The sequence below is a fragment of the Lacerta agilis genome, chromosome 1 (genome assembly GCF_009819535.1).
Source record: "Lacerta agilis isolate rLacAgi1 chromosome 1, rLacAgi1.pri, whole genome shotgun sequence".
Classification (NCBI taxonomy): Eukaryota; Metazoa; Chordata; class Lepidosauria; order Squamata; family Lacertidae; genus Lacerta; species Lacerta agilis.
Window position 1 is genome coordinate 99,888,274 of NC_046312.1, and position 144,179 is coordinate 100,032,452.

Genomic DNA, 144,179 nt, shown 5'->3' on the forward strand with positions numbered 1-144,179 from the left:
AAGTGCTGTTGAACTACACAACTATCATCATTCCTGGCAATTCTGCTTGGGGATGTTAAGAGTACAACACATCATCTAGAGGGCCCCCACTGGAGAAGTAACCTCCAAACCAGGAGCTAGAAACACTCCCCAAACTTTATGGAAAAAAACCATGAGCAATTGACCCTGTTCAGCTGGAATGAGGAACCTTAGGTCCTGTGGACACAGCCAATAGCCAGAGGTGATAGCGGTTGTAGTTCGGCAACACACCTGTGTGACAGCCACCATTTAGCTATGCAACAGTGTAGCCCAAAGGCTTTGAAACAAGGCTCCTTCAGCATTAAAAAAACCAGTTGGTTTGTGGGGATAATCAAGACTATTATTAAGGCTGACTTCTCTTGCTCTGAGTAGGTGCAGGTTAGGAGCTGCCTTCCATGAAGACTGAAACTCCACACTCCATTACTGCCCCATTCTAAACTTCCAATTTAAATTGCCCCACAGGTTCACATAAACGTATTTACATCATTATTTTTTTTGCTAATTCACTGGGAAACAAAATTTTTGTTGCATTGGCACCTGCAGTTGTTCTAACCTAATTTCGACGTGCTGATTTCATATCTGAAGTTGGTTTTGTTCTGTAAGCTCTAGGTTGGTTTTTTTTGCAATTCATGTTTTTCATTTTTCACCATAATCTTTATTTTTCACAATGCAAGAATTCAATATTTTATTAAACCCATAGCCAAAGTAGTTCAATATGAGTATAAATGTAAGTGACTTATATAGCATTGAAAATGACATGTATACCTATGTACAGTTGGAGGTATGCAAAAAAAAAAGTATTCCCTTGGGATACACAGTATCTACAAGCTGTAGGTATGATGTACCTGGGGAGTGGTCTTGGGCTACACCCCTTCTGTGATGTATGAATGATGTATGGAGGGGTTGTCTTGAGCTCCAGGGCAGGGAATTTCAAAATGTCTATATAAGGGCAGGCACACCTTTCTTCTGGGTCCTCCTCCTCTCTCCTGCATGTGAGGGGAGCACCCTGTTGCAACAGCTTTAATAAAGAACAGTCTTACTAGCTGCTTTGCTTCTCAATATTCTCTGGTTGGTGTCTGTTATTTTCTCCTACCGATGGAGAACCTACAAAGGACTCTATAAGGGCTCTTGTGTACCCCATAAGGGAATAAGGGCAGATTTTGTTTATAACAGTGTAAACAAGCCTGATGCCTTTTGTTATGTATGTGGCTGCTACACACTCCCTTGTCAAAGACGCAATATAACAGTGTTTGTGAGGCGTGCCTATTGTTATAAACAAAATCTGCCCTTATTCCCTTATGTAAACACCAGACTGTATGCAATGCTAGTCATATGCAGAGTAGATCCACTGCAACAGACTCAGTCATGCTCAAGTGAATGAATTCACTCCAATTTGGGTATCACCCAGAAAATTGGATTTCTGTTGCAGATCAAAACCCACTTCTTTGGAAATATTAACAAATAAACCAAAGAAAAGAGGGAGACACTTTTTAATCAAGTACATTGGGCAGCTGAAGAACATTTTTAAATGTCGTCTTTCAATAGATAACACTGATTTTTCATCTGGTTTATTTGTAACCAAGTACCACGTTCCAGAATCTCATCAAATATCTCAAATCCACAATCAATTTACTGAAGATGTAGCCCATTGCTTTACATCAGTTGGGCAATTTGGGTAAACCTGCAGAGCATCCATAATCTGGTTGTTGTCCAAAAGAAGATTCATTAGCAAGTATTCTCTCTGTGTGCACATAGATGGTCCTTCTACAGGTTTTATCAATTCAAGATGGAGCAAGTGTTCATAAGCCTACAAATAAAAAAAAATGCAAACAAATCATCATTAAAATATTTTCCCATCATCCACAGGGAAATTCAACATAATTTGCAGTTACAGATATTTTAGATTAGAGTTTACTACTGAATAAGAATTAAGATGCAGCAAAATCTTATCTCTATTTTAGGCTGTTTAGTTTCATTTTCTAAAACAGAACCTCCGTCACAAAAAACTCATTTGCAGCATAAAAGCTACATGTATGCATACAATGTTCACTAGAGGGCAGCAGAGTACCAAATACAGTAATAGAAAGACTTAAGACCTATGTAATGCATACAAGCCTAAAACATTTTAGAATATCTTTTTTTTAAAAAATGGGAGCTAAATCTCACAGTTTCAGTTCTTCTATCAATCTTATTTTAAACTATTTGGCTCCTGTGGCACTAAAACAGAAGCTTTCAAGAATGTAGTAAAGTACATACCTTCATAACAACAGGTTTCTCAAAACTGTACACTGTGTGTGCCTTCCTCTGTACAAACCTCTGGTACTCTACATTAAAAAAAATACAAATTACATTACACTTTTGTTTTAGAGGTAATAAACTACGCATTTTGTAACGAATCTGATGTCACCTTACCATTATAAACCATCTGAAAATTAAATGGTTCTCCTTCATAAGTATCATTTAAATGTTTCATGGCTATTATGAGGCAGAGTTCCAACACAGACAGACCTATTAGAGAAAGAAGACAATTCTTAATAGCTATTTTCATGGTAGTATAGCTTTTAAAATGTCTAATCTAAAATGTTAACAGCTATTTGAAACTATTTTTATTATTTCTTCCTTCAAGCTTTCAAAAGGAAAGCTGACTTTAAATCAAATAAAGGAAAGGAAGTCTATTGGTCAATTATAATCCTGAGACTAACATGGTTTTACCCCAAGGTGACAACTTGTTGGGTAGGGTAGGACCTGCCCCACTCTCTGGGTACGTTGTATCCTGTAGTTGTTGGCCAGTGAAGCTTTCCCAGATGGTTCAGAGACTTCTGACTTATAGCAGACAGCTGAGGCTGTGAAAATTCTGGACTACTTCCTGGATGCAGTATGGGTTTGATGAGGGCCAATAAACTGAGCTTAAATTCTAGCAAAACAGAAGCACTGTGGTTGAGTGGTTTCATTGTCTGGAGCTGTGAGCAGCCTGCATTTCCTTCTAAAGAAGAAGGAGGAGGAGGAGGAGTTTGGATTTGATATCCCGCTTTATCACTACCCGAAGGAGTCTCAAAGCGGCTAACATTCTCCTTTCCCTTCCTCCCCCACAACAAACACTCTGTGAGGTGAGTGGGGCTGAGAGACTTCAAAGAAGCGTGACTAGCCCAAGGTCACCCAGCAGATGCATGTGGAGGAGCGGAGACGCAAACCCGGTTCACCAGATTACAAGTCTACCAGTCAGATTACGAGTCTACCACTCTTAACCACTACACCACACTAGCAGCTATGTGGTCTTTTTGGTGGGGAGGCATTATTCTGGATCTAGGCTTAATGCTTGAGGCTTAGGTTTCTTCTGTGGCTCAGAAAGCCTTTTACCAGCCATTCCTGGATTGAGATAGCTTGACTATGGTGGCTGAAGCAGTGGTAACCTGAAAGATCAAGCACTGTAACGCATTCTATTTTGTGTGACCATGGAGGTTTGGAAGCTGCAGTTGGTGCCAAATTTTGCAACCCAGTCGCTCCTGGCCACTGGTACCCACATCTGGTATAACACCTGTGTTGCAGGAGTTGCACAGGTTGCCAGCACTCTCTTGAGGTCTTACTATTATTAAATATAAAGCCATAAACTCATTGGCAACAGCATACTTAAAACACTGCCTTATTCCACCTCCCCAATATTTATGATCTACCACTGAGACATGTCTGATGCTGTGTGGCAGTGTCAAGATTAAAGACTATCCTCAACAAACGGTGCATTTAGTGCCCACTTCAGTCATCCCTGAGAATCTGGATGAAGAGCAAGTGAGCAGAGGGAGAAACACCCAACTGCAGAACATGCTTCAAAGCATTATTTGGGGTGTGATGTTCCAATTGAAACAAAGAAAGTACATAAAGTGCATTTCAGAACTTGCTCACATAATTTAAGATAGTAAGTACACATTGTCATCTTACCATGTACAATATTCGCTTTAGAGTCCATTCTGCAGTGTTTGCCTGCTTCAAGAAGGTCTGACGCATTGATATATGGGTGAGACACAGTTATACTACTTGAAGCAAGCATCTGAAGACAAAATAAAAAATTAAATATTTAATGACTTAAAATCATTATAAAGCATCTATAATTATTTACAATACAAAATATTTTGTAACATTCAACTGAGAGTATTACTGCAGAATCCATCCTACAGGGCTATATATTGATTGCAACATCCATTTTTAGGATCTTTGATGATTTTACACCTACTAATTTTACTCTTTGAAATAGAAGTAATTTTGGAAACAACACACAATGCTCAGGAGGCAATCAGAAAAAGTAATACAATGTTTTATCAGACCAAGAACAACTTAGATGGATTTAAGTCCAATTTGGCTGCATTATAAAGAGGACTACTCTTAAAAAATTTAATCAAAACAAAATCGAAAATTCTTTCTAGTAGCACCTTAGAGACCAACTGAGTTTGTTCCTGGTATGAGCTTTCGTGTGCATGCACACTTCTTCAGATACACTGAAACAGAAGTCACCAGATCCTTAAATATAGTGAGGGAGTGGGGAGGGGTATTGCTCAGAAGGGTGGTGGGAATGGGTGATCAGTTGATAGGTGTGGAAAACCTGTTGACGACTCTTAACGGCTGTAATTAGTCTTGCAGGGAAAGGCAAGAGGTAAGATGGCTAAAGATAGCTTTGTTATGTATAATGAGATAAGAATCCAATGTCTTTGTTCAGACCAGGTTTCTCGTGGTTTTAAGTTTGGTGATTAGTTGTAATTCAGCCACTTCTCTTTCCAAACATTAAAATTTAATGTTTGCAGCGTGGAGATTGGAAAATTGGTACTTACAAGTGAAGGTTCTTTCTGGTTGGTCTGTGAACTCCTATTTTGTAAATAGGCAGAGAATCATGTGACTGGGCTTTTTGGCACTATGCCCTCTCTGAAGGTCCTTCCCAAGTTTGAGACCATGGCCAATACTGTAGCAGAAAAATAAAGTTATAGAAGGAAGTTAAGGGAATACTGGGTTGTGATGGAGGAATTGAAGAGGTAAAGACCTCTTGTGGTGCAATTTTGAACAAGGTGATGGCCACCCATAAGGGTGAGGGCTCCCAGTTGAAAATATGCACATTTTAGTAAAGATATGGTCTTGAATACTTCCACACACCAACCAGAAAAAACTCGCACATTACCAACACTCCATGACTTGTGTAGTGTTGAAGATATCTAAGGTATAATATGTAAAAGCTATGCAAGACCTTCGGTGGGTGAAGTCACTGTACCATGATGAAGGAACATGCCATAGAGCTCTCCCCACGATAGAAACTTCCCTGCGGAAAACAAAGTGTTGGTCTTGGGGCAGGGGTTTCCTTTGGAGAGAGGAATGTCACATTTGCTCCTTTTGAAAGGTAGGGAAGAAATGGAGAAGAACTCCTTTGGAGAGGGAATAGTACAAAAAGCCAAGTCACACGATTCTATGCCTTATGAGCAAGCAGGAGTTAACCCACTTTGCATACTGCCAACACCAAACAGTAAATCTGGTTTTAAAGCAGAATTTCCTCTTTCAGACTTAACAAATATTTCTTGTTTAGAAGAAACCAATATATCCTCACTAAAGCTAGTATGCAGGCAGAGAGGAGGGGCAAGAGACAAGCATGGGGGCATGACATGGGTCCCTGGCTTCCTAAGAAATGGTTGATAGAGCCTGGAATGTTATATTCAAACCAGGCCAGAGACAGAACCTTAATAAACTTGTTTCTCTACACAGTTTCTGAACCCAAATCCTGCAGTCAGAATATATAAAACAGAATAAAGGGCAAATATTTAACATTCCGGGACGCAGGTGGTGTTGTGGGTTAAACCACAGAGCCTAGGGCTTGCTGATCAGAAGGTCAGCAGTTCGAATCCCTGTGATGGGGTGAGCTCCCGTTGCTCGGTCCCAGTTCCTGCCCAACTAGCAGTTCGAAAGCACGTCAAAAGTGCAAGTAGATAAATAGGTACCGCTCCGGCGGGAAGGTAAATGGCATTTCCGTGCACTGCTCTGGTTCGCCAGAAGCGGCTTTGTCATGCTGGCCACATGACCCGGAAGCTGTACGCCGGCTCCCTCGGCCAGTAACGCGAGATGAGCGCCACAACCCCAGAGTCAGACCTGACTGGACCTAATGGTCAGGGGTCCCTTTACCTTTATTTAACATTCCTAACTGTATACAGGTCCTTCCAGTGGTCAGGAGGGGGCTCGTAAGACAGTAAGACACACCAAGCATAATAAATGCCATGATAGTCAACAAGGAGCCTTGTACTGCACAAGCAATGGCTGTGATCATTAGCAAATAAAACTGTACATTATTTTAAGACTTCTCTGTATTTATTGCCATCAAAATCTTGAAGCGGTTTGACTCACAAGTACATCACTGAAGCTGGACTTGTAGAATTTTATTAGAACTTAATTAAAAGGCACAGACTTTCCACACTGCTCTACGGAGAAGTGTTGCTATGAGCTACAGGAGGAGTAATCACCTTCCGCCCTTAAGTGCATCTCCTGAGTGGAACTCTGCTCAGGGAATACTGATGGCGGCAAGAGTGAACTCTGGATCCCATCCTCAGATAAACATTTACCACTAGAAAAGGGCTAAGCCAGTATGCTGCATCAGAACATATTCGTTTCCATATTCGTTTTCTTTTATATAGTAGTTGTATTAACTCCATTCGTAACTAGAAGTATCAGTTTATTTCCATGAATAGCAGTAAAATGTGAGTCAGAAATAAACGTGCCAAGATCTTACCAACAACGTGAAGAGAGACCGCAGATCTTTACTATAATGGAATTGATTTTGCAGTACATCTTGCACCTTTTGGTCTTCTAAGAGAGACTAAAATATTATTTTCAAAATCAATAATTTTTAAGCAATCTACTCGTCTTAATACACCTAAAACATTTTTATACAGTTGGTAGGATAACACAGTTGATAAGATAACACAAAGTGATTCAGGGAAGATCACAAGAATATAATCTGTTATAATTTATCAAAAGCAAACCATGTGGTTTGCTTTAACAAAAAGATCAGAAATAAGACGCTGGACCATACGGTAGTGAACTGTAAGGGAGACACAGAGATCTAAATAGAGACTATTATTTGTGGTGTGGCATCCTTTTTGCTTGTATTTATTTTTTATTCAGATTTGTCATGGCCAATGACTAGTACAATAGTTATTTGGGTTTGATGGACCACTTGGATGAAAACTTTGCTCTCAATCACCTTTCAAAGCAAGTACTAAAATACTAATAAAAACTGTTTTCTTCTGCCCAGTTGAAACTGGGCAGAAGTTTATAGGATGATGTCACTATGTACTAATTCATCTCACTTTTGGGGGGGGGGGGTTATGTACCTGTTTGCTCTTTGTAATAGTGTTCGAGATCTTTACAATCTAGTATTGCAATTTTCAAACAAATTTTTAATTACAGAGGCAGATACCAGTGCTAGATGTACTTGGTGGCTGGTTTTGAAAACAGAATGTAGGAAAGCAATAAAATACCTTCAAGTAATACTTGATATGCAATTTTTCTACTCCTTTTAAAATTAAAAATGATGGCTTATACACAGAACTCTGCTCACACAACAATACTTCCTTTTCCTCTCCTCCCCTGCAATTCCAAAATCTGCTCCAGGGGTCCCTAAACTATCCAGAGCTGATTTTGAGGGGCGTTTGCAAGGAAGAGGAGGGAAAATTTCCATTTCATAGGTGGAAGTCTGTGTACTAACAGAACAGGAAATCTGAAAACAGAATAACTTGGATCCTAATTTCTACTCGAATAAGTACATTCCAATGCATTACTTTTTAAAGTTGTATAAGCGCTGTTACCCAGCAGTTTGTTTGAAGATCTTCAGCAAGAAATTTCAATTTATTGATTATTATTATTTCAATTACCTGTACATTCTTATTCCATTTCTGAATAAAAGACTTTTCTGGAAATTCTGCAGGTAGGGATAACTGTTCTTTACAAATATTCAGATATTTTTTAAAATCAAATGAATTCATTAAGTATATTTGCCGGTGTGAAAATCTTGACTTCACTCTCTTCTCCATGAGTTCTAGAATGTCCTAGTGAAAAATTGCAAACAGAACAGAAACATAAGAAAACATATCAATTGCTAGATAACTTTTTTACTTTTATCTCAGTTACTATCAAATATCTAGGTTAGTTTTCAGTTTATTAGGCATACCAGTGTTGGCAACTTATTTAAAATATTTTTATCTGAATTGTATTACCTATTAAAAATGATTATTTGAACAGGTATTTCAAGTTAAGATTTCTCAATCAACCCTCATTAGAAGAGGAACAGAATCTTTTCAACCAACACGAATACTATTAGCAGTATTACGCAACTAAGCCATTTCAACTCCAGTAGCGCACACAGGAAGTTCTACTAAGTGTGGTTAAAGTAGCATTCTTTATTTAGTAATGAAAATGATTCACAATCCCTAAAAGTCTCTTACTTTTCCCTGCACAGGGTCTCTAGCCAATTAAAGAGAAGCATCTTTACTAGTCATCATCTGAATTTACATGCACTGGTGGCGACATATAGTAAGAGAAAACTAAATTCATTTTACCAGTCTACAAGTCAGACCAACAACAGCTATAGGTGTCTGTGCTGACTGGGACACATCAAAGAGGTTATACAGCAAAGTCTGGTTCTTATGATGAACAAACAGATCAAACTCATCTAGGATGAACAGCACTGGGCAACTGTGAGCACGGTCACCTAATACATAAAACAAACGGGTAAATATTAGGGGCCCAATTCAACTAAATGGTTCTGCACAAAGACTTCCACTAGCTCAACAGGTATCTCTTTGCAAGCAACTGAAAGAACTGTAACATAACTTGCAATTTAGCAAGAACTTCCAATTCATTGGAAGAAGGCAAAGCCACCTAACATTTCACTTTAGTTCCATAACTGCAGTATTTAAGTTACAGATTTTCTTACGCACCCTTCACCATAAGGTCCCAGGGAGGGTTGTAACAAAACAACGATACAATTTAAAATAGAATGATACTAATATTTAATGCAACAATGGAACTACAATATAAAAAAACAGAGAATAAAGTTACAAAGATCAGGGTAAAGAGGCACATCTTCAGCATAAGGTGAAAATTGTACCACAAGGATGATAGATGCACCTCAATGGGGAGAGAATTCCATAATTTAGCGGCTACCACAGAGAATACCTACTCCCTAGTGGCCAATTGCAAACCTCTGAGGGACACAGAAATACCAAGAGGGGCTCCTCTGCTGATCTCAATGGTCTGAGAGGAGGAGGAGACAGTAGAGAAGGAGTCAGGCTGTAAGATATTTGGGGCCTAAGTTGCTTAGAGCTTTAAATACCAAAGTGTGCAGCTTGAACTGTGCCTGCAAACAAACTGGCAACCAGTGCAACCAACCAGTGCAGCTGCTTTAAAAGAGGGGTTGTAGAAATGCTAATGGATACCAGTTAGTAATCTGGATGGAGTAGGTCATAGTGTTTGTCATTAACCCCCAATAATGTGTTATTAATCACCAAGAAAATATGTTTACCTCTCTTTAATGCTTCAAGAAGAAATGTGAGGTTTTCTGCAAAACTACCCTAAAAGATAACAACATCTGAATGATTATCTGGTAGATATTAAGCTTTAAAATAAAAAACATGTAGCAGGATTCACCAAATGAGTGCCTATAAGCAGAACCCATGTACAAACATTCCATTTTGTGCAGCAGGGCTTTCCCACTCTCCTCCTGCCACCATTGCACCACGTGAAATTGGCTTTTCTTTGGTGGGGGGACCCCCAGAACACCCCCAAAATCCCATCCATTGTATTTTGTAGAAGTGTATGCTATTGCAAAAAAAAAAAATGCAACAGCTTCTACAAAGCGTAATTACAGCGGAATAATCAGTTGCAGGGGATAAACAGATAAATAACTATATGACTTTTAGAAGACATGTGACGACAGCCCTCTACAGGGAAGTTTTTAATGGCTGTTTTATAGTGCTTTTATTATTTTGTTGGGAACCATTCAAAGTGGGGCAACTCAGTCAGCTGGGCAGCATAATAATAATAATAATAATAATAATAATAATGGCTAAAACAGAGGAAGATTAACCAGAAGTAATTAAATATGAAACCAATTAGCAGTAAAGAATTAGAAGCAGGTGTTAAAACATCATAGAAAAGGCAAGAGAAGAAACAAATGAGAATTTGGAGTAAAAACTTAACCTAAAATGAACACCCAAGGAACAAACCACAGTAAAAACTACTGGGAAACACATATGCAAACAAAAGGTAGTAAAATAAAGCCAGAAGAGCACACGCTATATAAAGACCTGCTTCAAGCAAGGACAGGGGGGAAAAGTCACTAAAGAGGAGGGACAACATAGGAATGATGACATTTTTTCTGCCTTCAGTTAAGTGGGAGCATAACAATAAGCAATTAAATAAATAATTAAATAATAACCCAGTTGGTTGTGTTGCAGTCTAAGAAATCTTAAAGGGAGAACTGAGTTTGCATGGATGTAGTACAACAATGTGGACTATATATTTTTAACTACAGCTAAATGTTTTACTTACAAAAACTTTATCTCCAACCACATTTTCTAGATTTAGCTGTCTTGTAATCTCCTTAAGAGCAATTTTATCATTGGTCTGTAATAACCCTAGAAGACAATTGCAAATACATGATAATATTCTAGATCTGGAAATTCTATAAACCCCACTAGAAAGACAGAAAAAAGAATGCATTTTATATTTCAAAAAATAGTAGCAGCCAAAGCAAATTTTAGAAATGTCATTAAGTCTCCAAGGATCACATGCTCATTTTTCTCAAAGATGCACTGGATCCTTAAGTTTCAGAATGATGAAAGCTAGCCAGTTCAAGTGCAACAAAGCCTTGTTTGCTATTATATGAGTGAGCCTTGAGCTTGCATACTCTTCTCCAACTCCTTCATCTCACACATTCAGATCCTGTCTAGAAAAAAACCATAGCCATGGTTTGTACATGCCCCTTGAACAAGACCTACAGACTATGGCAGGGTTTGCAATTCTTGGAAGGAAAGTGCAAACCTGTTTGCCTGTTCAGATTGACAACAAACTATGGTTTGTGCTAAACAGTAAGTTGTTGAATCTTGATTGCATGGCATATTCTCAACCCTTTAAAGCAACCCATTGTTAAAACTGATAATATATGGTAGTATCCAACTTCCATGTGTGAACAGGATGAACTTCCACTTATGCACCATGACTTTCCTTTTCTCTTCTCCCTCTGTAGCCTGCTCCTGGCAATCTATCCTGGGTGGTTAGGGGATCATCTGCAGCAGACTTGCAACAGGGGTGCAGGGTGGATAATAGAAATTCCATTGCACATGTGGATGTCTGCTCACAAGATGCTATATACTTGGTTTTCATAAAGCTGCCCTATGTTAACATGGCTTTTATGTTAACATAGCTTTTCATAGAGCTTTTACGTACAATTCTATCTCTGCTGCCAGTAGATACTATGGCTACAAGAAGTACAATTCCTTGCAACTGTTAATTGAAATTGTTGTTGTTGTTCAGTCGTTCAGTCGTGTCCGACTCTTCGTGACCCCATGGACCAGAGTACGCCAGGCACGCCTATCCTTCACTGCCTCTCGCAGTTTGGCCAAACTCATGTTAGTAGCTTCAAGAACACTGTCCAACCATCTCATCCTCTGTCGTCCCCTTCTCCTTGTGCCCTCCATCTTTCCCAACATCAGGGTCTTTTCTAGGGATTCTTCTCTTCTCATGAGGTGGCCAAAGTACTGGAGCCTCAACTTCAGGATCTGTCCTTCTAGTGAGTACTCAGGGCTGATTTCTTTGAGAATGGATAGGTTTGATCTTCTTGCAGTCCACGGGACTCTCAAGAGTCTCCTCCAGCACCATAATTCAAAAGCATCAATTCTACGGCGATCAGCCTTCTTTATGGTCCAGCTCTCACTTCCGTACATTACTACTGGGAAAACCATAGCTTTAACTATACGGACTTTTGTCGGCAAGGTGATGTCTTTGCTTTTTAAGATGCTGTCTAGGTTTGTCATTGCTTTTCTCCCAAGAAGCAGGCGTCTTCTGATTTCGTGACTGCTGTCACCATCTGCAGTGATCATGGAACCCAAGAAAGTGAAATCTCTCACTGCCTCCATTTCTTCCCCTTCTATTTGCCAGGAGGTGATGGGACCAGTGGCCATGATCTTAGTTTTTTTGATGTTGAGCTTCAGACCATATTTTGCGCTCTCTTCTTTCACCCTCATTAAAAGGTTCTTCAATTCTTCCTCACTTTCTGCCATCAAGGTAGTATCATCAGCATATCTGAGGTTGTTGATATTTTTTCCGGCAATCTTAATTCCGGTTGGGGATTCATCCAGTCCAGCCTTTCGCATGATGTATTCTGCATATAAGTTAAATAAGCAGGGAGACAATATACAGCCTTGTCGTACTCCTTTCCCAATTTTGAACCAATCAGTTGTTCCATATCCAGTTCTAACTGTAGCTTCTTGTCCCACATAGAGATTTCTCAGGAGGCAAATGAGGTGATCCGGCACTCCCATTTCTTTAAGAACTTGCCATAGTTTGCTGTGGTCGACACAGTCAAATGCTTTTGCATAATCAATGAAGCAGAAGTAGATGTTTTTCTGGAACTCTCTGGCTTTCTCCATAATCCAGCGCATGTTTGCAATTTGGTCTCTGGTTCCTCTGCCCCTTCGAAATCCAGCTTGCACTTCTGGGAGTTCTCGGTCCACATACTGCTTAAGCCTGCCTTGTAGAATTTTAAGCATAACCTTGCTAGCGTGTGAAATGAGTGCAATTGTGCGGTAGTTGGAGCATTCTTTGGCACTGCCCTTCTTTGGGATTGGGATGTAGACTGATCTTCTCCAATCCTCTGGCCACTGCTGAGTTTTCCAAACTTGCTGGCATATTGAGTGCAGCACCTTAACAGCATCCTCTTTTAAAATTTTAAATAGTTCAGCTGGAATATCATCACTTCCACTGGCCTTGTTGTTAGCAAGGCTTTCTAAGGCCCATTTGACTTCACTCTCCAGGATGTCTGGCTCAAGGTCAGCAACCACATTTCCTGGGGTGTATGAGACCTCCATATCTTTCTGGTATAATTCCTCTGTGTATTCTTGCCACCTCTTCTTGATGTCTTCTGCTTCTGTTAGGTCCTTTCCACTTTTGTCCTTAATTGTGGTAATCTTTGTACGAAATGTTCCTTTCATATCTCCAATTTTCTTGAATAAATCTCTGGTTTTTCCCATTCTGTTATTTTCCTCTATTTCTTTGCATTGCTCGTTTAGAAAGGCCCTCTTGTCTCTCCTTGCTATTCTTTGGAAATCTGCATTCAATTTCCTGTATCTTTCACGATCTCCTTCGCATTTTGCTTGTCTTCTCTCCCCCGCTATTTGTAAGGCCTCATTGGTCAGCCACTTTGCTTTCTTGCATTTCTTTTTCATTGGGATGGTTTTCGTTGCTGTCTCCTGTATAATGTTACGAGCCTCGATCCACAGTTCTTCAGGTACTCTATCCACCAAATCTAAATCCTTGAACCTGTTCTTCACTTCAACTGTGTATTCATAAGGAATTTGATTTAGATTGAATCTTACTGGCCCAGTGGTTTTTCCTACTTTCTTCAGTTTAAGCTGGAATTTTGCTATAAGAAGCTGATGATCTGAGCCACAGTCAGCTCCAGGTCTTGTTTTTGCTGAGTGTATAGAGCTTCTCCATCTTTGGCTGCAGAGAATATAATCAATCTGATTTCGATGTTGCCCATCTGGTGATGTCCATGTGTAGAGTCGTCTCTTGTGTTGTTGGAAAAGAGTGTTTGTGATGACCAGCTTGTTCTCTTGACAGAACTCTATTAGCCTTTGCCCTGCTTCATTTTGATTTCCAAGGCCAAACTTGCCAGTTGTTCCTTTTATCTCTTGACTTCCTACTTTAGCATTCCAATCCCCTATAATGAGAAGAACATCCTTCTTTGGTGTCATTTCTATAAGGTGTTGTAAGTCTTCATAGAATTGATCAATTTCGGTTTCTTCAGCACTGGTAGTTGGTGCATAAACTTGGATTACTGTGATGTTAAAAGGACTGCCTTGGATTCGTATCGAGATCATTCTATCATTTTTGAAGTTGCATCCCAGTACAGCTTTCGCCACTCTTTTGTTGACTATGAGGGCCACTCCATTTCTTTTACGGGATTCCTGCCCACAGTAGTAGATATGATAGTCATCCGAACTGAATTCGCCCATTCCTGTCCATTTTAGTTCACTGATGCCTAGGATGTCAATGTTTATTCTTGCCATCTCATTTTTGACCACATCCAGCTTACCAAGGTTCATGGTTCTTACATTCCAGGTTCCTATGCAATACTTTTCTTTACAGCATTGGACTTTCCTTTCGCTTCCAGGCATATCCGCAACTGAGCGTCCTTTCGGCTTTGGCCCAGCCGTTTCATCAGCTCTGGATCTACTTGTACTTGTCCTCCGCTCTTCCCCAGTAACAAGTAGGACGCCTTCCGACCTGAGGGGCTCATCTTCCAGCGTCATATCTTTTATATGCTTGTTGTCTTTGTCCATGGAGTTTTCTTGGCAGGGATACTGGAGCGGCTTGCCAGTTCCTTCTCCAGGTGGATCACGTTTGGTCCAAACTCTCCGCTATGACCTGTCCATCTTGACCTGTCCATAGCTTGCCTGAGTAATTCAAGCCCCTTCGCCACGACAAGGCAGTGATCCATGAAGGGGGTTAATTGAAATAGATCAGTACAAAATTACAAGGCTCAATTAGCACTATCTTCAAGGAAATTCGACTGACATGACCAAATTACATACCATTTAAATGAACTTGTAAGGTGTTTTCTCTTACTTCCTTTACTTCCATGAGCTTCTTTAAGACATGACATGTTAACTAGGAAGAAATAAAACAAAACATAAATTCTTATGCCATATGCTTACTACATAGTACCAGGATTTAAAACTGAAACAAGTTTTTATGGGCATGAATTATACAATTATAATAGCAAAAATTGAAAATCTGTTTATAGAAGGGACTGGATTCCAGCACAGGGTTTGGGAGCGGGGGTGAGGAGAGCTGATTAGAGCAGAGAAAATTTCTACTTATTACTCCACTGTACCCCATGGTGCTAAAATTCTGTACTGGTGGGCTGGGGTAACCTCTGGGACAGAACGGTTATCTGTAGAAAGAAACTGCCATAAATATCTTCCTGCTTCTATCTGTGGCATTCCCAATGGATTTAAATCCTTTCTGTGCATAGAAAGTTTCATTTGAACCTGAACAAATAATTGTTCATTTAGATTTAAGACTACTTCTGGTTTCCAATAAAGAACATGTTAAAACCACAATCATTTCAATGCATCGAGTGGAATGTAACATTTGTTGCAGCTTTTAAAAGTTATTTCATAATTGCAACAAATGAAAAACAACAACAACAGTATGACAGAGGAAAAATAGTAGAGATTTGCTCCTATCCAGTAAGCGGCTTGTGGGAAAGATCCTGACAAGTATTTTTTGATATTGTCTTCATTGTTTTATTTTGGTTTTACAAATAAGGATTTGTATCATTAAAATTGGATATAAATAAATATAATAATAAATAGAAGCAAGGGATTCAAAGTATCAATTCCCTAGATGGTATTAGTCAGGAAGCATGCCAAAGAGTGAAATTTGCATCCAATGGTATATTGATCCCCCTGCATCTTCCTCAAATCCCAAGAGGATATGGGGATCCTTCAGAACAGCCTGAGAAGTGGAGAGGATGGGGGAGAACATACTTGTTCAAAGAGACTCCGCTTACTGGATGAGCACCATAGGATATAATCCTATCAAAACTGGAAAGTAAAGCTTAGTTAGAAAACAGTTTTATTTATGAAGTTTAGAAAGGATTTTTCTAGTCAAGAGACACACAAAAAATCAATATAGAATAAAAGATGTAGAATAAAAGGTAGAAACTCTAATAAAATAGCATATTAAGAACCTAAAGCATCTCAAATGTTTGAAAGAAAGCACACAACTAAATAAGTTAAAGCAAGGTTAAAGGCTCTGAGAGTCGCATTCTATGTACCAAAAATGCATAGGCTGGTGAATTCAATTTAACATCATTATGAAACAAATTTCTTCCCTCTCACCACAAAGCTAGCATTTGATATAAAAGAAAATGAATTTCACTGATAATTTTCATGCAGTACATTAAGTTAAAACTTTCCACATGGGGCTCAACATATAAAAACTAAATGGAATTAAATATTACCAGAGTCTTCCCTGATCCCCGAGGTCCAATAATGAGTACAGAGTTGCTTTCACCATTGATAGCAGTACGTTTCAGAAGCTCGAGTAATTGTCTGAGTAAGGGATGAGGAGAGAGACAATGAGGAATACAAATAACTTTAGACCTGGAATAATTTCAGATATCAAATTTTATCTCAGAGAAACAAAATCACATTATTTTTAAAAAGTCTCAGCCCACCTCCCTTTACCCATCTAGAAAACACATTATGACAACACACTAAGAAATAGAACAGAACACATTTGTCTGTGCACTTGTTATTTAAATGTTTTTCTGATTCTCAAGAAGCTAGCTTTCTTCTTGGAAGGAAAAAAAAGGACAGTTAATTAAAAAAAAACTACAGTAATCTCTACTGACAAATTCTAACTCTAGATTTATAGGCTCTGTAAATATATCTCTAAGCTTGTTCAAAAGATTGGGTACAAATTTATTTTAATAAGTAGAGTAATTTTGAGTAGCTTTATGCTTGATCTCATATCATTTCAATGGTTATTCAGTTTTTTAAAATGATGGTGGAGTTTCTGCCGTCTTCTCTTCACCAACACATTACTTACTGATGGGTACCTACCTTACACACTTCTTTTTGAGCCCCGTGTAAGGTGAAGTGATTATGTGTTAGGATTAGAACCCCTCATACTCCTTAATGTAATGGCTGCTATAGTGCTGACTTGAGAACATGCTACAGTGGAACTCCGGGTTACGCACACGATCTGTTCCGGGTCGCCGTGCATAACACGTGCGTGCGTAACTCGAACGCACGTGGAAAAAACCCCGAAAACCCGGAAGTTGCACGATCTGAGCACTTCTGCCCATGCGCGAAGTGCGCAGAAGCGTTCTGCGCATCCGGCGGTCACGCGCACTCCGAAAAACACTTCCGGGGGGGTGGGAGTGCGTATCCCGAACGTACACAACACGAAGCGTACGCAACATGAGGTATGACTGTACTGAAAAGGATTCCAGGACAAGTATGGCTGTTGCTTTTCTACCACATTCTGTGAAATGATCCAATAAGGCTGGGAGGGCAATGGCACTATGATAACCACTGTGATGATCCAATGAAAATAGAGCTTTCATTTGAGGTATGCCGTAAGAACCACTGGTTCCTCCCTCCCTGTGAATATGTTTTAGTCTTTTTAGAGTCCCTTTGAGGATGGGTAAGAAACCAGTACAGTGGTACCTCGGCTTACGAAGATAATCCGTTCTGAAGGCGCCCTCATAAGTCGAAATCTTCGTAAGTCGAAGGCGCTATCTTAGAACAGTAAAAAAAATCGCAATTCGACAAAACCGCATTGAAAACCTCATAAGTCGAGGTATCGTGCTGCCGCTTCTGAATTTTTCGAGTTATGAAGGGAAAGCGGCGGCACGATACCATTTTTTTGCTTCCGGAACTGATTTGGAAGTCAAAAAATACGTAAGTCAAGTCACTCGTAAGTCGAGGTACCACTGTATTTGGGGAACAAATCTTTGAAATCTTGATATCTACTAAACTTGCAGTTTAAAGTCCACAAGATCAGTAAACGGGTTATCTGAAACAAACATAAATACACTGTTTCCTTACTTGTATTGAAGCTCAGTTCCAAACAACTTCCCATTTTGACTCTGGTGACAGAACCTTTCACGCAATATTCTTTGTACCTGCATATATTGAGTTATAGAGACATCAACTATGCACAGCACAACCAACTGTCATTTAACAATCTTCTCTTATCCTATGGAAGTTAGTAAGCTAGAAATTTGTTATTGATTTATTTTCACAATTTATATCTTGCCATTCTCCTTCTGGGTCCCAAAACAGCTTACAAAATGCAAACATAGAATATAAAACATAAATTAAACATCATAGATTAAAACATCAAAGAAGCTTTCATGGTGAAAATGCCTTATGGAATAAAATAGTTTTAATCAGGTCAGGTGTCTGCAACTTATCAGGGATGGTACTTGCCTGATTTCTAGTGGGAGGAAGATTAATAAAGTACAGGTCCAACAAGGGCAGGCAACCGGCCTATCTCCCATATCCAGGAACCATCCACCCACAAAGCCTCAATCTTCCCAGGATTCAGACTCTGCTTACTGGCCTAACTGCATCTAGGCCAGGCACCCCCAAACTTCGGCCCTCCAGATGTTTTGGACTATAATTCCCATCATCCCTGACCACTGGTCCTGATAGCTAGGGATCATGGGAGTTGTAAGCCAAAACATCTGGAGGGCCGCAGTTTGGGGATGCCTGATCTAGGCACTAGTCCAGGTCTTTAACAACATCTCAGTTCAGATGTAACAGAGATGGATATAATCAGCATACTGATGACACCTTGCCCCCAGACTCCTGATGACCATTCTTAACAGCTTCATATAGATATTAAATAGTACTGGGAACAAAATATTACCCGAGGGGACCCCATAATGTAACTTCCATGGCCCCAAATAACAGTCTCCCAATGCTACTTTTGGACATGGCCCTTAAGTAAAAATGGAACAGAACTCTCCAGATCTTCAGTGGAAGGGGAAGATTGAAGAAGGGCCTCAACGATCACAGGGTCCGGGATGGTTCATAAAAAACCATCCATTGGTGGAACCAAGGCTGATTTAGTCCCAAACTCAGGTCTGATTCCAGATTGCACTGGATCTAGATAGTCAGTTCATCTAGAAACACCTGCAGTTGCTCCGCCATAAACGTCTATATCACCTTACATAAAAATGGATTGTTAGCACCAGTTTGATAGTTCTTGCATTCCATTGTTGTTCTGTCCACTTTTGCCCTCAGACTGAAAAATGTTCCCCACTCTGTTATAGTACAAATTTCCAGGATTCTATATAGTAGGGATGCAGTTACATAGGAACATTGCAAGTGCCATATACCAAGTCAGACCATTGGTCATCTATCTCAGCAATGTATTTTCTGACTGGCAGTGTCTCTTTGGGGTTTCAGACAAGGATCTTTCCCAGTCCTGTCTGATGATGCTGGAGACTAAATTTGGAACTAAAGTTGGTGGACAGAGCAAATCGTGTGATCTACCTACCGAGTTATGACCCCACCCCAGCAAAACATTAACAAGCAGAAGCCACGACGTTAGTCGTGACACACAAACACATATACACTCCAGAAATTATCTAGCATTAAGTATGCAATTGTGGAAGTGGGATTCTACACATGGATTCCCTTACTGGATTAAGGGCTAAGCACACAGACAAGAATTGAGGGTGTTCTTGCTGGTTTACACATGAAGACCTGGGTTTGTATGTGCAGCTGTAAGCGACTGCATTGGTGCTGCATTTACAAATCCAATCAGGTGGTAAGCAGAATTGGTTTTGGTAGAATTTAAAAAATGAGTGTGAGAGACATTTATACTCACTTAACAACAGAGACTGACTGAATCCACATTATCTCTCCACAAATGCCTAATTTGTACATACGAGTCACAAAAGAATCAACATCTCATGTGCAAGGACATGCATACTTGTCAGCAACCCTCCCCCATTTATAACTTCGTCTCTCCTATTCAAGCAATTATACTAACCTTTGATATGCATTCTCCATTTGTAAAGCTATCCTCCTTTAGCTTACGTTTGCTCATTGTGATTCAAGCCCTAAAAGAGAAACATTTTACATTACAGCAGAACCTCCTCACACATAAGACTGGTATTGCATCATTTTATGGTTCCTTATGCAACAGAAGCCTGAAATGTGCATACCTGTGGTCCCCAAATAAGCTATGGACCACTGCAAATCATATGCATGACACTGGAAGATTATTCTGTGCAAGAAGTCTTAAAATTGTGTTTAGTTGTAAACTACATTTTCTTGCAAGCAGGGCTGGTGCCAAGTTGGAAGGGGTACTGAGTAAGATGCTCAGTGATCCCTGAAAAATGAAGACAGTGTAGATGCTTTGCCCAGTGCTTTTCTTCTCAGTGCCAGGTTAAGCTCCACCAATCATCTCTGCAGTGGTCCAATGATGTTCAGTGCTGCTTTCCCCACTGACAGAATTAACTTACCAGGCTGGTCAATCAGTAGTAGGGGCAGGTGATGAAACTCAGTCTACCACTGAGAAGAGAAGTGCAGGGCAAAACATTCACAACAGCTACTGCTATTCTCATTTCCTCAGAGTATCTCTGGGCCCCATCATAGCACGGCTCAGGGACACTTTGGGAATAAAACAGGGCAGAAGCTTTGTAGCCTTACCATAGCTTTACCTAGTGCCTCACTTCACAATACCTGGCTGACTGCATGAGAGAGTACACGTCAGCATCTGCCCAAAGCATGGTCTGTGTAAACAAAATAAAATAAAAAATTCTTTCCAGTAATTATATTATTTCTTTGGAAAATACAGATCCATTTGGGACTGCGAGATCCTCACCCTGAAACAAGCGATGGACTCCAATCAATATACCCCAACATTCACACTACACATTTCAAACAAATATAAAATGTTGGGCTAGGCACAATACTGAAGTATCTCAAAGGGGTCTGATTCCTGGGTATGTATGATCTGGGCTAATCCAAAGCTAAGCCTTTATATCTATTTTCCCTATAATTAAGTGCATCATGAATAAAAGCCTTTCACAAGTTTTGGGCTTAATACAACACTGAGATGAGCTTATGTCAGGTGCATATGACTTCAAGATGCAAAGCCCCAATTTCCTACTTACATATGTTGCCCTAGGATCATCACTGAACAGTACCTTATGCAAAAATAAACTTGAGATGGGCACAGTAGCTATGTTCAAACATTACATCCAATCACAGCTTAGCATAACATAACAAGCCACGCCTAATCTTTGGCTCAAACCTTTCCTCCTGTGTAGTCACTTCTAATTCAGCATAGTTTGCCATATTGCTCAGAGATGTGGTTTTAAAAGGACAGCTGCAAAAAACAGTTTAAAGTTGGCTTGTTTAAAACTAACCACAATTATTGCTAACCACATTTTATTGGTGTGGACAACATGGCAGAATATAATTAGCTATCTTGTTCACATAATGTTAAACCATGGTTGAATATACAGTGGTACTTCGGGTTAAGAACATTGCTTCAGGATGAGAAAAGAAATTGCACTGCAGCAGCGGGAGGCCTCATTAGCTAAGGTGGTACCTCAGATTAAGAACAGTTTCAGGTTAAGAATGGACCTCCAGAATGAATTAAGTTCTTAACCCAAGGTACCACTGTAGTCACAGCTAGGGCAAGTCATATGGGACCATCTCCCAGTTCCAGGGGTTCTAATGTGTGGTGACTAAAAGCTTATTTTGGGAAGGGAAGTATGCAAATTTCAGTACCTTATTTAACTGAATACAATAAAAGACAACAGCTTACTCTTATGTACCTAGTTTTAATCAATACTTTAATAAAGAAAACACAGCCAGATGCTTTAAACCAATTATTTTATTAATTTATATCCCACCTTGCATAATGGAACCCAAGGCAGGTTGCTGACATTAAGACTATGTACAGTTTTCTGCTTGCCCCACTGCTTTCCCCGGGGAAAATTGACTGTTTACTGCTGAATTGGAACAAACATCAATATGCAGAAAGCAATGGGACAAGCAGAAGTAGATACAAGCCCCTATAGCTCAGAAAAAACCTAGTATTTGAAAAGCAGTAGTGATAGCCACAATAAAGAGATTAATTTACTGCAGTGCTATTTTTGCATTCAGTTTTGTCTTTAGAAAAGAAAGGAAGACTTTATAGTAGGCAGTCTCCAACCACATTTTAACCTCCATTTCAAACCCAATCCACTAAAGTTTACTCATCTCATACCAGCTGGCTATATATATCACAGCCCTCCAATCCTGATCTTTGTTTATAACTTTCTAATTTTATCACCACTGTATTATATTTATACAGCACCATCAACTGTTATCTGGAAGCAGAGATTCCATCAGGCTATCTCAGAAGGAGAGATGGGAAGTAGGACTCATCCCATCAGCTCTGCTGAAACACCAACCCCATCAGACATCTCTGATGCCAACCAATCTGTTTCAATACTAGCTAGTCACTGTAGGAGCTACAGTTTAAATTGGTGCCTGAGTTAGCTTTCTCTTTTCCATCTCTGCCCCTTGTGTGCTGATTTGTTTTTTGACGGTAAGCCTCTAGTCAGGGGCAGTCTTGTTTTAATTCATTGTATACAAGCCACTCTGGGAACTGTTTTTGGTTGAAGTGGGGATGCAAATGCTCTAACCAAACAGACAGGATACTTTACAAAGAACAAGAAACCAGGTCCCTACCCTGAGGGGCTTACACACTATAATTTTCAACTGGAAGCCTGGCAGGAGCAATTTACACAACACGTGTCAAGTAGCGTGGAGGGCTGAAACAGAAGGATGCGCTGTCAAATACAGCAAAGTCAAGACACTTCAGAAATAATGCATGTGCAATTTATGCCACCTACATACACTTTGCGTATGTCAACACTCAGCCAGCCTCTAATTCCTATATTTGTCCTCAATACTTAACAGTTTCTCTATCCGTTTGGAGGCAGAGAGAAGAAGCTATATCCCACCAGGGTGTCCAGCCTTCCCGCCGCTTCTCCCCACCCCCCACCCCCCATTGTGCATATTTAACAACCGCCCCTGCTAATATCCTGCCTTGGGCTTAATGACACCATGGCCGTGTCCCGTTCTCACAACCCACCTACAGATCCTTACTCCTTTACAACAAAAAATGGGGGCGAGAAAATCGTTCAGATTCCCCCACCCCACCACTATTTCGCCTTGAGGAAAAGAGAAGCCCAACACGCCTTCCCTACTTATAGGGCAGGTGCAAGAGCAGTTGAACAGCTTCAGAACCGCCGTCCCGTTTTTTAAAAAAAACCACCACCACCACCAAAAAAAACCCGAAGCCAAGGTGAGGCATTTTAAACTGAGCCCCGCCCTCCTCCACGCAGCTCCCGCGCGCTCACCTTCCCCCCACCCTGCTCAAAACCACGTCCCGGACCAACCGTTACCTGCGACGCTCACAGGCAACACCCGAGCGAGCGCCCCTCTCCCCCCCCCCGCCCCCGTCACTCTCGCTCTCGGCTCCCGCCCACCTCCGTTACTCCGAGCGCCCGCCGCCAAGCTCTTGGAGCCCTCCCGGCAACCTCCGCGCGCTCGAGCACCTCTATCACGTGACCCCCCGCGTGAGGGCGCCGATCTATTTACACGCGCAGCGGCTCCGAGTCAACGGGTTTCCTGCGTCTCTTTCTCAGACTCTACTCCTCTTCGCCTCCGCCCATTGGCTTACTTCCGCCTTTGCCCTCTCGATTTCCCTTCCCGCAATTTCCGGTTTCCCCTCTTTTTTTCCTCTTTTTTCCCCCTCCCCTTTTCTCCTCCCCCCTCACTCCTCCCACCTTCGCGGAATCCTTTTCCGGGTTCGCTTGCGGCGCGCGGCATTGTGGGAGGCAACCTTTTTTCCCTCCCCCCCTCCTTCAACCCAGCAAGCTCCCTTGGGGCGCATGCGCAGTGACAGCCTCCCATCTTTCTCTCAGCCAGAACCAGAGCCTCAGCAGCAGCAGCAGCAGCTGATGATGAAGAAGAGAGGGAAGGGGGGGAGATTGGGGAACCTTTTATTTATATTGTTAAAGGGACAGAGCACTAATTCCACCTTGAATTGGTTTGCGGGGAGGGCTCGGCCTGAGGAGATTTGAGTTTCTCCCCCACCCGCAGCCTAGCTAGAGGATCCCAGAGAGAGACAGTGAGAGAAGGAGAGTTTCTTCCCCCGCTTCGGCCGTCAGAGGAGAGAGAGAGAAGAGAGCTAAAGCCTCTTAGCAACACAGTCCCTTCTCTTACTACTATTGCTGCTGCTGCTGCTTTTTGGCCCTGGCTGGAGACACCTCACCACACACACAGCAGGAGCAGCAGCAGAAGCCAGCTCTCTCCCCCCCCCATCCCCCTGCTCTCCCCTCCTCCCCCTTTATTACCCTTTGTGTGTGTCTCTCTCTCCACTGCTCCAGGAAAGGAAATAAAAGTGGGGGGCAGCTAAGGTAAGCCTATCTGGGTATGGGAGAAGGAGGTAAGGCGAGCAATGCCTGCTCTTGCTCCACAATTTCACTCTGAGGCAAGCAGATCTGGATTGCTGGTGGGAGGGGGTTTGTTTCTCTCTCTCTCTCTCTCTTTTTCTCTTTTTACTTTTGACTGTAAGAAGCAGTTTGATTGTTTCCTGGTTCGTAAAGTGGTGGTTATATTTGGGTTTGGGGGGTTTGCTTGGGGATTTTTTGAGAGATGCAGAGTGAAAGGTATCAGCATTGTGTTCGAGGATATTTGTATATTATAATTTGCTCACTCGTTGGGTAAAGGAAAATGCCACATTCCATGCTCTTGTCTAGTGTTTATTTATTCCTTCCTATGTAATCAAGTGTCATTGATTTTTGTTTTATTGCTTTGGGGTTTTTTTGTTCCACGTTGATGCTTTGCTTCTGGGCATACACAAAAAGTCTTCCAATCTGCTGTTCTTATATAGTATATGTGGGGATAACTATATATCTAAATACAGATATATAGATATATAACTGCTTACTGTTGGTAGTGGTCTTGGGAACTTTCTACTATGTAGAGAGACAGATGTTGACTCAAAGGGTGACTTGGAAAAGGCTTTTTTCTGAAGTGTCTACATAGTATTTGAATATTTTGTATTTAAAATTGGCAGTATGAAATAGAAGCACCTGATTGTGTATAGTTAATTTGTTTAGGTTATGTCACTTTTGAGATCCTGACTTTGCAAAGGTTTTTATGCTTGCTCATAATAATAACTAACCCATCTATTTAGCGTGTTTGTGAGCCATGAAATGATGCAGGTTTGAATAACATTACATGAAGTAAATATTTTAATGCCATTTACAGTGTCACCTGTTTCTGCTGAGACCTCTCATTTGTTTTTATTAAGGACTTAAGAATCAAACTTTCCAGTTTAAAGAGACAAGTATTTACCTGATCATAAAAATTAAAGCCAGTCCTATATATATTTACTTATTTATAAATCCCATTGATTTGGAGTAATACTTTGCTGTAAAGATGCAATTTGCCCAGTTTAAATTCTATACTTTGCAAAAGTGGAATAGAAGCTTGGAAAATATGGTAATTATTGCAAGTCACATTTGGCACAGCTTTGGCAGCTCTGTTGTGGAGTTATTGTCTTTGTGTTTTTATTCTGAAATAGTTTAAAGTAGGAGGATATTTACTAAAGCTGCAATGTGTGTTTGAACTGTGAAATGTGCACAGATGGCCTATGCATTTCAATAGGCCCAGGGAATCTGACCAAAGTAACATGCAGCTTGATATGTGATTCTGGCCTTCTGAATACTTTCTCTGATAACTTGATTTGTTGGCAAAAAGTACCTTTTCTAATCTTAATGGCAACATAAAACTTGTACTTTTGATCAGGTCAGATGTTTGGTGAAAAACAAATGTGGAAAGTCAGTGGAAAAGCTTCAGCTGTACCTCTGAATAACAGCTTGCCTGCAGTATTCAGAGTGCTAAGCAAGATAACTTTCTGTTGCAGAGGGGGGAAGTATTTTATATGGATACATGTGAAGTAGTGATCCATTTATATAGATACTGGTTTTGTAAACACATTTTTAATCTTATTAAAAGCTGGGCACTTAAAGTTAGTTCTGGGCCAGCCTATAAGTTTTAATAGTTCTGTTTTTTTCTGTTATGGTACATCACACCCATAGAGAAACCTGAGTTTGGTTCACTTTAACTTCAGGTACTGCTCTGACTTAAGGTTTGTTGGTATCCAAATTGGACTGTGAAACATTATTAACATAAATATGGAATTATTTTCATTTCTTTACTGATGGAATAATTGTAAGTGTTGATAGATAATATGATACAACTTTGATTATTTATTCATTAATAAGGTATGTTTTTAGTGCAGTAATCTGAATCCCTTCAGTGAACTGATCTTAACACTTTCAGTCCTAAGCGTACTTTGAATTCACAGGAACTTTTTTCATTAGACTTCATTCAAAGTGAATACTGTAGATTTATCATCAGAACCTGATTCTCCAATTCTGTGTATGTATACATGAGAATTGGCCTCAATGAGTGTTGCAAAATCTACTCTGAAGTAAACACTCATGGAAGCAGGCTTTCATAGACTTTTACAAACAATTATACATATTTAACATCAATTGCGCTGTTAGGAAAACTAAATAGTAGACTTCAGCATATGCCTAGGCTTTTGCAAAGCCCCAACCATTACTAATTTCAAAACTTACTAGCGGTATTCATTATTTTTATTTCAGATATAAAATAACCCCAAATTAAACCCAATCACAAAACCCTCCCAAAAACAAACCAGTAATAATTTAACTTAGCTATGTTTCTTTGAGATAGTAAAATATAGAGAGAGGAATATTTTTTGTAGGCAGATCCTTGAATCTGAGTCTTGTGGAGAACTGGAGTATGTGTAGAGGCAAGAAAGTGAATACTGTATATTCTGGCGTATAGGACTACTTTTTAATCCTGGAAAATCTTATCAAAAGTCGGGGGTTGTCTTATACGCCGGGTGGAGAATCTGCGGTCGAATATATCTCAAACTGCATATTTTAACTGGAAAAGTTGGGGGTTGTCTTATACACTGGAAAATACGGTATATATAGGGACCATAACTCAGTTACACAGCACATTCATTGCATGAAAAGGTTTATAGGTTCAATCCCTGTCATATTCAGGTAGAGCTGGGAAACAAAATAAGCTATTATATAGATTTGTGTATTATTCATCTGTTTGGGGGATGAATGGGCTTGTTCAAGACCTTTTGAAGAAAACATATGGGGGGCATGGACAGAGAGAACTTGGTAACAATCTAAAGTGGCACAGTAAAATCTGCCTGGTTTTATCGTTAAAATTTCTTAAGGAACTCCACATCACACATCTTCATATAGCCTTTGAAATGCTTGTTGGAGATCACTTTGGTGATAGTTCTTAAACCATACAACACATTAATTTATCATGAATAGGACTTCGTAGGAACCATATATTCTGTAATTCTTAAAATGCATCTATACCTAAGATTTCTTACAGCTGGGAAAGCTGTGGTAAAACCTAGGGTCAGTTGAATCAAAGCATCTCTCCCAACTCGTCCAAAATACTTGATCAGTTGAATCCTATATACATTTACTCAGAAGTAAGATCCATTTACATTAGTAAGTTTCAGTAAACATGGATAGGAACTTGCTGTTCGTATTATATGCGCCTTCTAGGTTATGTGTTGTAAAAATGTTTCAGCTTTTAAATGTCAGTTATAAAGCTATGAACCAGCTCAGCCTTGTTCTTTAAACACTGGTATTTGCACTGGTTTTGCTGGTGGCTCATTCCACCTGTTTTTTCTGTGTGCAACTGTAGCAAACATTGAGAGTGGGCCAAAGCTATTTTGCTTGTGAAAAAAATCTTTTTTTCTGTGCCAATCCAGTGAGGAGAGGACAGTCCTGATAGGCATTATGTGGCTAAATTCTCCAGTGCCACTTTAAAGTTCAAGCGACTGTGAGTGCTTAGAGTTTCTAAAGCTTGTTAAGGTTTTTTGGGTTGCTTAGTTGTTCCTCTAGATTACATTCTTTGATATTCTGAACATTATTTGGTCAGTCATACTATGAAATCTTGCTAGTAGCCTTTGGGAAACAGAATAATTTATTTATTTATACCCCGCTCATCTGGTATTGTTAAAGAACACAGGAAGCTGGCTTCTACAGAGTCGGACCATTGCCCCATCTAGCTCAGTATTGCCCACATTGACTGCAGCAGCTGTCCAGGGTTTCAGACAGCTCTATCTGGAGATGCTGGAGTTTAAATCTTGGACCGTGAGCATGCAGATTAGATGCTCTACCACTGAACTATGGTTCTTCCCCCAAGACATTTGATAGGATCTCTTGAACAACACCAACATTTCTACTACCACTATTGATGTTGTGAAGTCTCATGTATAGCCATATTATTGATGCATTCACTTGATCTCCAGTTGATCTTTTTGTTACAAACTTTCAGGAATCCTTCACCAAGGCTGCAGTCTGATTAGGAGCAATTATTAGCAGTAAGCCTTGTCAGTTTCCTTTGTGTAGTTGCACTCCTTGAGCATGACCACTGCTTTCTTTCTTTTTCACATAGAAATAGTTCTGTCTGCATCAGCTGACAGTGTTGATCAATCATTACATCAAGTAGTTTCTTATCATTCATGGCTTACTTTTCAAAACTTTGTTAAATATAACATTTATTCTTTAAATTTTATTTTTATATAGTGCTGAATGGGCATTCTCTAGCTATTAGAATAAATGCTGAAGCATTTAGGTACACCTAAGCTTTTTCTGGATGTCTCCTTCATGGAAACTAGGAACCAGAGAGTTAATACTTACCTGAGAAGAGGGCTTCCTATCCCCATTCTGTCCTGCCTTAGCTAGGAAGCAAAATGCAAGCAGCACTGTCTCCTCAATCACATATTTTTATTTTATTCTTATTCACTGTCAAGTACCCCTTGTAGTGTTCAGGACCAAGGATTTCCTAACCAAAATCGACCTTGTATAGCTGTACTTTCTTATTTTGATACTACCATGCTCCAGAAGATACTTCACTTTCCCTATGTAAAATCATAAAACCGTTAGCAACCTTAGTAGCTCATGTGTTTTCAGGCTATTAATCCCCACCCCTACTTACCGGTAAGTAGGCTCAGAAGATTGACACTCTGATCAGTTGCCTTTAGGGTTCCTGATCAATTTTCTAAAGAGCTCCTTTGGATATATCAGTCTTCGATGCATAATGGCATTAAATTTGACACATGGCTTCTAACATTCTTTTCTTCTGGAAAGGCTGCACATCAAACCTTTTCCAGTTACTACACAAGTGTAGATTGTATATGTGGATATGTTTCCTAGAGCACCCTGAACTTTGGGCACTATGGTGACATTCCAGGTGCAAAATTAAAAGTGTGTTTTATCTGTTTTATCTGTTTTCATTACCAAGCTCGAGATTGTGATGAGGTTCAGGGTACTTATTTTGGTTTTCACAGATGTTCTCAGATGTCTTCAGTGTGCTGTGGCTACTCTTCAGAGAGCCCATTGATGGGCACAGATCAGGTGACTGCTATCCCTGAAAGCAACCTGTATCCAGCAGAGTAGTCAGGCTCTGCTGCAATCTATTATTGCATCATTCAGTAATTAGGGATCCTATGCATTTCTTTGCCTTCTCAGAGAACCATCAACTTGCAAGGTTCTTCACAAGATATCTGGGCTAGAGGAACAGAAGCTCAAGACTCTGTAACCTCAGACCTTTTGTATGCCTTCCCCCCATTCTAAGATCCTACACAAGGCCATGGACACAAAGATGGAGGTAGTAGTAGTGGCTTTTTCTGGTCCTCTAGAATTCTCGTGCAGCAAGTGTCATGACATCTTCCTTGTTGTGTTTCACTGAAGCATTAAATTTTCTGAATCCTGGCGTGCTAAAGCTAAGGAAAAGATAATAGTACAAAATGAAATGAAGAATGTTATTTAAATACAGTACACCAAATGAGCCGGGTAGATTTTAGGATATACAGATGTGGTGGTAGAAAGCTGGAAGTCAGCAGAATGGAGAATGTAATTTGGCTTTATGGGCCAAAAAATGCTAGAAGAGTGAGAAAGAGTGGAAATAATTGCTAAGTGGTAGCAAAATAATGAAAACATTTTGATGTCAATAAGAGAAATTTACATAGAACATGAGAAGAGAAGGACACAATTATTAAAATTCCCAGAAATTTTGAAACTAGGTAGAAATATATACATAGTTTGTCATCAAACCTAAACTTTATTGCTTTACCAATTGGAAGTGTATCATTTATAATTCAGGTAGAATAGAAAATTGTACTATTTAGCATTTATATGAGATTAAAAACTATTAATAATCTTGGTTTTGTACAAACAAAATTATGAATGTACTTATTTGTAGTCCACTTCTTTTTGCGGGTCTTAGTCAGGATTGTTGTTGTTGTCGTTTAGTCGTGTCCGCCTCTTTGTGACCCCCATGGACCAGAGCACGCCAGAATTATCATTATCTTCCGTAATTATGTAGATCAGCCTTTCCCAACCAATCATTCCCACCATCCTGACCATTGATAATATGGGCTTCTGATCATGGGAGTTTTAGAACAAAAGGATGCAAAGAGCGCCAGGTTGGAGAAGGCTACTTTAGACCATCTTTCATAAAGATCTTTGAAAGTATTTTACTTATTCTAACAGAAAAAAATCATAGAAGTTTCTTAGTGCTCCCCATGTTATTGAAAAAGGCTAGGAACCCCATTTTCTTTTTAATTTTTCTAGTACTCCACCCCCACCCCAGTCTTAATATCTCTTGAAAGTGAGAATAGAAAACAGATGGAAAACTGTCGTTACTAATGGAATTAGTTCGTTAATTAGTTTGTATACCACCCTCCATCTGAAGATTATAGGGTGGTTCACAGCATAAAAATATGAAATGGAAACACAAAATGAAAACAAACAAAAAGAAAAACAAACCAATAACCCCACCTTCCACAAACATATTTAAAAGGCCATAGAATGTTTAATCAACCAAAGGGCTGGTTATAGAGAACGTTTTCACCTGGTGCCTAAAGATATGTAATGAAGGTGCCAGGCGATCCTCCCTAAGAAGTGCATTCCACAAAGGAGATCCACCGCAGAAAATGCTGTTCTTGTGTTGCCATCCTCTGGACCTCTGATGGAGAGGACACACAAGTAAGGTCCTCAGGTGATGATCCCTTAGTCCAGGTTGGTTCATATGGAAAGAGGCTGCCCTTGAGGTATTGCAGTTCTGAGCCATTTATGGAACATATTAGATGGAGTCTATAATTTGCAACCAGTTTGAGAGATGATGGACAACTAAAGACAATAATCAATATAGAGCTCCCATAATTCTATAATGGACATACCATTATATCAGGTATAAACACACTATAAAGAAACCCATTCTCTGAGTCTGGATCCTTATGTACCCAGAACAAAAAAGACGAAAATGTCACTAGGACTGGGAAACCCCCAAGGTTTGTAGAATTAAAAAGAAGAAGAAAAAGGAGAAAAACCCTAAAGGGAACCCTCCAAAATAAAGTAAGGACTGAGTACGGTTAGTGGCATTGAATACTGATTGTTCCAACCTTTTGAAAGAATCAATCGGGTGGAATGGAGTATCCTAGTTCCACAATACACAGGTTATACTCGCATAATATAATGGTTGTCTTCCATGTATTTGTCTAGTCCTGTAGTCCAAAATAAAAATCAGGATATCCAAAACTGGACATCTGTGAAGCCTAAGGAGGGGAAAGGTAAACTTACCTTATCCTTGCTGGAAAATAGCAGCCTTCAGGATACTAATAGCTGGTGGGGGCCAAGGAATGTGAATGTACCCTGTTCTTGGGTTTACAGAAGAATATCAATGGTAACATAGTAAAGTTTATGAAACAAGCAAGAGACCATCTTAAAAAATTGAAGTGCTCTTTTACCAGTAAAAGGATCTAGAAGGATTGCACTCTGACCCTTTAAGGAGTGCTGTATAGCATGTCCTCTCCCGAATAAAGCACCCCCTCCCAAAATCATTGACAAGAGATTCTTATTCTTTTTAAAGAGCTATTGGAAAAAGTGCCATCATTTTTCTGATTGAGAATTCCACACGATAATTATGTGCTTTGCAAATAGGTACTACTTTCAGTTCTTCCTCAACTCACTACCAATATATTTAATTTGATAACTGCTAGTAGTAGTATTATTGGGGGGGGGGAGGGAAAGTTGCTTCCTCTAGCCATGCTTCATGCGGTTAAATTTTTAGAAACTTCGGTCACAAAATCAATGTGTGATGAAACCTCTGAAATGTCATTTTGTAAGCTACAAAGCCTCACATATTTTTGCCTTTTCTTGTAGGCTCATCAAGTCCTTCATTTTACAATGCTGTTTCTTTTTCAGTTCTGCCACATTCTTTTTAGAATGGGGCAACCAGAACTATGTGCAGTATAGCAAAGTGCGTAGCAACATCATAAATAAATATGGCATCATGTACTTGCTGTATTATAGCCTATCTCTTTCCTAATGATTCCTTGCACATAATCTGTGATTTTCGTTTCCACATTACTGTGGGTTATTCCCCCCCCCCCGCCCCACAGAGAGCCATCTTCCACAATCCCAAGATTTTTCCTGGGCAGCCACAGCTTGAAATATGAGTCCCTTTTAAAAACATGTCAAATTTTTGTTGTTTACTTTATCTGCCACCAAACCCTTTGCTCATTTACAGTTTATCAACTGAAAATGGGATTTATTTGAAGAAGCATGGCATCAATATATTTTGTTAAGTGACAGACTATGGTATGCATGCTACATACAAAAGTTTACAACTTAAAAATAACACCACAAACTTCCAAATAGTTCTGTGTTTTGATTCATTTCATCAGATGTATCTCCAAATAAGTACTCATTTGAAATATTAGAACTTGCAAAGTATAAACTATTGTCACTTTTAAATTCAACAGTTGTTAATGAATGTTTGTTGGCTCCTTCGCTCACTGACCCTATATAGACAAATACAAGATTGTGGCATTAATTTGCTTGGGAGTTGCTTCGATGTTAGTCCTGGTGATGGTTGGTAAAGTAATGCTTTAAATTTGTATGAACTTTATTGTATAAGATTCAGAAAGTCCTATTAAAATATACACTTTAAACCAGGCATAGGCAAACTCGGCCTGCCAGTCATTTTGGGACTACAACTCCCATCATCCCTAGCTAACAGGACCAGTGGTCAGGGATGATGGGAATTGTAGTCCCAAAACATCTGGAGGGCTGAGTTTGCCTATACCTGCTTTAAACTAAGGTAGCCAGCTATTGCTACCAATTCCCTGTTTCAGGGAACACATCACCTGGTGTGTTGAGTATCTTGTTAGAGCTCAGTAGGTTGTCATTTAGCTTCTCTAACCACCTTTGCACAGGCAAGTATACAGGTATTTCAATCGGATGTCCTCCTTCAGTCCTCCCGTTCTGCTTGGTGCTACATTGGTTAAAGAGGGCTGGTTAGGTCCTCCCGTTCTGCTTGGTGCTACATTGGTTAAAGAGGGCTGGTTAGGTGGGCACATGAGAGGTGGATGCAGACTGAGCATTTCCCCACCCCTGGCAGAGGCATGGCTGATAGGGCAAAGTAGAGCTCTGTTGAGTCCCATTGGGATCCTCCCAGGTGGTTAGTGCTCCTAGAATGCAGACACACCCAGCCTAAAGCCTAAAATCTTTTAACATTTCCTCAATATTATTTTGCAAATCATGAATGTGCAGTATATATGGATTTTGTGCAATGAATTAATAAGGATTCCTTCAGTGTAGCACTATTGTTGCAGGAATGCTGCAGTGATATCACATTTTCCCAGCATTCAAATCAGAATATTTTGTGTCTGGGAAATAACTCTGTCTGCTTGCCTGAAGAGCGCTTTGATTGCTATAGAATATGGTCATGTAAGTGTCACAGTACCTTGGGTTATAGTAGCTGTGTCAACACTAGCGGATAAGTAACTACATTATTTTATGGTATTTTGTTAAAATTTTAAAGCCTCTGTGTTCTTTCAGTGCATAGCTGTAACACGGAAACCTTCAAAACGGCAAAAAGACATGATGCATGACAAGGTTGCATGCACAAACACATAGGCATCTGCAAGTGTGCTTGAAAGATGCCAAGCTCTTCTTCCAAGCACACCTGCAAGTGTCTATGTAGATAGGTTAAATCTCCCCTTGGACCTCCAATGGGCTTTTAAATAGATTGTTTGTAGCACTCTTGAAAACTCATCTCTCTTGGCTTTGCTCGTCCACATTGTCCATTACTGCATCTTGTGCTAGTAAATTCCATCATTAGTTAACTATGCACTGTCTGAAGATATACTTCCTTTTGTCTTTCTTGAATATCCCTCTATTTATTGTATGACTTGGGTTCTAATATTATGAGAAGAGAAAAATAATCAACTTTCTGCACGCCATGCATTATTTTATACACCTCTGACATGTGTCGTCCCCCCGCCCCGTTCACAATTTTTTCAAAACTAAAAAGCCTCTAGTGTTGTAACCTTTGCTCACAGGAGAGTGTCTACAGCTCCTTGAATAATACACCACCATTCTGAGTAATACCCCTCCCCACTCCCTCACTATATTTAAGGGTCTGGTGACTTCCGTTTCAGTGTATCTGAAGAAGTGTGCATGCACACGAAAACTCATACCAAGAACAAACTTAGTTGGTCTCTAAGGTGCTACTGGAAAGATTTTTTTTTATTTTGAATATTTTTGTTTCCTTTTCCTGCATATTGACCAAGTCTACAGTATCCTATTTGAGATGCTGTTATCAGAAATATATTATGATACATGGTAGCTTTATTTTTGATACCTTTCCTAATGATCTCTAATGATCTCTGTTTTCACACTAGGTGGATGTTTTAATTTAGCTGTGCATCACAACCCTAAGATCTCTTTTTATTTGCCACTTCAAGCTCAGCATATACGTTTGGGGTCTTTTGTCCCAATGTGTGATATTTAACACTTGGACCATATTTGTCATTTTACTGCCCATTCACCCATCTTGGAGAGATTCTTGGGGAGCTTTTTGCTTTAACTACCACCCTAGATTATGTTATCAGAGAAACTCACTGCTCATCCCTAACTCCAGATAATTTAATGAACAAATTAACAAGCACAAGTCTGAATACAGGTGCTTATGGAACCCCACATTTTTTATCCCTCCCTTGTGAGAACTCTTCATTACTCCTGCTCTCTGTATGTTCAGTCTGAACCTGTAGTAATGAATAATCAGAGGGGAAGAGGGAAGTTTTATATGCGGGATAATGTATCACTGCTTTGTGAACAAAATAATATTCCTCTTGCAGAAGAACCTCTTCCAACGAGCACATATCATTCCAATAATGGAAGCTCACTGAGTAACTCTATTGGATGTTGCCCAAACTTAAATAAGTTAGGTAAATGTATTTTGACTTTTCTAATGTATAACGAGCTTAGAAGTTCTGAAGTTTTAAATCACCATGCCATTGATATGAATTGTAATTAATCTGTCTGAGATTTTTGGAAACTACCGTATCAAATACCTCCTCAAACTGCATTTTAAAACCACTTACATTTTTACTGACGCAGCTATCTGAATAAAGCTACTTTTGGCTTGGAGTAAAATTGCAACTTCAGATTGAGAGTTTTCCTTTTATTCTTAAGAAGTGAAAAACAATCCCAGGTGGCAAAAGCAGAGCAGCTGTCAACAAGCTGTGCAAATGCTCTTGCTGGATAAAATGGATACATTGGTAGAATTTAGGGGCATTAATTTTGTCACACATCTTTATCAAATAATAATGGACTAGTAATTTAGAGAGACATGGATAATAGAGTGGAAAAGAAGATGTTTCTGACATAGTCAGAATACACCCATTGAAATCAATGGACATACACTAGATTAAGTGTGTATGCTTGAACTAGGGTTGCCATATTTCAAAAAGTAAAAACCAGAACACCCCAAATGTTGTTGCCTTTTTTTAGGAGGACCCCAAAATTGTGCCTAAGATCCAGGACAAATCACCAGAAAAATGTGGACATATGGCAGCCTTACTTGAACTTACATTTAAATTAAAAAGTAAGTTTTGCACACAAATATTATGGGAGTAACTTCATTGTTGCCAGTGAGATCCAATACTTCCATATTGCAAGCATTGGTTGTATGTATCTTTAGCTAAAAAGACTCCCAGAGCAGCTTTGTTGTTGTTCAGTCGTTTAGTCGTGTCCGACTCTTCGTGACCCCATGTTAGTAGCTTCAAGAACACTGTCCAACCATCTCATCCTCTGTCGTCCCCTTCTCCTTGTGCCCTCCATCTTTCCCAACATCAGGGTCTTTTCTAGGGAGTCTTCTCTTCTCATGAGGTGGCCAAAGTACTGGAGCCTCAACTTGTCGTACTCCTTTCCCACCTGGAGGAGGAACTGGCAAGCCACTCCAGTATCCCTGCCAAGAAAACTCCATGGACAAAGACAACAGAGCAGCTTACATACAGTCAATTAAAACAAAATGGTTCCTGCCCACAGGCTTACAATCTAAGTACACAAGGAGAATGAAACACAGAATAGAGTGGGAAAAGGCAAATTCAGGTGCCAGTTGTTAAAAGGTAAATAGCAGATCTTATAATGACCATCTGCAAATATTTCAAGGACAGGAGAGCCCAGTGGAATGAGCCCTGCTTCTCATCTCTCCTACTATGGCAGCTTCTTGGAATGGCCACTACTAGGTGACAGTTGAGGGAGAGAAGTCTCCCAACTGGTTACCACTGGGAGCTGCCCAGAGTGACTGGGGAAACCCAGCCAGGTGGGCGGGATATGAATAATAAAATTATTATTATTATTACACTGATGGCAATATTTAGTTTGGACCCCGCTTCAGAAAGTGGATTGATTTGACAGACTATTTGGGGGGTTGACCCACTTCACCTTGCATCCAAAGCACAACCTTGGTTCAGAAAATCCAAGCCGCCTTATAATTTAGATGGCGAAATGAGCAAACTGCTGTGGCATTTTTACTTTTTGACAGAATTGGATGACATTAGCAGGCAAGCACAGAATCCCTTGCTGAATGAATGTAGCCTGCCAAATTTTAGACAAATGGCTGTAGGGAGATGTTGTGCAAAGGTAGTCTTTAAAGTTTTGCTGCCCCCCTCCCCATGATGTTGTGAGTTATTTATATGAAAATAGCATATTTTTTGGAAATTTTTAGGAAGACAAGTGGTTAGAGACTTAATTATGAATGGGAAAAGCTATGAAGCTTTCTTTTCTGCTCAGTTGACACCACCTTCTAAGTTCTTTGTACATGCCTTTCAACAACATTTTGATTGGAAGTAAAAAATAGAGACCTGGTAACATGACTCCCTGATTAGAAACTAGAGCTGTAAGTCACAAGACTATATCCTGTCTTCTCCTTCCCCAGTGTCTGCTATTTTTCTCTTTTGGAGCGACGAGAAGAATATTGCCATTCTAACAGATAGTCTGAGACTATGTCCTCCCAATCTCTAATGTGGACCTTATGTTTTGGGAGCAGCTCAGTTAGCTTTCCGTGGAAGAAGGAGCCTTTCTATCCAGGGAGAGGTGAACTCTGAATGAAAACTGATAGGTTTGTATGATTTTGTGGATTAGGTGTTCATACTTAAGGGACCTTTCTTGGCCAATGATTTATGAATTTCTGCTTAAATTTAAACTTCTGAACTAATAAACAGTAGAGCTGCATACTCAAGCCTTTCTGATGAATTCATAAAGTATTAAAATGTCAACAAATCAGAATTTTTCTCGCTCATAAGTTTGGAGTTTGGTAAAAAGGTATTGTTGAATTGTAAGTGGAATGTATGTTGCCTTAAGTGGCACACAAACAAAAGGGATCTGATATATATTACTGGCTTGATGACTGTCTCCATAGTAATTCTATTCACACTTGAGCTCAATGGGACTTTCTTCTGTGTTGAAACCAGATTGTGCTTCTCAATATGTTTGTGTCCTAACTTCTTCCTCCTGAACATTTAAAGACAGTTCACATGCATTCATTGATTCCAGGAATATTGGGACAGTCAAACACGAATGGAACCCATGCAATACACTATACAGTTGCCAGATTTTAGTGTTAAATATTTACCATGAAGTTGTGAACTACATTTTTTAATTGAGCATGAAAGGAATAGCAACACTTTAATGTGATTTGTAACTCTTAAAGACAAGCAAGTGCATATTATAAGCAGGTTTTTAACATACACAGTTAAGTGATCTGCATGTTGCTGGACAATAAGTGGTTGCTTCCTATGAAAGCTGCTTTATTCATGAAACTTGTGCACTAAAAAGTAAATAAAAATCCAGCCACATCCCATGAGCAGAGTCTATTATAAGCTGTTTGCGCTATTGGCTGCAGTTGTGCATTTAACATGTGCTGGCTCTTGTGTGTACTTCTGAAAATATTCAGATATTTAATTTAGTCCTCGGTACTAGTTAGAAACACATTTTAAAAGTATTTGTTCTAACAGAAGGTCCCTGGGGCTACATGTAGTGTTCCTGCGTACACTCTGAATTTTCAGGCCCACATTTGAACCACACCCTCTCACAGAGCCCAAATTGACTCCTGAACAACCATCTAGAGCTGTGATCCTAATTTGACCCGCAAGGCTGTTTTTGCAACCTGTACTACACCTTATGTCATATATGATGTGAAGTGTGGGCTAAATAAAGACCTGGCTTGCTGCCAAAAAGCTGGATTTGCCCGGTGCCTCTAGAGGGATGTTCAATGTGAGAAAGTGGCTTAAAGCCAGAAGGATTTATTGCGTCCATTCATGGGCAGAAACTCCATCAGATGCTCACAAGTTTCTCTGATTACCATCCAATGTTTGTTCATTTGTTTTTTAAGAAAAGTTTTATATTTACTTCCAGAGGTTTATTGTTCAAGCCACCATTTTTCCGTTTTCATTGAAAATAACCTTTGTTTTAAAACTTGTCCTTCAGAAACATGAAATTGGATCAAAATCTTAGTTTAGCAAAGGTTAGTCATTTATATTAGTATGCTCTCTTTCAAAGTATTCCCTTCCAGATTTTGTGCTAGAAGTGTTATTGTTGAAGGATTTCTTGGCCATATTAGAAATTATAATCTAGTTAAAAGTTCTGTTTATACTTCCCATGTCTGTTCTGCTCTATATTAGAATGCAGGGCAAAGCCAGACATCTAACTGTTTATAACACTGAGGCCTCAATTAGAGCTGCAGTATTTAGCTTATTAAATAGGAAAAAAATATTCATGCCAGTAATTATAAAAATGATAATGGTAGAACAGTTCTACAAAAGCTATAAGAATAACTTCTTCCACAAATTTATGAAACAATTAGCTTTATTTTTTAGCACGCTCTTTACTTAACTACAATTAAAACTCCTTGGCAGTTATTTGCACTGAAATTAAAGTTCTGATTATTAGAGGTTTCTTTTATTTTGGACCAAGACATTGAGAGTGTTCTCTATATAAGAATTAAGGCTGTATCCTCTATTCTCTATGAGAAAGGTCAATTTAACTCAATGGGGCTTACTTTATTTAACAAAATTTGTATACCACTTGTTTGTAACAAAACTATTTACAGTATTCATTGTAAATATTAAAATTATCAACAAAAACAGTTGAAAACAAGTAATTAATTTTTAATTAAGAGCAGCAGCAAAGGTTAAAAGAGATTAAAACATGTGGGTGGTGCTGTGGGTTAAACCACAGAGCCTAGGGCTTGCCGATCAAAAGGTCAGTGGTTTGAATCCCTGCGACTGGGTGAGCTCTCGTTGCTCTGTCCCTGCTCCTGCCAGTCTAGCAGTTCGAAAGCACGCAGTGCAAGTAGATAAATAGGTACCGCTCTGGCGGGAAGGTAAACGGCGTTTCTGTGTGCTGCTCTGATTCGCCAGAAGCAGCTTAGTCATTCTGGCCACATGACCCGGAAGCTGTATGCCAGCTCCCTTGGCCAATAAAGCGAGATGAGCGCCGCAACCCTAGAGTCGTCCGTGACTGGACCCTAGTGGCCAGGGGTCCCTTTACCTTTTTACCTGTCTAGATAGACTTGCTTTTCAGTAGCTAACTGCACTTTGTTTTTTTATATCTCAACCTGGGCAAGCTGTGGTAAGTGTTAACTATGCTGTTTGAATCAAGCCAGCTCAACTGTGGTTAATGCTCCTGGCTTGTTTTAAATAACACATAGTTTAAAAGTAACCACAGTTTGCAGTGCAGATATTATGAGAAACCTCTTTTAAAAAAAATGAAAGCAGAACCTCTTTTTGCATTGGGAGAGCATACAAGCCCATGGTTTATGCACATAAACCTAAATTGTAGTTTAATATTATGTGCAAACCAGGCCATTCTGTTTCAGAATGACACATATTACTGGAATACATCATAGTGCAGTATAAGTTGGCTGAAAGCGAAACTGCTGCAGGTAGATAAACATGGACAGTGTTTGAAACCCGCATTGTTCTACGCACATTTTGTGACAAGGAATTTCATTAGTGCAAGCAGTTTCTGAGCTCTGGGCGCAGTACTGTGCCTCAGATTTCAGATTAAAACTGCAGAGTGGAAGGAAAGGAGGACCTTTTTCTGCCTCCCCTCTTCCAGCTACTCTCTGAAGACTGGAGAAGAGATCCTGTTAAAAATATTAGGCAGGTGGGCAGGGAAAGGACTAGACCATGTGAAATATGAACGTAATAGTTTAGCTGCATTTTTCGTTTTCAGCTTTGCATCCTTGTTATTAAAAAATGGTGCCTAGACGTTCCTAGAAAAAAATTCTAAACTGCAGTTTGTCATATCTCCACAAACCTCTGGATATTTGATTGTCTTAAATAATAAATTTGTTTGATCAACCTTAAACATTGGTGTAGTATTGAGGATTTAATAATATTGAATGTTGATATCCCAGTTATGTGGTCTATGCTTGTCCTAGGTTCTTCAGATTGTTTTATATTTTGATTAATCTTTTTGCAAAGCTATGCCATAGTAGTTACTTGTTCTGCAATAGGAGGAATAAAATGGTAATGCCAATTCCACGTTTTCAAAGTTATTTCTGTGACAGGTGGGAGACATCAAAGGAGCTTACTGGGGAGACAGAATCTTCCCACAGGATATATTTTTTGCATGGAAACAAATTCCTATCCCCCATAAGGCTAAGGCAGTGATGGAATGGTCCATTGGGTGGCCATTGAGTCAAGGTCCAATTAACTCTTTGGGTTTTCTGAAGCTTGCTAAGTTGGTTTAAAAAACAACCCAGAAAAACATCCCTTATAAAAAGGCACCTTTCTGTAGAATGTCCCAACTAGTCCAGAAAATAAATATGGCTTGAAGGAGAAAGTAAATGGGGAAGGATCCAGGTGAGGATGGCTACTAGCTAAAGCTTAGGTTGATGAAAAAAGAAGACAACCTCCACTGGCCATTACAGAATGGTGTAATTTGGAAAAGACTGGCATGGATCAGCCACCTGGAAATCTCCCAAAGCATTTGCGGGATGTGTTGGCTTGATACCTCTTAAGTGAGACAGGTTAGGGAAAATTGTGCAAACTGCACTTGTATAGTTTGGAATGTATATACATGCACCTCGGTACCTTTACTATTAATGAGATGTAGTAGTGAGACAGGCATGAGCCTGCTTTCCTACCATGCACACAGGATGCTAATCATGTACGTCAATTCATTGTGGTCTCCAGTGTGTTCTCTTTGGCAAACATTAGCTGTAGCCCACTTAAAGATCCCATTTTGCATATCTTAACATACACATACAGTGAAAATACAGCCTAGTTTTACTGTTCTCTAGGAAGATGACTTGCACCTTCAGATAATTTGAAGTTAGACATTTTCAGTTCTGTAAGACAAAAAGTTAATTAAGGTTCAGTTCTGTGAGATAATGAACTAATTAAGGTTAAAATAAGCACATGTATGTGGTTTTATATTCTGTTAAGACTATGGATGCATTCAGACAGCATGTTTTTATACTGTGCAGTAGCATTTGCTGCTGTTGTATATGGTGGGAATCCTATAGAGTTCTACTAGCCTAGAAAGTAAAGTGCCTCATTCTCACAAATTATCACGTTAGCCACTGAGTCATATCCCTCACCCAAGTGTTGTGACTGGAGTGTGGGGGGAGCTGAGTCATCTGAATATACCCTTCAAAGCTCACAATGGATTATCACCTTGTTTGACTTCAAACATGAACAATGCATCTGTGCTTGCAACTGTGGTGTACTGTTTCTGGCACAGTGTAATTTTTGATCACATAGCTATCGCTAATATTCACTGCTTATTTCCTATTGCTAATATTAATGATAAATAATCAAGCCACTTGCTTTTCATTTATTTCTGTTAACTCCCTTGAACACCATTTTTTGGGAAGACATGATACAAATTTAACACCTAAGGCTGCAATCCTGTGCACACCTGCCTAGGAACAAGCCCCACTGAACTCTGTGGGACTGCACTGTAAATAAATACACTTAGCATAATTTCATGTATTCAATAAAAGTCTAAAGTGACTGGAAAACTTTTAGAAGTTTAGACTAAGAGCTGATGAGTATACATCAAAGTACTGATTGAAGCATTACCTTGCTGATGAATCTGTTCCTAAAAATGCCCCTAAGCAATGGATGAAATCCTAAAGTTGATGTTAAATTTACAAACTGTATTTAAGATCTCCTCTCCAGGCTATGCTGATCACCAAAGACTGTCAGAGGGTGTGGGACATTATTTGTCTTGGTTCTCATTCTGACTGTAAAGTCCCTTTGGGCATACCAAAGATGGCTGTACATTGTTTTGTAATTATATTAGGGATATTATTTTCGCTTTATAATTATGTTCATCTTTTTGTATTATATTGTAAGCTGCTTTTGAGAGCTACTTGGGCTAATAATGTAAAACATAGTAGGGTGGATAGAGGGTAGATAGTTGGAAAATTTGCAATAGACCAGCAAGACTTTCTGACTCCCATTTGCTTAGCATTATTAACAGTCTTTCACCCAATAAATTAGGCTGTTAGAATTCCTGATCTATGGGAACTCAAAACTAGTCTTTTGCAGATAATCCTATAGGTAACCGCAGCCTTAGAAGCTTGATCCTATGCACCTTTACACAATAGGAAGCTGAACTGTGTTCTTTGGCTCTTTTATTGTGTCTCTTTTAGTTAAATTTGTCTACTTTATTGCTTATCTTTGTTTTGTTGTTAAATTATTTTTTTTAAAAGAGGTAACCAATTAATACTCTTACATCATGTAATACTTACCTATTGAGTGCTCCAAATTTTGCATTGCGTCCCCCTTCCCAAAGCCTAACTTTTACACTTTCTTTTATGCTGTGCGTTATGCTGGTTTTAATTGGCTTTTTGTTAGGCTTTCTGCTTAGTGATTTAATATTTGGCTTTAAAGTTGTTTTATTGTAAATTATATTTTGTATTATCTGTGTAAACTGCCTAGAGATGTTTGTTGGATGGGTGATAAATAAATGTAAAAATGATGATAATAACGTATACCGGTAGGTGGGGGAAGCTGAGGCTGTTTGCAATTTTATTTGCTAATCATAAATAATTGGGAGTTAAAAACCCTTGCTTACTAGTAGTTCCCAATATATAATATTTGTGCCACAGACTCACAATAAATAATTTTAACACCTTGAAACTTTTCAATTTTTTTCTGGTGCTCAGTAGGAGGAGGAGGAGGAGGAAGTTTCAAATAATTTCCCCCCTTCTCTTACTGTTCTGTCCCATACATGTATACTGCTGCACCTGTTTTACCAGATGACAAATATGACCTGTGTAACTGTTCTCAAAGCATCCTCTGGAAGCAACTTTTTGAAAAGAGTGGAGTGCTGTTAAACTACATTTAACTGATAGATGTTATGAAGAAAAGAAAGAAAAATCACTTTGCAAAAGAGTTTATAGAGTGTTGAACGCTTTCCCCCCCAAAACACATTGGTCCTAAAGTATAATATTTTAATGCACCTATATATTTCCTCTTCTTGTCTCTGATACAGTAGAACTTTTGTCAGAACTAAGCTATGGATTTTTTTAATGTGACTGTCCTTTAAGTATATTTTAGTTGGTGCTTTTTACATTTATATTGTATTGCTTAGTTTTGTTTAGATCTTTGTGGAAACATATTGCTTATGAAAAGTGATGCATAAACACCCTAAATAAATAAATAAGCAAACTGATTGCCTTCCAATTGTCCCACCTTATTTCTCTCTCTAGAGTTCTAAAAAAAATATGTAAAAGTCAAGTATTAGCCATCACAGCTAATTCTTCTCTGTTTCTCACCTTTGATAAACGTAGCATCACTGTTGCATCAGTCATGAGTTGCGATGCTTCTCACCCCTCACCAATACTTCTTGGCAGTACACACCACATGCTAACTGCCATGAGCATTATTCTGATGGACCAGAAGTTGGAGTACACAGCCATTGAGAAATGCCAGAGTCATGTGCTAAGAACCACTTGGTGATAGGATGAAAGGAGTAAGCAAGAGCATTTAGCTCAGTGTTTGGGGGTGAGGTCATGCTTATCAGAAAGGGAAAGAACTTTCACCCTGGTGGTTGGATTTGTGCACTGCTAGCAGGATAATCCCTTCTTCCAGCAACTAGGTTCTGACTGCCAAAATAACATTCTGCCTAGTGGGGGATGTGACAGATTTAGTATAAGGTTACCAGATGTCCCCGTTGCCCAAGGACAGTCCCCAGATTTACAAATCAGTCCCCTGACAAAATCCATCTATTTAGTAGGAAGTTGAAAAGTGTCCCCGGATTCTTTGAAAAAAAATCTGGCAACCTTAATTTAGTACAGTCATTGAAGTCCCAAACAGATAGTCAGGTGGATCCCCATTAGGGTAGAAATCTATTGTGCATTTTCATTCTGTGTCGTGCCAGTAAAAACTCCGTAGTAACTCCACCACCACCTTCCCTTGAGGTCTAGTGAGTAATGATATTTGAATATGGTGCATAACAAAAGATGCCTGAATTCCTCACTGCATTCCAAGTTGGGGGAAGGGAGGGATGTCCTCCCTATTGCAGCTGATGTGTCATGGGGCCCCAGATAACCTGCTTTCTGGTGTAAAAGTGATGCAGCATCTTCCTATTAAATTTATACTACTTTATATCAAATTAGTTTCTATGGTGTAGGTTTTTCAGTTCTTCATCAGTAACCTCAGAAAGATCAATTTCAGATAGCTCGGTTGCTGGTGACATTAGGGAGCATGGAATCTATTAGATTTTCCTGGATATATTGTTGCCAATAATCATCACTCCTCCAGCTCTTCCATGTTCAGTTGTCCTACCACGATCTGCTCTCTTAAATAACTTCTCCACCCATTTATCCTTTTATTCATGAAACTCTTTCCTAGAACACCTGTGTGGTAATGCTGCCTTTTCCACCTTCATATTCTTCAAACTTATCTTCTCCATTAATTCTTTGGCTTAATCACTTAGTCCTCATCCCCCTACTAAAACAAAGCCAAAGGAAACACGGCGGCACTTGTGCACATTCATCACATGCCATCTCTTCCTCTGCTATCCTATGGACACTGTTGTAATTTTAGTTTATAAGCTATTTGAAGCCGGAATCTGTGTTATTTGCATATGCTGCTCTGTAACGTGTATTGCACATTGGTAGTGCTATATATATATTAGATTTCTTCCTTATATTATCACTTTCTCCATTTTGCATAAGACTTTTGATAGCCTTACTCTAACTTATTCTAGCACTTTTCTGTACTCTCACCGCATTACAGTCCTTCTTGCTATCCCCAAAATCAGCTTTGTTACTCCCAACTTAGAATAGGGACAGATTTGGTACTGGTTTTCCCCAAGACAATCCACTTTTCCCTTCCCCATTCTTTAGGCTAAGCACATTGACATTCACAATAAGTTTTTTTTGGGGGGGTGGAGTTGAAATATTTCCTAGATGTTCAGAGCCTTTATATTCAAAATCTATCCTTTCAAGGGCAAAATGTGTGTTTTTATTCCTTAGATTGATGTTTTGCAGAAGAAGCAGTTGGAAGCAAAATTTACTTTCTATGTAGATATGAAATTATACTGACTTATGTTAAAACATAACATGTTGCATGTCATCATTTAAGAGAAATGAAATAAATCAATTGTGTGCTGTAAGAAGTTAAGTTGAAGTTTATTTTACACAACCCAATATGTCTATTGTTTCTGAGGACTTTTATTATTCAAGATTGTTAACCTCAAAACAGCACCTATGTTTAAAGATATGGAATCCACTGACTAGCCACATCCTGTTGTTTATGCTTGTTGTCTTCGTTGAATGAATTCTGAATACAACATAAAGGCTGAAATCCAATAAAAAGAACTGATGGCATAGCTGGATTCTCACTGGTTGCTTTTGCCATACTAGTTACCTCAATTGAAGAGGCAAACCACAATTCTGTTGAAAATTGAAATTTGGCTTTTTTGGCAAGAGAAAATATGAAAGCAAGTAAGGTAAGGCAGCAAACAAAATTCCAGCTCTGCATATTTGGTTATTTCCACTTGCATCTATTTTTTCCTTCATTTGGAACATAGCCTATTTTATTCTTCATGCCAGGTATGACAACCTGTTCAGTGCTGCGTTGTCTAGAATTATTTGACCCCCCCCCCCAAAAAAAAGGCATGTGCACCAAACAGGTATGGTAGCATTGCTGCCCCCTTCTTCAAAAATGCATAAAAAATCCACATTCCATGTTTTCTGTAGGATAAAAAGAGTGCTTTCTACACTGTATGCTGGGTGTTTTTTAGGGAACACCAGTGGTATCTTGCTGCCTCCTTCTGCAAGCCCACTCCTTCCTTCCTTCCTTCCTTCCTTCCTTCCTTCCTTCCTTTGTTCTCTATGGCGGAAAGAAGTCAGAAGCTAGATTGAATAATTTTTTAAGTGTTAATATTTCAAAATAATTTTTCCCATTGCATATGCAGACTTGCCTCTTAAACCAGCAAGGATGGAAATGTGTTGCTGAAGCTAGGGTTCTTAGAATTCTAACGAGCTCATGTGCTGTGCAAACTGCAGAGTCACTTTGTTTTTTTCTGATGGGTTATATATACGGTTTGGAAATATAAAGTCGGTGACCTGTATCTCAATATATCTTGCATAAGAATGAGAAACCCACCGTAGGTAAGTTGTCACAGGCAACTTGGAACCAAGATAATAAGCCACCAGGCTGGATATAGCACAGAAAACCTCCTGTTTCCTAATTCTGGTCTGTGTCAACATTTGCCAAAGCATCAGTCTCAGATTGGTCATAGATGGGGGGTCTAAGTTAATAGTTATTTGAAGCTATTACTATTGAGAATGTTGCCACTGAAGCTGCATTAATTTTTATCCAGAGAACTAGAAGTTAATTACAGTGTAATATCACAGATATTGCAAAAGCCTTAATAAAAAATTAGGGGTTCAACGCTGGACACTTCCTCTTTTGTTGTCATCGCTGATAGTGCCCATAGGCTTATATGAACACTGGTGTATCAAATAAAATTTTGGGAAAGTGTCGCATAAGTAAAAGGTATAATAGAACCTGCTTGTCTTACAGTGAGGGAAAAAAGTATTTGATCCCCTGCTAAATTTGCCCATTTGCCCTCTGTCGAAGAAATGACCAGTCCATAATTTTAATGGTATCACCATTGTCTGAAACACTGGAGAATCGCTGCCGGTCACTGAATACAATACCGAGCTAGGTGGTTCAGTGTCGTAACTTGGTATAAGGTAGCTCCCTGTATTCCACCAGCAGGTCAGCAGCAGCTGCTTTTGCTACCATGGAGGTCACTTGAAGGAAAGGAAGGAAAGATGGGAGACTTGAGCTGGGCAACAGGACCTGATTCTGGTAGACCACATCAAACTTTATTTTTCCTTTCATGCTTGTCACCTATGGCTAATCAGAAAGTACTTGAATATAGGACTGGTATATTGAACTGAAATGCTGGACAGGTTGGATGTCAAATTCCTGCTCAGCTAAGCATTAATGTGGTGTTGAACAGCTCAGTATCCTCTCAACTGAGGAGTTTTAAGTAAATGTAAAGCCCACCCTAAATTCCAGAACAGAAGTTGAAGGGCACGTGTCCGAAGGTTCTCTGGTGACAGTTATTTTCCAGAGTTGCTAAAACTTATTTGCTGAATTCTCTTTGATAGATATGGAACTTTTAGCAAATGATGGCATACTACTATGAGTACTTTGGCTTGAGTTAGGAGCTGCCGGAAAGCACATAAATCAACTTGTTATTTCTCTATGTTTCTAGATGGTGTTGGGGTAGAATGCGCCCTAGGTCTTGCATCAAGCCTTGTTAGTGGTATGGTGTCTTGAGGCTTGCTGATGAGATTAGGTTGAAAAAGCCTACCTTCCATGCACCCCTACCCACGTTTTGGTCTGCATAGGGCATTATGTGGATACAGCCAAAGCTGGAATCAGCATAGCATAGTGTATTTGCACGAATCTAATGCACCATCAAATCTAATGTGCACCCTAATTTTCACAAAAAAGGTGTGCATTACATTAAAGTAAATGTTTTGTCCAATTACAGAATTATATGTGCCCAAATAGGCTATAATTTTTATTATCAACTTCTACTTTCAGTGTTTCTGCATACTACTACTTCTACTTTATGTTCATTTTGGCAGCATATCAAGCAGTCTGCCTTACAAAATCTACTACTAATATTTCAGTCCAGAGACATTTGCAGGGCAGCAGTCTTGAGCAACTTCCAGGGCTCATCACCAATCAGAGGCACCAAAATGATGCTGGGTCTGCCTTTGTTGAGCCTCTGCAGTTCAATGAGCTACGCAGTTGTGGTGTATTTGTCCCATTATGACATCAGGATGCTGGACCAGATAGGCCATTGGCATGATCAAGCAGGTTCTTCCTATGATATTGAAAGAGTCAGTGCAAGAGGGGTGTGACACAACAATGCAGGCAGCCTTTTAAAATCCAGGCATGCCAAAACAGCCAGTTGGGAGAAGCATTGCACTACCTGGCAAATGGAATCGGTGGCCAGGTCAGTTTGTTAGCTTAGGAGGCTGCTTGATAACAATAACTTAGCCGCTCACAGTAGTCTTTCAGGAGCACCAACATGGTCTCATATCCCATGCAATGATGTGTAGGCATAAATGTTTTTACTGCTACCACCAGAGGAGAACAGGACATTCATAACAATTTAGAGCTGGTCCTTTTGACACAATTCACAGTTCTTAAGTACAGTGGTGCCCCGCTAGATGAAAATAATTCGTTCTACGAATCTTTTCGTCTAGCGGTTTTTTCGTCTAGCGAAGCGGCAATGCAAACCGCGGTTTTCGCTAGACAAAAAAAAATTTTTTTTCATCTTGCGAGGCAGCCCCATAGACAATTTCGTCTTGCGGGGCAGCCTTCCGCTAGATGAATGCCTTCGTCTAGCGAGGCATTCGTCTAGCGGGGCACCACTGTATTTATCATTTTTAAAAACCAATGATAATATAATGAGTCACTGTGGCATTCTCTTTTATTTAGTAGTATTAAATTTAATTACACTGTGGTGCTTCACCTCAACCATATTGGCTACAATATATACTAGACCCTTTTATGATTTTGGAAGAAAGTTGCTTTTTATAGCAGAATGTCTTGAGCTGCTCTAGAACATGGTAACATTTGTGTCTGATAATTTCATACCTGTGGCCTAAGGTGACTTTCTCTAGTCAAGATTAGACTAATTGAAACCTTATAAGTTAGTTTGTAATTTTATGGTTGCCATCCATGGTAGGCAACCAATATTGAGAAAGCAATATAAAATCCTTATACTCATTCAGAGCCATACAGAAGTTTTTGAACGAACGCAGGCAGTTAATTAGCCATTTGAGCAGAAATTTACATTTTTCTAATGAAAACAGAACACAATCCATTCATCTATGGTTATTAAGCCAAGAACAGCCCAGAAATGTGTGGAATTAGAAATGCCAAAAATGGTTTCACTTTTGGCGGCTTGATTAATTCTTTTAAGCAGATGAAAATGAGAAAGATAGGAGGGAAAAGAGAGTCTCATGTATATGTCTATTGTGATGTGTCTCGCCATCTTTGTCTTTTTGCTGTGGCTTGTTTCCGATATTTGTAAAAGCAATGAGGCATACCCTCATTTTTGCAAATAAGTTCATTATTCATGTATGACATAGAAGTATAGCACCTTAAACTTTAGTATGGTAGAGTCCAATAGAGCCAGACTTTGGGATTTGATGGCTGGGAGTCTATGTAGATCATCCAAATACAGGTGGGTAGCCGTGTTGTAATCTGAAGAAGTGTGCATGCACACGAAAGCTCATACCAAGAACAAACTCAGTTGGTCTCTAAGGTGCTACTGGAAAGAATTTTCTATTTTGTTTAGATTATCCAAAGTACATGCTACACAATGCTGGCTGTTAATACTCAGATCTGACCTATTGCACATAATGAAAATCTTGGCCATTTCATGTATTGCATTTCTTACATGTATATGTGTTAAGGCATGCCTACATATTGAAAGTGTAAAAGTTGCAAGCACGTGCGTGCAAATCCTTGTATCCTTTTGGTACCACCCACTAGGAAGCCCTGATTGGCTGTAGCTCCCAATCAGCTGTATACTTGATGACTTGGTTTGTTACTATGTGATTTGTGAAGTGGTCATAATATATATTCATGCCTAATACTTAAATCTCCATTAGCTCCATTATTTTTATTTTTTACAGGGTGGATTTGATTTAAATCAAATCGATTTAAATCACTAGTCAGTAAGACTTGATTACAGAAAGACTCATTCTTGCATATTTACAACCAGACGAAGGTTTCATTTTTGGAATAATAAATTTTCTGAGTAGTTTTTACAGTTATATAAAAAATTACTGGTTTGGTTATACTATTAGAAATACATAGACAGATAATTATGAATTTATTGTGAGGTTCAATAAGTTAACTTTATATTTGGACAATTTTTCTGCTGTACTTTATTGGAAGGAGAAAAATAATCATTTCCTTAATAACAATTTAAAAAAATTATTTAACTAAAACAATAACATTATAGCATATGTATCCATGTTTGTTAACTGATATGGTTAAATGATTTATTTAAAAAAAATAGACGAGTTTTAGCACACATGAAAAAGTTTTTTTTTTTTAATTCCTTATTTCCTGATGAATAGCCTTTGGACTCTAATGTACCGGTAACTTAAACAGAAAACTAACTTTAGAAAGATTTTTCCTCCAAAAGCATTATATATTTAAAGTCTGATTTAAATTTTAAAAATCTTATTTCTTTATTTATTATAAAAAACAATTGATTTTTATCCACCCTGATTTTTTATACATGAGCGTTGGCTGAAGCACCTGGGAAACTGCTTGCCACGTCTACCTAGCAAGATCATGCAACGAGAGAAGGTAACGGGAAGGCTGCTCTCCAGTGACAACTGTACATATTTGTCACTGGGAAGAGAAATTTCTCCATTCTTCTGGATGTTAATGCAAGCAGAGGGGGGTGGCTTACATGTGTTCCTCATTAAGACTGTAATCTGTGAATTGGCCTTTAGGAGCTGCCACATCTAGCCTGGTGCTGTAAATTGTACATTGTCATTGCTAAAGAACGATTAAATATCGACCAAAGCACACCCTGACATCCAATAATTCATATAAGTTATAGCTAAATGATGGCATATACAAATTATATGTGAACAATTTGGCTCATGATGTAGAATGATAAGAATTGGTAGATTTATGTGCTGTCACAGTAATGTCTTTGTACTGTTGTCCTTGCTTCTGCACTTATGCTTATTCTTGCTATTCCCTAAAAACCTACATAGAAGTTGCTCTTAAAAATCTTGTGGACTTTGCTTATACTAGAAAAAAAATCAGAATAGGTTTAGCTCTTTTGACTTAAGTGTTAAAGCTTTGCAAATAGGATCAGAAGCTCTGGCTATTCATAATCCACCAATCTCTCTTGACATCAAAGTGTTGTAGAAGCAAATATGAGTTTGCTGATTTTATGTTTCACAATCAGCCTACAAATCTTTTTATTTAGTTCCCAAGGGGGTATTCATCCCATGTGCTCTCAAAACAAACTGCATCCTACTTTTCTCTCTTTTAGGAGTTTCCTCTTTGGCTGTTATAGGCTAACCCACTTTCAGTTCTAGAACCAAGATTTGTGGTTGTAGGTAGTGGCAGAAAAACCCTGGTAGTATTATGTGCACAACCAGCAAATGGCATTAGAAGCTGACATATACTATGTCAGGGTTTTTAATAATCATCATCAGTGTCATCATCTAGCTCTACATTGCCTACTCTGACTGGCAGCAGGTCTTTCAGCAGTCTTTCCCGTCACCTTTTATAAAGCGCTGGGCATTGAACTTGGAAGGTTCTACACACAAAGCAAGTGCCCTGGCACTAAACTGTATTCCACCCCATAAAGGAAATGTTGAGTTGCCTGAAAACTGAATCCTAAGGATGAGACCCAGCAAGAGGCTTCTCTGCTTTATTTTACCATCTGCTTCATGGATTGGTAGAAAGTCCAGAACCAGCTTAGATGTATAAACTGCAGCAATGGCTTATGCAGTGGATATATATCTGCCATCTTCCAAAGGTCAGGGAGTTTGCAATCCTTCTGTTGCCACCAAATTAGTATTTTTAGATTAGAATTGTTTGCCCTTTCATTTGGTATGTATTGTATTACATAACAACTGTAAGTTCAGCCTGTAAAACAACTCAGATTTGCACTGACTGAGCCATCAAGTATTGAAATCTCCACAGATAGGCTGGGTGACTAGCAGGCATGTGGTTGAAACTTGTCTAGTGTGAGAAAGAAAAGATGGGGGAAACTGAATGAAGACTCCTGCTGGATCACGTCAGAGATTTATGTAGTCCAGCCTCCTGTTCTTAGAGTGGCATCCAGCTGCTTATGGGAAGCCCAAAGGCAGGACATGAGTGCATTAGCACTCTCCCTGCCTGTGTTCCCCAACAACTGGTACTCAGAAGCATACTGCCTCCTATAACGGAGGTAGTAAACAGCCATCATGACTGGTAGCCATTGGTAGTCTTGTCCTCCATTAATTTGTCCAATTCCCTTTTAAATCCATCCAAGTTGATGGCCATTACTACATCTTGTGGTGTTGAATTCCATAGTTAACTGTGTGTTGTGCACATTCATTCCTGTCTGTCTTGAATCTTTCAGGCTCTCATTCTCCATGATGGTGGAGGAGCTGTTACATATTAGTGTTTGTATCTACCCTTGTTATGCTGAGATTAATTGCCACAATGGTATATTGGAACAACATAAAACATGTAGTGTGTTTTTAGCATCTAGTACAAAATTAACTATAAAATGAATGGGGTAATAATTCCTTACAACTTTCAGAATAAAAATTGGCTCGCGCCACACCAAATTTTTAATTGATAAAAAATACATGGAAAACAATAAGAAACAACTCCTGGCAGTGCTTGATTTATAACATAGAACACAACTACTTTATAATATGATCATGGGACATCCAGAAAGTATAAAACAATGCAGCTACATCAGAACATGAATCATTCCCATAATATAATTATCAACAAGCCTCATACATATGTACCTTATGTATGTATAGGAACACAATGAGAAGTGTGAGCTTACTTTTGCTGGGTAATCTCATTTATATTAGTTCTAATTTGAGACAAACTAACACTCATTTCCTCATCAGCATAAATGAAATGTTTAAATGTTTCTTTGATTGTTCCTGAATCTTCCCACCACAATTGCCATTCTTTCCTGCCACACCCTGTGACAACCACTGATTGATATCAAGAAATGTTAGAGGTTGAAACCTTCATATCTTTGCTTTAAATGTTTTCAGTTTGGTTTGCATTAACTACTAAAGCTTTAATTCAGTGATGGGCAGTACAGCAATCACTTAAGCAGGTGCTCTCAGTTGCCAATTGTAGGAACAACAATATACCTAGATTTCTTTTACACTTAAACAATCGTGGTATGCTATATTCATATCACTGCCGAACAACTACCATTTAACTTGTAAGCAAATCTTAATATTTTGGAAATATGTATATGTGGACAGATATACAGTAGTACCACTGGTTATGAATCCTCTGGTTATGTAAACTTCAGGATGCGAAACGGCAAACCCAGAAGTATTTGACTAGGTTTTGCTGCGCGCATGTGCATAAGCAGTCCTCAGGTTGCAGAAACCTCGGGATCCGACTGGACTTCCAGAACGGATCCCATCCTCAACCTGAGGTACCACTGTAGTACTGTAATAGCATTTTGTTTTTCAAGCTGTGGTACTGAAAGGAGAGTGAGTTTTCCACGCCTTGTGGAAACACACAACAGAACATGCAGTTGTAATTCTTGGACCTCATGGCCTGTCAATTGTCCATCTTGTGTATCCACTGTGGTTCACAAAAGAAAAAGTGTATATAAATGCAGGTATAAGAGCTGACTAATTTGCCTTGTGGGAAGAATTTCCCTTCTCTCTCAAGTGGCCCACAAGGCAAATCAGTGTTACACCCTGTGCAGCTGAGGATTAAATTGATTAAATGTTTTGCTTATAGCATGTCCCCAAACTAGTCATTATCCATGCCCAGAGGACCAATATTTTATCACCAGCAGGATCCTGTCTGGAGGATGTAAGTGACAGGTGAAGGGGATCTCTGGCTGGTTTCAGGCATGGAGAATGGGTATGCCTTAAACTTACTGAAATCTTTTATTTAATCATTTTTGTTGGTGCCCTCAAGTTACCATGATATGTAGTCCTGAGGCAATTGGCCTACAAATCCACTAATTGTGGGCTAGTACAACATTGTTCCTGTCATGTGGTCTACCAGCTTGCCAAAGGCTGCATTTACAGTTGCTCTTCAAAGACAAGAACATGCAGTTGTCTCATTGTGTTACTGCAATATGGCGTTCAGCAGCTTTGCAAGAAGCTGTGTATATGCATGCTTTGATATGCAAGTTAGTAAGTCTATAGGTTGGATAAGTGTATCTGTTGCTTGTTATGGCCTCATTCTTGAATGATTTACACATGTTGTGAAAATGTCATTTTAACTAGCTCCTCATACCCATGATATTGCTTGGAATCTAAGAATCACTTGGTGATACCTAGGGTTAATCATATGCAGAGAGGACCTATGGAAAGTCAGTGAATATCACTAACTTCAGCATGTCTCCTCTGAGTATGTCTTAGTTGGATATTGCCCATTAGATTTAGTCGCATAATTGTAGAATAAAATCAGGACTCTCTTTTTTCTTCCTTGAAATGTTGTTGCAAGCAGCCAGTGTTGGTGGGAAGGTAACTCAAGGCCATGAAGGAGAGCAAGGTATGACAGTTCCATCACCTGAACCCTTGAGAATAATTGGTAAAAGGATTGATAACTGCAGTAAATTGAGTTTTTGCACCAGGTATCAAGTTCTGTATGTGGGAGATCTGGGGGGGGGGGGGGAATCAGCCCACACCATAATTCTTTGAGGAAGAAAGTAACCCTTCTCAGTTAGTTTATAACATATTGATTTCACTATAAGGGTTGCAGTTGCAGTGTAGAATGCTTCATCTTCATGATGCTGCATTCTCTCTCTTCTCTTCCCCCAACCCCAATGTCCCATTTTTTTGTACCCTGAAAATGCTCATCAATAATGAGGGTTTTTTGTGCCCTTAATTTTCTCCCTAAATATTGTGGACTTCTGTGAGGCTTTATTTTATTTTATTTTATTTTATTTGTACTGCTTCAAACCTTAGTGTTCCCCTACATACAATGATATTTCCCTGCTCCTTTTCAGTGGCTTGTTTTTGTTACAATTCTGTCTTCGTTTGTCAGCTGAGTTTGCTGTTAGATGAAGTAAAAACAAGTTATTATTCAAATCATTAAAATATTAATTTGTCTGGATACTGGTGGGATGGATAAAGATGAATAAAGTGAAACTGAATCCAGGTACGACAGAGGCCTTGTGGCTGTCCAGGATACAGGCCAGTTGCCTATTTTGGATGGAGTTGCACTGTGATTCGAAACTGGAACAGATGCATAGTCTGGGAGGACTCCTTGATCCTTCATTGTTACTGGAAGCTCAAGTAGCCTTGGTGACTAGGAGCATTTTCAACCACCTTTGGCCATTCCTTGACAGTGGTAACCTCACAATTGGAATATCGCAATGTACTCTTATGTGGGGCCGCCCTTTATATTTGGTTTGGAAGTGGCATCTAGTGCAGAATGTCCATAATTGCCATCCATCTGCACAAAACACTAGTGCTTAGATAATGATACTGGTTGGCAGTAGGCTACTGGGCCAGATTTAAGGTTTTCTTATTGGTATATCAAGCCTTAAATCACTTGGGACATGGATTTATGAGGGATCCTTACTCCCTGCATATCTGCCCATTGATAGCAGTCATCTATAGGGTCTTCCTTGTGGTGCTGCATGTGTTGGAGGTTTATTCCAGAGAGGCTCAGACTAGGTCCTTCCATGCATTGACATCTGCCCTGTGGAACACACTGGCCATTGAAATTAGGCAGGCTCCTGCATTTGTCTGGGACACCATAGTAAGTCAGAATTTGCTCCTTCCCAGTCTTTTTTATTTCCATGCTGACCTAAACCAAAATTTAGCTTTTAGCGTGTCATCTGAACCTGGGCTTATGATAGCTTCTTGCTAACCATGAAGCAAAATGGTTATGAGTTCCTCCTCTCTAGAAGCCTGCACATTTGCATGGTCCCAGTAAGGCATAGTTCAGTTTACCATGTACCAGGCCACTGTATTCATTTTGTAGGGCGCCAAAAATAAAATTTCCAGAAAAATGAATTAACTCACAGGCAGAATTTGATGGTTTTTTGCACGACTGTTTTACCTGTTTTTACTTGTTTTTGTTTTTATTATTGTATACTATGGTATTATTGTGATGATCAATAACAGTTATTATGATAATATAAAAATGTCTCAAAATATTTGCCATAAACAGTTTACATCTCCCATAAGATTTTACATTATTTTAAGTAATTGAATAGACTTGTATCTCAGATTCTTTCCTTCTTTCTTTCCTTCTTTCTTTCTTTCTTTCTTTCTTTCTGTTCAAATAGATGAATGTGTGTTTTCATCCAGTATTTCCATTATCAGGTAGAAAGAGGAGGTAACTTTTCATCACTTGCATTCTATATGCTTTTTAATTATTTGAAATGTTTTGCTCAAGGGAATACTCTCTTCATATGAGATACTGAAGTAGGTATTTGAACAGATGCAAATTGGTTGACTAGCTCTTCATTAAGCAGTTAACTCTCATGAGAGATCTCTCCATAGTTCATTGGATTGGAGCTAGATAGTAAGAGAAATTATTCTGTTGTAGAAGTGTAATCCTTAAAAAAATGTATATTGCTTTTAAAAGAATAAATCTGAATGTAGTATGTCAACACTTAAAGGGAATCATTACCTCAGCTCAATAAATTGAACTTCTCAACAGTTGTAAACATAAAGTCTACAGTATTCTGGGAAGTCATCCTGATATAATGTAGATCATGGCTGTTAACAATATATCAATAATGCTTTGTCCAATTGCTGGCAGTTCAGTGAAACACTCCTCTTCCAAAATGGCAGCAGGCACTTAAGAAATACCTTTTACAAGATAATGTTCACATGACCTTTTCCTGACATATATGTAAGCAAATACTGCAAATTAATCTGATAAATATTTTTAGTTTTTCCTTTGAAATTACCATTCACCTGTACTTACAGAAAGTATGGGTATAATTCAGTCAGCCTTAAAAGTTAAAATGTTAAGAGCAGGCTTGTTAGTCTATAGCTCATTAATTCAGAATTCTATCTCTTCCAAAAAGCTGGCAGTTTTGTGCGATGACACAAATGTGTTAAATGAAATAATCTTTAGACGGTTGTTCCTTGAGGCATTTGTAGCTTTCCCCTTCGTGAAGCAGTTTCATCTTAAAGAGTGTGAAGTGTTATACTACTGTAACAAATTTTTCTAGTCGCAGTACTATTCACTCTTTTGCGTAACATAATAATTACTCCTGTTATTTAGGGTAAAAATAACCTTTTTTGTAAGATATTGTAACACATCTTAGTAATAGGAAGAGATTCTGTGTTGCAATATAAAAAGTACTTTGACTTCTGTTATAGTCTTCACCTGCGATACCTGTCGGCATTCTGAAAGAGTCATGGCTTCAACTAGTGCTGGCCAATATCTTTACAAATGACTTGAAAGAGAAAATGGATATACTGTACAAACTGATGTATGACCCATTTGGGAACAAAATATGTCTATAGAAAATGACCCATATAACTTAAAATAGATGTCGGCAATTTTTTTTGGTAGGTCCATCGCTTCCCTCACTTTCTTCCCTCACCTCTCAATTTCCCCTTCCATACTGTCCACATGCAATTGGGCCAAGGGTTGCAGGTTCCTCTGTCCTGACTTAAATGCATTTAAGCCAAACCAATCAGACTGAAAAATCAGCAAGAAACAATAGAAAGCAGTATGCATGGGAAAGAACTAAATGCAAATTATAACATGAAAGAAATTGGGCTCCACATAAAGATTTCAGGATTGCAAGAACAGCTGCGGCACAATCTTGTCCATTTTAATGAACATCTTTCAGCTTATATACAGTACCTAGAGATCTGACATAAACCACGCATATGCTAGACCCATATGCATCAGGATTAAAGCTGCTGGAACAGGTCTATCTAGTTGGTTTTCGGAATAAATTACCCTCCATGAGAGAAAGAGTAGTTTCTGCAGTTCCGAGAGAGGTTGCTGTGATGCTCCCTTTAAAGCAATGATTTTCAACTGATGGGTTGGCATCTACTACCGGTAGTGGGCCTAAAGCCTGATCCAAGTTGGTTCTCAGCAGGAGCACCGCCGTCATGCAAATATATGATAAAAGGTTAACAACTGCGTCTCCAAATGCATGTTTGGGTTAATAGTGGGCCGTGTGTTGAAGATACTTGTTTTCAAGAAACTAAATCTAGACCCAGGGAGTGATAAACAATCACTGTCAAATCTGAAGTCTTCCTTAGATGGGCAAAGCTGTTTGAAAAGGTTTCAAACAGTTCCTGCTTTAAACACAGATAGTACGACAATAACTTAGCATTAATTGGAAAGAATTAATGCTCATAAATGTTTGTCCAGGGTGTATTATGCTGTAACCAGCTTCATTTGGAAATGTTTGTCTTTCAGGTTATCATGAATAACATATTTTGGATATATTTAATAATTGCCGAAGATGATCCTCTTTACAGACAAGGCTTTTGAAATCTGGGATTTTATACAGTAAAGGTAAGGAAAAGTTAACATTAAAATGAAGTAATCAGTGTGCTTTGATCTCTTGCTAATATTGTAAGTGGAGCTAAAAGACCATACACCTCCTGAAGTAAGTGTCAGTTATCTATCTGTCTACCTACCTACCTACCTACCTACCTACCTATTGCATTTATATATGCCCTTTTTCTCCAAGGAGTTCAAAATGCCGTACAGTGGTACCTCTAGTTACGAACTTATTTGAACAGAACTTATTTTGTTCTGGAGTTCCGCTCTTAACCTGAAACTAGAGGCGTGCTTTCGCTAAAGGGGCCTCTTGCTGCTGCAAGGTCACCTAGTGAGCTTCATGGCCAAGTAGGAATTTGAACCCTGGTCTCCTAGGTCCTAGCCTGACACTCTTCACCACTCTGCTTCACTGGCTCTCTACAACTAAACAATCTGAATAATTTTATTTTACAGTGGTGCTTCCTTAACGTTCACATAAATGTTGTCTTGATTGCCTTATTGTATAGATGTTCTGGTTTGCAGCGGGTGGAAAACCATTCTGTTGGTAGAGACAGTGTGTACAAATACACTTCATTTTAAAAAAATTATTTGCTTTTCTGTTATATATCTTTGTCAACACATAATATGTTACAATCATATGTAAAGTAATAAGAAAGAAATAGTATAGATATAAGACATGAACAAATGATAATAATAATAACAACAACAGATCTCTATTCCTCCAAATTATTTAAATCTTATATATCTTAACTTTTACTTCCCTTCCACTCTTTCCATGATTTCCTATCTACTGTCCTTGACTTCATTAAAAAGATTTAATTGCTGGTATTAATGGATGGCATTATGCTGCCAAGTTCAGGGCTTGAAGGAAGCTACTTCTGTTCCACTTGCAGATTGTGAGTGGAATGAAGATGGGATTAAACACTCTCCTAAATTGTGTGTCAGCAGGCTATATGTGCCAGCATCTTGGGAAAATATGTAACTCATGATTTAAATTAGTATTTCTAGCTCAGTGTGTTCTTTCTTTACAATCATCTATTGAACAAACATATTTTAGAGCAAGCTAGACCAGAAATCCAACTTTTTGGATTTGAGTTGTAGGAAGCAGTATTGTGTAAAGCATGTTTTCTTCTCATAACTTTAAATAGGAATGCACTCTGCATGGGGCTGCTCCTAAAGACCGTTTGGAGATTGACACTAGTGCAGAATGCAACTGCCAGAGTTTGATGGGTTTGATGACTCAAGAGCATGTAGCATTGGTACTTAAAAGATTTGTGCTGCCTGCCTAGGTGGTGCTGAAACTAATCCAGGCTTTTAGTTTTGATATATAAAACCCTGAATGTCTTAGGGCTTAGTTATCTGAAGGAATGCCTCAATGCCTCTCCCTGTATTGTCTTGTCTGTGCTTGAGATTGGCTGGGGACACCCTTCTTGTCATTCTACTGCTTAATTCATTTAGCGGGTCTGTGATTCGCCAGAGAGCCTTCTCAGCAATGGTGCCCTGCCTGTGGAATACCTTCTCCCCTAATGCCACTGACATTTCAACACCAGCTGCAAGCCACCTTCCTCCGGGCCTTTTGAATGTTTTAGGAAATAGGCCTACTCTGTACAATAGTAGTATGGAAACCAGTCAATTTGGGGGTATTATTAATTGTATATTTTGCTTAGTTCTTTATTCTATTTGTTTTAAGCATTATAACTCACCCTGGGGTCACTTAAGATGATGGTCAGAATATAATTTTTTTAAGTAAATAAATACATTTTAAAATAAAATAATAAATTCTTTCCTGTAGCACCTTAGAGACCAACTAAGTTTGTTCTTGGTATGAGCTTTCGTGTGCATGCACACTTCTTCAGATACCACTTCTCATACCAAGAACAAACTTAGTTGGTCTCTAAGGTGCTACTGGAAAGAATTTTTTATTTTATTTTGTTTTGACTATGGCAGACCAACACGGCTACCCACCTGTAACTGGAAATACATTTTAAAATGACAAAAATGGCAAATACATATGATAATGGAGCTGGATCCTGGCGTTTTTAGTCCCTTATTGAAAGGGGTGAAAGGAGTGAAGAAGAAAACAATTGTGAGGAGAGGCAAAGTTTTTCATCAACTCCCCATCTCTACCCTGATTTTGTCTCAATCAATATACTGGTTAGAAATGGAAGAGAATAAAGTTGGTAATGGTTCAGCTTAAGGGAATATTCTGGCAATTTTTTCAGAGATAATTTTCCAGTGGAAGAAAGGAGGAGTTTTGGTTCTCAATCCCATGATGCTGTAAGAAATGAAGAAATTATTTAAGATCAAACTGGGGGAGAGAAGTAGTAATTTGGCAGGTTGCTATTAAGTAAAGATGTAAGGAATAAGTGGGGAGCCAGTTTGGTTGTAAAATAAATGATTTTTATGCCTGGAGTCCAAAGGTACATAATTTTTTTCCAGTCATTCAAGATAACATAGAACTCCACAAAATGTCTGTACATATTTTTTTCACTTGTGCTGAAACCATTTTTTTCTTACAGAGGGATACACCAATTTCCTACACAATTACATGCTCCCACACACCTCTATAACTCAAATTTTTGTTGAACAAAATATATTTGAACATAGATGTCATTTATCGAAAGCACACCAATGTGATTTCATTCATTTCATTTGACTATTTCTTTGCCTAACTGCTACTATCCTTTTGCTTCCTTCATCCATCTGTTTTGGTGATATTGAGTTGTTATTTTTTTCCTAAACTGAAATAATTGTACAAACTTCTTCCTTGGCACTGCCATCCTCTCTGAAGTGTATATTTGTGCACCACAACTTTTTCTTGAGCTTTGGGCATTTTAACAGAACAAATGTACAAAGCATTGATGTGCATCAAGTTATTGACGACCTCTTTAGAGAATGCTTTATCATCTGGGGGAACAAATCTATCTTGTTAATAACTTTTGAAACCATGCAAATCTTGTGTTGAAGTATATTTGATCTTTTATTCTGAGTTTGAACTTTCATTTTTTGTGGATAATGTTTCAATAATATATATTCTTTTAAAAGTTACTGATGTCAAGGGTCTTGGTTTTGCCCAGTATTACTTCAGTAACCAAAAGAAATCAATAAGTAGTTTGGCAGCAAAGTTAAGTCCTAATGGGCTATTCTCATTCACTTGGAAATAAATATCATTCACAGTCTAATTTCATTGCACCAAGAATATTGCTTAATTTTCAGTTTCAGGCTTCATAAAGATGGAGTCCTTTATGATTTAAAACAAAAATAAAAAATATTAATGCAGCATTTGTAGTTTTATAAATGACTGGCTGAATTTTTTCAAAAGTGCTGACTAGCCAGTGGCTCACTGTAATAAACATTTGTTGAAGAATGAAATACCATGAACAGAACTCTCTTGTATAAAGGGAGACGTTTTCCCATATCTATTGATATGTTAAGCAAAGTACACTGGAATATAGGAGATGAGATATTCAAATAATAAAGTTTACAACTGCAGAATTCAAGGCCTTAAAAGGAGAATAGAAGTATATTCAATTTAAAGGCATAAGACTTGCTGAATGAGACTCCAATGCCTATCTAGTCCAGCATTCTATTTCTCAAAATGTCTAACAAGATGTCTGTGAGAAGCCTCAAAGCAGGACACGAGGGGCATGTTGTTCCCCAGCAACTGGTATTCAGAAATGTGCCATCTATGTGTAGCCATCAGGGCCAGTAATCATTGATGAATTTATCTAATACCTTCTTAAATCCAATTAAGCTGGTAGCCATCACCAAATTGCATGTAAATGAATTCCACAGTGCAGGAATACAAATGATTCTTTTTAATAAAAAAAAAAAAGTGTAGTTCAGGTTGTCATTTCATAGGTAGAATCTGAGTCAGCTATTCAAGACTCATTCTTGTTCTACTTACTTCCATCTGTTTTACTTAGGCCCAATGGAGAAACATCCATTGGTCAGAGCACAGGAATAAAAGGGCAACACTTTAGAGCTAGATTTATGCTGGCAAAAGCCAGTCAGGACAGCACAGATTTAGGAGACTGCTCTGGAGCAATTTCCATCAGAAAGGTCACAGAAGTGACTGTTTCTCTTTGGTTGGAATCTTCTCAGTAGAATTCCACAGGTTCTCTGATTGATCTTTTCCTTTTCAATAAGTACACGAGGTCACCAGGTCAAGATTGGCAGAAGTTTGGAATTCGATGACCAACACCCTGCAATGCCAGTGCTTGTCCAGATACTCATCTCAATCAGCATCAAAGCCAATGTTTCAGTAGTGGCCAAGTGTGCCCTTCTGAAGTACCATCTTAAAGCGCTGAAATTTCATCTGAGAAAAAATATCTTGCTTTTGTAAGTGATACCCAGTCATACAGGGACTTTGAATATTTGCTAAGGAAGTGTTTTGGAAGACTAAAAGCACTGTAGGTTTACTTTCCTATCATGATACTTTAAACACGATTTAGATGTTATAAGAAGTTGAGCAGAACATGAAGCTCTAGAGGTGCAGTTAGCTAATCAAATGCCTGGCAAGCATAGTGGCAACAAATGTTAGCTACTCTGTTGAGATGTGTGAGCAGTTGTTTGAAAACCCTAAATCACAAAATCACAGGACTGTTTATATCAGGCATAGGCAAACTCTGGCCCTCCAGATGTTTGGGACTACAATTCCCATCATCCCTGACCACTGGTCCTGTTAGCTAGGGATGATGGGAGTTGTAGTCCCAAACATCTGGAGGGCCGGAGTTTGCCTATGCCTGGTTTATATAATACTATCCAAGCTGCTAAATTATGACTTATGAACTAAGTCTTGGAATGCTCTTCTTGCGAAGGGAAATGTGATTGATTTTGGTTCGGAAGTATCACAAAGTGACATTTATAGTGGCTTTATGCGGGGCACTTACCTTGCATTTTTGCATAATGGCCTGGAAAAGGGATAACCAAAGGGAAAATCTGTGTATCAACTGCAGACAGGAGAGGATCTTCTGTGAATCCTACCACTTTTAGAAGTACAAATGATGGAAATAAGGGAAATGGCCTCCCTGGTTGTCGCACCCAAGATGTACAATTCTGTGCCCCAAGAGCTCCAATCTGCTTCCTCTTTGTTAACCTTCTGCCACCTTTTGAATACATTTATGCTCTAAATGTGACTCTTAAAAACACACATACTTGATCCATACTTTTTATGCTTTTCTGAAATTTGCAGCGGTGTTTTGTGTTTTCATTTTCAGATTATGTTTTTTTTACTCTACTCTGTTGGCTTCCTTGAGCATTTTACTATCAAGTGGAAAGGCACTTGCATATCTTGATTTCATCATATGGGAGTGAAATTCACTCTAACGAGATTGTGCAAGCAGACAAATATTTCAGTGATTTTCAAACTGTGGAGCAGGCTTCCCTGGAGATTTTGGTGGAAAATTTCAGGAGGTAGAGAGAGAGGATCCAGTAATAAAAACAGATATACGAGGGGTAGCAATGTTAGTCTTTAAGGACCACAAGACTGAATTACAGAGAAATCGGATTTTGATGAATGGTCTGCTCTCTTCAGTTATTTGTAGATTCTAATCAAGTATTCTAAAATGTAAGTGCTCATTACTGATCTAGCCACAAATATTATCTAAAGCTCATTGATTGTTAGCTTTTGGACAGGAGTTTGGCAATACAAATCCAGATTACTTAGAAATCAGTCAGATTGTCACTGTATTTAAACGATACTTTGTAAAAGGAACATGCAATAAACTTTATAGCAAATGTTATATCCTTGTGACTAAACATCCATGCCATGACCAAAAGACATGGTATATAATGTTTCACTGTATGACTCAACAGTTTATGCTGCTTCTTTTAAGCAGTTGATCAGAGCAGTTGCAACCCTGTTACAACCTAAATTTTCACAACCTCACTCAGATCAACATCCTTAGTCTTGTTATTTGCTACTGTATACAGTCAGCAGCTACATTAGTTGAATAAATTGAATTAGATAATATACTTGCCCAAGCCTTGTAAACATTTCTGTTGCTAAACACAGAATATCAGCAGCTGAGTTTATGGAGAGAGAGATTTATAATTTTGGACTAGTCTTACAAGTTTGTTGGACTGCTCCTTCAACCTGCTAAGTAGTAGGAGTGTTAGAAGCAGTGGCGGAGCTTCGGCACCGAGGGGTGGAGAGCAGGCAGGGGCGTGGCTGGCGAAGCGCTCCCCCCGCACCCCTCCTCCTCCGCCAGTGGTTAGAAGAGCTATGCTCTAACAAAATCTGTGAATTGGATATTGGTACTAGCTTCCTAGGGACGCGGGTGGCGCTGTGGGTTAAACCACAGAGCCTAGGGCTTGCTGATCAGAAGGTCGGCAGTTCAAATCCCGTTGCTCGGTCCCAGCTCCTGCCCACCTAGCAGTTCGAAAGCACGTCAAAAGTGCAAGTAGATAAATAGGTACCGCTCCGGCGGGAAGGTAAATGGCATTTCCGTGTGCTACTCTGGTTTGCCAGAAGCGGCTTTGTCATGCTGGCCACATGACAAGGAAGCTGTACGCCGGCTCCCTCGGCCAGTAACGCGAGATGAGCGCCGCAACCCCAGAGTCGGACATGACTGGACCTAACGGTCAGGGGTCCCTTTACATTTACTATCTTCCTGGAGGGCACTTATTGCATCAGCTGACACTTTCATTATGAAAACTTAACAAATACTGACCCAGCTAATTTGAAAGTGCTGATTTTGATAATGTTCTGCCCATTTGCACTCATAATGCACTCATAATAATTTGTTCTAAAAACTCAAGTATTCAGTGTATTGATTCTGATGTCACAAACTCGTCGGTTTTAGAAACGTAATATATCTGCATGTATTTGAACCAATAATAGACAGGTTGAGAGGAGAGAGGAATGGGTATGGAAAATCATGAAGTCTGGCATGGCAGCCGGCACAGTTTCAGCAGCTAATACCTCTGTTTCAGGACCATAGGGATATGTTGAAACACAGTGAATTATGACTGTGGACTGGTTCAATTCAATGCCCTTTCTTCTGTATAGCTAGGTAAATTGTACTACCAAAATGTTCTTGATGGGATTAAGGAGAAATTTACATAACTTCTCATCCTGTTGTATCTACCTCCTGATTTTTTGGCTGCTTCAAGCTCCATCTTTTAATATTTGGGGATGGGGTGGAGTTCATGCATTGCATTGGCAGGTTTTGTAGGAAGTAGTCAACTGTAAGCTTTCCTTAGGTATTCTCAAATCTATGTTTCACAAGGTGAAACATAGTCAAAACAAAATAAAAAATAAAATCCTTCCAGTAGCACCTTAGAGACCAACTAAGTTTGTTCTTGGTATGAGCACTCTAAGGTGCTACTGGAAGGATTTTTTTATTTTTTATTTTGTTTTGACTATGGCAGACCAACACGGCTGCCTACCTGTAACTGGAAGGTGAAAAATAGATGAGAGGAATGAAAATAAGGTATGCAGAATCAGAACCACTAAGGTGGTTAGAGAAGTGGTTTTATTTAATGTTGGCAATTGCTTTTCTACTTTTCATTGACTGGATACTTTAGATCCCAGCAAATACAAACTCTTTCTTGTCCCTCATCTTATTTCTTTATGAAATAAAGACTTTGGAGGGTTTTCTTCCACTACACTTAAACTTCATGTCTTCACAGAATATTAAGAATGTGATTCATCCCAGTGTGGGTGCAGCGGTGAGTGCGCAGGTAGATTTGGGAGTGGGATGCATGTTACCCGAACTTGTGTCAAGGTAGCAGGTAGGTTGAATAAGGAAGGATACAAGAAGAAGTACCGGTACTTAAGCCTTCCATTCACAGTCACAGTGCACTTGAAGGGGAAGGAAGGAAGCATCTTCTGTACAAGAGAATTCATTTCTGCAGGCACAGATTATGCCTACGACTACAACATGTGATGACCCAGTGAAGTTATATTTGTAGTAGAGCCTTTGAAATAATTGGACTTAGATATAATTATTTGAATAGATATCCTCTGAGCATGAATAGCATTGGGTATCGTTCAAAGAATGTTAACAATTGGGAGCTGAGTCCTCAGTGTTTTAGTGCACTTCCTCGGATAGTATGTTTCTGGCATCATTGTTTCTTAGAGCATTTCAATTTCTTTCTGAAGGCCAGTTGCCTTACATGCTTTCATTCTCTAATTTGCATTGGTTAAGTTGGCATAGCTTCTTGTCCTACTGCTTTTTTTGTTTCTGTTTTTGTATACCTGTGCTAGTATTTAGAAACTAGCACCATCCTAAGATGCAAGTGATATTTTTTACACGTAGTATGTGTGACCTTGTTTAAAAGTTCTATCTTGAATCCAGAAGCTTTAAAATACTGTAATATTTTAAGAAGTGGGTCACTGCCCTTGTGTAGTCTTGAAAGAATTCTTAGTTTGAATCTGATTTACAAAGCAATGTTGTAATATTCCATTTTACAAAAGGGAGAATATATTTAACATTCAACAATTATGATTCAGATTGGTCTGCAAAAGCTGGGTCTTTCCTTTACTTTTTATTTATTATGTCACCTTCACAAGGCTCAAAGTGGCATACTATCAAAATATAAAATAAATTAAATTCAAACAGCATTAAAAATGAAACACAGAGATCAGCCCTGTGGGATTAAAACTGGAGTAAATGCAAACCATTATTTCTGCTAAATTAGCTATCCGTATTTTGTGTAGACTTCCATAAGGGCAGCCATGTTAATCTATTTTAGTAAAAACAATGTGTTTTGTGCCACCTTGAAGACTAAATTTATTATGGCATAAGCTATAGAGCAGGCATAGCCAAACTTGGCCCTCCAGCTGTTTTGGGACTACAATTCCCATCATCCCTGACCACTGGTCCTGTTAGCTAGGGATGATGGGAGTTGTAGTCCCAAAACAGCTGTAGGGCCAAGTTTGGCCATGCCTGCTGTAGAGGATTCCATAGTTTGTCATTGTAGGGAAACCTAAACGCTTGCTTGGGGTTTCTTCTGGATATGTTTTTGCCTTTTAACTAAATGATGCTTGTTTTACTACATATTCATTATGTGTAGGTCTTGTCATCTGGACCGCCCAGGGCCTCCATACACCCTGCCCAGGCTTACACCCAGGGAGGTCACTTTGGTGCTGCTAATGCAGCGGTTTGACTTCACTCCTGGAGGTGCTCTCCATTGTCTCTCAAGACAGATGTATGCCAACAACAAAAATTAAACCTCCCTTAGTCACCATTTTTTTAAAAAATCACCTAAGAAATAAAACTACTATCAGAATAACAGTTTGTGATTCACCACAACAGGTAACATTGCCCTTGCTCTCTCTCTCTCTCTCTCTCTATAGATATATATATATACACACATAATGTATATTGAATTCACTAGCACTGCACTTTGGGTATAGAAATATGATGGCTAGAGAGATGCATGCAAAAAAGGAGCTAAAAATAAACGGTAGCTTTCATGTTTGCTTTACGTCCTAAATCATACAAGAAATCATTTTCAGTTGCAGTATACTTCTGTGAGACTCATAATTTAAAAACCTTTAATTTTCTTAAGTAGAGAGTCCAAACATCAGTTACTAATTCTTTGAGAGAAATGGGGATGGTGTTATAGTGTTAATATGCAATATACAGACAAATGCTTGCCATGGCAACCAACAGTTCGTAGGGGTGAGTGCGAAGTCATAGGGAGTTTACAAGTGCTTTCTCTTTTTCCAGCATAGGTGGCATATATGAATAATTTTCTACTATTTTGTGGTGTTGTATTGACTTGCTTGTCAATAGATTATTTTAATTCTGTTTTTAAATTGAGTAAGAATTGCAAGTATGCCATTTTTAGAAAAATAAAATATACCTTCCTTGTCAATTGAAGGATTCATTTAGAAAACAAATGTCTGCTTTCCGTCATAAAACGCATTATTAAAGCCTGTCACTTCCTTATAAGATGTTTTAATGGCATTCACTTTATTGACTAAATTGAAGTCCTCTGATTGTTTATACATGCACATTTTTTAAAAAAACAACAACATTTTCTTCCACTCTGCTTTATTATTATATCGAAGCAAAAAGGCAATAATGTTGCCTGTAGACTGCCTCTGCTAAATTTTAAAGCAGTGTGCTAGTAATTCCTTTGTACACTTCACTCTTGGAATAACTTAATTTCATCTTAATGCATTTTAAAAATAACGCTTTCTGATATTGTGTTTTCTTAAGCTCACAGAAGCATTAGTTACAGGAGTAATTTTCATTTGTCATGGCATTTAAGTGGGACAGGGCACATATCTTCATCAAGAATTATTGAATCGATTTGCAACTGAGAATAGTTTATCCATTTTTTTGTTCTTGTAGCAACTATAAATGTTTTTATCCATACTCTCAGGTATCATGTATGATGTCAATAGGAATAATGTGGTTCCAGAAGCCTGATAATAACAAGACTTGTCTCATAGTACTCAGAAAATCAATAGCCAGATGGTACTGGGATTCAGCTACCCACTCAGGGGTCATGTTTATTTTCTCTCTGTATCAATAATCTGCATATCAGTACTTGAGGTTTTGTTCTGAGAAAACAGGAGGTACCTTCATGGTAATACAGATAATGTTGCTTTCCTGTGCTGAGGGCTATAAAAATATATATTCTACCCATTCAGAATTTTCAGAGATCTTCATCAAGCATCTAGCTTTAAATTCATTGTAGAGCCAATTTGAATCGTTGGCCTGTCCAATTGGTTCTCATTTGAATTGTATTTGTACAGTGGATTGTAGAAGTGCTGTGAAAATACTTCCAGCATCTGCCTTTCATTTTGCCACATCTTTGAAGACAATTAATGAGACTCTGTTTAGGTGAAGGGTAGGACCAGTGACAGCAATGGCTACAGTTTTTGTTCATGGGTGGTCTTTCAACTTTAAGACTCCTGTGTTAGTAAAGGAAATTGGACAGTTGCAACTTTCTATCCCTTTGCAGCTGCTCCTTCTGAAGTCCTCTTCTAAGTAGGTATTAAAGGTATAGGAACTCTAGTTCTGAAAGGTTTTTCCATTCCTGATCTAATGTATTAAAGGTAGACACCAGGCATTGCTGTTCCATGTCTGGTTCATGCATAGAGAACACTTGAATTTGTTCAAGCAAGTACAGATTATCTGTTCAATTTATGATGCTAAGATGTGTTCATTGCTGTTGTGTAACGTAAGTAATGTCACTATGTCATTAACTCCACTATGTCTTGGCCCATGTGTATAGTCAAATAATCTATTTGTAGCCACCATCACTTGTGTCCCTGTGCATTGAATGTTGCCTGCAGCAGGTTATATACAATGACCAGCAAAATAGTTCTTAAGGTGCTACAGGACCTTTTCATTGTTACACTATGGAGACAGCTTGCAACCTTTCTTTGGAGCAAATTGTAAGAATTGTTGAGCTTTGGGGGAGCAAGGGGAATTCCTACCCCCCCCCCGAAAATGAAGATTTTAAGCTATTTTTAAGGAAATTTGCCCAAAAAATGAGCACTTCCGACATATGCTCAGGTAGACATTATTCTGCCTGGATGCTAATTCAAACGGACAAATCCTGGATATGTCTGGGACATTCCGCACATGTGGCAACCACAGGATTTTATCCTGTGAACTGCCCTGAGACCTGCAGACCTGAGACCTGCAGGTATAGGGAGATAGATATATATATGAATTTATATTCAATCAATCAATCAATTCCTAAAGTGTCGTATGAAGAAGGAAAAATTGATAGCGTCACACAGCCCTGCTGAATACTGTGCTATCTAGTCCAGCATTTTTTTCTCACAGTGACCAACCAGGTGGCTGTGGGAAGCCTGCAGCAGGACATCAATGCATGAACACTCTTCCCTACCAGCAATGGTATTCATACTGCCTCTAATGTTGGAGGTAATATATAGTCGTCATGGCATGTGACCATTGACCATTAAATTCCCTTTTAAAGACGTCACAGTTGGTGGCCACATTGCTACATCTTGTTAAAACTATGCACCATGTGAAGAAGTACACACATTCAGTTTCTGAAAGGTAGGAGGAGAATGTGTGAGGGCTTTTGTGCCTGTATATCTGATAACACCTCTCTCACAGGTGGACCGTGTATTAGATTATGCAAAATCAAACAGCGTGTCTCTAAACTAGATAGCTTCGGTCCAAATTTTTTCTTGCTTGTTGGAAAGCATTTGAACTCATGGAGGGCTCTTTCATTGCCACCAAGTCTCCCACGCACACTGCATCTACTTGCACCACATCACATTGCATTTTGAAGGTTTTTCCTGAGTCTCAGCTGGGTTTTTTGTAGGGGCCACTGCAGGAAGGAGAAGGTTGACAAGCCCTACTGCAAATGCAGAGTGCTGTCTGCAGTTCTTAGGATCCAACATTTAGCTAGCATGTTGTGCAATGACTATAAAGCCCAGAGTAATTTTTTTGGTGAAAGGTTCACTTTCGAAAATTAAATCCACCATACACTTCCATTTCTATGTATTAAACGTTAGTTTATAGTAAGGTACAATTTGAATTTATATTACTCTACGCTGTAAAATCCCTGCTCTATATGCACATCAAGATTAAGTAAATATTGTGCTGCAGAATAGATTTATTAGGACCTATTTCTATCTCCTATTTTCATTTTTGCCTATATGACCTAGTTTTTGAAAACCTAGGTGGGAATCTGCTGCATTGCCGATGTTTTCCTTTCAATCCATAGAAATTATTTTGTTACTAGTAAATTAGTTCTGCAGCACTGATAAATGCAGCATAACTAAAACAGCATGTCCAAGAATATGAGTAATCATTGCTTTTATTCAAACTATGTATAAAGAATATCATTTTTCCCTATTTCAACAGCAGTTTGTTATTTAGCATAGAATTTCATGACTATGCTGTGCTATGACCACTTGCTTTATTGTTAATTATTCAAACACATGGTGTATAGATGGACTTATACATAGGATGTTCACCTATAGCATAGTTATGTACTTAACACTCAAGAGATCTATCAGAAGTATATTTACACAGCATTTTCTGATGGTGTACTATTATCAAACAGAATTCTGAGACCTCTAGAGTTTATATAAACAAAAATGTTGAACTTGCTACTTTGTGTTTGACAGCCATTTCCAAACTCTTGACTGACTGTTTTCAGAGTTAAAAATTCTGAATTTCACTGAAAAATACTATTTTGTTTTCATTTGATTGAATGCGTTTGACCAAAATTTTCAAAATCTTACATATAGTGGGATTTTATACAGATAAATATTAGTGACTCTGAAGGAAGATAGGCACCTGTATACATACAAAAGATGCATTTAGTTAATTCAGCAAGACCTGAGAGTGTGTGAGAGAATGTTGTTGGAAATGTGATGTGCAGTGTACATGCCTACTCAGAGGTAAGCTCTATTGAGTTCATAGGGACTTGTAAAGGTAAAGGACCCCTGACAGTTAAGTCCACTTGCAAACGACTCTGGGGTTGCTGCGCTCATCTCGCTTTACTGGCCGAGGGAACCGACGTTTTTCCGCAGACAGTTTTTCCAGGTAAGCAACAACTCCAGTTTTAAAGTAAGTGTACACAACCACTTGCTTCTTTTGCCATGCTTGCGTAAGCCCTTGCTTTGCACAGTCACATCTAGTGAGAAGCTTCTTGTGAAGAACCTAAACAGGGGGTTGCCAACCTCTTTCGGCCTAAGGCCACATTTGGAATCAGAGGGTGCCGTCACAAAATGGCTGCCATAGCAGACCTGGTTGGCTGGTTGGTCAGTCAGTCTCTCTCTCTATCTCAGGAAATATAGTCCCAACCCCAGAGAGGGACAGAGACCATCACAGAGAGGAGAGCATGCGTGCAACACTTTTTTTTGCAAAGCACAAAGAATTTGTACTTATATTTTTATTAAAGATTTCTTGGTTTACAAAAGTATGTGCAATGTCTCTATTTTCAAGTTACATTTTCTACAGATGAGTTTCATTTGTTGAGACGTTAGTGTTACATTAGGAAGGAAAGGGAGAAAGAGGTGGAGGGGGGAATGGTGAATGGGGTGGGTTGGGTGGCAATGCTTCTATTCTAGTTAGTGTATGTGTGCTTATTTTTTCTGTCTTATCTTTTTGAACATATTTTCAGGGTGCTTAGCCCCCTTCCTGCTAGGCTCTTCCTGCTAAGAGTCAGCCTGCAAAACTTTGTAAGAAAGTAGGAAAGAGTGATACCCCCCTTTTTTTTGCTGTGTTTGCTTCCCTCCCCACTTCCAAAGTGGGTATGGGTAGAGGCAAAGACCTCTCATGGCCACCAGAGGTCATCTTGGGTGCAATTGCACCTGCAGACACCACATTGGTAATTCTGTGGTTAAAGGGTATACTTCAAAACGGCAACACTGAGCTGCTCAGTAACAAAGAAATCAGTGAATAGAAGATACCTTTGCATTTCCTCATAATCTCTTTCATAAAACAATTTTAAACTCAATTTGGTGAGCCACCGATAATACCATTATCATGGATAATGAAAGCATCTATTCCTTGTCAGCTATGTCATTTTTAGGATTGAAAAGGACAGTAGCTGGAGAACAGTCTGTTGGAAAAAATGCTCCCCAAGTGCCTGATGAACCCAGCATTTAATCACTCGATAAAAATACTGCAGTGTGATATGTAATGTGATATTTTTAAAAGTGATTTAATGGCTGTTGTCACAAGAAGTTCTTTTGTGCAGTTAAAAAGCACTAAGGATGAAATAATTTCTCAGAAAATAGGAAGGTGTTTTTCCTTATCTAAGTTTGAGTAATGAACCAAGTTGGTGGTAATCCAAATGTGTTATGTATTATTCTCTTGCATGGAGTTCTTTATGTCCTAAGGGCAGTGTTATAAGTGGGGGGAGGCAAATGTAACAGCAAGTTTGAACTCCTTTTTCATAAATATAAATTAAGTTCATAGAACAGGTCATTGGAAAATTTTTTGTTTTGTTGCTCTTTGCTAACATAAAATCAAAAATACAAATAAGCAAACAAAATATAATCTTCTCTGACAACGAATGGAAATAAAATATATGCATCTGTAGACATGGAAAATAATAAATCATTTTGAGGGCCCTTGAGACCCTAGCTCTGTAGTACTTTCAGTTTCCCATTCCATGCAGCTGAGGTAAAAATGACCCCAACATTTTCAGCAGTTAGTGGCAGGGAAGCATGGAACACCACACGGCAATTGGCTTTTTGCTTTTTTTTTTTAAGACTGAGGCATGAACATAGTGAAAACCAAGTTTTACCAATTTTTTCCACGTCTTTTGATCACTTTGCCGCCATTATCCAAGTGAGCTTGTGAATGGTTACAGTGCACTCTCACGTGTCTCGTATAATTAAGTTGTATAATCTGGTAGTTTATTTCACACCTGATCACCTAGGATGTGAAAAATCTGTCTTGAGGGTATCAGCCTTCCTTATTGCTACATATTTGTTGTGCCATAGATAAGACCATATGGTTTCTATGCATTCATTGCCTCACCTGGTTTTGCCCACACACACCACTGACATGTGGTACCCTAGAATATCGACAGAATGCAACCCTCTGGCTACGAACGGTTCCCCATCCTTTCTCCAGCAATTGCCTAGATTCATAATTATCAAGGTGTTCCTTTTTGTAGTATATAGCTGCACATGATTCTGATTTACTCGTATGACAGTCACTATTCTTGCTTTGGATCATTTGCTTTCAACTTGTATATTTCCCACCTCAGTAATTAAACATAAAATCAAATGGATTCACGTAGATTACGTATTGTATCTGTAAAAGATTTGGGCTTCTCTTAACTGTTTCAGTCTAATCCATAATCATTGGGGCTGGGTGGGAGTCAGTTTCAGGTAGAATACATTGTAATAGAAAGCACAGGGCATGAGGTATGCTGTGCTGTTGTAGGGGAGACAATTGAAGGGCATGGCTGTGTGAATGTGGCCTTGCAGATACTGTGAAGGAAGTCCCACTGTAATCCTCTGGTAAACATTTTAATGATAGGTTGTTAGATGCCATGAACTCAGAATAGCATAGAGCATCAACCAGGTTCTAAACAGTTAATTTAGTGTTAATATATTGCCAATTATGCAAGAAGTGGCCTTTCATTGCAGACTTTTCATGAAATAGTTGATTATTTTGCTGAATGTTTCAGTAAACAACTTTAAGAACAGCACTTCAGGAAAACATTCTGTGTCTAAAAATAGCTTCAGCACAAAAGCATAATTTGCAGGTTTAATTTGCTATCCCACTATATTTTTGACATTTTCTTGCACAGAGGCTTGATCTGAATGACTTATTATTTCTCTGCACTATTAGTGCTCCAGTTGCAAGGCAAGACAATTTAACGTAATTTTATACTATTTTAATTCCCTCAGCTCTTCTTGCATCGCTACAATTCTTTATAGTGCATATTTCAAAACTGAGATATGTGTATGAGGAATGTAAAAAAGATATTGGTGTTAAGTGTAGCTGATCAGATTCAGTAAGTGTACATCCAGTTGCCTGGTGATGTTTAAAAAACATGTACTGTATTTTTCGGTGTATAAGACAGCTGGGCGTATAAGACGACCCCCAAATTTTCCAGTTAAAATATAGAGTTTGAGATATACTCAACCGCAGATTCTCCACCCGACGTATAAGACGACCCCCGACTTTTGAGAAGATTTTCCTGGATTAAAAAGTAGTCTTATACGCCAGAATATACAGTAAGTAAAGAGGAGTCATGTTTGTTTCTAGGGTACGGGGTTGAGAAGGGGAAAGTCCATGTGTCTGGTTTAATGAAAAGCTGTCACGGTTGAAATCAAATTGCGCTTTTTTAAAAAATTTGATCTCTAGTTCTTGCCTCATATTAAGGTACTTATAAAATACGTAGCTCAGTGGAACCATGCCATTTTTGGTAAATACAGGTAACTCCCTGAGCCTGCTTTGCTTTGCTGTTATAGTCCTACAGAAATCATGGGTTGTTTCTTTAACTTCTTTTCTGCAGATTTTTTGTACTAGTATGCCCAACAGGAATTATCCCAAGCATGCCAGTCTCTCTCTCTCTCTCTTGTATGATTGGTATGGTTTTGGCTAAAGTGCTAAAAGACTCAAATCAGTACTAGTATATAGTACAGGCATCTCCAACCTTCGGCCCTCCAGCTGTTTTGGACTACAATTCCCAGCATCCCTGACCACTGGTCCTGTTAGCTAGGGATCATGGGAGTTGTAGGCCAAAACATCTGGAGGGCCGCAGGTTGGGGATGCCTGATATATAGTATACAGACAAGCAGAGCTGTGCAACAAAATGTTACTGTTTGCTTGTGTTATGTTTGTGTTATCTGAACTGTGGGCCGAGACAGTAGAAAAATAAATGCTGGCATCAAATATAGGACTTCCTGTTCTGTTTGGGGCCTTCAAGTAGTTGTTGGTTTTGAACATTTAAAAATGTGACTATTCTGCATGCATGTCAGTGGTGCATGAAGCTTCCAGATGAAACTGAGTGCTTGATCTGCCTGGGAATAGCCCCACGTCCTGTCTGAAATATAACACTGCCCTGGCTACATTGTAAGACAGCTGAAAACATAGCCCACCAACCTACAATACTGAGTAACAGAGAACTACACTGTTGGCTTGTTGTATGCTACTCTCTCAGCTTCGGCGCAACCTGAAATTCAGCAAAAGGGATATAATAACTCTGGACAACCCAGCAGGTTTGTCGTAAAACACCAAGAACCTGACATGAAATATTTAGTGTGTGCTACAATGCAGAGTTGTCATAATTCACTCTTTTCAGTCACAACTCCTTCCAACTTCCATATGGGGACAGTGAATTACAATTGCTTTGGAATATTTGTTAGGGTTTTGGCTTTGAAATATTTTACACTAATGAGTTAGAAAGAGCAGTAACTCTTCTCTTTGCCATTACTAATTCAGTACCTGGCGAGGATGAGTGGACCCCTGGTGCTCAGTCCCATCTACCAAATCCATGTGACAGGGTGAATCCCTGTTGCTTTGTCCCATCTTCTGCCAACCTAGCAGTTTGAAAGCACACCAGTGCAAGTAGATAAATAGGTACCGCTGTGATGGGAAGGTAAATGGAGTTTCCATGTGCTCTGGTTTCCGTCACGGTGTCCCACTGCGCCAGAAGTGATTTACCACATTTTCCCCTCCATAAGACGCACCTTTTTCCTCCTAAAAAGTAAGGGGAAATATCTGTGCATCTTATGGAGCGAATGGTGGTCCCTGGAGCCGAATTCCCCAGGGGCCAAAAGAGGACCGTGCTTTTTATTTTACAAAGAGAAAAGGGGGTGTTGAAAGGACCCCGCTCAGCAGCTGATCAGCAAGAGATCGGGAGAGAGATAAGAGTCCCCGGCTCCCTTTCAGCCCCGCCCCCTTGCCCAGGCCTCCATTGTTGAATGTGCTGCAGAGAGAGGTTGTTTGTTTTCCCAGCAACATGTGACTGGCTGATTAGATTATCTGTCTGGAAACTATAGAAATGGCTCCCTTTCCTTAAGAAGCTGCAGAAATGTGAGTTGAACCCCATAAAAATGGGGCTTTCCCTCTTTGCTTTTCTTCCCCCTTTTTCTTCCCCCCTTTGCAAAAAAGCTGTACAAATCTGAGCTGATCCTAAAAAAAAACACAGGGCTTTTAGAAGAGGAAAACCAGAAAAATATTTTTTTTCTTGTTTTCTCCTCTAAAAACGAGGCGCGCCCTATGGAGCGAAAAATATGGAAGTCATGCTGGCCACATGACTCGGAAAGCTGTCTGTGGCAAACACCGGCTCCCTTGGCCTGAAGTGAGATGAGCGCTGCACCCCATAGTTGCCTTTGACTGGGCTTAACCATCCGGAGGTCCTTTACCTTACTTTTACCTACATTAGCATCTTGGATTACTCCATTGTTTGATATGAGCTGCTCTCAGTACTGTGACTTGGTATAGCTAAAAATCACTTATCAATTTTCAATATTCAGTGCTATTGAATTATTATGTGCCTGGTTTTGGGGGGAGGGGGGTCCTCCTCTTGGTTTTTTTTTAGTTTTTTTTTTTGTATGTATGCATACCTCAAAGCTTTGAACTTCAAGGTTACTGTGAATCTGCTTGTACCTCTCTTGTGGGTGAGTTTCAGTTTTGGCTACATCATCCTGAGTATAAGTCTGGAACTGATATTAGTATATAAACACAATAAAATATTTGTATTAAAATAATGTAACTAAAGTTAGTTACAAGTAAGTCCCGTTTGAAGCCAATGAGATGAAACACCACAGACAAATTCTTGCTTTCAGAGTTTAATATTGAATTAGAGCTCTGTATTCGATTCTGTATTCAACCCTGGAACATATGAAAAATGACCCAGTATCTCTGAGCCTGTGCAGAGTGAATTTTCTTCATCCTGAATCACAATTCATCAGAATTACGAAGTTTCAAGATAAGAGGCTGTTAATTCCTAACAGATTTGAATCCTTGGATTTCTTTTTCTAGAAATTTAAGAACTGCTTTGCCTTCCACTTACTTCAGTGCAATATGTATCCTGATCCTATGCTTACTTGGACTTTGCTATTTAATACATGTATTTACAATTACAGACTTAGGCACAACTAATTTACATGTGATTATACTCAATGTTGGCAACTGAATTTGCTATACAAGTAAATATGTTCTCTTAAAAACTATGCCACAAAAAAGCTGTGCACGTCTTCAAGTAAATTTTGTATGCTTAACCCATGCATTTGAATTATTAGTTGGGTTTCTGTGTTGTTCCTTTTAAAATTGCAGATGAATTCAATGTATATTCATAATCAAAACATGACCTGAATAGTTATCTGTACTACAGTTTCATTTCTTCAGTCTCTGTTTTCTGCTGAGTCAATTTAACTAACTGAAATAAGCAGGAGAAGCGTTTAACCCTGTGACTGTTCAATCTATATTTATTACATACATTAAGGGGTTCTTTCTTTTTAGATGCTGAATGTGTAATTTCCTGCTTCTTATTTGCAGTGTTTTGCAGTAGGCATTCTGTCTCACTATGTTTGTATGCATTCAAGTGTGTTTGCTTGCAAACATGCACACACAAACAAACAAATAGGGCTTTTTTGCTAACCCCCGGTCAAATGTAGAATATATTCTTTTCCAAGTGAGTCTTTATGGTATGTAGTTTAATTCTATAAATCTTTCCCAGACAGTGAAGACAGAAACCATATATCCAGCACATTGCTGCCATTTAATATTATTTGAATCTCCAGAACAAGCAGCTTGTTTCTGGAAAGCAAGAAATCCTCTGATTCTAATCAAACCAAGTTCTAAAAAAGATTGTCTCTTAGCATTTGCCTAATACCACGATTACCTCACTTTAAGTCCCTAATTACCTGTTTAGTTTAATAAAATACAATTTCAAGAATACTAGGTCAGAAACAACTACAGTGGTACCTCGACTTATGAATTACTCGACATACGAATTTTTCAACTGACGAATGGACATCCATTGGCGGTTTTAGATGGGGTTTATTTGACTTACGAATTTTAGATGCGGTTTACTCGACTTACAAATTTTCCCGAATTTTTCATTTCCAATGCATTCCTATGGGGAAATCGCTTTTTTCAACTTACAAATTTTTCGACCTACGAATGTGCATTCGGAACGGATTAAATTCGTAAGTCGAGGTACCACTGTAGTAACTTATTGGTTGTTGTCAGTGGGGAGCACCAGTAATTAGTTACATTTTCTAGGCTACCTTTCTCAAATGATTAGTGGGAAATACCGGTAAATAATAGCCACACCTACCTGGTGTCAGTGATCCAACTAACAGAAGAGGGTAAGACCCAGGTTCCTGATCATTTCAGTCTTATGTACAGTGATAATAGTACAGTCGTACCCTGGATCCCAAACACCTTGCGACTAGAACATTTTGGCTCCCAAACACCGCAAACCTGGAAGTGAGTGTTCCGGTTTGCGAATGTTCTTTGGAACCCAAACATCTGGCAGGGTTTCTGCAGCTTCCGATTGGTTGCAGGAGCTTCCTGCAACCAATCGGAAGCCGTGCCTTGGTTTCCAAATGTCTTGGAAGTCGAATGGACTTCTGGAATGGGTTCCGTTTGACTTCTGAGGTACCACTGTATAGGTAAGGGGGGGAAAGATCCTATATAAAGGTTTTCATAATTTCTGTGTGTATAGATTTTCAAATTCATACTGCCTAATTATGTTGCATTAAAGTAATAAGCTGTCTGTCTTCAACACTTGTTTAAACAGATTCCCTCCCCCCAATTGTGTGTAAGTGTATTATTGTCACACATGAATAGAAAGCTATCATTTTGAAATGTTCTGTGAGCAGTATGAATACTTTCTCTTACTACATTTACAGTTGCTAGCACTATTCAAGATGTTTGTCTTCTGGGCCTTCGTATGTTCTGTGCAGCATTTATTCCTGGAGGAGGGAGGAAAAGAAATTGAAATTTTAATGCTAAGTGGCTTAAGCTTAAAAGCACACACATGCTCCTATTTTTACATTGCTAAAACCCTGACACTACTGTCTGCAGTCCAACTTCAAACACTTTTCAAGGTTAAAAGGCTTGACAGAAAGTAGACTTGGTCTGAAAGTGACATTCTTAGCTGAAGCAAGCACTTTGTGCCTACTAACAGTGCTAGCTAAAAAAAAAAAATCTTTGTAAAATCTCCATAGACAATTATGCAAATTGCTTCTGCTGTTTATCATATTTGACAATAAGAAGATGGTTGAACTTTATTTCTAGTCAATACTATTAAATACTTGTGAAACGCCTGTCACGAGAAGCAGTTAGGTTTATGGAGGGAGTACCTACATGTGGCGGAAACTCCTGAAATTTATTTTATTTAAATTTTATCTAAACATTGGCATTTAAAACAAAATTGGGCTTTTTTAAAAAAATGTACTGATCTGGAAAAGAAGCTTCTTATTGCAATATCAGTAAACAGACCCTAGAAATACTTGCACAGGTCCTTTGCATTGCCTCTTTCAGCCATATGTAGCCTCGCCCATGTCCTGGCACATACAATTCCATTGACACTTTTCTTCAAATTCCCGTTGCGTATTATATACTCTGGCCTTTAGAGATCAGCATCACTTACAACATATGTACGCACATCGTTTTATTTGTATACTGCCTTTCCACACTTCAAACAATGCTCAAGGCAGCTTACAACATCAAAAAAATACATAACTACAACATAACAAAAGTAGTCATAAACAAAAAACAAAATGTTAAAAAATAGACAGCTAAACTGAACATTTCCCACATAAATCACAAGATCTAAAATAGATACAAAAGAACCAACATCAACTGCAGCAACAATCCCCCTGCCAACAACCCCCACAAAACAACCCCCCACCCCAAGAGTCCATGCAGCAGCCTCAGCTTTGGTTGCTGTAGTGTCAGGGCCCCACCAGGCCAGGTGGGGAAAGGCCTGTAGGGCAGGGAGCAGGTCTGTTAGGACTCACAGCCAAGATGGGAACATATAGAGCTACCTTGGACCAGTGATCTGACTCTGTCTATTCAGCTACATTGACTCGCAGCAGCTCTCCAGATTTTCAGACAGAAGTTTTTCCCAGCTCTTCCTGGAATTTTGTGTATCCAGAGCATGAGCTCTATCATTAAGCTATAGCCCCTTTCCCACAGAGAAGTCTCAAGTCCCCAACGGTGCTTCAGAAAACAGGCTCACACCATTCATCCAGTTGGTAAAACTTGATAGTTAAAAAAGGCAGTATCAAGTCCAGGAGCCTTCTCCGGTCCTGGGATGTGGGGAAAGAGTTTGTAGCTATACATTTTAAGGTGCTGCAGCATCACCTGTTTTGTCTTAGGCTTGGTGAATTGGGCCTGAAACAATGGGAGATGTTTGGTGCCTGGTGCCTTGCTGTCAATTCAGAGACTAATCTGTAGTAGTTTGTGTATCTATGCTGTGTGTCCCTGTATGTAGTGTTCTCCCTTTTCTCAGCCACCTTGACAGGATGGAAGACACCTCTTGATATATAAGGCAGTACTCTGGGCTGGTTTCCAAGTGAAGTGTAGCACACATAGCAGACATTGGTCTGTAAAATAAATAAAAAACATTTTGTGCACACATCTTGAGTGTGCTCTAGAAGATAGTTGAAGGACACACTACTTATGCTTAAACATGTCCTTTTGTTTTATTTCATTTGCTGCCCTACCTTTCAAGCCAGAGAGGTCTTCTAGACAGCTTACATATAAATAAATGAATCTCAACTGCTTACATTCCTTTGTGATGACCAATCCAGCCTTAATTCCCCACTTCTCATTAGGTCCCTGTGACTCTTTTCAGCCCTTCTCATTCCCCTGGTTGCTGACAATGAAGTGGTAGTTGCCTGGCTACAAAGTCCTTATATCCTGATCCATGGTGATGTCCACCCCAAGGGAAGGTGATGGCCCAAGCAAGATGGAAATCGGTAGGCCCAGAGTTGTGGAAAAGATAGGAAGGTAAGGCAAGGAGCAGCCAGGCCTTTGTACAAAGACCATGGGGCTAGTGCTGGACTGTGGTCAGCGGTCCTACAGCCGAGGCCCAAAATACAAGTTGTCTCAGTGCATCTTGGAGCAACTGCACTAAGGTAGTCACGGTGGAAACCCTGCCTCTGAATCCTGTATGTGGCCAGTTAAAGAATTACTCCCTGTTTCTGCAGCTGGTGACTTTTTTTCTAATATAAGCAGTGGGATTTCACACTACTTTGAAGAGAGCTTGTTGGGGCTTTCCTGATCCTCCAATGAGTCTGCAATCCATTCAGCCCCATGGCAGAAGTTTCTCCTTGGGGTACGGGGAGTATGTGGAACTGCTGGCACTAGAGCCTAAAAGGCTGTTTTTGTGGGAGTCTTCTGCAACTGAAGATTCCTGATTCAGGACCATGACACCTCCTCACATTCCCTCCAGGACTGCAGGACTTTTCACCTTCTTCCTTAGTACTTCAGTGTACCAGTCTGTAGGGAGAGGTAAAAAAGCAAGGTTTAAAGGCTAAATATAATCAGCACTCGTAACCTGAAATATGCACACAGCAATTACACGCAGCAAGCTGTGGTTAATGTGTTTTACCTGCATCTGTTGCAGAAATTTTATCTCTTGAAATGATCCAGGGCATGTGTTTGTTTTAATATATCTTAAAACCTAGTTGCTAATTTGCTGACTAATGAGTAAAAATCATAGATCTATGCATATGTAATATGGGGATAGTATTTGATTTCTGGCAAAGACTTAGGCCTGTGCGCAAGTTGTGCTATCTGTCCTGTAAGCCCTGTTGGTTGCTTCAGCGCAGGGAGAAGTGTGATGTTTTTCACGTACGTAATCAGAAATTCAATGAATGCTCAAAGTTTCTGTAGACTAGTGTTTCTATTTTGAGATTGTAATGGAATAAATTGTTGCAGAATTAATTAGATTAGGATTACAATGTGATAACGTAGCAAGTTGCAGTTGCATAAATACTTTCATGCAAAGCAATGAATAAATAAATGTAGGCATTCCCTTTAAAAGTATAAAAGAAGAGGCCAATATTCATCGAAGCTGCCTAATATAATCTTTATTCCTGTCTTTTCTCTTGAATTCTTAAGCATTCATACACGTTTCAATTTTAACCCCCTCCCTCTCTCAATACAGCCAAGACTCAAACAGCTTCTGTAGGCATGCTTGAATACATGTTTGACTTCTTACCTTTAAACACTAGAATTATGTGATACCACAAACTGCTTTTGAAACTCAACTCTGGTTCGTGAGGAGGTGCTAGGTGGGGGGGGGGGGACACAAATACTAAGTCATCTAGGTTGTGCAGAGCTTTGGGCCCTGTTCCACCTTTTGTGTTTCCTGACAGCTTTTACTAAAATGTATTTAAGAGTTGCACTGTTGTCTACTGCAGTGCACCAGTCAGAGCAAATAGATAACAGACATTACTTTCATTTTAATGGTAATATTACTTAGCTGCTTGTGTTTCCCCCCCATCAGGTATTCATATTGGAGCTGTATCATCATGAGAGAATCACAAGAAGCGTCCAGGATTTCCTTGGACAATGAATGGAAGAAGACAAGGAAACAAAAAGAATGTGGCATATAAAAAGGATTTAATACCTGGAGTTTTTGGCAGTGACAAATCTTCAAAAATGGGACTTATTCTCTCAAAATACAAATTACCTTTGGCAGTCATCAAGCTTGGAGTCATGCTATTGAACTAGAAGTAAATGTTTTTAATCTCTTCTTGGCCAGTAACAGAGCATTAATGGATTATGATTTTCCCAAGTTGGAAACATTCATTTTTACCCATTTAGGATATCCTTATGACTACATAAGGAATAAAACATTTCATACTTAATATTGATCAGAATGGGCAACTGACTTGTCAACAATAAAAATGGCAGATTTTATCGACTGAGCCAGAGCTTCCCAATGCATTTTGTACAAACTGGGAATCGCTGTGCTGTGCAGCCGCCTTCTGAAGGCCATGATGACATATAGACTAAGGATATCATCTTATTGTTGATATCTCCGAGGAGGCATAAGCAATATTAAAAAAAATGAATGGAGGCAAGGAGTGTGACGGTGGGGACAAAGATGGAGGGCTGCCTGCAGTACAAGTCCCAGTCGGTTGGCAACGGCGGGTAGATCAAAATGGAGTTCTGTATATTAGGTAAGCATTCACATGCATGCTGGAATAGGAGGTTATTCTGTTTAAGTAATTCCGTGAAAGGTGACTTGATAGCCAAAGTTCTCTTTCTCCAACCCTGGAATGCATTACCTCAAAGCCTGGATAGAAGAACTTCTTGAATCTTCCCGCATCCCCTTCATTGGATGTTGCCAGGTTCTTGTGCTATGCATGAGGAAGAAAAACCTTTCTCTATTCACTTTCTCCACACCATAATTTTTTACATCTCCAGCACATCTCCTCTTACTTGCCTTTTCTCTAAACTTCAAACACACACACACACACACACACAAAATATTGTAATCGTTCTTCATAGGGGACTTTATACTTTCCCTATGCAGGTGGGGGGGGGGGAAAATGTCAGAACTGCTACCCCTTCCCCCACTGGCTAAGAAGCACTTCCACTGTATCCTGTGGCCTCTCATCTACGCTCCTGGGTAACGTAAGATTAGATGCTAATACAGGCCAAAAAAATTGTAGCTCAGAAGGATATTGCAGAATGTGAAAGCCCATTCCATTCCATTCCCAGTTAAGCAAATTCTTCCTTGGAATTTCTCCATACACAGGCCCAACAAAACTGCTAATGCTTGAAAAGATGGAATAGATTACAATATAATTCTCTCCCCTCCCCCATTTATCTATCTATCTATCTATCTATCTATCTATCTATCTATCTATTTCTACCTACTTTGCATTTATCCAAGGTTGACTTTTCCCAGTAGTGGCTCCTTGTGTAAGAGCTTGAATTACCATTGGCTATATGCAATCTAAACAACACATTTACTCAGAGGAGCAACCTCATTGCCCAGAAACACTTTAAAGACTTGGCATATTCCTATATCCCTAAAGAACTGTCTTCTAAGACCATTTCCATTCATTTCAGATAAACATCAGTTTCCCAGGCTGGGTTTGTGACTGTGTTTTTTAGGCAGACGTATATCTATGAAATGTTTATTTCATAGTAGGACTTGGGTCCTGCTATCAATTTGGAATAAACTTGTCTTTAAAAAGCCTGTCTAAACTTACACTTCTTCTTTTCTTATTTATTTATTTGGAGGAAAACCTTTTACTTGAAATAGGAACTTCTTGAGATTGTAGGCTCTTTTAAACAGTATGAAATGTGAACCTAATCCTCTGTGTACTAGTTCCACAGTCCTTCTGTGTATTATATGTTATCCTGTGCATTATACATTAATAGACAAGCTGGTACCCTGCAACATCCAAGAGAACAATGGAGCAACTTTGAAATGTCTAGTCTTGAGTTCTTGTTAAAATGTAGGTTAGAGAAAAGTAAGTTTGATCTATTGTTCTGAACAGAAATTACATTAACTTTTGTGTGGAAACTTTTGCAGAATAGTGAAGCTGTACTCTGTGTTTGTGTGTGCATGCATGTGTGCGTTCTAAACTGATACATCAATTGTATGTGAAGTATTTTCTAGCAATATTCATTAATGTGCACATTTTACATTTTTCTTATTTCAGTCCTAGTGGGTCTTTATTGTCCTGTTTGGAGCAGGTAAAAACATATCTGCTGACTGATGGAACATGCAAGTGTGGTTTAGAATGTCCTCTCATCCTTCCCAAGGTAAAATCGGATAACTGTGAACATACTGAATGAAAAATGAATATATGTTGAACTAAATATATTGTTGTAAAATTTTTTAAGTCATTAATAAGAAACAAAACCGTTTTAAAAACAAGATGCATTACTTATTGGCGTGGTTCATATAATTAATCCAAACGGTTGTTTAAAGGTGAATGCTCTGTGTTTTGTTTATTTATTTATTTATTTAGTAGGCTATGTAAGTAAATTTATTTGTATAAAAACCTTCATCTATAGATCTCAGGGTGGTTCACAACATAAAAGTAGTCTTGCCCCATAGCCATCTTAAGTCCCTGCGTCTTCAGGGTTTTTTCCAAGCAATCGGAGACTGTGTCTGTGTGCAGCCAATGTCTCCTCTGCACTTTTCATGCCTCTTCTGGTTCAGGGAGACATTGGGTGAGAGGAGCTTGTCGCAGCAGGAAGGGGAGACACCCATGACTCTTCTCCAGCCTGACTTACCTCTGCCTCTTTGCTTCCCTTTTCCCCTGCTTCAGCTTCTGCATCTGATTCTGGACTTCTCTCTGCCACAGACTCTCCCAGCTCACTAAGCCCTGTTATTGCCTCCTCTTCCCAATCTTTTCCTTCTGACCACTCATCATTGTCCCACCATCACGCTCTGGGCTCTGGTTCCCCAGCTGACTCCTCCCATCATTCCTCTGCATCCCAACCAGTCTATGATAACTCCACATTGCAACATTTGTGTTCTTATTACTGCCAGTGGTCTACACAAGGATTCTGTTGCTTGCTTGTTTGTTTGTTTGTTTGTTTGTTTATCTTCATCATTCTGTGATCTTCATCAACCAGATCACAAGAGTTGCATCATCTAATTAGCATAATGACAAATTCAGAAATAATCAAACCATTAAAATAAATAACCAATTACATTTAAAAACAATGTGCTATATATCAAATCAGTGCTATACAGTAGAGTAGTGGACAGCAAAATTGTAGTGGCCTTGAAAACCACAATTTGTCCATTGCTTTCTTTTTCTTGCAGCGGTGCCCTTTCCTATGTTTCCTCCCTAGTAGCAGTTTGTGTGAACTCTCTTAGAAATTCAGTTTGCCAGATATAGTAGATAAGGAAGAGGGTGCAATGACCCAAGGTAGAAGAATATATAGTAAGGCAGAATAAGCAAGGTGCCCTAAGGGAACTTATTTATTCACAAAATAAGATAAAGATATCTACAAAAAGATAAAACAAGAAAATCAAGAAAGAATCACAACCATACTTTAAAACATACAAAAGTTAAGATCTAAAACAGATTAAAATTACATCAACTTTCTAAGCATCTGGGTAGGCTTGCCTAAAAAAAAAAATGTTTTTATCAGGCACCGCAAAAGAATACAGTGAAAGGCGCCTGCTTGATCTCAATGGGCAGGGAGTTTCAAAGAGCAGGTGCTGCCACTAAACGGTTGAGTTCTTACAAATGTGGAATGGGTATGGCACCTGTAGTAGTGCCAATTGAAGCGGTCAGGAGTGCATGGGCGGGGTGTACAGTAATCTCGTAGGTAAACTGGTCCCAAGTTTTTAAGGGTTTTATATGCTAACAGTAAGATCTTGAACTTGGTCTGGAAGCAAGCAGTGCAGATCTCTGAGCACAGGTGTTAATATTCTGACATATTCTTACTCCTGTCAGCAATTCTACACTTCAGCATCCTACACTGACAGCAGCTTCCGGATCAAGCATGAGTGAAGCATAGAGCGCATTGCAGTAATCCGTGTGCCCTCTTTTGAATGACTCTTAAACTTGAATGAATGGAACATGGTCTGGTCTCTCAAATTGTATAGAATACTAGCACAGCTGAGGGGCTGCATCTCATGTAGGAATCTGTGGCTGTCAAATATCCGACAGAGCAGACTCGACAGCCTTGTGGAACAAGTTTCCCTTTAAATCCATATCATCCTGAATAAAGGAAATGGCATTGAAAATCCTACAAAAATGGTGTCTAACTCCACTCCACTCAGCCCACATAAGTGCTGCCCTCCAATGCAAGAAGACGCCTTCACCCCGGTGTGGTTGCCCTTTATCACATACACAGCCCAACAAGACAACAGGAATCTACCAACAGCATACGAATCAATATGGCTAACCTGATTCAAAAACACACACACACCCCACTCACACATGAAAACAAAGTTCACCACAACCAATCACAAACAAACAACCACACCTTAAGCCAACCCCAACCTCTCTCACCACCAAAGGAAGACAAGCGAATAGCAAAGAGAACCTGCACAAGCGACGCTGACACAAAACCCCACACATATATTAAGTAAAATAGAAACATCGCCACCCTACCCCACCCCATTCACCATTCCCCCTCCACCTCTTCCTCCCTTTTCTTCCTAAAGTAATACTAATGTCTCAACAAATGAAACTGATCTGTAGAAAATGTAACTTGAAAAAAGAGATATTGCACATACTTTTGTAAACCAAGAAATCTTTTAAAAAAAACACGTTTTGGTTTGTTTTGGTTTGTTTTTTAAGTGCTCTTCCCCCCCCCCTCCCACTTGATGGTGGGGCTGTATGTCGCTGGGGGTCCCATCAACAAATATGCTGGGCCTGTACAAAGGTGTACACATTTTGGGAGGAGGTGCTCAGGGAAATGTTATCAAATTGGAGTTTTCATGAGATGATTTGGGTATCTGATATAAACACCTTATTGGACAAGTATTGCCAGTCACATAACTAGTGATAGCAGGTTATTGGATACTTGGGAGGGTGCTGTACTGAAAGTTTGGCAACTAGTGTCAGCAGAGGAGCTAACCAAGAGAAAAGTAGCTAAGGGAATAAAAGCAAAGGACAGCTTTTCAGGATGCTGGCAGCCCCTTATTATGAAAGAGCATCAGGGAAGAGGGCAGGACACACATACACCCTTATATAATTTTGGAGCTCATATGATTGTATACTATAACCAACGATACCACACAACTAGAAGTATGGTGTTGTGAGATATATTTACTTGGAGTAATCCAAATTCATATCTCATTGGGGTGGGATAGTGGGATTTTTTTTTAAAGCAAGGTACCACAATTCGTACCAGCAGAACTTTGAGCAGAACTGTTGGTTCTCCAGTCATCCACTACAAGGGCAGCTCAGAATAAGTGTGCCTCCACTGTATGTTGTGAATTTTGATTTCTCTAACATGCCCATTATATAATCAGATTTTGAAGAAAATAAGAGGTGCTTACTTGGGGGGGGGGGTTAGTCTCTTAACCCAAAAAATCATAATATAGTGTTTCTGGCATTATTTTTAAGGTATTTAATTTTGATCCTGGAGTTGCTGTGACACAAAGAACAGCTGAAGATGTTAAAGCAGATGAAGATGTCACTAAGCTATGCATCCATAAAAGGAAAATTATTGCAGTGGCTACACTTCATAAGAGTATGGAAGCACCTCATCCTTCATTGGTTCTAACTAGTCCTGGTGGTGGAACAAGTAAGTTTGGCTTTTCACAAGTGGGAGGAAGAAATTCAATGTTAATGTTCAGAAGTAAGTAATGTAATAGGGGGAAATAATCTTCAAAAGTTGTTTATATATATAAAAAAGATATGTTAAGCTATCAAATCTTATGAGGTGATTTTAGAGGACCATACATCCTTTTTACACCTTGCAGAGTCATTCTACTTTACTCCACTAATCCTAATCACCCCCTCCTAGGTCCTGGATCATATATCTTAGTGGAGCCATGGGTCACTGATGGAGTATGTGCTATGTGTGCAGAAGATCCCATGCTCCATCTCTGGTATTTAAAATTAAAAGGATCTCAGGTAGCTACTGTTCTGGAACATAGATTTCCAAGAGACTGCTAGACAAGAGTAGACGGTTGGCATCCATCTATCTCAGAAGACAATGGAGGCGTGCACCTTTGGGGGTGAAGTCAAACTGTTGGAAGTGGACAGGACTGGGTTTTTAAGCAGAGGTTGGATGGGCATCTGTCATGTATGTTGAGATTCCTGAATTGCAGAGAGTTGGACTAGATGACTCCTAGGATCCCTTCTAAGTCTACAACTCTGTGATTCTATCCCAATACAAAAGAGCTTAATATGTGTGTGTTTTCATAGATAGGTAGATCAGTGTGGAACTTCCATATCTTGGGGAAATGCTGACATTCTAGGCTCACACCAGACCTGTCATCAAAATACAGCATCCTTAGCCAGCTGCAGGGGTCTTAGCTCTCCACTGGTACCCACTGCTATGCAATTACCCATTTTGGACCTTCCGTGTTCAGTGTCAATAGAGGGAATAAGTTCATGCCCTTCCAAACATTCCTATAGCTTAGTGCCACACAGCTTTCCTCCTTCAGTCATCCACATTTGGCCTAAAAACAAAGTTGGGGAAGTACAACCAGGTACTGAAGATCAATATCCTATCGCAGCAGGGGATATCCTAATTTTCCTTTTTAATAGCTGGCTGTTTTGAAAGTTTTTTATTTCATTTATTTATTTTATTATATTTATATGCTGCCTTTCTGTCAAGGCACCCATGGTAGTTCATAAATATTAGAATAAGTAAATGCTGCAAAATATTATTGGGTTAAATTAGGAGCTGATGAAATGAAGTCCCTGCCCTGGGCACTTTTGCCTTCTCTTGGGGCAGATGGGTCTTAAGCAGCCCTAAGGAAACTCAGGAAACTGATAGTTGCATCAGGAGTTTATGGTTATGCAGCTGCTGGCCTGGATATGGCATGGTAGGTCACATTTTGATACAAGTACATTGCCCTAAATTATTATTGAACAGAAATGGTGCTGGCTGGGACTGATGAGAGTTGTAGTCCAAAACATCTGGAAAGCACTAGGTTAGTGAAGACTGGCATAGGAATAAATGACATAGGTTTCCTACCAGAATCCCTGGTGCAAGACCATGGCATGTTACAGAATTTTGTGTTTAATGTACTTGGATGCAGTTCTGTCCAGAGGGGAAAAATTACTCTCTTTTGTTTCATTTCATTCCACAATAGTAACGCTCATGTTTTTTATTTAGGTGCAACTCCAATAGTACCTTCACGAGCAGCAACTCCAAGATCAATGAGGAATAAATCACATGAAGGAATTACCAATTCTGTGATGCCAGAATGTAAAACTCCTTTCAAGTTGATGATGGGGTCGTCAAATGCCATGGGAAGGCTATATGTGCAAGAGATGACTGCAAACCAACAACAAGAACTTCATTCTGTCTATCCCAGGCAGAGATTGGGCAGTAATGAACATGGACAGAAATCTCCATATCGTGGCGGCCATGGAGGAATGCCTAGTCCAGCTTCATCAGGATCACAAATATATGGAGATGGTTCCATATCTCCTAGGACAGACCCTCTTGGAAGTCCAGATATTTTCACGAGGAGTAATTCCAGTTTTCATGGAGCACCCAACTCTAGTCCTGTTCACATGAACAGAACTCCTCTGTCCCCACCTTCAGTAATGCTACATGGTTCTCCTGTGCAGTCATCTTGTGCAATGGCTGGAAGGACTAATATACCTCTTTCCCCAACCCTGACCACAAAAAGTCCAGTAATGAAAAAACCCATGTGTAATTTTTCAGCTAGTATGGAAATGCCACGAGCAATGTTTCACCACAAACCACCTCAAGGCCCTCCACCTCCTCCACCACCACCACCTTCCTGTGCTCTTCAGAAAAAGCCATTAACTTCAGAGAAGGATCCGCTTGGCATTCTTGACCCCATTCCTAGCAAACCGGTGAATCAGAATCCTGTTATCATTAATCCAAGTACTTATCACTCAAATGTTCACTCTCAGGTACCTGTGATGAATGTAAGCATGCCTCCAGCCGTTGTCCCTCTGCCAAGTAATCTCCCTTTGCCAACTGTAAAGCCTGGTCACACAAACCATGGGAGTCATGTGCAAAGAGTTCAGCATGCTGCTTCAACCTCCCTCTCACCCTCCCCAGTAACATCACCGGTTCATATGATGGGATCTGGAATTGGAAGGATCGAGGCTTCGCCCCAAAGATCACGCTCATCTTCCACATCATCTGATCATGGAAATTTCATGATGCCTCCAGTAGGACCACAGTCATCTTGTAGTAATATTAAAGTTCCTCCTCGATCACCAAGGTCAACAATAGGGTCTCCTAGGCCATCCATGCCATCAAGTCCTTCCACAAAGACTGATGGACTCCATCAGTATAAGGATATCCCTAACCCATTGATTGCTGGAATGAGTAATGTATTGAATCCTCCAAACAATGCAGTTTTTCCATCTGCATCTGCTGGAAGTGGGCCCATGAAAAGTCAGCCTGGCTTGCTGGGAATGCCTTTAAATCAGATCTTGAACCAGCACAATGCTGCCTCCTTTCCAGCTAGTAGTTTACTCTCAGCAGCAGCCAAAGCACAGCTAGCAAATCAAAATAAACTTGCTGGTAACAATAGCAACAGCAGTAGCAATTCTGGAACTGTTGCCAGTGGTGGCAACAATGATGGACATAGCACTTTAAACACCATGTTTCCTCCTACTGCTAACATGCTTCTACCATCAAGTGAAGGGCAAAGTGGTCGAGCAGCACTACGAGATAAGCTTATGTCTCAACAAAAAGACCCTTTGAGGAAAAGAAAACCACCAAACACTACCGTGTTGAGTTTGCTTAGGCAGTCTCAGTTGGATAGTTCTGGAGTTCCTAAATCTGGGCCTGACTTGATAAGAAAACAGAATCAAGGTTCATTTCCCATTACGTCTATGTCCCAGTTACTTCAATCCATGAGCTGTCAAAGTTCTCATATGAGCAGCAATAGTACTTCTGGTTGTGGGAGCTCAAATACTGTTTTGCCTTGCTCTGCTAACCAGCTGCATTTTACAGACACTAATATGAACTCTGGCACTATTCATAATTCACTGGCACAAGATCTACCTTTAAGAGGGGAAAGTATGCACTGCCAGAATTCAAACACTAACTTTGGCCATGGTACTAGTCCTGGCCCAAACAACCATCTTGCAGGCTTAATAAATCAGATGCAAGCTAGTGGAAATTGTGGGATGCTCAGTCAACCTGGAATGGCTTTAGGAAACTCACTACATCTGAACCCAACTCAGCCACGAATCCAAGCACCCTCCAATCAAGTGATACCAAACAGCATTGTGAGCAGTTGCAGTCGAACAAGTCCCGAAGCAGGTATGTTTCCTTTAAAAACTGGAATCTAAAACTTTTGAATGATCATTTCAGTGTCATCTTACATATATATTTCATTGGGCACCTTCAAGAGAAAGAAATGGAAAGTTTCTATTTTGAGATGCAATTTATTTATTTCTTCATGCTTATTTATTTCTTCATGCTTTTTTGTATAGTTATGTATTTTATAGTGATAGATAGATGGTTCAGAAGGGTCAAGTATGTTAAGATAATTGGCTAACACAACGGCCCACTTTGCATCTAACTCTTAAGCCAGAGCAAAATAGACGGGGATGACTCTGGGGTTGCGAGATGAGCGCCGCAACCCCAGAGTCATCCACGACTGGACCTAACAGTCAGGGGTCCCTTTACCTTTATGCAGAAAAATATTGATTAGGAGGAGAGGAGAGATGAGATGAGGCCTGATAGACTGAACATGCTCAGAGACCTCCTACATCACTTGAATAGAATTTGCCTGATCCAACCCATAGCAATTTTAGTAACCTGAGGAAGCGGAGAAGGATCAGAGAGGGCAAAAGATCTGTATCCCTTAAAAAAAAAATGCAGATGATTTGGAGGGAAATTATGATAAAGTGTACTTTTTTCATTCCTCACTCACCACCCTTCTTCAGAACCCCAAACTGCACTGCAGAGTCTGTTCTAGACTAGAATAAGTAATGAGAGTTGGGATTAAGAAGAACGTGCTAGATCATCTAGCCCAGCCCAGAATCCTCTCTTCAGAGTGGCCAACCAGATGGCTATGAGAAGCACACAAGCGATGATTATCAGCAGCTGATATTCAGAGTCACACTACCTCTAAAAGTGGAGGTAGAACATAGCCATTACACCACAGTGTTTGGTTACATGTCCACACTTCTTGTTTCCTATTTGCCAACCATCAAAAAATATCATCAGCTACGTTTAGCATGTAGCAGCCTTATTTTAAATGCTGGATTTTATTCAATGCAAGCTTCTTAAATACACCAAACAGCTTTGTGTGCTAAATTGAGTCTTTTATTATGGATTGGAATAGGCACCTGTATCCAGACCTATTAGAACTTCGGCACTGGTAGAACTGGTTCAGACCAATGAATTTGATGAATTTAAAATGTTATTAAAGTTTAGGTTTGATAAACCTATTTGAATTATTTATTTTTGGGGGGGGGGTGTAAGTCATTCTTTTTTTATCTATGGCTTTAAAAATTCTGGAAACTTTACTAATGCCTAAACAAAGCTCTAGAAATCACATTTATAACAACCCATAATGAGAAATTCTGTATTTTCTCGTTTCGGAGAAGCCAGCAGGTTGCATCACAGTGTCTTATCTACAAATAAGCACACTTTTTGTTAGCCTCTTTGCATACTATTTTTTATTTCATAATAGGATTTTTGAGCAAGATGCTTCTGACAAGTGTGTCTAAACTAATCTTTGGAAGGATACTTATCTATATTTTCCCCCTTTCAGATCGGTAGTTGAAAAATAAAATAGCTCAGGCCAGGAAATGGAAGTTTTTTTGCTAATATATTCTACACACATTTTGTTTGCTTTTGGCCTGTCATATGCTTGCTTAGGGAGACAAATCTGGAAAGCTAAAACCAAGTTATATAAATAGTAGTTGTGTTTAATGCTGAAGCATTGAAGTGCAGTTTGATAACATTGTGCTGGCTAGATTGTAGATCAGGAGGGGGTTGCATTGGACCCTAAATTATGTAATCTCCACAGGCACTAGTTTCTAGTAGCATGTTACCCATAGGCTTGTTACTATTGACTCACAAGATTCCATGATTATTAAAAACTACTTAAGCTTTAATATCAGCCATATGAATTTCAGAGTCTGGAAGGGTTTTGCTGAAGAATCCAGAAACTGTAGTCTGAAGAAACCTTATATACACACATCTAAGAACTAGAATCACCTAAAATAAAAGTGTGGTACTAAGTGATGTTCATTTACTTCGGCAATACCTTTTGTTTTTGATTATGAGATGAAGCTAATTTCATGGGGAGGTGGGGCTTCTGACTTATAAAACCCTATTGTTTATATTATGAATACAACTGATCTATAAAGGAGAACTGAAGGCAGCATTCTGCCAGAGGTACAGGTGGCTGCACACATCAAAGGAATTTATGAATCAGCTCTGTGTCAAAGAACTTCAAATCATCATCACCTAAAGTGGACAGATGTGTTCTCTTCTGTGCCAGATTCTGAGCACTGGGTTATTACTTCTAGAGGCTCCTTATTGTTGGGTATGCAGTGGTTTGTATAAATTGCCTAACTACAGCTATTAAAAAAAATCCAGTGATGCTCTCCACTGATGGAAGGCTCTTTGATCCAACAAGCTTCATTAAGCTGAAAGGAGGAGGTGAATTTTGTGAATTGCCCCTTACTCCTGCAGTCCCCCAAGCTACCTACCACACAAGGCCCCCATTCCACCTGAACAGGTTTATGGAGGGGGGAACTGCAGAGGAAAGTGGGGCAGCCAGATTGCCTCACCCCATTTTGCTAACTGAAGTTTCCACTGGATCAAAAGAGCCATCAGCAGAGATACACAGTTGATATTCTACGAAAACCTATAATACCAACTGAAGTGAAAGATGACATAAGTGCACAAGATGCAGCAGTCATATCTGTCTGACACTGGAAGAAACCAGAGTGAAACACTCTTGCAGTGAAATGCAGATGGGAGGAACTGTCTATAATTGTGACGCTACTGACATAATCTGGTTTGTATCATTAGACAGAAAAGTTAAACTATCACCTGTTTGTCTTACAATTGCCCAACAGGTTCTTCTTTGCCTGTGGGTGATGCCTGAATGATTCTGCATCCTCATCAGTGTAACATCTGATAAGGAATATATGAGCACAATTTGTTAATTACTATTAATTCAGTTTGGATACTGCCCTTCATCTGTAGATCTCGAGGCGCTTCACAATATAAAAATGCAAGATAAAAACACAAAATACATAATAAAAACAAGAACAAAAAACCCACAAACCTATAAACTCTCCTCCCACAAAAACATTTAAAAGGGTATAGGATTTTAATCAACCAAAGGTCCGGTTGACAAGGAACATTTTTGCCTAGTGCCTAAAGGTATGTAATGAAAACACCAGCCTCCTTGAAGAGGAAATTTTGCAAATGTATGGATGGGCATAGCTGTAGTACCACATCTTACATTGTAAGCATTCAAGAAGAATTAAAATGTTTGCACTCTTCCCACCATGCACACTGAGAAAGAATGAGAAACACCCCATAGTTGCCCTTAAAGTAGTGTTACAGAAGTACATCCATAAGACCACTTCCGCACATGTGCAGGAGGTATCATTGCGGGCATTCATGAGCCGATCACCCGCACAGGGGCTGAAAGTTCAGCCCCTGTGTGATTGGAAGGATTCCCGCTGCATCGCCCAAAGGCCGACTAACCCAGTCGTCCAGGGGGCGTGTCCTGCTTCCCTTTAAGCAGGAAACGGCGGGAATCCTCTCTCTTTCGCTCCAGACCCCAGCTGCATAGGTTCTCCCGCCCACCCGCCCTTTAGGTTAGCTCTTGACCTTGCTATGGACTTCGGTTGGCCACCTCGGTTGGCCGAGGGGCCTGGTAGGATTTTTTCCACTTGGACTAGCCAAGGCGGGTTTTTTCGCCTACCTCGTAGCAACTCGTCACAACTTTGGTTTGGCGGTTAGGCATTGGAAAACATCAATAGAGGTGAGAAGGGGAGGTAGTGCCATAACCTGCCCCTCATTCGAAGGGTATTCCGTTAAAGGATTCCGTGGGCGTGGCCCTGTCCGAAGCCTAGGAAGGTTAGGGCCTAAGGCACGCCCCTAACGGTGATCACAGGGGGAGTTCCAGTAGATACGCATCACTGGGCTCTTTCCTGGTGGTTAACCCTTCCCGGACTTCCAACACACAGGTTGGGGTCGGATATAGTCACTTAGGGTCCAATGCCTAAGCCAATACTGCTCAACATCCGTAACCAATAAAGTTGTGGCCTTTCCGCCCATTAAACCTATATTACGTCTCACGTGTCATTATTTCCCACGGGGAGGGAGGGACATTGCCACGCAATCTTTAAAAAGATTTATAGAAAGCTACCTAGCTGTCATATTGGGAAGAACACTTCAGTTTAATTCATAAAAGGTTGATGACAAGAGGAAACTAAACCTAAAACTAAAAGGAGGAGACTCAGGTATGAGAAGACTATTCCTGCACCACTTCTTGACTAAGCCCCTTAGGCAAATGCTTTGAGGATTTCTGGCTGGAGATAGGGAGAGTTAACAAAAACTATTGGTGAATTCTGGTGATGCCAGGGAACCATCATATCTGACTCTTGACAGGTGACACATAAATAAGGTGGCAATTTGTCATATGGGAGTTGAGGAAAAAGCAATTTTTAAAAAACAACAACACAACTATTAGTAATTAAAAGCCCTCATAATTATAAATTGTAAGTTGGTACTTTACCAAGAATTTAAAAGCAAAAAGCAGCGTCTTCTTGATGCATTTTGAGCGGGATAACCTTTGCTGAAAGGTAAGGACAGGGTGCTGACAGGAGCGGAGAGGAGACTGTAGTGTCACACAGTACCTTGTGTGAAGGTGACACTTGAAAACTGAACAGTGACATAAAACATGTTTTTAAATGTTAACTACATGGAATTTATAGTAATCTAACCTATGCTGACTCAGAAAGAAAGGTCTTTTATACTGTGTGTGTGTGTGTGTGGGGGGGGGGGGGAGAGAGAGAGAGAGAGAGAGAGAGAGAGAGAGAGAGAGAGAGAGAGAGGGAGAGATTGTGTGGTTAGGAACAGAGTCTGCCTTCCACAGAACTGGATCTTTCCAGGTCCATCTAGCATAGAATTGTCTACACTGAATGGCAGCAGTTCTCATGAGTTTCAGACAGGGGACATTCCCTCCCCTATGTGCACATGCTTGGAACTTAACCTGGGACCTTCTGCATGTAAAGCAGATGTCCTAGCACCTCATCCGTCTTGAGACAGCATACCAAGGGAAGATAGCTTTACTAGGGCTGCTATACACCTGGAATTTCCTGGACACTGCTGGGATTCGTCCATCGAAAATGACGTCCAGGCAGTATTTTTGAAAAGCAGCAAATGTCTGTGAAAACCTGGATGTATGGCAGCCCATATCAAACGTGCTTATTTTTTTGTGATTTTGCCAAAAAAGGGGGGGAAGCTCAACAACTTTGCCCCCCTCCCCCCCCCCAAAGAAAGCTCAGCACAGCACAGTGAAATAAATCAAAACAGACATGATTGCCGGATTCTGATGTGTTGTTAGAAATTGCTCTTGGCCAGTATTTACAGACCAGAAGGTAAACATTTTCAACTTTGTAGAATTTCTTTTAAAATGTAATTTTAGCTTTTATATTGTAATGACATAAAGTTTTGCAAAGAACCCAGTCCTATATTCCTGCATCAGCATTCACTTTTTAATTTATTGTGGCATATAGAAATATGATGGGTATTTAATTGGCAATAACTCATAAATATTTATTTCAGTACAACTAGGCTACTTATTTTTATCTTGCTCTTTAATATGTTTAAATAAAATTAAACACCTCAGAACTTTATGTAGCATTTATAATGACTCCTAGCTTCTCAACTTTTTTAAAAATAGGAAAACTTGAGAAATCAAGCACATAGTTAATGTCTGTCATATGCATATAGAATATTTGTATATGAAAGGAGCTTGAGTTTCATGATTGAGGTTTTTATTATGAATTTATTCCATATAGTACATCCTCTTCACATGGCCTGTCAAAAACAACCTTTTGCCAAATATTTCACCCATCTTTTATTTTCAAACAATTATTCACAATAGAGCTATGCTTTGACAATCCTATTCAAATTGTGTGTCTGATTTGTATTTATATATATACATTTTTTCGGACTTTCAAAAATTTACAGACATACAAATTACAAAAACACTAATCACATACATTTCTAACACACATATATTTGACCTCCGTCCCCCCTTTTGTGGTTCCTTTTTCATTTTCATACTGCATTTTTCCACATTACTCCATCTTTAAGTTATTCTTAGTTTTTCTTAATAATATATTTAACTGCTTGTTTACGTTAAACCTGCTAATGAGCTTATTGCATACATGAGTGTTTTCAAATATTTTCACAATCTTTAATAATATTTTTTTAAAAAAAATTCTAATTTTTGAGTATCACCTGTAAATCCAGAGCAGACCAGATTTGGACTCAATAAGCTCTGGACTGAAGTTGAGGGGGAGGAAACAAATCTTCAGAAATATCATATACTTGAACTGGGAACCAAAATGGCCATAACTTTATCGTTTGTTTGCTAGTTTCACATAAAGCAATAAAATATACAGACATGCTAGCCACTACAAGGGGGCTTAACCCTGCCAAATTACTGGCAAACAGCTCAGAAGGGTTTTAATGCTTGGCACATTTTAAGTTCACTTTTTCAAGAAAGTTTTTTTAAAAAAGATTTTACTGAACTGATGTATATAATATTGCACTGTGTGTGTCTGCTTGTACACAGGTAGTGTGCAGTGTACTGGACTGTGTACAATGCACTCACAACACACACACACAATACAATGTATTGATAAAGTCAGACCTAGCATTCTATATATAAAACTTATGTAAGAGCTAGAACCAGTTTTGTGGGGAGGGGCAGGAATACTAAAACACAAGGCAACAGACTTTCTTTTTTAAAAAAGGATGGGACTAGGATTAATTGGGAAAGGACAGGAAAAAGTATAAGTCTGAATAGGGAAGGAAACAAAACTCAAGAGACAGAACTTACAAAATAGGTATGCTATTCACTCTGCCTCCTCCCACGAATTTTGATTGGGGAGTACTGGGTGGGGTAAGATTGCAGCTCCCCTCTCCCTATCCTGGCATTTTTGTTATATGGTGATGTAATCATTGCAACAGTTTAGAGACGGTCTGTCCGGATTCTGAGGGACTGTTTTGCACTACAAATAATGAATGGCACTATTTAGCAGGAAGAAACTCCAATGAAAATCCTCGTTATTACATATTTTACATGGCTGTTTTTGTATATATTTTAAATTTTTATATATGGATGTTTTATGATGACCTATATTTGTAATTCCTAATAAAGGTTTGGCAGAGTAAAAGCACTACAGATCAGTACAAATCAATCCAGGAAGACACAACCCACTCTGTAGTGATTGGAGACTTCCTTGACCCAATCTGGATCAAGGTGCGGATCAGTTCAGAATTGAATCTGGTGCACGGCTCTAATTTGCAATAACCTGCACAGCCAAACATATCTTAAATATATAGCTCTCCCTGGAGGAATATATCTCCTCCCCCCATGAGTTCCTGCATTTTTTGTGGGGGGGGGATCCCCTGGCATTGGAGTCTCACTAAGGGAAGAGGGGCGGTAGTCTGGATATTTAGAAGTCATTCCCTTTGGGCCAAGTGATCAACTTGATAACTTCCTCAATACAGAAAGACTTCCTCATAAAGCTGTTTCCTGCCCCAGAGAAGACAGCGAAATATTTTTGCTCTACTGAAACTTAAAAACAACAACACAGAACTCAGAGTATTGTTCTGATCCCATCCCACCAAACCCCCACTCAAGTGAAGTGCTCCAAGATCTCTTGGCAGAGTTGACTCATGCAAGTCCCCTCATGCAAGTATCACAAGAAACCACCCAGCCCATTTTATGTTTGCATTCTAGTGCTGGGCCACCTCTTGGCCTTTAACACCGCCTGAGACGGGGTAACTAAACTGAAGCTGTTAAGGAGTATTATACCTCACCATATAATGGATTTAGATGGGGTGGGGATTCAGTTTCAAGGTCTTGCAACCCTAATTATTCCTTTGTTTAGGCCCTGGAATGAAGGGTAGCAAGTACCAGGCAACTTCCTTTTTCCCTTTTCTTTTTCCAGAATATCTCCCAAGCTGAGGGTTGTGCCTGCATTGCTCTCTACTGCCAGCACTCTTGTGAATAGCATAGATTAGAAAGGTTTCACAGCATATTGTGGAATCCATCACCTCTTGAATATGCAGAAATATCCTCCAGTAGGCTCTGAGACCTTCTATTATCTAGCACATCCACATGCAGAATACTGGCTTTTCTTACAAGGGTAATGATATAATTAAACAGTAGTAGTTTTAGTTAACTTTTGGTTACACATTGGTATCATGTTAAGTCAATGACTCTTGTGATTGCAGTCAAGTAGAAACTTCTTAAGTGAAACAGAATACACTATTTTGTTTCCCTAGAAAAAACATTTCATGTTCCCTTTCATCAAAAGGCAATTGTTTTTTGCAATTCTGGTATATCTTGTCAGAGCAGTTGTCAGCTATTCTGCTCAGGAGACTTGGTTTCTATCAATACTGCACTACAAATGTGCATTAAACTCAAACTTTTATACCTTTAGGCCTGTCTATCCCAAAGTCTCTTGTGGACTTGAGTTTTTTGAGGATTTCTTAAATATTGTATCAGAAATCCCCAGGCCCTCTCAAGGAACTTTAGTTCCCTGGTTTCACTGGGAAGAAGAGTTCCAAGTTGCCAAAATATAATGCTAATCACTGAATGGTTTTTTGACTGTGAAAATAGAACAACTGCAACAAAGTAACATCTATGCCTTAATGTTCCTTCAGTGGAAGGATTTCTGCTTCCACAATGGCGCAACTTCCCCCTCACATCATTTCTAGGGGTTTCCCCAATCCTATGGAAAAGATTTGGACTGGGCGCAGGGTGAAGTCCTGTTGTGCAAGCATAATGGGTTAGCTGGGTTAGGATGGGTTTGTTTCCATAGGTTAAGAAGCATAATTCCATTATCAGGTTTAGGGATGACCAAAAAGGATACCATGACTGATGTGATTGAAACACATTCAGAAATCGAACAATATATATTTCTCCTGCCTACCTGGGTGCCTAACACCATGTCTGTGTCAGAACGGAGCCTGGGGCAGATTTAAATGGGTATTGTAAGGACATTCAGTGGTTGCTCATGAGTAACACGCCAGAACGGAGAACTTCTAAAAACTAAGTTCTTTATTGTGAAAGCTATGTACAGTGGAGCAAAGTTTCAAACGTCCATCTCAATCCTCCGCAGAGTCCAGGAATGAAGTCTTCCGGTTCTTGGTCCAGCAAAAAAGCCGCGGGATTCTAAACCCCTGCCTTCCTCTCCCACGTCCTTCCTGCAACCGACCCCGGAGCGTAGGAACTTGACCCCTATCCCTGCTTTCCCTGCGGTGCTGAGGCTCTCTGACCCCTTCTAAGCCCTCGCACCGTTTTCCTGGCTCCACCTCTCCTTCCCCACTTGAGTAATGGTCGCTTCCGCTTGAGGAGGGGGAGGAGGAGCTCGTACACACCGGGCGTGGATCCCTGTACTCCAAAAGCTCCCGCGATGCCAGCCGCCGCGGGGAGGGGTTTTTCCTGACATCCATGAATAATCCATTTCATCCAAGAACCCCAAGAAAATTAGTCACCACCATGCACACAAACTACTTTGCCCAGGAGATTGAACATTTTAGACTGCTTGGTCTAAAACGTGCAATGAAATCCAGAGAGGGTTTCTTCAGCCAGAGCCACCTTAAGACTGGATGAGACTACACCTCCTCTATGGAGGCATTGACTGTTTGTTGACTGACTGGCCAAGCCTCCTTTGGCAGCCTTAATGAATGGCCGGTGCCTTAACTGCAGCACTTAAATCACCATGGAGCCTAGACTAAACTTCCATGATGGCAAAACATTTTCTGCCTTACCACCATGGTAAGCGTAAAAAGTATTATATATCCTTATGGATGTATGTGCATGTTTGCTTGCTTTCTGAAATCAAGCTGCCCAACCCTTTCCAGATTCTCTTCCAAGGTAGGGCCCACAAATGTGCTTTGCAGGAGTCCAATAATAACATGAATAGTCTTGTAATATTTTGCATGCCATTTGCATTGTTTTATTGGATTGAGGGAAATAGAAGAACTTTTATTTTCAGAATCCTGGTTTTATTAATCAAAATACAAAAATATTGAAAAACAAAGTTTGAAAAATTCTGTTTCACATGGAAACACATTTGTGTCTGCCAACAGCATTCTGTAAATAAGACCTAAGGCATTTTTGCATTTATTGCATAAAGTGTGAAGAGCTTTACAGCTGAGTTTAAATGTGGTAGCTGTGAGGCTTACTTGACAGTCTTGACCAAGTGATTACTTCTCAGTCCCGCCACCCTCAGTTTCTGTGGAAATAAAATGGGTAAAAGCCCATTTACCCTGCCTTGATCTTATTGGAGGAAGGATAGGATATAAATGAGCCAAAGGTTTATAATATTTTCTGTACTGTGCAGAACTTACAACATTATGTAAATAGTGGGACTTTCAGAATGCTCTGTCAGTGAGTTTTAGATTTAGCTTCTATTCTGCGTAGTCTTTTTCTTCTCACATTCTCAAGAGCCATGCTTTTGCATACATGCATATTTTATCTGTATATTTCCCATTATGTTTTTGATATGTAAAGCCACATGGTGGCAGTCGTGAGAATGGAATTTGTTTGTTCTGATTGCTAATCTGTCTTCCTTAACTTTCTACAATCTTATTGTTAGCATTTAAGCCTACCTCATACTCTGACACTGTACTTAGTATTTGCCCAAGAACAAAAACAACAAACAAAAAACCCCAAAATAAATAAATGATCTTGTTGAGGCTGGAGTTTTTAACTAATATATTAATGCATAATATTTCTCATATAATCTTTCTCATATATTTCCCATTATAGTGTTTGAAATAATTAATTACAAGTTATATTTTGTATTTAACAAACCCAAGTGACTTCAGTATGAGCTTCCTTTAAAATGGTCTAGGATGCCCTATGCAGTGGTTGTCTTTTGAAGGGCAGAGAGTAGCCCTGTGGTAGTCTTGTTTATGCTAGGAGATGGCCCAAGGCTATCTCAGTAGTAGACTTGAAGTTGCAGAATATGTTCTTCAGTGCATCACCCTGGTGACTTTTAGAAAAATATGGAAGCACTTGTTTTTATTTATGTATTCAGTTTACATACTACCTAAAGTGTTCTGAAAGCGGTTGACAATAACATAAGTATTAAATTGCATTGTGCAGCATTCATTCAATGTAACAAATAAAATCTGAAGAAAAGCCAACTTCCTGTTTCCACAAATTTGTTGTTTTTAGGTAGTTTAATGCTGCTTTGAATACTTGTAACATGATTTAGTACTTTTGGAGGTTTTTTTTAATTATCTGTTTTGTGAGTCTCTGTAAATAAGGCAGGATATAAGGCACTCCTTGTCTGAGTGTTGCAAACTCCAGCTGATATTTATGACCAGTTATTCATTATAGCAGTTATCTTCAATGTGCATTACTTTTTCCTTTCTTTCTCGTTTGTAGGAAGGACAGGACCACCATCATCCACAGCTATAGCTGGCACCAGTCAAGCTGCCATCACCAAGACCACATCCGTTCTTCAAGATGGTGTCATCGTCACAACCTGCAGCTGGAAACCCCACTACATAGCCAGCTCCCCCTTGGGAATGACTTTCCTTTTGTTGGTCACGAACATGCTCTTCATTTTCCACAGAACAGCACTTCAAACAACAACCTTCCGCACTCTTTGAATCCAAACCTCTTTAGTTCACTACCTATCTCTTTGCCAGTGAATCAGCAGCACCTCCTAAACCAGAATCTATTAAATATACTGCAGCCTTCAGCAGGAGAAGGCAAGTCTGAGGTCACCCTCAATCCTTTAGGTATTCTCAACCCAAATGTAAATGCTGCTTTAGCTTTGCTCTCCGGTGATGTGGATGGGCAGGTGCTGCAACCTGTTCATTTCCAGCTGCTATCAGCTCTTCTACAGAACCAAGCCCAAACAGCTGCCATGTTCCCCTTAGCACCTTTCAGTCTGTCCATCTCAGATCTGTTACAGCAACAGCAACACAATCCTGTACCCTCAGTAACACAGATGACAGCCCCACCACCAGATCACTTGCTTAGCAGTCAGTCAGATACCAACAGAGCTGATACCCTGTTAAACCAGTTCCCTGGGAAACCCCTTTCCCAAGCTTTTCAGGCACAGACACTACTTCAAAACCCCTGCTCCTTCCAGCTGTCACTGGGGCCTCAGGATTAATGCCCTTGAATCCCCAGCTGCTGGGTGGTGTTCTGAACTCTACATCGGGCAACCCTGCTAATCATCCAGAGGTTTCCATAGCAACCTCCTCCCAGGCTACCACTACCACAGCCACTACATCATCAGCAGTGGCAGCACTGTCTGTCTCAACACTTGGTGGGACAGCAGTGGTGTCAATGGCAGAAACATTGCTGAGCATATCTAATAATGCTGGGAGTACATCTGGTTCAGCTAAACTCAACAGTAACTCTGTGGTGCCACAGCTACTTAACCCTCTACTGGGGACAGGTCTACTTGGTAAGTTAAATATTTTCACAGATTTTAAAAAAGGAAAAAAAAATGGTGGTGGGTGGGAACTTCTTTTTTCAACCTTTTTTCAAAACTCCATTTCATTGCACTTTCCCCCTAAAACGTTTATGCTATGTTAACTTGCTTAACCATTCCAGTGAAAGACTGCAAATATAATTGACAGACAATTTTAAACAGCATTTTTAACACCTTGTTATTTAGAAAGTATGATGCCAACAAAATTCAAGCAACCAATTGGAATGGCTTTTACTTTTTTCAAATCTCGTAGATGCATCTTTGGGATGCAGCATTTTTTAATAGATACAGGTATATTCAAGGCATCACAGGGTTAGTATGAGTAGCTGTGCAATAGATAAGCTTCCAAGTCCATCTGAATTTAAAAAATAAATAAATGTGTCCAATCCCTAGATTATGACGACACAGTATATATAAAGGCACTCAGAGTCAGTCTTCCACAGGTTCAAGGCAATAGGCTGCCCTTCTAGCACTCTACACTTAAGTTCCCATGCTTCTTGGATTCTCATTTTTTGGTAAGAAACCAATGGTTTCTAAACAACTTGACAAACATCAATGGAAAGCTTAATCAGTTTCACATGTTTAAATCTAAGAGTAATATCCTAGATTTTCACATGAGGTTTTTCACCAGGGACGGAGCAAGGTGGGTGCGTTGGGTGCGGGCCACCCCGTGTGACACCCTGGAGTGGGGGCAACACTTGGCGCCCCCTGTGACGCCCAAGACAAGCCCTGCCACCCGGTAAAAATTGCTCGCCTACAGCTTGCTCGCAAACCTGCTCGACACGCGCTTTCCTTTTTCCGGCTGGGGCGGAGGCAAGGGGCGGGCCAGGGAGGGGCTCCCTGGCCCGCCCCTCACCTCCGCCCGCTCCGTAGCGCGCTACGAAGTGGCACCGCGGCAAACCCAGCGAGCAAGTTGCGGAGTGAGGCAGCCTCGCTCCGCAGCTTGCTCGCAAACCTGCTCAGCGCCAAGCAGGTTTGCAAACAAATTGCGGCGCGAGCAAAGCTGCCTCGCTCCGCGGCCTGCTCGTGGGGTTTGCTGCGGCGGCATGGAGCGCGCATGCGCTGCTCCGTACAACACATGCACGCTTCAGAGCGACACCCCACCCCGGGGGCTGCCCCCGGGTTTGCCGCTCCAGGTGGCCAAGCGGCTTCGTTCGCCACTGCTTTTCACATTTATTGGGAAGTCCTTCATTGGAACATGACTGTACAACAGTGATATAAATGTGTGAATTGGGCCTGAGAGTCTGCCAAATTATTGTGCTTCCTTTATGAATATCCCTCCCTGGTTGTGTGTGTGTGTGTTCAGTGAATTGCTGCTAATAAAACATAGATAGAAGTATTATGCACAAGCATTTTTCTGATAAACAGAGACCTAACTTGCTAAGAACTTGCAATAAAATTTGAATTTTATGCCAGATTTGTTGCTTATTCATAATACTTATGCATTTTGTGCCAAATTGCTTGTGTCTTCTAAGTGCATGCTCTAGCATTACACAGGTGCCTGTAAAGTAGGCTGGTGTGCAAAGGATTGTGTGCAGAGCTTCCACACACCTACCAGGTTTTCTCACCTCCACGTAGTCCTCTATTTCTGTTGTATTGTAGCTTTTGACACAATATAAAGTAGTGTGGTCAGAGAAGGAAATGGAGCAAGCCTCATGCAAATGTACATGTGTATGGGGGCCTTTTGGATCCCATTCATAAAAATTGACCTCGCTTGCATCAGCTAAGTATTATGAGATTGTAGCTTCTAGTATTCCTTAGCTGGTTACTGCTTTTAAAAAAATGAAGTGCAAAAGTTTCATTCATTTGCAAAGGTCTTGTAAAAAATAAGTCACTTAAATATAAACAGTCTCTATAATTTGTGCCGTTATTGGTTTACAAGGTTTTATTACAGTATTAGGAGTAGGACTGTTAAACATTTAAATAGGATTTTTTTAATTTAAAAAATTGTTAACAAGAGAGTACTTAAATGATTGTTTAATAAGCTGTAGAATGTGTTGCTATTTAAGAAACGCCATGAAAGTTGCATTTAGTATATGCAAGGCGAATCCAGAGTTAGACTTCATTGTAAGCAAGATTGTTGGCTGCGAAAGAAATCCATACCTTGCATATGAGTTCCCTGAAATATTGATTCACTGACGAGTTATGGGGGGGGTGAATTTTATTCCACATCTTGTCACTAAGTAGTAAAATATGACCCATGTGTTACACCTTCAGAAAATTGTTGACTTAAATATCTATATGTTTGGAATTGCAGGTGACATGTCATCAATAAATACTACCCTTAACAATCATCAGCTGACGCATCTACAGTCACTGTTCAACAACAATCAGATGTTTCCATCAAATCAGCAACAGCAGCTTCTTCAAGGCTATCAGAATCTCCAAGGCTTTCAAGGACAGCCCCCCATTCCTGGACCACCTAACAACTCAAACCCTATGGCTTGTCTGTTCCAGAATTTCCAGGTAGAGGTTGGTTTGTTCTTTCAAGTTTTCCATGAAAAATAATACAAATTCCTATACTGCTTCAATAGTTTATTGGGGATTTTAAAGCAATGTCTGTATGAAGTTAAATCATCCCATTTTATTATCTCAGTACTTTAACATCCGTCGGTTATTCTAAGACTGTTACATTGTGAACTTTTCACTTCTCATAAGTTACAAGGAAAAGCTGTGGTACTGCTCTTCAGAATGGCAATGGAAAAGTATTTCTCTGCAATTCTTGGACCTGGTGTTTTATTTATTTATCAATGTTTAAGTTTAGAAGACTTGCATTGACTTAAGTATTCTGAAACAAATCCCTGTAAATGCATTTTTAAAATACCTTCCCTGTCATTGCTATCTGTGTGCATAAGTTAAGCTAAGAAAATGACAGAAAATATCAGCGGCTACTAGATCATATAATGATGTTACTTGTACAGTAACATCATTATAGTACTTCCAAACTCAAAAGCTGGATGAAAATTAATGCAGAGGGTAGCAGAAGAAAAGCTTTTATTCTTTGGGAATAATAGCAAAATACATCATTTTGTTATTCTAGACAACTAAATATTTCCCTGTGTTTGCAAAAATCATGGCCTTCAGGGTGCTTTTTATCTTCCTCACATTGTGCTATGTGACTTTCTGTTTTGTTTTGTTTTTTGCTTTGTTAGACGTGAATCATGCATATATTTAATGTTGGTAACTGTTTAATGTAGCCATGACAAATATTGCTAGACTGCTTTTCTATACAGGCTTTGATAGATATACTGGGGGGGGGGGGGGAGCTTAGATGCAGATTGTGAAAATATCATAGTACAGCCTACAGATTATGTAGATTCTTTAGGGTTAGTGAGGGCAAAAAAGGAGAAATTTAATCCACACAAGATAGGGGTGTGATTAATTAAGAAGACTATTGTACTGGATAAAAGTTTGCAACTGGTCCTGGATGGACCCTCGAAGAGCCAAGCTTGCCTAGGTCTTCCTCAGGTTTGGGTAGTGTCAGCATCAACCAACTTCAGCTGGATCGACAGTTACAACCTTGTCTGGTGTGAAAGTAATCCTGGCCACAGTCATGCATGAACTGGTTATTTCCAGCCTACCAGGGGCGTTGCAGGGTGGGGGCGGGGGGCGGGCCGCCCCTAGGTCAAGGGGAGGTGGGGTGACACTTTGGCCGGCCCCTCTCACCCCGCCCCGCCGGGCGGACCTGAAGGGGGGGCATGTCGCCTTTCCCCCCTTCCAGCGGCTATTTTTCGGCGGGGGGGCGACCAGCGAGGGGGTGTGTCAAACCTCTCACCCCTTCCTCGCTGGCTACCACCCCCGCCGAAAAAACCGCTGGGGGCGGGGAAAGGAAGCAGAACAGGCGCATTGAAGCGCATGTTCTGCTTCTTTTTGCCCTTTCCTCCGCTTTTTTCGGCGGGGGGGGCCGACCAGCGAGGAGGGGGTGTCACGCTTGCCCCCCCTCCTAGCTGGCCACCACCACCCCCCCCCCGAAAAAAAAGCCTCGGAAAGGGGGAAATTCCCCCTTTCTGCATACACGTGCATCGTGACGTCATGATGACGTCACGACGCACGCGTCGTGCCCCTCCCCCAGGGGGGTGCCTCTGCGCTGCCGCCGCCCCCAGCAGCACTGAGGCTAGCTACGCCAGTGCAGCCTACTGCAGTGCTTTGTAAATAAGACTGCTGTTGAACAAAGTTTGGAATCTTCAGTAGGTACAGAAGGGCACTTTGGAGTCTCATGCTTTGTGGATTTAATAGCAGTTCTGCATCAGCTGCATTGGTTATCCCTTTGCTTCCAATCTCAATTCAAAGTGCTGGTTGTAACTTCTTACATTTTATTTTAAAGGGCTCCCAACACCAGGTTCTACAGGCCTCTCTATCTAGTCCTAGGAAATGCCCCCTCTCCCCAGGCTATATAGCCTTTACTGATTGGCATGGCAGTAATGAGTCAATGAAATCTGATAAAGCCTCTTGCTAGTCTGGAACTTCCTCTCCTGCTAACTTTGTTTGGCTCCCTCACTTCAGAATTATAAACAACCCCTAAATAATCTTTGATTTTCTAATCTTTGGATTGGTCTGTTGCTGGCTTTTATCAGTTTGAATTTTGCTGCCATTTAGCTATTCATATTCTATTGCATTATTTTATTTTTATTTTACGCTGCCTTGGGATGGCTTATTCTGAAAGACAGTTGGTAGATAACGTAAATGAATACATAAACAAACAAATGTTTGGTAGCATGAGAGTGATACCTACAATAATACATATAGATTATACGTGCTTGAGTTCAACTGGATAGTAGATTGTGAACTTGGCAAGTGTATGCTAAAGGGATCTTCAAAGGAAACGTTTGCAGTGATATTAGATAAAGAGAAAATTGATCAGTTTGGTGGAAAACGCAAGAAACTCCATGCATGGGACTGGGGAAATGTTATCAAGGTATTCGCTGAGGCCGCAATCTGAGGGCAGATTTTGCACTTTAGATCTTATAGACTTAAACTGAATTTAAATAATAGAAGCCAACTCCCCCCTCCCTGGGGTTAGCAATAATAGCAGAAGTAGTATCACCATTGTCCTCCCACTTTTTAAAGTAAAATAAATAAATAAAACTCCAAGGAAACTCACAAATCCAAAAGCATATTAAAACATGGAATAAAGCAGAAGCTACATGAGCAAAACAGAAACATAAAACAATAACTTACTTGTAAAGTATAAAGGCAGACATGCCCAGCAGAACACAAGCAGAGCATTGCCTCAAGCTCAGCATGTTCCTAAGGCTCTCTGGAAAAAAAGTGCCAAGAGAAAGGAAGAGAGTTTCCCAAGAAGAGAGTTCCTTGTGGCAATGCTGCCACAAAGGCTCTATCCTAGGTAACCAGTAGGGACCGCAGATAGCAGCAGAGGGCCCCTGAAGATCTGAAAGTATGGGTAGGTTCATGCAGAATTCCAAGGAGTGTACATGGTGTAAGGACCTATTAGTAGCATTTCCCAGGGACTGCAAGGGTGACTTCCTCATATGCAATGTGTTTCGGGGTAATTCAAGCCAAAGTAAGGAATCAAGAATAGGGGGAAAAAACTGAGGTTGAGCCTGTAGCATTGGAGGCTTTACCAAGGCATGTAGTTGTAATCTGCTAACAAGGGTATAAAAATACAGAACTTTTTAAGGTGAGCAGTTTAGCACTATTTTCTCCCCAGTAACATATTGTGGATAAGGGTGGTGCTGTGGGTTAAACCACAGAGCCTAGGGCTTGCCGATCAGAAGGTCGGCGGTTCAAATCCCCGCAATGGGGTGAGCTCCCGTTGCTCGGTTCCAGCTCCTGCCAACCTAGCAGTTCGAAAGCATGTCAAAGTGCAAGTAGATAAATAGGTACCGCTCCGGCAGGAAGGTAAACGGCATTTCCGTGTGCTGCTCTGGTTCACCAGAAGCGGCTTTGTCATGCTGGCCACATGACCCAGAAGCTGTATGCCGACTCCCTCGGCCAGGAAAGCGAAATGCGCGCCGCAACCCCAGAGTGAGACACGACTGGACCTAATGGTCAGGGGTCTCTTTACCTTAACCTAGCATATTGTGATGCACCTGCTCCTGTTTGTGATTAGCTGCAGGATTTGGAGAGTGGGCAGTGTCTTGATTAGGGAAAGGCATAGACTATATTTTATTTTTGTCCCTGTGTGTTATCATTCACTTCTAACACCATGAAAAATGAATTGGAATCAATATGAATAGTAGTTATTCACGCATGCTTTTAGTTTTTGTCTTGAATGAAACAATTGTGACCTGAAATTGCTTTTAGAAACCAAACGAAACCTGATCTTACTTTCCCTCCTTCTAATTTTTAAAGGTGAGAATGCAAGAGGAGGCAGCTTTTCTGAACAAAAGAATGATCAGTCAAATGGGGATGCCACCAGTTCCCGAGAGTTCCAACACCCCACTTCCTCCATTTCAAGATACGGTGTGCAACTTGCAGCAAAGGACAGAGCCGTCTGTAGGGCACCAGGCAAAGGACAGCCTCAGCCTAGCTACCCCGGGAGATGGTTCAGTCGATGCTATCTACAAAGCAGTGGTAGATGCTGCAAGCAAGGGGATGCAAGTAGTTATCACCACCGCAGTGAACAGTACGACACAAATGAGCCCCATTCCAGCTCTGAGTGCCATGAGTGCCTTCACAGCCTCAATTGGTGACCCATTAAATCTTTCTAGTGCGGTCAGTGCAGTAATCCACGGAAGAAACGTTGGCATTTCTGATCATGAAGGTAGGGCAAGGAACACGAGGGGGGCTCGAATATTGAAGAATTCAGAACATCTTAAAAATTCCAGTGAGGGGGAGGGCTTGGAATACTATAAAACAACAGGTTGCAACACACCCAAAAAACAATGGGAAGGGGAGCAAAGCCCTGGAGGGGAAATGAACAGATGGAAGTGTGAGGAATTTTTAGACCATTCATCCCATATCCACAGCAGCCCTTGCCATGAAAGACCTAATAATGTCTCCACACTGCCATTAGTTCAAGGCAAGCAGCATCCAATACTGTTACCCCAGCGAAATTGTCAAAGTGATAAGATGTTGGAGGAGAACTTCAGGTATAGCAATTACAAAAGAACTATGATGAGTTTTAAAGAAAGACTAGAGAACACTGTGGAACGATGTGCGCACATGAATGGAAACAGGCCTCAACAAAGCAGAGGTTTTGGAGAGTTGCTGAATGCTTCTAAACAAGACCTGGCAGTGGAGGAGCAGTCTCCAAGTTCCTCCAATAGCTTTGAAAGTTCTCTAGTTAAAGACTACATCCATTATAATGGGGACTTTAATGCCAAAAGCATTAATGGGTGTGTGCCTAGTCCTTCAGATGCTAAAAGCATTAGTAGTGAAGATGACCTAAGGAATCCTGAATCCCCTTCTTCAAATGAGTTGCTACATTACAGGCCAAGGACGTTTAACGTTGGGGACTTGGTCTGGGGCCAAATAAAAGGACTGACTTCATGGCCTGGTAAACTAGTCAGAGAAGATGATATTCACAACTCATGTCAACAAAGCACTGAGGATGGGAAGGTATATTTATACATGCATATATTTTATCTTATTAGTAACAAATGTGTCTCTTACACAATATTTTAATGTCTCTGTTGCTTTTTGGAAAGATATTATTGCTTATACCTTTTAATGTGCTGGTGGAGTTTTCATTCCTATTTCATGACTACTAGAGTGACAGCATTATGGTGTTGATCAGCAAATGCCTATATTTACCCTTTTGGAGTTAAAAAGGATATGGAACACCAAATGCTCTAGCACTGCTGTATCACAAATGCTGTGATACATACTGATATAAAGTTAATCAGGCACTCCAGGTGCTTATATAGTGCAAACGTTCAGGACAAAGGCTTTAGGTTTCAGTCCTGTTGCTCAATGAAGCTCATAACAGGAGTTTTGTTGTTGTAATGGTTCAGTTGACTTTATGCATTCATACACTGTATAAATTAGCTATTATTGATACAAAAAGATAATTGTCTATTTAAGTGTGTGTGTGTGTTTTGTTTAAAAGAAAAAACACCAAAGATGCAACAATGAAGATAAAATAATAGAATTTATTTCAGATTTTAAATGTTAATTTCATTGATTGGGTTGGTGAAATGAACTGTGAAGTTTTCTAATACCATCTGAAAAACAAAGTTATCTACACATAATAATTGTAATGTCATTTGTACATACGGCTGCACAAAACAAAGAAATCATGCTTTTACAAAGTTCAATTAGAAACGGAATTGACTTGAGCCATCTGGTGCTGAAATCTATAATTTTTATTCCTTATTTCACAAAAGCTGAACTCTCTTTAGTGTTGCCCAATTTGTAGTTTTTGTTGTTAATTACAGTGGACTAAATTGTATAGTGGAATATTGGTACCAAAACAAAATGTGTTGCTTTAATAATCAATGATACTATGATTAAGCATAATGGTTTTACAAACCACCTCATTCACTTGCCATTTAAATTGTGTAGACAGCTAAACCTTATCCAGGACTTTAGCTGATACGGTGCAAACCTTGACTGTTTCCACTAAAGTTAAAGTAACATTAAATCTGAGGCAAGTAAGTTGGGACTTCAGTTGCACTAACCCTAAACTCCCTGATGATGTTGCAATAAGTGCCATGGTTAATCTTTTCCTTCCATCCTGCTCTGAAAAGTGCCCTTTTATAATTTTCCTGTGTGACTTTGGGACTTTTTGCCAAAAACCAGCACAATATTAGGCAGTTGCTACTATTCCTGCTGCCACCACTACCCTGATATAACATATATCACGAGAGCTGTAAGCCAAGATCTTCTCTTGTGTTTGAGCTAGTCCTTGGCTCTTATGCAGTGCGGGACCTAGATGAAAGAAATGTTGTTACTAATATGAATTTTTAAACGTTCATGTGTAGATTTGGCACTTTAAAATTACAAAATCATCCACATACAGTACAGATTCTTAATATGTAAATATAGATATGCAAGGGGTTTTATATGTGACTTATACCTGTGAGTAATGTTGATGCGCTTTTTTGCATGTGTGCCAATTGGTTTGAATTCTATAGGACAACATTGGTAAAGGACACTTTTACTGTGAGTGTATTGTTCACCTTCAAGAAGCCCAGAAGAATTATAGAATTGTATTGTATAGAATTGTAGAGGTGGAAGGTATCACAAGCGTTATCTAGTCCAGTCCCATGCAAAGCAGGAATCTTTTTGCCCAGCATGGGGCTCGAACCCACAACCCCAAGGTTAAGAGTCTCATGTTCTACTGACTGAGGCCTTCCTTGCTGTCCATGCCAGGTAGGCTTTAGTCACTGTTGAAGTTTATTATTTTTGTTTGTATAATGTATCTGAAGGTGTCTCTGTTGTTGCCTTGAATAACTGAGTTTAAAAAGCAGATGAATGTTATGGAAGCAGAAACCCATAGGATCATAGACTGTAAGACTGTGTGTCTATCTGCAAATCATTATTTAATAACTGGATGCCTGAGTGAAGAATAGTTATCTTCACCTGCTTTCACATAAATGACCAGCAAGTGGTAAATATAGTTAAGAACCATGATACCAAGTTGTAAGAAAACTCTGAAAACCCTGAAAATGACTGACTTGGTGTTCATGTCTTTACTCAGGTGGAGCCCGATAAGTTGAAGACACTAACAGAAGGTCTGGAAGCCTACAACCATGTCAGAAAGAGGAATAGAAAGTAAGTATTCTATATATATGGGACGCAGGTGGTGCTGTGGTCTAAACCACAGAGCCTAGGGCTTGCCGATCAGAAGGTCGGCGGTTTGAATCCCCACGATGGGGTGAGCTCCCATTCAGTCCCTGCTCCTGCCAACCTAGCAGTTCGAAAGCACGTCAAGTGCAAGTAGATAAATAAGTACTGCTCTGGCGGGAAGGTAAACGGCGTTTCCATGTGCTGCTCTGGTTCGCCAGAAGTGGCTTAGTCATGCTGGCCACATGACCCGGAAGCTGTACACCAGCACCCTCGGCCAGTAAAGCGAGATGAGTGCCACAACCCCAGAGTCGTCCGCAACTGGACCTATTCTATTTATATGAAGAGTGGATTCCAGCATAGCACTAAGACTTAACGTTCCATCAGTGCCCAATGAAATGTTCTCCCACCCGGTGCACCCACTAATCCTGTCCTAGAGGTTTTTCCCCAACCTCCAGAGCAGATTTGGAGAGGGTGTGGGTCACACATGGGGAGACAGAAGAGTGCAAGTCTTACTGCACAAGCAGAAATTCTTGCACTAATAGGATGGGTTCACTTTATCCTAGAGATAAATGATACTCTTTACAAAGACTGAAGTTAATTTGAAAGAAGAATTGTAGTTTGTGGTGTGCTTACAGCTTCCATACTCATGCACACACCCCAATTAGGAGTCAGTTGGGCTTGGAAGAAGATGAGACAATACAAGTCATTGCCTCTTTGCCCATCTTCCTTCTCTTATCCTCTCTCTCTCCCCCCCCTCTCTCTCCCCTCCCCCCCCCCACTTAGTCACTAGCCAATCTGAGCTGGGGAAGTTCCTTCCTAATCCCAAAAATGGCAATTAGCCAAACCCATCCATAGAGCTTGCCAGAGATCATGAAATTAACATGCTCCCTGATGAGCTAACAAGCTGATTAGTGTATCCCGTTAATAATTACCACACTGAAAAGTAGACCACAGCTTTAAAGCCACTATGCATCTTGTAGAACGGGAAAAACGATACACCTTTAAAAAGCAATGAGCAGGTGAGCAATTAAGTGAGCAGCCTGCAGAGAGGGCACATCAGTCAGAGGAGAAGCAATTAACACCCTTTTTAGTTTAGCTAAGCACAAACACCCCCTTTCAAATGTAGCACCACACAAGCAGCTAGGCAGGGGGCGGGGGAAGAGAGCCGAGACATTTATTTGAACACATGCAGAAATTAGACAAGAGGTACACCAAAATAAAATTTAGGCCACACAAATATGTTGTTTTTATAAGGATAATATTTGAAGTTAAGCAAATTTTAGTTTTGGCTCTTTTAGCATCAATTCTGCGTACATTGTATAGGACACAAAGGAAAGTACTATATCTGCATGAATACAAAAACTATACTGCTACCAGTTCTAACTTCTGTCAATATTACTGTTTGCCTGTTACTGTAACGTTATAGTAAAATGATTTATATATGTTAACTCCAGGGTACCTTAGGAAGCCTTTTATAAATAAAATTCACTATTTGAATTTTGTTTCATCTAATCTTTTCTTCTATCTATTAAATTCAAGGCAATCACTTCCCCACATTCACAGGCAAGCATTGCCAGGTAGGGCTGCACCACAGGAAAATAGTTGTCTCTCACATAGGATGGAGAGGGAAGCTTACTGTGCATTCTAGTAACAGAAGGGGCTATTGAGCTATATCAGAAGGAGCTTTCTGACTGGGTCATGCTTTTAGGCCAGCCACACACACTTCTTGCCTGCACCTGATCTCATGATGTGATGTTTTCCTTGTAGGGAGAGATGAACAATGCCTTGCTTTTAGTTTTGATCTCATTGCAGGTTCCTCTAGGATCATCAGTTTAAGATTCTCTCAGGACAGTGCACCCACAAAGGCATTATGGCCCAAAGGGACCAATGTATTTCCTGGGCAAAGGCAGACCATGGTTACATGTCCACAGCCAGCCAAACACATCTAACGTAAAACAAGTGAGGGCGGGGGAACATCCCATATTCCTTACTATTTTATTTTCGTCACATAACCCAATTGTGTTTGAGTGAATCTGAAACTTTCTCTGCCACAAAGACATGCAGCCATTTCATGCAAACATGTAAGTCTTCAATTGGACCATTCTAGAAAGAGGTGTATTCTGCACCTGTAATATCTAATCATATTATGACTTCCTCCGGTTTCTCTGAAGTGTCTTTAACATTTTAATCCTTTTTGTGTACAGAGCACTTGGATAAAAGTGCAATATACATGATGCAGACAAGATTAAATGTTTGCGGGCCAGTTTTCTTCTGGCCACCGTGTGGTGGTCATGGTGCGGTTGATGGATGAATGCTGAAGAGAATTACACATAGAGCACGACAGCTATGAAACTAAAACAAGGCATTTGTATAGTATGCAAAGTTGCATGTTAAGCAATTTGAAAAATTCTGAAAAACATCCAGAACCATTGGTTAGCTTAATTACTGTATGCTGCCTTGCAAAAGCCACCCAGTTATCTGTTTCTTTAAGTAACCAAGGGCCAAGACAGACAAGATTGATTTGCTTCCTGGATGCAACATATATGTAGAAAACTGAATAGACTCTGCATGTGCCATAATGTGTCTGTTTAATCTGTGTTGCTTACAGCCAAGGGAATCTGCTGCTTGTGTGGGCTGCAAAATGAACTTGTGTTTGTCACACCTGACAGTGTCAATGGAGTTTCCACCATCGATGCTATATGCACATAAGAAATTAATACTGTATTGTGCAAATAGCCCTAGAGTACATAAGCATATATGGAACCCTAAGATCAATAAAAGCCATAGATATGGAATATTATGTAATTAGACTGAAGTTAGAAGACACTCTGTAGAAGCTTTCTTCATATTGAACTCTCCAGCTATGGAATAAATGCAGTGTTGTTCAGTTTGGGACTCAGGTAAAGCAAGCCATTGTTAAGTTCTGCAGCAGCCTGGTGATTCTTTAAAGCAGCCTAAATAGTTGAATCATGCCTTTGTGAGAGGCAATTTTTTTTTTTGGCGCACATACTGATTGCACATGGCTAAGTTAAAAAGATACATTATCCTCTTGATACCTGCTGCTTTGTCTCTCTCTCTCTCTCTCTCTCTCCCTCCCTCCCTCCCTCCCTCCCTCCCTCCCCACCAATACAACCAATGCTTTCTTCAAACATCCACTTTAGCATTTTAGTAAAAATGTGATAATGCCATGCTCTGCTTTTGAGCAACGCGTTCTTTGTTGTGCAGTTTGTCATTTTAAAAGAAACACCTTTAAAAGAGGCAAACTAAAATACTGATTGCCTCATAAAGTTAATTTGCAATTCATGTAGAAAAAAAAGATTGATTTTATGCCTATGTGTTTAGTGTATGCAATTTTTTAAAGTTACAGTTTGCTTTTTTGTTTTTATGCTTTTTGAGGCATAGGCTGCATTTAATCTAAACTGCTATATTGTATGTAATGGATGGTCTCCCATGGCTGAAAATCTGAGTAGAATGTTATTTCAGTTTGCAGTATATGTCTTTAAATTACATGTTTTTAAATGGCATATTCTACTACAAAAAGTCATGGACATTTCTGTAATTTTTTTTCTTTGTTTTTATCCTAGAAGTGGGAAACTAAATAATCATTTAGAAGCTGCTATACATGAGGCCATGAGTGAACTTGACAAAATGTCTGGGAATGTGAGTATCAACTGCAGAATATATAACTTATTTAAGGTGGCCAGGGGTGGGGGGTGATTCTAACAAAAGGATGGTTCTGTTTTTGCAACTGAAGCTAAATCCTACAATTAGAGAGCCATTATAATTTCAGCAAGCCCGGAGAACTAGAAGCTACCATAGATTATTCCTAGCATATGATCTGAAGACATGAGACTTGCTGAAGTTTTCTAAAGCCATGCAGGTGTGCATCTGCCAGTGCCTGGATGGGAAACCTCATGGGAACCTAATATACACCACCTTGAATTCCAAAATGGAAGAAAGGTGGGATATATGAATGTAAGAAAGCAAGCGAATAAATAAAATGGGACCTTTTAATGACATCTCTTAAGTCTGGAACCACAGGCCTCATGCTCAAGGTCCCTTATAGTGCAATCGAGTACATGTCTATCAAGAAGGAAGTTCCTTTGAGTTCAATAAGGCTTAATCGCAGGTAAGTAAGTAAAGAACTGCAACTTGCAATATACGCAATAAATTATCACTGGGCCTCAGTCTAGCACTCTTCCTCTTGGCTTGCATGCAAATTGTTTGACTTCATCACTCCTACAGTTGGGAAGGGATACACATTTACAGTCGAAAGGGCCGTGGTGGTGACACCATTCAGGGCAGACCTAGCTGCATCACTGTAGGCAGCTCACTGTCATTCTGTATCCCCACCTCTACTATGGGAATAATTACTTGGGTCTAATGGTGCTCTGCACAAGCATGAAAATGCTTCTGTTTCCCAACTTGGGGTGGGTGCTGATTTCTCCTGACCTCCTATCTGTAGCTTTAGTCCCCCTACCACCAAAATCTGAAACGCTGTTCTTGGCAGGGAGAGGCCAGAAAGCCCCATTTCATAAATGCAGGTTGTTTATAGGATCTAACCCAATAATAAAGCTTTACAAAGTTGTTTATAAGGATTACGGAGATGGTGTATATGGGCTGCTTTGAACACAATGGAAAAAAACACTCTATAAATAACAAGTATTTCATTATTATTAACTGGCTTCCAGCATTTTCATTGTTATTGTTACCTTTGTGCTTTTTTCAGGTGCACCAAATTCCACAGGGAGACAGACAGCTGAAGCCTCCAAAACCCAAGAGGAGGAAGATCTCTAGATAACATTGAATGTCTTTGTTACTGGTCCAGTACTTATTTAAAAAAAACAACATGCACATATATATATATAATATCAGGATGGATAGAGTTCATCACCACAGGGTGCTAAACAAAACAGTGGTACAGTATTCTTATTGGTAAAGAAGGAGAAGTTAATCCAGATCTTCAAAAGATTACAGTGTGTGTATAGAACCCTTTTTTTCTATAATACTAAAATTGTGATTATAAGAAATAGTCCAAATGTTTCTGCAAAATTTTCATTGTGTATATAGATAAAACAGAATTTCATGACGATATCTCAAATGTAAATAATGTACAATATTGTCATGTACAAGCGTACCTAATGCACACTTTATCTTTTATTGTACAAAAAAATAGTGTACAAAATTCTTTGGTTTCTATTGAGTACACATACAAGAGACTACCAGTGTAAAGTGATAAATAAAAATACAGCCTAAATGCTTTTATATAATAATGTAAAAGATGCTGTTTTTGTATTTAACAGCAGTTGAAAAGGCATGATTATGTAATACCTTAATTATGACATAACACTTCTCGCCACTGAGTGTTCATTTATAGTGTCTGTTTGGAATGAACCATGCCTGGAAGTGTGCTGTACTCCATTTAAGGTCTCTGTAGGAGAGTGCAACCTTGCAGATTCCTAAAGGGATGTGGGATTGCAGGTCAAATTAAGAAGTCAAACACTGCAACTGCTGGTTGCATTTTTATTATTATTTGCCTGAGTTTTAAAAATATTTGCTGTAGATTTTTTATTAAGAATATTTAGATAGAATATTTTTAGTCTGCTATTGCTTTAACAGAGTTTCATAGCCACCTGTTTTTAAAATCAAGTTCACCTTATATCACCATTCCTTTTGAATCCCTTCATAGCCTAAATTGGCTAGCCCAATATTTTGAAACGAGGGACATGATTGATTTTAATGTATGGGAGCAATGGCCCAGTTTTAAGAACCATGCTCATTGCTAATTTTGTTAATTGTCAGACCATACAGTTCAGAAAAAAGTATTCCTAAAATTAAAGAAGAACTTTCAGTGTCCAGTTGTGCCTGGATGTTTTTATGGAGTTCAGTGGGACTCTCTCAGCACAAGTGGTCACTGAATCACCCTACTGCTGATACAGATGCCCACTGGCCAGTATTAATAGTAGTCTAGAGCTGAAAGGTGGCTTACAAAACTACTAGCAGCACTGGCCAGGATCCAAAGAACTGCACAACTAGTTCTGTGCACCCAACAGGCCTGTGTTTCTTGAACAGAAAATCTCCTTCCCAACCATATGGGTAACAAACCACTTCTACTTATCAAACCTTTATTAGGCATTTACACAAACCACTTCTGAACCTGAGTGGACTTATAAAAACAGTTTATGATACAGCGTGGGGTCTCTTGTTAAAATGATATTTGTGTCAAAAAGAATCCAACTTGGCACACCCAAATCTTTGGATGTACTTTAAAGGTAGCTCTTTGGATCCCAGCCAATGATTTTATCAGTATTATGTAACATATCAGATTTATTTTATTTAATAAGAATTATTTATACCATTAACAGATTCTTATATATATATATATATAAGTTTATATGAATATATATACATATAAATGTATATATACATATAAATGTGGCAGAAATGTGCAGGTTGAATCTATTAACCAGATTATTTATGTTAAGTTTGAAAGAAATGTGAAACGTGTGTTAGAAAGCTGACGATCATACACTACACATACACAAACCTAAAGCTGTGAGGCATTCTCAAAATAGCAGTATCTTTAAAAGAAAGCGTAATGCAGTGTCACTTTCAGTGTTGGTGCTGCATGTTGGGTTGGCAGCCCAAAACATATTCTCTGTTTGCCATGCCTGGGCCCAAGATGGAGTCCTTAGGACCACCTTCTACCTCTTCATCTGGGAGCCACCATTGTGTTTTATTCTGGAACGTTGTTCCTTATCATGGCCTAGTTACCTCTCCTAGCAAAGACTGCTGGTAATCGGCACCACCCATGGCTGGTAACAGCACCAGTATAACGATAACCAAAATCTAGTGCTTACACAAGGAGTATTCATTCCCTGCCCACGTCACCTTCTCCAGGGCCATGCTCCATTTTCCTATGTGATATGATCACCATTAGCCCCAGAGGGATCTGAGGGAGCAACAGTCCCATGGTCAGCTCTCCTGTGCCAACGCACACGGCACTACCCCTGGGCTAGAGGACCTGCTCTTATCACATGTGGACACAGCCCTTCTCCCTTTTTTCTACACCCCAACCCGTTGGAATGCAATTAGCTGCACTAAGCTACAGTGGCCTGGAGACAGAAACCCTTCCTTCTGCTGGGTAGGTTCATTTTGTCTTTTGTGTAATGGCAGGGCAGCCTGCCATAATCCTACATGAAAACTCATGTGAAGTGATCTTTTGTGTAGTTTAGTCAGCACTCTTATTTTTTTTTTTTTTTGTTACGAGTTGATGTGTTTGTTATGTTTAAAGAGTTAATGTCCATTTTTTCGTACCAGCCTGCTTTCTGCTCTCGTCTAAACAGATGTTTCTATTCATGAATACTCATGTGTGTGTGTGTGTTTGGGTGAGTGGATGTATGTTTATATTTAGTTCTCCCCCCCCCCCGAGTTACTTTTTTTTTTTTTGTCCCTAAAACTGAATTTGTATTGACCAACCCTTCTTTTGACATTTTTAACTAATTAGGTTTGTACTTTTCTCACCAATGTATACTTTACATTAGTAGACTATGTAAAGTATTTTTGTGCACTTGATTTCATTGGTTAATATTGGCATTGATGTGGGTGCTAGGAATAGTTTGTTTCAGTCCATATAGATTTTTTTTCTTCCTCTTTAGAGTTTTTATGGTTTTATGTAAGCAGTTAATGTAAATATTGTGAGCATTACAGGTCATGCAGTGTTGTAACATTTTAAAAAATGTTGCACCTACTTTACAATTAAAACGCTGGTCACTCGTACTTGAATTTTGCCCATAGAGCCATTTCTTTCTCTTTGCATTGAAGCATAAATTACTTTTTTTATTGAGGCCCAACCCTTCTTTCTACGCTTATTTTTTTGTTTAACAAATCTATATTTTTCTAACAGAAGATTTTAACATTTAAAAATTTTTTTGCCAACTTTCTAACTTATGATGAGATACTCCTATATTTAGAGAGTGAGAAAATACCCTCATTTTGGAAAGTGGAATAATTGAATTCTGCAACTTGGCCCAGTGACAGAAATCACAGGTGGGACACTAAAGTTGGGCCCCATAAGATTAATTAGCCTCTCATTAGATCGATTAGTGGATGTTTGTGTGGTGTTTTGAGGATATAAAGTGGTAACTATCCTCATGTGTCTATTTATTTATTTATTCTTGGTGGGTTGTGATAAAATTATATAAAAATCAAAGGAATTATTCTTCTTTCTATCATAGAGCCTTATGAACACCATATAATTATTTCTATTTATGAAAAGGGTTTAGTTCCTAAAACCAATCATTTAGGCTGAAAGTGATTGCTGACAGTAGTTATGAAAATAATATCTAAAGGGGGAAGTTAATACATGTCCCATATCAGTTATGGCCACAGCCTAAGTTTGGGATTTTTATTTATAGTTTTATATTTAAATTTACCAATGCCATTGTGCATACAACTTGCTAATAATGCAATATTACTGTGGATTCCCTGAATATTAATGGTATAAAGTATCATGGTGGACTGAATTACCTTTTATTAGCTACAGTTTGTATTTTGCTACATAGGGTTTTTAATATGAGTATTCCAGAAGAGCAGTAGCATAAGAATGCTTTTCTATTTTAAAAGAACCCCATTCTAGTCTTACTAAGAGTTAGATTTTTTAAAAAAGAAACAATACCAGTTTTGTAAAAATTTGATAAAATTGTCAATATTATGATTAAATCACACAAAAAGCCTCACTGTTATGTTCTCTTCCGGAAGGGGGCCATGTTTGCACAACACCAGTCTGGGAGAGGGTACATGTCCCTGACTTAAAATGGGGTGTATGTTGTACTATTAAAAAAACAACAACATAAAATTAACACAGAGTTAAATATATAATCCTCAGATAATTTGCTTATGATAGAAAATCTGGGACACAGCACTCAGTTGTCCTGTTGTGTCCAGATGTTAATAAAGACTCATGAAATACTATATCCAGCAGGTCCATTTAGAAATAAGATTGCATGATGGCTGTATATTCTGCACTGGTCATCTGTAGTTAAAACATAGAATTCTCAATTAATTCCCCTGCGACTGGGCGTATATTTGTGAAGATCACAGTTGTCTTGATACTGATTTTAAAAAGTGCATTATTTTGTATTTGCGATCCATTGCATCCTACACATTTTAGGCAATATTTAAAACCTGTTCCTTTGACAGCTAACACTTAATCAATGAAGCTGTGCAGCAAGCATGGTAGTTACATTTTACTTGATTGAATAAAAGGTCCATTTAATTTAGCACCAACAGTGACCCACTAGATACCCACAGGAAGCTCAAAGGACTTGATGGAAAGTCCTGTTTGTCCCTAGCCTAGCATGTTTCACCTTCTGATGTTCCATTTTTAAGCTTTTTGGGGGGTGGGGGAGTGGGGAGAATTATAGCCATTGAAAAATAAATCCTCCATGAATTGGTCTAATACTCTTTTCAAAAAGCCATATAAGCCAGCACCACATCTTTTGGCAACGAATTGTGTGTTACTTGAAGAAATGCTTATTTCTGCTTGTCCTTAATCCATTTTGTTCAGTGACCCCTCATTCTAGTATTTTGATGCTGTGTAGGGGCAGGGAGACACATTCTAGAATTGGAAAGAATTGTGCTAGTTTAATATACCTGAGTTTTGAAATGGTTGACTAACCCCATTCTACCTAACCTTAAAGGTTTTTGCCAATCCTGTTGATGTATCAAAAAGTGTGAATAAGCAGAAACTCCTATCCCAATGTCCATTGCCTCCATAATGCTGGATATATCCTTACCCAAAACACTGGCACCAGCCATGCTGCAAAGATTGTCATTAATCACTGAGAAAAAGGATGACTTCTAAATGCAAAACTAAAACACTAAGTTATTTATTTCTCATTAAAACATCCATGGAAAGCATATGAAGCTTTTGATGTCTCTAATTAAAATGGATTTGCTTTCCAGTTGTACAAATGAAAAACACAAGAAAGTGAGATCTAGCTACCTTTTCCCTCTCAATTAATGGGGTGGGGGGGGGAGATCAGGTGGATTTTATTATAAGCCACAGAGTAATCTGCTGTTGTGTTTTGAATTTATGGTGTAACTTATTAGATAAGGAAGCAATAAAGAAAGACGTCATAAATACAAAATGGATAAAAGGAAATCTGCAATGTGCAAGTTTGCCAAAGATTCATTCTCAAGTTCATATCACTCAATTATAGACACCACAGGACTGAAAAAATTAAGCTGTGCTAATATATTTCAATACAAGTTATTCAGATGTTTTGGTTCTAATTCATCCCTCCGCCCTCTACAAATGGACATAATCTTCCTCATTCCCTTTAAGGTTGAGAACATCTCACTGTTTGAAATTCACATTCAGTGCTTTCCCAATAATGAAGTAAATGAAGAAAGCCGTACTAGCAAATGAACTCAGTATAGAGTTCAATAGATTTGAATTGGGCTGAATGTCTCCCGGAATGAATTTCATATCCCAACAAGGAGTTGCAGATCTTTTTGAACTACTAGTGTACGTACATAAGATCCCTTTATATCCAGGTGTTCTGGAATTCCAGAGCCAGAGTGAATTGGTAATGCAGAAGATAAATGTCTTCCTTCCAAGTCAATCTTGTCATGATGCTTTATGGCATTACTGGATGGTGTCTAAATAACTGCAGGTAAGTTATTTGAGGGTTATATAAACAAAAATTCTGTTTGACTAGAGAGTTTCATGGTTGGTTAGTTGCCTACTTGACGTGCCTCTTTGTTCCTAATTGCAAGGTTTCCTCCAGCATCAGGATTATAATACCCTAGCATCAGGATTATAAACTACATGGACCCTTATTGCTGCTGGAACTCCTGTTCCATTCCTAATGACCAAAATAATAGGGAATGCAGGGTGATTGACCCCTTAACAAATGCATCAATTGACTTGGCCTGAGACCCACTCCATGGGACAACTTTGATGAGAGGCACTCAGCACAGACCCTCTGGAATGCCGTAGCTGAGTCTTATGGTATCCCGTCAGCCTAGCTCCCAGTGCCATACTTGTTAACGGCAGCTGTGCCTTTTAGTGAGTGCCAAAATACAATGTACTATGTGCTCTTGGTCGATGTGCATGTGGGTTACAGGTTGTATTGCTATTCTGATGGTACATTCAGTTTTAGTACCTTAATATTACTAAGGTTTTATTTTATATATTAATAAATTACATCCCAAGATAGTAACTACATCCCAAGATAGTAATAAATAAGTTTTAGAGAACAAAGCAATTACTGTACAGGAACAGTGTAGAGAGTGTTATAGCTCTGAGCCTATGGCTTCTTATAAAGATGCATCCAGAGCATCTATGGAAGGAATCCTCTTTACAGTTACTGGGTACTCCTGATCTAGCCAAAGGTAATAATTTTGAAGTCTCATTGGTTTCAGTGGCAGACATTTAAGCATGAGCTCAAATCTCCCATTTATTTCAATGGGTCTTTTACTACTTTGTGCTCTGTTAGTTTGCGAAGAAACTTTTTAGAAATAAAATACATTAAATGACTAATGAGGACATTCAGTCTGCCGTCAGTGAAACACACAGTGTTATCTTTCAGATACTCAAATGGAATATGAGAGAGTAGGCCGGAAGATGCATTTTATGACACATTCAATATAAATAAAACAGCTCACTAACATATTTGAAGGAAAGAGTGTGTTAATGGGAATTTTCCAGGTAGTTAAGGATATGTTGCAATCAGACTTCATAGTATTGATATATTGAGATAGATGACAAGTCTGAGAGACACCAATGCAGACTGTTGACTAATGGGGAGAGATGGTGGAGAATAATAGTGATATAATGTTTTTTTTAAAAAAATTCTGTATCTAAATGGGAGAACCTCTAGATATGGAAGTAGTATGAAGGAAGTAAAAACAATTTTTTGAATTGTAGTTAGCCTTTTGTTATGTAAGCTGCCTTCAGAATGAAAATAGGTTTGGGGGATTTAAACCTTGCAAGAGCATTGTTTATGCAAAATTAGAGATTTTGCAAGGAAGCATATGAATGGAATCTATTCAAGGCTTTTAACAACTGGAAATCACTACTAAGCTATACTTTATGTATTTGTTACAGGTAGGTAACCGTGTTGGTCTGCCGTAGTCGAAACAAAATAAATAAAAAATTCCTTCCAGTAGCACCTTAGAGACCAACTAAGTTTGTTCTTGGTTTGAGTTTTCATGTGCATGCACACTTCTTCAGATACACTGAAACAGAAGTCACCAGACCCTTATATATAGTGAGAGGGTGGGGAGTCTATTTCTGAAATTCCTTTGTAATAAGACAGCTACTTTGAGATCTTGTATAGAATGTCCTGGGAGATTGAAGTGTTCTACTGGTTTCTCTGTCTTATGATTCCTGATATCAAATTTATGTCCATTTATCCTTTGGCGTAGGGTTTGGCCTGTTTGTCCAATATAGAGGACACTGTTGGCATTTGATGGCATACACAATGTTGGAAGATGAGCAATTAAATAGTCCTGAGGTGGTATGTTTGGTGTTGTTGGGGCCAGTAATGGTGTTGTCCGGGTGTACATGGCAGCAAAGTTGGCATCTGGGTTTATAGCAAACTCTGGTACATCAGGAATCACAAAGGAATTTCAGAAATAGACTGGAAAGAGAAGTTGCTGAATTCCAACTTATTACCAAACTTAAAACCATGGAGAGACCTGGTCTGAACAAAGACATCGGATTCTTGTCTCATTATACATGATAAAGCTATTTTTAGCCATCTCACCCCTTGCTTTTTCCTGTAAGACCAATTGCAGTCGTTAACAGTTGTCAACAGGTTTACCTCACCCATCAGCCTATCACCCATTCCCACCACCCTTCTGAGTAATACCCCTCCCCACCCTCTCTATATATAAGGGTCTGGTGACTTCTGTTTCAGTGTATCTGAAGAAGTGTGCATGCACACGAAAGCTCAAACCAAGAACAAACTTAGTTGGTCTCTAAGGTGCTACTGGAAGGAAAAAATTTATGTATTTGTGGCCAACAAGCATTCAGAGATATTATGATCGGATCCACAGGTGCCCTTTCATGAACAGGAATCTCATTCCTTGTTAAGAAGAGCTTTTTTCTCTTTTGGCACAAAATCCTTGCATGAAAAAAGAGAATTGATATCCAGAGTTGTGTTTTTGTTTGCACAAAGCAATAAACGGTCATTTGCAAAAAGTCACACAATGTCTCCACCAGCTGTTGGACAATAGTTTACAGAATAGCACTATCACCAGAATTTCTTCCACTAATGCAGCTCTAGAGCCAACCTATTTTTATTACGTGTTGCTGTCCATTCCATTTTCAGGGGCAGTTCTTTTATCTGCTGCTCTCTGTAAGCTGTTTACTAGCAGTGTGCACCAATTAAAAGACTCATAACTTTGTAAATCAGCCTCATTCTGCTCAAATCAATATGGAGGTTATATGATTCAACTTTTTTTTAAGAAAAGGAACATCTATAGAGTTTTTTTAAAAAAAAAAATTTTTAGCAAAATTGAATGAAACTTGCATGCAAAACTCTTCAGTGGATATCTAAGCACATCCATGAGATGTTTTGCTCTCCAAATGTATCTCCACACAATTGTTTGGGGAAGTGACTGTTGTGGGAGCCTAGGCTCTGATTCTTTAAGCAAGTTTTCATTAAAAAAACAATTCAACAAGCATTGCTGGGGATGATTGCCCCAGAAAGCATTTAGTGGAAGTACAAGAACTTAAAGATCTTCATCAAAATGTGTGTCCTACTTAAAAAATCTCATGTTGTTTGTTGTTGTTGTTCAGTCGTTCAGTCGTGTCCGACTCTTCGTGACCCCATGGACCAGAGCACGCCAGGCACGCCTATCCTTCACTGCCTCTCGCAGTTTGGCCAAACTCATGTTAGTAGCTTCGATAACACTGTCCAACCATCTCATCCTCTGTCGTCCCCTTCTCCTTGTGCCCTCCATCCTTCCCAACATCAGGGTCTTTTCTAGGGAGTCTTCTCTTCTCATGAGGTGGCCAAAGTACTGGAGCCTCAACTTCAGGATCTGTCCTTCCAGTGAGCACTCAGAGCTGATTTCTTTGAGAATGGATAGGTTTGATCTTCTTGCAGTCCATGGGACTCTCAAGAGTCTCCTCCAGCACCATAATTCAAAAGCATCAATTCTTCGGCGATCAGCCTTCTTTATGGTCCAGCTCTCACTTCCGTACATTACTACTGGGAAAACCATAGCTTTAACTATACGGACCTTTGTCGGCAAGGTGATGTCTTTGCTTTTTAAGATGCTGTCTAGGTTTGTCATTGCTTTTCTCCCAAGAAGCAGGCGTCTTCTAATTTCGTGACTGCTGTCACCATCTGCAGTGATCATGGAACCCAAGAAAGTGAAATCTCTAACTGCCTCCATTTTTTCCCCTTCTATTTGCCAGGAGGTGATGGGACCAGTGGCCATGATCTTAGTTTTTTTGAGGTTGAGCTTCAGACCATATTTTGCGCTCTCCTCTTTCACCCTCATTAAAAGGTTCTTTAATTCCTCCTCACTTTCTGCCATCAAGGTAGTATCATCAGGTTGTTGATATTTTTTCCGACAATCTTAATTCCAGTTTGGGATGAATTCTGCATATAAGTTAAATAAGCAGGGAGACAATATACAGCCTTGTCGTACTCCTTTCCCAATTTTGAACCAATCAGTTGTTCCATATCCAGTTCTAACTGTAGCTTCTTGTCCCACATAGAGATTTCTCAGGAGACGGATGAGGTGATCAGGCACTCCCATTTCTTTAAGCACTTGCCATAGTTTGCTGTGGTCGACACAGTCAAATGCTTTTGCATAGTCAATGAAGCAGAAGTAAATGTTTTTTCTGGAACTCTCTAGCTTTCTCCATAATCCAGCGCATGTTTGCAATTTGGTCTCTGGATCTTCTGCCCCTTCGAAATCCAGCTTGCACTTCTGGGAGTTCTCGGTCCACATACTGCTTAAGCCTGCCTTGTAGAATTTTAAGCATAACCTTGCTAGCATGTTACTTTTCATTTATCTTGTGATGTGATGAACTGTGTGTTTGTGTCTTTGCAATATTTTATTTGACTTTTTTTTTTCTTTTTTTTTGCATTGCTTTGAAAAAATGCCACAAGTGGATATGGAGGCCTTCATGAAATTTGAATGTTAAGTTACCAACCATTTTTAACTGTGTATTTTCTGCAGGTAGTCATGGCCATTAAGCAATATCAAAGCCTGTATAACAGATACTGTTAGAGCTTGCACCGTGTGACTGCAAGTATAAATATCCAAGGTCACAGGAAATTACCCAATTGAATAACAAGGCAAGGCTGCGCTGTTGAAAGGGCACTGGAGATGAGAAGGCAAGTAGAAAGAGGAACAAGGGTGTGGCAATGAGAAAACAGCTATTTTTATGGCTAGAAATTGCAAGCTGGAGTTGTAAGGAATGGCCCAGATGACAAAGGAGCCGTTGCTGCCATTTCATAATTTCATTTTATTCTTGAAAGTTGTGATAGTGCTTTTAACTGGCCTGGTGTAACTTGGTGTAAGATGACACTTGTGCCAAATCATGAGCCAATCAATTGAGCTCCAGTTACAGGTGGGTAGCCGTGTTGGTCTGCCATAGTTGAAACAGAATAGAAAATTCTTTCCTGTAGCACCTTAGAGACCAACTGAGTTTGTTCTTGGTATGAGCTTTCGTGTGCATGCACACGAAAGCTCATACCAAGAACAAACTCAGTTGGTCTCTAAGGTGCTACTGGAAAGAATTTTCTATTGAGCTCCAGGTTAGGTTCAGAAATCTCTAGGACCACATTCATCCAGCATTTAACTCAGAAAGGAAATTTTCCTTAATAAAAGGGAATGTAGTTAATTTTGTCTTGCAATTGGCCTTCTACATGCAAGGTCATATTTTTTTTCCTCGTCCTTCCCAATATGTAGGTAAGTTGTATGCTGTTCTATAGCGTGAGAAGGTAGAAGATAATATTTTCAGTATTGCAGTAGTATCGCTTCAAATGCTTTTTTCTTTATTCCCTGTGAATTGATAAACACTGAAGATTGTGCCTGTATTACTAGAGTGTGCAGCTTGTTAGATTGTGATTTGATAGGCGCTCCTCACAAATTAGGAAAATGTAGCCCAGATACGAGAAGTTCCGTGGTATATTTGTTGTAATGCGGAGCCCCAAAGGCGAGCCCAATCATGAAGCAAGGAGAGAGAAGTTGTCTCTTCGGGGAGATTTGAGGTGGAAGGATTTGCACTTGGTGACGCTTGTTTTTTTGAAAGTACAAATAAAATAGTGCCGCTTCGAGTTCCACAAGCACAGTCACCATGGCAACCCTGCATGTAATGCTAGCATTGCAACCCTACCAATACTATCAATTTGGAGCATTTTCTAGTGGTCTGCCACTTTCTTTAGCTTTTACTGCTTCCCTTGCCTGCTAAGAGAAAGCATTGCTAAAGAGAAAGAGAAAAGAATAGGAGAGCCAGATTGGGAGGCACAAATGGAGGCCCGCAGCCAGCACATAAAGATGAGGCTGCTACGCCTGCTTCCTTGCTCTTTACATTTGCTCTGAGGTGCACACAGGGTGGAGGGAAAAAGCTTGAGAACTTGCTGCATCTTGTAGATTTGTCTTCTTAAACTCACCTCACTTTCTTAGGGACTTAATGGGTGCATGCATGTGTGCGTGCATGCATGTTTTCTTTTTTATCCCACCCTTCCAAAGGATGCTTGCATGCAGCAGGTCCTAGATTCAGATTCTGCCTTCTGCAGGTCCCAGGAAGCAACACATTTGCTTCAGAATGTGGGAGATCTTCTGCCAATCAACAACAGAAGACTAGATCAAGCACTATTTCATATAATCTAACTTTATTTTTCTTTCAGTGTTTTGCTCCTGCTCCAACCTTGCTTTCCGTTTCCCCTCAGTCAAAGGGAAGGAGTGCCTGCCTTCTCTTTTCCTTACTGTAGCAGTGTTGCTTTGCTCGTCTTCAGGTGTTCCTAGCTGCTGCAATGCTGGGACTAAAAATCAGGTCTTCAAGGGAATTCCTTGTTTCTACCCTTTGAACCATGAGCCAAGGGCTGCCCTTTCAATTGCAGGAGCAAAGGTCCATTGCGACAATGCTACAACTAAGTATGAAGCAAAGCTGTTTGGACAGCGCAGTAAGAATAGCAGATCCGGTGCCTGCCAGCACTGCTATGGTGCCCCAAAAAATATGGATCCAAAGCACATATCTTCATAGGCATTCGTGGACAAATGTAGACAGACGTGGGGACAGGGGCGTAGCTAGCCGCTGGGCTGCTGGGGGCGGCAATCCCAGCGGCACCCATGGGGGCGGGACGTCGCTCCGTGCACATGACGTCATGACGCATGCGCACGGAACAACGCCTCCGCGCTGGCCAGTTGGCCTGCCCCTCTCCCGCTGCGCTCCGTGAGCAGAGCCGTCCCGGGGAAAGGAGAGGGGTTGGGCCAGCGAGGGGGGTGTCATTCCTCTCACTGGCCTGCCCCTGTCCTTTCCCCCCGGGCTCTTTCAGCGGCTTTTTTTCGCCACTGGCTGAAGGCGGGCCGTGCGCTGCTGCTCCCGGGTGACGGAGGGAGTGGCGGTGCATGGGAGTGGTGGGAGGGGCCGCCACTTGTCACCCCACGTGCTGCCGTTCGTTCCGTCGCCCTGGGAGCAGCAGCACCGCACAAACTCCCACGGCGACGGAGCGAGCGGCGGTGTGTGGGGGTGACATGCGGCGGCCCCTCCCACCACTCCCCACGCACCACCGGTCACCCCAGGAGGAGCAGCGCTGCCGCTCCCGGGGTGACGGAGGGAGCGGCGGCGTGTGGGAGTGGCGGGAGGGGCCGCCGCTTGACACCCCCACCCGCCGCTTGACACCCTGTCACTGGGGGCGTACCGCCCCTACCGCCCCTCCCCAGCGACGCCCCTGCGTGGGGACAGCACTATTTGAAACTGACTTTCACCAGAATTTCGTGTTGGGCTGGATATGGTGATAGGATGTCTTTCAGAGGGCAGCCTCCCAGTGGCATCGATATGTCATTCAGTACAGGCCAAAGTTTATTTTACTTTTATTGACTAGTTTTTAAAAAAGATAGTGACCCTGATTACTCATGGTTTGTGTATTCATTCAGAAATTTATATTTATAAAAACTGTGGATGGCAAGCATAGTCTGAAGAGGGATTTCCTCCATGACAGAATGTGGGGGGTGCCTCTTTGAATATGATGGTTGCTATGATACATGGATACATCATGTGAAAAACAAGGGAAAGGCATGCCTCTTGATTTCAAACTATTGTTTTTATCCATATGTAGATATAATTCAGTATAACTGGCGTATCAACTAAAACTCATCCAATTAATTAACTAAGATATACCAGTAGTCAGATAGCAGTCCATAATTTGAACACCTTGGCTTCCCCCCAGGCAAAATGCACTGGCAATTTGGATCATTTCCACCCATCTCCCGTCCTATCAAGATAGCTGTGCAAATTGTCTATAAAGGGATGAGGATTCTAAAGTATATTTTCAATGTTAACATAGTTCACATCCCATGTTGTTTGTCCTCCTCATTAATATTTATTGCTTTTACTAACAGAACAATGAATTGGCAAATTGTGCAAGAACTTGCCAAGGGAGAAGCCCTCCAGCCCGACTCTCCAAGCACGAAGCAAACATAATTAAAATTATAAAGTTCTCCCTAAGCTCTTGTATGTCCTTAGGAAACTCTCCTTGGAGATAGTTAATACAATTCTGCTATAAAAAGTGCTAATCTCTGGTGTGTGTCTCTGTTGGGTATTATTTCATATAAACAGAGTAAACAATAGGGGGATATTATGCTGTAATGGGGAATAAATTAAAAGACACTTTGTCTGAATATAGTCATTATATATCATTTGTATAGTGCTGTATGAAATTGCTTTACAATTTGTATAGCACTGTATGAAATTGCTTGACAAACTTTCTTTTTCACTCTTAGCAAAACAAAAACAAAACAAACAAAAACTTTGGAAGATGTTGGTGGCTATGCAGTGAGTCTGGTGAAGCAGGATTTTAACCTAGAAGGGCCTAAGCTTGTAGTAATGCATTGTCTCTGTTTAGCCGAGTCTGAAAACAGAATCTCTTTATTTTTATTTTTATTTTAATACAGAATAGGTAAGTTAATGTAACAGGTAGGTAGCCGTGTTGGTCTGCCATAGTCAAAACAAAATTAAAAATTAAAAAATCATTCCAGTAGCACCTTAAAGACCAACTAAGTTTGTTCTTGGCATGAGCTTTCGTGTGCATGCACACTTCTTCAGATACACTGAAACAGAAGTCACCAAACCCTTATATATAGTGAGAGGGTGGGGAGGGGTATTACTCAGAAGGGTGGTGGGAATGGGTGATTGGCTGATGGGTGTGGAAAACCTGTGGATGACTGTTAACGACTGCAATTAGTCTTAAAGGAAAAAGCAAGGGGTGAGATGGCTAAAGATAGCTTTGTTGTGTATAATGAGATAAGAATCCAATGTCTTTGCTCAGACCAGGTCTCTCCGTGGATTTAAGTTTGGTAATTAGTTGCAATTCAGCAACTTCTCTTTCCAGTCTACTTCTGAAATTCCTTTGTATTAAGACTGCTACTTTGAGATCTTGTATAGAAAGTCCTGGGAGAGCGAAGTGTTCTCCTACTGGTTTCTCTGTCTTGTGATTCCTGATATCAGAGTTAAAATCACTGTGAATAACAGTATACCAACATTTGGGAGGGGGGATATGTCTGAAATACAATGCTTACAAGTTTAAATCTGTATACTAATATTTATTTGGGTATTTTCATATTTATGTAACCCAAACCACACCACTGACACAATGAATGAGTGTTGGCAGACTTGGAGAAGCCATGAGGTAGGCACTAGTACCCTAAGTAGCAGGAGGGGCAGAACTCCAAAACGACCCATAATAACTCAGTGGCACGTAATGTTGAGACACTGAAGCCCTGCTTTGGGCATTCATTTTTCAATTGTGTGTGGGAGAACAGGGTTGCACTGGCAAGCCCCACCCCTTCCAGTGCATCCTTTCCCCTTCTTTACAGCCCTCGTTGACTTTACAAGGGTTCTTCTAAATCATTGGGCACACAAGTAAAAGAGACTCAGTTCAGAAGGATGCCCTACAGCTCAGGGAGGACTGTTAAAATAGGCACCATGGTTTACCAGTGAGGGCAGGGCTTGTAAGCACTGCTTTATATCATTGTTATCACATGAGAGAAATGAAAAGCCCAAATAGGACTTGTCATGTTGGGGGGGGGCAGAGTGGAGAACCCTGAGATCTGGTAGAAGGTAAGGACATAGAATGGAATGGCTTGAGCAAGAGGACAGATACGCATAACTAAAGGTCAGAAAGAGCCAGTGTGGTGTAGTGGTTAAGAGCAGTAGTCTCGTAATCTGGTGAACTGGGTTCGCGTCTCTGCTCCTCCACATGCAGCTGCTGGGTGACCTTGGGCTACTCACACTTCTCTGAAGTCTCTCAGCCACACTCACCTCACAGCGTGTTTGTTGTGGGGGAGGAAGGGAAAGGAGAATGTTAGCCGCTTTGAGACTCCTTAGGGTAGTGAAAAGCAAGATATCAAATCCAAACTACTACTACTCCTCCTCCTCTTCTTCTTCTTCTTCTTCTTCTTCTTATTTGTTAAATTTGTATACTGCCCTTCACCCAAAGATCACAGGGCAATTCACACTGAGAAGCTATTTTTTCAAGTGTCCCTGGAGATGAAAGCAGAGGCAACCTAGGGATTGGTGAAACCAGCCCCTGCTGGGGACGCAGACCCAGAGTGGGGCACAAATATCACCTACAGTGGTACCCCGCTAGACGAATGCTTCGCTAGACGAAAAACTCGCTAGACGAAAGCATTCGTCTAGCGGGAGGCTGCCCCGCTAGACGAAAAAGTCTATGGGGCTGCCTCGCAAGACGAAAAAAATTCGTCTTTTTTTTTTTTCGTTTTGCGGAGCGCGGCTCCCATTGCCGCTCCGCAAGACGAAAACCCCGCTAGACGAAAATTTTCGCGGGACGAATTATTTTCGTCTAGCGGGGCACCACTGTATCAGACTTTGGAGTGTATGATGTATACGTGTGTGGCACCACAGCACAAAGGAGTGCATTTTTTCCCCACCCTCCTCGTCTTGTCCTCACTCTGTACACTTTGAGTACTTGGTTGTGTAAAATAGTATTTTCTAATGTAGCTAACGTGGTAAAGTGATTTTTGGGGGGAGAATACTGATACAGCTCCTTGCCGAGGGTGCAAGGGACCTTAGGTATGCCTCTGGATGAAAGACAAAGCTGCCCTTAGGTATCAGTAGAGGAAATTAAAGGGCTTAGTGTACCTGGGATTGCTCCCGTCCCAACAAAAAAAATCACAGAGGAAAGGGGAGGAAACCAAACAGAGAAAGAAACCGAACAAGGATTGATCATTCTCACAGGTTTGGGGAAGCTGTTTTTTATATTAAAACCCAAATTACTGTTGTAAATCACCACCAGCATCCAAACTCTGGATTTTCCAACCACCACCACCCCTTCTGAAATAGATACATATTCATTCATAATTTTATTGGTATGCTACTTTTCCACAAAAAAAATATCATGCTCAAAGTGGCTTGCAACAAAGAAATCAGGAATCTCAAAAACAGCCATTGTTAAATGTAAATAATAATAATAATATAGGTACAGATACAGACAGTGTTCCTTTTCTAAAAAAAAAAAAAAAAAAAAGTGCCAGAACTCACCATGGACACCTCCCTCGTTCTCTTAGAATGGCAATGGCACCCACTTGAGAGGTGCCAGAACTGAGTTCCAGCAAGTTCTGGCTGAAAAAAGCCCTGGATACAGATATCCACTAGATTTTTTGGGGTGAGTTGATTTTTGTTGGTTACAAGCAAATGTTTTTGAAGGAGATTGCTCACAGGTTAGCAATTACAGGATTACAGCTTTGATTGCTTTTCAGATTCTGTTCTCAGATTTTTATTTATCTATTTTATTGTCTCCATTGCCTTTTCCCACCATTAGCAAGAGACGGTCTTGCTACTGTTAATGAAATTTATTGCTTTTACATAGTTACACTGGCATAATAAGGCACCAGTTTTAAGTGGGAGGATCGAAAGCATAATCAAAGAAGAAGTCGGCAAGGAATATTATTTATGTAGTCCAGCATTTTATCTATAAAGATTGTAACAAGAGCATGAGGAATCCTATCTCTTGCAGTATTTATTTGCATAGCATCCAAATACCTTGAGGGTTGAAAAAAAGATAACTGTTACCTGACTTCAGTGCAAATATAGCCGTGCCACATTCCTCCCCTGCAGACTGTTTTTAATTAAGTAGATTTCAATTAATTATGGAGTATGCCCAGCAGGACATTATCAAGCAAAACAGAGATCTTGGAATGGAATGGTTTTGTGGGAATACGACTTTTCATGTCCCATCCCAGTTCATGTTATAAGCCTCTTTGTTTGAAACTTAAAAGAGTTGAACTGGAGCCTTCACTGGTCATTGCCATGAGGAAAAATAGGTTCCAGCTAATCAGATATGTTACTTCTTGCACTTTACTCCCTGTGTGTCTGCACTAAAATGTTTGTGTATTAGCAGCAGCTTGGCTTGTGTACTGTATATGTCAGTCACAGAACAGCTGGAGTAATGGATATTTGGCAAGCTGCTCTCCCCTCGAGTAATTATTAGGTGTCTCATGAAACTGGCTTGCTAAAGGGCTGGTCAAGGGAAAGCAAATGGAAATTGTGTTTGTTTTTAAACAGGTGTGGATAGCCTTTGAGTTTGTGGAATCTGGTTTTGGACCAGAACCCCAACTTGTGCTAACCAGAGTCAGGGCCAAAAATACTTGTTGAGGGGTGCAGAGATATTAACTTCACAGCTGGGATTACCTGCATACATGGCTACAATTCTGGAATCCTAGCAGCCTAATTAAGAAAAGAGAAGGGAGGAGCCGTTTTCTTTTTAAAAAATGTGGGAGTCAGAAACCCTTGTTGATCTACTGCAGATCAGACAGAAATCGACTAGCAAATTCCCATCTACTTTCTGCCTATTCCTACTGTGCTGCTCTAGTAGGAACACTTAGGGGTAGACAAGGTGGTGCCCTTCTCACATTGTTGGACTACAACTCACATTATCCCTTAGCATTGACAGTCCTGGCTGGGGCTGATGGGAACTGAAGTCCAGCACCACCTTATTTTTATTTTATGTATTAACTTAGTAGTCACTTGTCACCCAAAGGTCCCCAAGTGACTTAATGCTACACACACACTCTCACACACACACACAAATATCACAAGGACTGGCATGAGTCTGGCCAAACTGTGGGAGGCAGTGGAGGATAGGGGTGCCTGGCGTGCTCTGGTCCATGGGATCACAAAGAGTCTGACACAACTGAACAACAACAATAATAAAAATGCAGGGGATGATACAATACATCAATATATTGTCTAATAACATATATGAAAAAGCAAAAACATAACACCTGGAAAGAGATATGCATGCAATGAGGATAGAGAAATCCAGTGATTAAAAATGGGTAACATGTTATATCTGGATTTATCAGAAGTTCCTAAGTTGTTGCTTTTTTTCTCTCTGGGCCAGTCAACACACTCTTGCTTGGAGTAATGGTGATTGTCTGTCAACATATTGCCTGCCCCACTAGCCTCCATTGACAAGGAACTTTCACAGAACTGATTTGTGACGCCCGTTTTACTCAGCCAGGCGCACACATCATTATAGTTGCAGCTATCATGAGATGATAGTTATGTGAGTTGGTCCCACGTCATCCCTAGAAGTAATTTCGATAAGGCACTTCACATGCATATCTGTGCCCAAGGGCTTCCATGTACCTTACTTTGACAGCCTATATAACTTTCAGAAGCTTCAAACTTTCTGTATTGGCAATACTATATGGTGCCTGAGCACCGGCAGATGCCTGCAACATGATCGCTTTTGGCTATTCCATTATGCCGTTTTGCATTATAAAACTCTAATGTCAAGAAATCAACTTTCAATAGAAGGCTTTTCCATTAACCAGGCAACCCTGGAAATTATTAACCCCAATCAGCCTACGTTGGTACTCAGATAATGGTGGTGGTGGGGGGGTTAGCAAAGGAAAATAATTTGTCCTTTTTAGAGGATGATGGCAAGAAGGGAGAGAGGTGGCTGCTGTAAGTCAAGTTGGGGCTGGGAGCTGGGGGCACTGTTATACAGTGGTTCCACTCCTTTCTCCGGGGCCGTGTCCAGAAAGTGGTGTTGGGGGATGAGTGTTCAGACCCCCGGGCTCTCACTTGTGGGGTGCCTCAGGGTTCTGTCCTTTCCCCCAGGCTTTTTAATATCTATATGAAGCCACTGGGGGAGATCATCAGGGGGTTTGGTCTGGGTGTCCATCAGTATGCGGATGACACCCAGCTCTACCTCTCTTTTAAATCAGAACCAGTGAAGGTGGTGAATGTCTTGTGTGAGTGCCTGGAGGCGGTTGGAGGATGGAAGGAGGCTAACAGATTGAGGTTGAATTCTGACAAGACAGAAGTACTGTTTTTGGGGGACGGGGTGGGCGGGTGTGGGGAACTCCCTGGTCCTGAATGGGATAGCTGTGTCCCTGAAGGACCAGGTGTGCAGTCTGGGAGTCATTTTGGACTCACAGCTGTCCATGGAGGCGCAGGTTAATTCTGTGTCCAGGGCGGCTGTCTACCAGCTCCATCTGGTACACAGGCTGAGACCCTACCTGCCCACAGACTGTCTCGCCAGAGTGTTGCATGCTCTGGTTATCTCCCGCTTGGACTACTGCAATGTGCTCTATGTGGGGCTACCTTTGAAGGTGACCCGGAAACTGCAATTAATCCAGAATGCGGCAGCTAGACTGGTGACTGGGAGTGGCTGCCAGGACCATATAACACTGGTCCTGAGAGATCTACATTGGCTCCCAGTACGTTTCCGAGCACAATTCAAAGTGTTGGTGCTGACCTTTAAAGCCCTAAACGGCCTCGGTCCTGTATACCTGAAGGAGCGTCTCCACCCCCACCGTTCAGCCTGGACACTGAGATCCAGCACCGAGGGCCTTCTGGCGGTTCCCTCACTGTGAGAAGCAAAGCTACAGGGAACCAGGCAGAGGGCCTTCTCGGTAGTGGTGCCCATCCTGTGGAACGCCCTCCCATCAGAGGTCAAAGATATAAGCAACTACCTGACATTTAGAAAATACCTGAAAGCAGCCCTATTTAGGGAAGTTTTTAATATGTGACATTTTAATGTATTTTAACATTTGTTGCAAGCCGCCCAGGGTGGCTGGGGAAGCCCAGCCAGATGGGTGGGGTACAAATAATACATTATTATTATTATTATTATTATTATTATTATTAGTTGCGTGTGCTTTGTCAGTTTGATAAAGTTATTGCATGAGAGAGTCCACTCATAGTCTCCACTTGTGCAACAAGGCTTCTCATTCACCTCCCCTCTCCATGTCCTGCTCTGTGAGAGCTTGAGGCTCATGTGAGAAGCCTGGCTGTGTGCCATCAAGGGGTCAAGTTACCAGTAATAAGAATCCAGAGCATCAACAGGACATTGGAGAGCTCCCAGGATCTTGCTGAGACAGCTATACAGTGGTACCCCGGGTTACGCACACCCTGTATTGTGGACGTTCGAGAAGCGTTCTGCACACTTCACGCATGCGCAGGTTTTTCGTGCATTCGTGATACGCACGCCCGCGTTACGTACCGTGACCCGGAACGGATCACATACGTAACCCGGGGTACCACTGTATATACTACTGTCTCTGCAAGCACCTAGATCCATGAGAAGCCTTGCATATCAGTTAACTGGCCCTGTAGTGGTGAACCCCACCTTCCTAGAGGAGCTGGTTGACTGTTAAACGGCTCCTGTCTTATTTTGCAGTCTTTGACTTCTGTGGGGTCGGGAACACAAGTATTGTGAGAGACATCTCTGAATGAGAAGAAGGCAGCAGGACAGTGTGCTCATGCCATGCAGGTCCTGAAGACGGTCCTGTCAGTCCCTGCCCCCCAATGGATAGAGCTGAAGCCTTATCCTCCTCGGTCTTCCATCATACAGTACACTGTCATGAATCACGGCACCCTGCAACCTCAGTGCATCCCCAGAATCTACTCCAGAAGTTTGGGGAATCATATGGGGCAAATTGGGTGGAGTGCAAGGGAAGAAAAGGAAGTCCTATTGTACAAGTTGATTTTCCCTGCACAAGCAAGCAACATTATTGGATATCACCTCAGATCAGAAGTACAGAGAAACAGGAATTATGTATAATTACCTTTGCTACTTGGTGAGAAGTTACGGATGACCAGTTTGCCAAATGATTGTATGCAAAACTGCAGTAATTGACTGTTTTCTTAATCATTAGTATTCACCTCAGTCTTTGGCATCTGTGTGAGAGAGATATTAAATCTAATCAGCTTTTTAAAAGAGAGCTATAATACTTTCTTTCAACTGAGGACTGGGTTTTGGGGTGTGTGATTGGGGTTCAGGGTTTTTTCCGTAAGGGTGACGCATGTGTTTGTGATTACGTTTTGGAATTGTAGTGAGAACCTTTTTATGTACAACGCAATCTCATGCATGCTTACTCAGAAGTCAATCCCAGTATGTCTTAATGGGACTTGCTGCCCTTTACATATGGATGCAGAAGATTTCAAACTGAAGTAATCTTTTCTCTTTAAAAAAAATTCCACAGAATTAACTGGGTTCATTTTGGTGTTTTAAAGTCAGTACGTTTAGCAGCTAGAGTATTTGTGACATAAGAGAAATTCCCACTCCAGGTCACAAATCTCTCTGCATGACCTTCGGCTGGTCACTAAAACTCAGCTTAATCAACTTCACTGGGTTGTGTGAGGGTTAAATGGGTTCATCACTCTGAGAAAGGATGGGTCACAAATACCATTTTTATCTCGATATTGGAACTTTGTTTATGCTGTGGGTAAACATCCAAGGCAGTTTAAGAGAAGGAAGAAGGGCAGAGTAAAGCAAGCCTCATTCTGAAAAACCAAACTAAATGTTGCTTGGTGGATAATATGTTGAATCAAGACATTGACTTGAGTTTGACACATTTCAGTAATAGACACTCATCTTGGACCTTTGAAAGAGCTGGTAGGGTTGGGTGGGAATTATCCGAATGGTTGTTTCTGCAGTAGCAAGAGATGTCATGATTCTGTTTACTGTGAGCTTTGTTTTTTTATATGGTATTCTGCTGATAGGGCCACACCTTCCCCACACTTATTTGCAGGCGGACAGAAGATTTTAAAAATAGTGCTCCACTGTTCATGCTGGTGGGCACACTAGCTCCTATGTTTCCTCCATGTGACTGCAGCCCAAAAATGCTCCTTACTCTCTGTTTCAACATGCTCTGTAAAATGGCAATGTCTCTCTTCTCCATTCACTGTAAGGTGATTTTGGTTCTAAGGATAAGCGAACATAATAAAGGAATTTTGTATACTGTATATTCTGGCGTATAAGACTACTTTTTAATCCAGGAAAATCTTCTCAAAAGTCGGGGGTCGTCTTATACGCTGGGTGGAGAATCTGGGGTTGAGTATATCTCAAACTCTATATTTTAGGAAAAGTTGGGGGTCGTCTTATACGCCCAGTTGTCTTATACGCCGGAAAATATGGTATTTACATGTATCACACAGGGCTGGGCCGTGGGCATCAGTCTAGAGAGTATCAGGAAACAGAACACAAGGGCAACAAAGATGTAGAGTAAGAAAAAAAAGCCAAGATGCATTGCAAGAAATTCAGTATGTTCTACAACTCAGGTAGATCTTGTTGCTAATGTAATGTGCAGCTGGAAAAGGAAGTCCTTATATACTTCATACAGCCAAGGGGAAGCCAATAACCAGCCTGGGTGGATGAAACCAGGCTAGATCTGGACGGTTCTTCCCTGAGAGGCTGCATTTATGCAGCTCACCACATGGGGCAGTGGTCAGCAGTCCTTGAAAAAATATATGATAAATAAAATATATGATTGGGCCAAGTTCCATTAACTAAAGGAATTAACATAAATGGCAGATAAAAGTTTTGTTTGAAGTCTAATATGTGGACATAACTATGAAAAAAGATTTATCCTGAGCTCCCCCCCCCAAGAGTTTTGCATAGAATTATTTTCTTTTGTCTCATAACAATCCAACCCAAAGATTTCCATTTAGTGATAAATATTTTATATAAAGGTAGACTGTAATTTTATCCCTTTCATAGACATGCAGCAGCACACAAGAAGGTGTGCATAGCTTTCTGAGACCTGTGAGATAATGTACAATAAATAATTTCCTTTTACATGAGGAAATGATTCCTGTATCAAGGTTCCAAAAGTGCTATATCTCACAATTCCATAATGTTCTATAACATACACAGGGATGGAGAACCTGTGGCCCTCCAGATGATACTGGGACACCAATTCCCATCATCCCAGACCACTGGCCACGCTGGATGGGGCTGATGGGAGTTTGAGTCAGACAACATCTGGAGAGCCACAAGTTTCCCATCCCTGCCCTACCTCAAACAAACCCCAAACAGGAGGGAGGGAGGGAAGTTGGTGGTGGTGGTGGTGTTATTATATAATAATAATAATAATAATAATAATAATAATAATAATAATAATAATTTATTATTTATTCCCCAGCCACTCTGGGCAACTTTCAACAGAATGTTAAAATACA

At 39.9% G+C, this 144,179-nt stretch overlaps 2 protein-coding genes across 3 annotated transcripts; one reads left to right on the forward strand and one right to left on the reverse strand.

Moving 5' to 3' along the window:
• Positions 1 to 1,600: 1,600 nt before the first annotated feature.
• On the reverse strand, positions 1,601 to 23,552 carry ORC4 (origin recognition complex subunit 4). Of its 2 annotated transcripts, none has more exons than XM_033164394.1 (14): positions 23,411 to 23,552; positions 19,840 to 19,909; positions 17,883 to 17,959; positions 16,289 to 16,379; positions 14,853 to 14,928; positions 10,588 to 10,673; positions 9,560 to 9,608; positions 8,595 to 8,746; positions 7,911 to 8,084; positions 6,767 to 6,853; positions 3,952 to 4,060; positions 2,431 to 2,526; positions 2,275 to 2,342; positions 1,601 to 1,825 (listed from the first exon to the last, which is right to left on the reverse strand). In XM_033164394.1, exons 2-14 carry the CDS (start codon positions 19,894 to 19,896, stop codon positions 1,643 to 1,645), a joined length of 1,305 nt encoding a protein of 434 aa, XP_033020285.1. In that variant the 5' UTR covers positions 19,897 to 19,909; positions 23,411 to 23,552; the 3' UTR covers positions 1,601 to 1,642. The 2 variants fall into 2 exon arrangements, with proteins under 2 accessions (XP_033020285.1, XP_033020279.1); XM_033164388.1 differs by lacking the exon at positions 23,411 to 23,552 and adding an exon at positions 23,258 to 23,302.
• Positions 23,553 to 23,696: 144 nt separating this feature from the next.
• On the forward strand, positions 23,697 to 120,836 carry MBD5 (methyl-CpG binding domain protein 5). The gene is given in 14 exon segments (XM_033164405.1): positions 23,697 to 24,274; positions 58,957 to 59,055; positions 83,944 to 84,622; positions 86,120 to 86,222; positions 89,501 to 89,681; positions 91,227 to 93,368; positions 104,734 to 104,840; positions 104,843 to 105,379; positions 105,382 to 105,769; positions 108,054 to 108,262; positions 112,109 to 113,317; positions 115,401 to 115,474; positions 119,074 to 119,149; positions 120,219 to 120,836. Coding segments are annotated over 12 exon segments (5,211 nt in total). The 5' UTR covers positions 23,697 to 24,274; positions 58,957 to 59,055; positions 83,944 to 84,509; the 3' UTR covers positions 120,291 to 120,836.
• Positions 120,837 to 144,179: the final 23,343 nt, after the last annotated feature.

Bases quoted from the DNA above. Each gene is read 5' to 3' on its own strand.
- ORC4 (XM_033164394.1), bottom strand. From the start codon at position 19,896: ATGAGCAAACGTAAGCTAAAGGAGGATAGCTTTACAAATGGAGAATGC. The intron at 17,960-19,839 runs GTTAGTATAATT...CAATATATGCAG, and splicing joins ATGGAGAATGCATATCAAAG to GTACAAAGAATATTGCGTGA. The intron at 2,527-3,951 runs GTAAGATGACAA...TTTCTCTAATAG, and splicing joins TAAAGCGAATATTGTACATG to GTCTGTCTGTGTTGGAACTC.